Raw genomic sequence first — 133,062 nt, forward strand, 5'->3', positions numbered from 1 at the left:
CTTTTTGACTAAAGTTTGATTTGCAAAAACATGTAACAGACTTAGATTGTGTAACTGCCATTATATAAAACAACAGGCATCTTAGAAATTTTTATCGCTAACACATTGCAATGAGACCTTGCAAAACTTAGCAATATAACTCTTTATGATTTTACTATTACTATAATATTTAGTATTTAAATATTATAAGTATTTAAATATTATAATTGTTTACCTTTATGTAAAGAACATTTTTTAAATCTCTCTTTAGTTTTATTTAACTTATTTAGGTATATTATATGTATACACAATTACTTACAGAGAATGTCTGAATATATTTCCTTAGTATCTGTGTATTCTTATGATATATTCCGGTTCTACTGATGTATACTATCTAGAGCTGACTAAATGATTTCATTAGGTATAGACTGTGATGTATTTAGGTTTACCTGCTGACTCTCATTGATTGCACAAGAATGTTTTCCAAATGAAAACTGACAAATTAATGAGAAATGCAAACACATCCTGGTATAAACAAGTGAAAACAGAGTAGTACCTGTCTGACTGATGATCGTAGTACCTGTCTGATTGACTGAGGAGAACCATGTAATGACCTCCTTAGTACTTGGTGTGAGGAAACTGGTTCAAATGTAACATTTCTGCTTTCCAAATCAAATAATCTCATTCCACCCTCAGAAATGTTTCCAAAGTGCAGCAGTTTTCCCACGAGGTTCCTTGAAATGTTTGAAAATTTGAAAAATCTATGTGATGAATGGCAGGCATCTTGAAGCTGCTATATGGGTGTGTAGCAGACATGTTATCTACCCTATGGTGGGAACCATCTTTGAGCTGTACAGTACCCCTGAAAGTTCCCAGAAACATGAAAAATTATGAATCCCTGGTGCTACATAGCTTCCTAGATTAGCTGTACACTAATATGCTGTTGTACACTAATAGGCACTACAAGTCACATTCAAAAGACAGAACTATAAACAGAATTTATTTTATTTACATATTTTTGATTTAGCAAGTTTTAGCCTCATGGCACTAATTGATTCTCTGCACATTTGGACACTGTGCACATTGCATTGCCCTTGAACTTGAATTTCTGCTTGTTGAATTTACAGTCATTGCATTCAACAATCTCCAGGGTGGGAGAAAGTTGTTTATTTCAGTGGGTCCAACCAGATATGAAGTTAGATCGCAAAATTGTGTATTAACTAAATAGGTGGTTGGTATCCAGCCTTAATTTTCACAGGTAGCAGGGTCTTCCCTGAGACTGGAGCCCTGTCAACTGACCCCTCTCCCATCTGCAGGGGTACACCATGTCTAGCCAGGGCTGGGAGTCCAGCAACTCAGGGGACTCTCAGCCCCAGTAGTGTCACACAGTTGCTGGGACCACAGACGCTTACACTTGATCCCAGCAGCTGTGGGTAGCAGCTGTAATCTCCCAGCCCTGGTGTGCATGGAGCTCCCAGGGCTGAGAGATTGCTGCTGCTACGGTCTCCCAGCTTCGAGGGTGCGTGGGGTGTTCCCATGAGGTATTTCCCAGCTGCAGGAGCTTGTTTCTTGCCAGTGTAGGGGGGCCTGGGATCAGGCTTTCCCTGCACCAGCAATAAGGTGCAATGGGATCTTATATGTGGTCCCACAATCATGCCTCCTGCCATGCATGTGTGGTATGGCAGGAGGCACAATTGCGTGGATCATGCTTTTTCCCCTTGCACTTTTACCTGCATGTGCAGAGGGGCTCTGATACTTACACCTTCTAAACATTCAACTGTATGAATTACAGAAGTCCAAAAGCAGCATACTCATCTTTTATGTTATATGTTCTTATACCTTTAGGAGCATAGTATACTGCTAACATACTAGTCTATTGTCTTTCACTCATATTAACTGCATGCAGTCTCTCTACACCTTTGTGAACATGTTTACAGGTTGCCCTATGGCAACACAGTGATGCACTACGTTGCCATACAGTGTGCTAAAGTAACATAGCAATCACATGGGACTACATGTGATGGCAGCTCTGTTGCCATAGCAGTGCACTTCCCCAGTATAGACACCGCTATGGCAACACAGAAGCAAAATCCAACTGTGCACCATGCACACAGTGCAGTAACTGCCCATATTGCGCTGTGCTTTAAGACTTCCAAAAGAAAGTACTAATGCATGGTGCCATAGCAATGGTGATGTGTAGATGCACCCATTCTGACCCAAGTCTAGTGAAAAAAATTATACCTTAGAAAAGTTTCATTTTCCAGATCCTTGAAAAAATGTCTATGATAGTCACACTTCCCTGTGTTTAAAGGAACTTATGAACTTAATAAAAAACAAACAGTTTCAAAAGTGGCTCCATTTCTTTTTCAGTGGAAAAGATAAGATTTAAATGGAACATCTGAAACACAATTTTATATTGTAAATCAGTATAATTATCCACATACTATGGGTAGAAGCAGTGTTTGCACTATTCTCCAGGTTTTCAGAGGATGACCAGGAAAACTGATGGATTCTGAATATCAAGCAGCAAGAAAAAAAGACTAATAAAATAGCCAATGGACATGAAAACATTTGCTCTGCTTGCAGGTCTAATGGACCAGCATATTTAGCTAACTCATTTAGCTTTCAGAAATGATACTCTTCTTTCTTTGCTAATCTGGATTTCTCAAGAGTCTGAAACAATGCCTCACATGTAAACACATGAACCTTCACGGAATCCAGCGTTCATAGATTCATAGAAGTAGATCATCAGGTCCGACCCCCTGCCCCGGGCAGGAGAGAAAACCGGGCTCAAATGACCCTAGCCAGGTAGATGTGAAGCCTTCTCTTAAAGACCCCCAGGGTAGGAGCCATCACAACTTCCCTTGAAAGTTGGTTCCAGATCCTAGCTGCCCTGACAGCGAAGTAGTGCCTTTGGATGTCTAGTCTAAACCTACTCTCCAACAACTTGTGGCCGTTATTCCGGTCATCAGGTCCCCCCTCAGCCTTCTCTTGCGGAGGCTGAACAGGTTAAGGTCCCATTGCCTCTCTTCTGTTGAATTATATCTTTTTAAAAGTTCAGATGAAAACCAGTGGTTAGAAATTATATTGAAATAATTTTTATTCTTTTCCTTGGCTTGTTCAAAATCTGAATTTGTGTTAAGATCCAAGCCGGGCACACCCACTCCACTGATTCTGACATTGTACTGGAGGGACTGAACACTCACAGACAGGATAACTGATGTCAAGACTGGATAACTTCAAGTAAATATTGTATGCTTTGTGGAAGATATGTTTTACCCAAAACCAAATTAGATTTTTGCCAAACAAATCGCTCGAACAGGGCTCAAACAGGATGAAATTTAACACCCTACAATGTACAGATAAGACAAGACTTTCTAATTTTCCCTCTGGCCATAAATTTTAGGAATCCATCAATAAAAATATATTTAACTTTTTATGGCCTGACTACCAGATTTTTTAAAGTCTGGTATACTATAGTACAGTGCTGTTCAACTTCCAGCCTGCAAGCCAGATTTGGCTTGTGAGGAAGCCCACGAGCCTAAAAATCTGGCAGATCAGATCATAGAAAATTAGGGTTGGAAGGGACTTCAGGAGGTCATCTAGTCCAACCCCCTACTCAAAGCAAGACTATCCCCAACTAGATCATCCCAGTCAAAGCTTTGTTTAGCCGCTTCTTAAAGGGTGGAGAGTCCACAACCTCCGTGGGTAACCTGTTCCAATGTTTTACTACCCTCCTAGTGAAAAAATTATTCCAGTATCTAACCTAAACTTCCCTTGCTGCAACTTGAGACTGTTGCTCTTCATTCTGTCATCTGCCACCCCTGAGAACTAGCTGATGAAGCCCTGCATGCTGGATTGCACCAGTGCATGGAGTAACTCCATGTCCAGATCTGGTGTGCAGGGCCACACCAGCGCTATGGGTTGCACCTGCGGACCAACCCCAGACATTGACCTTACATTGGATCAGGCCTGTGAACCAACCCCATACCACTCATCCACCCTGCAGGGCTAGAAACTTGAGCACCACTAGTATTAAACAGTTCCTACAGTAAAATATGAGTAAAGTTGTTTCTACAATAGAAAGAGTACTGAGTTTTGCTCACAGCTTTGTTCCTATGTCTGAGAATCGTTTAAAAGGATTTCACAGGCCCGAAAGGAATTGTGTTAATCAATAGACAGTGAATTTATGATTTTAAAGAGCCCTGTTGTCCTTCTACCCAGTGGAAGCATTGTTTATGTCAGAATTCGCAAAGGAATACAACAGTGGTGGTTATGGCAGTGCATTTGTTTTAGGAGAGCTCTGAAAAAAATGGGCGGTTACTGTTGAATCAATGGTCCCTGTTGGCTTCAGAGCAGAATAAGAGTAAAGATGATAAATCAGAGCAGCACAGAGGGGTTTTGGCTAAATGCTTAGATACATTTCCCTTTATTAAAAAGCTCACTCAACTTCTCTTCAACTGTTTTACTCCTGTTTGGCTCATTGTTAGTGTCTATTCTTCAGTGACTGTGGCTTTTTGTCTTGTTCAGTCAAAAGTGGAATCGTTTTTCTCTTTCCTCTTCTGTTTTTGTTATCTGCTTCTACAATCATTAAACTCAGGGCTATTTGTGGGGGGGGGGAACCCCTGTTTATTTTAAAGCAGGGGAACGTACCTCTCATTACCTAATGCTCCCTCAGTGTGAGTCCTGAGATTCTGAGTGGCCAGGGTTTCAAGATCCCAGCCACACACTGCATAAGTACACACCCCCAGGCCTCAATGGCCATATGTAAACGAAATGAGAGGTGTGTATGCATGACACTTTAAAGTGGGCTAAATGCTTTTGAACTGCTTTAATGGTGTTGGTGTCTGCATGCCTTGGCGGCATATCACTTATTACTTTCAGCTGCTGTTGGAAATTCAATGGTGTGATGCACCTTAAGTGACTTGGGGCGCAGCAAACTGAAACTCCTTTGAGGAGTTTTAATTTGCTGCCCCTACAGCCGTGGAGCAAAGGACTGGGCTCTGTGCAGCTCCACGGCTCTGGCAGCAGCCTGGGAAAGCAGGCTCTGCCCAAGAAAAGCAGTGAGCCTGATCTCCCCCCAACCCGAGCCTGCCTGCCTGAGCTGTGCGAGGGCCTGGTGCTTCCCTCCACAGCTGTGGTGCCCCTGGGGACCACCCAAGCCAGGTGCTGGCGGGTGGGTGCTGCCTGGGGAGGGACCACCGCTGCCACAGAGGGAAGCACCATGCCACCCCCCACCCAGCCCAGGGGCCACTCTGCCTACCGGCAGCTCACCCTCCCCCCCGCACCGCAGAGGCAGGTAAGTTAGCTGGGTGTGTGCACAACACAGGGATTTTCATAGATTCATAGATTGTAAAGGGCTGGAAGGGACCTTGCAGATCATCAGGTCCAGCTCCCCTGACTCTAGGCAAGAAGACAACCGGGGTCAAGTGACCCCAGCGAGATGACTATCCAGTCTCCTCTTGAAAACCTCCAGGGTAGATGACTGCACCACCTCTAGAGGGAGTTTATTCCACAGTCTGGCCACCCTGACTGTGAAGGAGTTTGTCTTGGTATTAATCCTGAAGTGGTGTTCCAGTTTATATCCATTGGTTCTGGTCTTCCCCAGGGATGCCCTAGTGAACAGTTGCTCACTGAGCTCCTGATGCAATTTAATCAGCCCTCAACTGAAGAAGTGTTTTTTAAAACCCACCACTTCAATTTAAGGCCCCCCATTTTGTCTACACATGTCTTGCTGTGTGCTCCCTCACACTGCACCAGGGCATATTATATACCCTCCCCCTGCACTGTGCACCCCCCAAGTGGCACCATACTGGGTCCTCTGAACCTTCCAGCCTTGGGCTCCTTCAGCCTTGTGGGCCACCCTGCCCCACCCCCAGGAGCAACAGCAGGCACTGGTAGCTGAAGGAAACCAGGGAGCCTCGAGAAAATTAGAGAAGCAGAAGCATGTCTTCAATTGGTGTAAACTGTCCTAGCTCAGTTGCAGTCAATGGAGCTATACTAATTTACACCCACTGAAGGCCTGAACATGGGTCTTTTGAATTGTAACTAACTCTGGAACACGCTGGTTAAGTATACTGTCATAACAGATGGTCATGAAGGAACAAATGGCAAGAATTATTACATACAACTTGCTGTTTTCCTCTATTTTTCATCCCTACTCATCACTTTCTAAAAATTACATATGTTTCTCCCATACTTTGAGGTCTTAGGCAACAATTCCTGGCCAGGATTAATATCAAGGGACTTTTCAGTGCCAACTACAGCATGATAGGATGTCTAAGTTTTCCTGTCTTAAAACCTGATTTAATACTGGTGAAAGGTGCCAGATGGTCAGCACTGGAAATTGAGTTCCTTCATTTACTCCTGGAAAAAGAAGAGGTGGTGCAAGGTAAGCCTGTGTCAGTGAGACCCAACAACCTTAAAACAAAACATCTCATAGGGTAAGAAGTTAGTTTCCACGTTTAAACAGCCAAAGCCTCTTTCCTAAGGTTGTCAACCTGGCAGCAAAATGGGGAAGGGACATTATTTGCCTATTGGGAGCATTATTTGTCCAACGGGATACAGGCATTTGTCCATTGGGAGCTTGACTAAGACAATCAAATCATTACACATAGGCTACTGCACACTTGGCATAGGATTAACCATCATCATCCTGGGCTGGGTTAGACTGGGTAATTAATCCCTGAGAGACAGACTCTGAATACTGTATTCCTTGTCCAGTTTTCTGAGAAGTGGACTTCACTGAGAGATAGAGGGTACTGACATAGAGTGCATGTCTAATGTGGACTTCATTGAGAGATAGAGGGTGTTGTAGCATACACAGGTATCCTGCACCTCTCCTACTCATTACTTTTCCACTCTTATGTGTATGTCCTAGGTATGTTCTAGCAGTCCTTTCATGATATTGGAAGCCAGGTGTGTCAGACTATTTTTATACAATAACCTTATCAGCCCTAGCAGCCATGTGCTCACGCCTATTGCACTGCTTCCTAAACCAGAAGCAGTGTAGTTTCTTTCTCATGGTGTTGGGGGTGGACTGAGTGGTATTGCTGAGTAACAGCGCCAATTAACTTGCACACAAACTAATTAGCCCATATCCTTAGAGTCAACTATATTGCTTCCACTTTAGGAGGACAGCTTCCCGAAAGCAGCCTGCCACCAGGGGCAGTAAATTTACTGTGTAGATGCAACCTCATAGTTCCACTCCTAGTTCTGCCACAGATTCCCTCTGGGGCCTTGGACAAAAGGGTCCTTTTACCGCCATTTCCCCACAACAAGAGAGATATCTTTACCTCAGAGCAGTATTATGAAAATATAACAAAGATGAAAAGTAGTTAATGCTGAACTCTAACAGCACATTATGGGAATGAAAGATTAGGTGCATTTATTTTGTAAAATGGCACCTCCATACCACTGATCACACTGCCCACACCAGTGAAATGTCATTGCTAATCCATGTCATTAGCTTTCCTTTTTGTACAGTGCTATGCATTAGTGCAGTAATAGCTATGAGATGCTTGAGTTTTATTAAGAAAAAGGCAAAAAGCAGTCAATATGTTATTTCTTACCACTACCAGCCTATCCCACAAACTGGTTCTTGCTAGAGAGGAGCCAAACAAAACCACAGGAAAGTTTCAGATAAATAATCAACATCACTCAGTATTAGATAACCTATAGCAACCAAAATCTTTTCAGATAAATGAGTTAAAAATGGGATATCCCCTGTAACTCTCCATGTACCTCTAAACATGCTGCTTCTGCAGGAAACCCAGGATTACCACTGGAAAGCATGCCTTATCCAACACTTCCTGCAAAGCATGTGACAAAGCCTGAAAATTAGGGCACGGAGCTGCTCAGAGCAAGCACCCAGAGCCACTCTTGAGGTCTCTGTCTAAGGAGTGCTTTTGGTGCACACTCAGGGCTGCATTTAACCGGCTACATTCCATCATTTCCAGGCTTTGGGTTGTGCTCAGCAGGAACAAGTGTGCTTTGGGCATATTTCCTGGCAGTGTTCCTGGGCTTGCCACAGAGGTAGTGTGACATGCCCATAGAGGACTGTATTTAATCAAGTAGTCAGGGAAAAGATCCCTGAGAATACCCCAAGATTCTTTCCATGCAGCATTTCAAAGGACATTTGATATTACACTTGAGCTTAACCAACATGCCAATGTCCTCCGTTTTACACTGAAAACAATTTTGTATATTTACCTGTAACTACCAGTTTTAAATTGATTTTTTTCCTAAAGGTATTTCTCTCCCCCCCACCCGCTTCTTTCACTCTGATTAACAATCATAGCATGATCTCATCAGGCCTAGACAAGTATTGATGGACTATAGTATCACGAGGCTAATAAAGAGCGTTATCCAGTATTTTCTGGTGACAGATAAAAACTCCCTTATGAAAGATACAGGAGACAGAGTATAATATAAATGCCATTCTAGTAACTGTGGTATTACAGAGTACATATAGCCAGACATTAGTGCATTAATTAATGGACTTAAACAGGGTTAGAAGTGTATATGTGTACGTCTGGGGGAAGGCAGATGATATGGTAGTATAGAGTTGTCTCTAATACTGTAAGCTTTCAGAAAAGTGCAGCTGTTACATTGAGGTGAAGTCAATCAGGTCCTGGTGCACTTCAGAGGAAAATAAATCGTCTATGTGCTCATTCTGAGTAGCAAGTGAGATTAGGACCTGATCCAAAGCCCCTTGAAGTCAATAGGAAAACTCTCATGGGCCATAGAGCTGCCTCACTGTGTTTTTTGTTTTAACTGTATTCCTAAGTTTCTTTCTTCAATTATCTCCAGTACTTTTGTTTTAGTATAAAGCCTGTAATCTCAGCTCCATAAGGTCTTTCCTTTAAAAAAAAAAAGTTCTGTATAATAGAGTTCTACTGCCCACTTTTGGGGGAAATAAACATGAATAGAGGACTTATGATTCAACATACACCTTACTTACGTCTCAATAAACCCAGAACGTTAATAATATAATTGAATATTTAAATAACAGTTTTGCTTACAAAGATATAAGCCCCCAAATAAAAGTATATAGACAATCCATCATTCACTGCTGAAATACATTCCTCTCTGGAGTGATAAGGTAAATGAAACATTCAGCAACACTGCACAACCATTTAGGCCAATGTTAATCTATTGATGGAGTTAAAAAAAAAGAAAAGGTAAGGGTCTATTGGAGCCCAGGTGGCCCATCAGGCTAGTGTGGTTTAGGCCTACCGGTTTCTGCAGCCTACATGAGGAGCAATGTGGCTTGCCTTTGACTTCACAGCCTAAATATTCAGATACCCATTTACACTTGGGTTTCCTGGAGCATCCTTTAGCATGAGCCAAAATTTAGGCTTAAATGTCCGCATTTATGTCCACAGCAAATTGCCTTAACTGTTTTGGCACCATGCCACATGTCACCAGAAAATTAATTTTAAATTAGATTTTTTTTTGTTTTTAGGAATGGTGCTATTGCTGTGGTGTCTGTGTAGCGTAGGTACTAAATATCTGAGCAAATTTAGATGGCATGCTGATAAAATACTGGTGTTTGGGATACACTAGAACTTGCTCAACTGAAAACATCAGTGCATTGGTGTTTAGAATTGAAAAACTGAGTACAATGTTGGCTTAAATGTTCAGAAATCTCTTATGCCTCAGTTTTGACACCTATAAGGCAGCCCAATTTTTAGGAAGTGCTGAGCACTACACAAAAATGGAGGTTCTCAAAATCCTAGTCCTTTTTAAAATATGGGTTGAAAATTTCATTGCTGCCATATCATTCAGCACAAAAGTCAGTGTCTGCTTGAGTCCTAGACCAGAACTGCAAAATTAAGGGGCAGTGGCACAGACATTGGGATACTTGCCTGTCTGTTCTATGCCTGGTCAAGACTGGTGCTACTGAAGCCTGTAGTCCAGTGCGAAGGGCATTTATTGTATTTTAACACAAATGCTCAGAACCCACTAAAACCATAAAGTGATCCTCAGTCACAGGAGGCTTGCATATTCTACCCCCTCAGTATAGCTCATAGCCTGCTCTCCTACAACACAGCACATGCACACAATTCTTTTTTGTAGGACACCTAAAATAGCACAGCTATTCTTCTTAAACTATTTTGCTGTTGCGCTTATTGGTTTTTATAAAGAAAAGGAGAGAATCTGTGAGGGGGAAACGGTTTGGGGTGGAAGTATTCTGGGGGAATTAGTGGGGAAGCAGTCATTCTTTCAGTGAAAAAAAAAAAGAATCTTTTACACCAGAGCAAATCTCTCTTCTGCACATCTCTCCTTGCCACCCCCAAACTCTGCAAATAACTCAGCTCCTGCATAGTCTCTCAATATAAACTTTCTTCTGTATACTCAGAGTAATCTTTTCACATCATAAAACTTATAATCCCCCTAAAGTGGTTCCTTAGGGTTTGAGGTATGATGCACTTATCAAATAACTGAAACAAATAAATCAGCTTATTTAGGCTGTGGTCAGCACGTATGCGTATGCGTGTGTGTGGAGGGAGGAGGACAGCGCCATACCAACATTTGTATACATTAGCAACAAAGCTGTCTGTGACAAGCTGTCCTCCGCATAACTAAACATTTAGTTGCATATCATAAGTAACTTCTTAAGCAATTAAAACTAGAGCATGTTTTCCATTTGTAACTGCACTGAATGCAGTGAGGGAAACCCCACGACACATAATTACAAGCAGTATGGCAGTGCTGTTTGCATGTGCATAGAAGTACTTTCAGCCCAGTAATTTTTAGTTGTGATACAAATGCAACAAAAGAGAAACTACTTACCACAACACATGGATCATGGAGAATGGAGTCTGGGCATAAAAGGCATACCAATGCTGAAGAGTTTAGGAAACTTCCAACAAAGCTGTGCTTCCTGGAGACCATATAAGCAACCCTTAGCAGTGCTGAACTTTCTATAAGGGAGGTTACAAAAGTGAGGAACACTCAAAATCCCCTCCACACCTCTTGCACTAGACTCATTGTCTGATTATGATTGTCCAGCCAGACTTGCCATGTTTTTCTCCAATATTTGTACAGAGTTCTAATTTTTGAAACTTTTGTTGGTATTCTTTTTTTTGGTTTGTTTTAGAGTAAGATCTATCCCTAATGAGGCCTATAGTTATGGAGTCATACAGCTCCATTTTAGATATATGAAATTTCAAAATTAAACTTAAAAATGAAATAAAGTAGCCTTATGCAATGAGCATTTGCGGTTACATAGAATATATATTTTAACTCCAAAATTCTTTGGTTTATAAAGTTAACTTAAATGCTACAGTTTTATTGTGAAAATGCTTGGGTACTTGAGAAAGATTTTATTTTTTTACACTTTAGAAAAGCATGCAAAGAACAAATATACTGTCTTCTTCATTAAAAAAATGAAGTCATTCTTTAAAATATCTTTTTTTACTTGAAAGTTTACCAAGTCAAAAAAAATGCTAATGATGTCAAAGTTATTAGGAAAACTTGTGGATGAAGGGAGTCTCCAGAATCTGGCCTTTGGTTTGTAATTTTATTCTCTAAAACAGGCTCCTGCTATACTTTGCTTGAAACTGAAAGGCAATTTAAATTATTTTCAAGGATCTGAACAAGTTTTAAATTATGATTCATTCAGGCATAAGACAAGAATCATGCAACAAAAATAAATGGATGTATAACAAAATATGACGGTTGTGATAACACAGTAATATTACTAAAAATTTTTAAAAATCTCTTAAATGTTGTTAAATTCAAAACCAAGTGGAGTAACCTGCACAAGTTTGAAGCCTCGAAGGGGAACCTTCCTACTGGCCCTGTGTTAGCATTCATGTAAACATCCAGACCCTGTTGTAAGTAATATGTGTGCCTACTAACCCTGTTTTTCACAAGCACATGCCACCTCTTATATTCTAATGTGTCTCATTCCTATTTTAAACTGTTATTCTTGTCTCTAAGCCCAACAGGGAAATAATTAATGCAGTCTGGTCACATGCAAGGGCCCCTGTTAATTTCTACAAAAGATGCCATATTCAAACAGCACAATTTACTCTATTCCATAGCCTTTGTAATATAACAAAGTAGAAGTAACAGAAATCTGGAGGTATTTGTTCATTTTAAAGAAGGAAATACAAAAAACTATAACAAAATAACGGTTTACACCACCAAAATGATTTCAACTACAAAAAATAAAATGAGCTATTTAGTTCAGTGTACATGGTGATTTTTAACAGCTCAAACATTTTAAAAATTGAATCCACACCAATTACCACATAAGAACTGTTATCATATAGCTGTGGGAGTTCTGTACATGAATGATTTGTAGCATTTTTTTCTTAATGTATGGTATGGATATTTGCATATATGCATGTATATATTTAGCATATACATGGAGTAAAAAAAAAATTAAAGCTCAAATAAATATTTGCTAGGGAGTCATTTCAGTCTGTCAAGGAAATAATCTACATTTTACGTTATCTAAAGTAAATATGTATTCACATGGTAGTCCACAACAGATCTGAAACCTTATGAAGTATTGAATAAATTATATTTAATTATTGACATAGCGAGTATATTTGCCTGAAAAAGTATGTACTTGCATAGATGCGGAAGATGCATTAGCACTTCACAGCACTGTTTTTAAAAGACCATTTTCAAAAAATGTTAATCCAGAAAAAATTATTTTCCTATCGTATTTTTGATTGCTGATATAATGCTTTTTTTTCCTACTCTGCTGTTTGCTGGCAGTAAAATGAAATCCAAATCAAGAGACAAATGATGTGACTGGACTTTAAAAGTGACTAATTTTATGACTATTAATAACATCTGCAGCTCTGCAAGCTAAAATAATGAGGATCATGATTGTGTAAAACACTTTCTGCTTTAAGCCTTCAGCTGATGTGCTATGCAGATCATAAAGGACTTATCCACCAGAGTCTAACCCTGTTGTCAAAGCCTAGATTTACCATGACTTCACCATACACATAACAACATTGCACAATGGCTATATACAACAACAGGATGGACTTCCTCTGAAACTTTAAGAGCTGCCTGTGCCATACACATATGGTATGATCCCAGCTAGCAAATCTTGCATTTCTACAAAGAAGGATTTACCAGAATTTCATTTTACTGTCTGGGGAAAATAGAGAAGGGTGCTGGGGGAGGAAGCACTGTCTACAAGTTTGTACTTGTGCACATGTGAAAAGAACATTTGTGCCCTCTTTGGTGCTGGAGATTTGTCTAAAAACACGAAACCAGCACATCTTTAATAAAAAGATAAATTAATACTCCAGACCCAATTTACAAAACAGACACCACTATTCTGCCATGCAGATATGGAGCTTCTTAGCAGGATATTAGGCCTGGCACTGCAGGAAACCCATCACCTTTCATCTATTACACGGGAGTGAAAGACTACAAATTCAAGAGATCAGGATACCTCTGAGCCAGGTTTTGCCATACAATGTTAAATGGTACTTCACTTCTTTAGTAGAACTGCCAAGTTCTGCTTTGGGACTATTCAAGAAATAAGAAGCTATGCAGTGGGTGCATCTACATGTGCACTTTAACGCGCAGTAGCTGATTCTACTGTGCATTAAAGCAGTGTGTAAAAACAACAGTGCTAATATGCTAATGTGTAGTAGAATCGGCTACTGTGCATTAAGGGTCACCTAAAAAAACATGTGCTTGTGCTACTATGCATTAGCACAGCCTAATGTACATTTATTTAGTGCCTCATATTGGAGGTACTAAATTTAATGTGCATTAGTAAAAGTGTTTTAATGTACGTGTAGATGCATCCAGTGTAAAAGTGGTAGAATTTGGCCATGTGTACAGAAGAAAGTTGCATTCATTTGCTCACAATAAAATCTGCATTACATTTACTATAGTATGTCTGATGTTGACCATGCCTCTTTAGAGAGTAAATACATATGCTGCGTTTTTATTCTCCCACAAACAGCAAACAATACTTACCATTACGATGATCTCTCTAAACCCTAAGCATTGTTACAGATGGGAGAGTACACAGCAGCACATTTAAAGAGGCTCCCTCTGGTATGCAAGTTAAGATGAAGTTGCCGCCTGCTTTTTTTTAATCTTAATTCTTGTGGAAAAACATGTCATACTTCACATAGTGACAACAAATCAGCCTTTATTCAAGTGTGAAAATTAAGGCATAAATTGCTGCCTCCTAGTTCTTAAAACAATGTCACATTACAAGAAATGTGATATTTTGAAGAGAAACAGGAAAAAATTTATCAAAGTTTTTGTTATTACTGTGTTATCCTCTCGCTTGATCTACTGGCTGTAGGTACTTTGTGTCTGCTTAAGTGCTTTTCATTTTTCCCATAAGCAAATTCTGGTTGAAAACTATCTGTCTTTTTACTCTTGATCACTGCTAGCTTCAGTGCCTCATTACAGCAGAGCACTTTTTGAAACTGAGCTATAGCCCAGATAAATGATTGTATAAAGTTTTAAATAAACATACAACATTTATGTTATGTTGTTTCATGGGGTTGATTTATAGTCATTTTCTTCTTCCAGTTCTGAGCCCTGGACATAAAAGACACTGAGATCTCTGCTGTTTATTCAAGCTAAATCCTCTGTTTGTTCTGCATAAGCGTTCTTGATTCTTTAATATATTGCAGGCTTTAGTTTCAGGTTTATTCCCTCCGGGAATGGTGGAATTAGATACATTAACTGACAAAGATAAGGTACGGACACTGTAGCTTAGTAGCCATTAAAATAGATCCTATGATAACAAAAATGGACCTAGAAAAAGCCGTTTAGATTGTGATATTTTAAAAACATGTATTTATGAGGATGCATGAATAAAAGTAAGATTTTAAATCTTCCATTAAGAGACTTAAAAAGTCTCTTTTTAAAAGGTGAAGGAAACAAGAACAAAAGTTAGTATCAGTGTGAGCCAGAAATTCCGGCCGATGAAAGTTTCACACTTGCTGTTGCTTCTTACCCACCCTCAGAACATTCTTCCTGAAGACTGATATTACATTTAATTTCTTCTGGTGAAAATTACACACTTTGAGGCTGATGCCCTACCACTGAGGCACTGCCCTAGAAAACAGAGAAAGAACATTTTATGTGTGAAAGAAAATCTTTAACTGTAATTCCTGTTTGCTTTCCCTTCTGTCATTCAACATGCTAATTAAAAAATCTTGCATAGCACTTTATATGGTTTATTATGTACTTCTGTCCTTTCATGTTAGTGAATCTTGTCTACCAAAAGCAAATGACTGGAAATGGCTATAGCCTCTTCTATAGCTAATTCAAAAGCAACAAATTCTACCTTAAACCTGTTAACATAAAAGTCAACGTGTTTCATTTGCCTCAATCTTAATTTACTACTCTTAAAACTTTGTGTTAAAACATAATTAAAATATTACGGCAGTTTTTATTTTTACTTGCTGGAGAAAGATGGAAATTACTATAACTTTTCCCAAAATATCTATTACAACATAAAAAATACAGTTAAAGTAGGACTTATGGGGCCATAAAAAGGAATTTTTCTTTTGGGAGAGGGAAGGGTTTTTTTTGGTTTTGTTTTGTTTTAAAAGTATTAACTGGTATATAAGTAACAGGCTAGTACTTTCACTGCCAAAAATTATCTAACTAAAAGTTTGAATCTGGCAGTATAAACAGCAGTCCTGCCTGTACTCACACAAACTTGTTATTTTGTGGTACACAAGTTGGTATGTTGTTCATGCTCTGTAACAGATTGCATTCCTTACAGCATGAAATGTGTTTTTATCTGAAACTTGAGCGGTAAAATAAGCAGTCAGCAAAATGAAGACATGGATAGCCATTTATTTTTTAATTCTAGACGTGTTTGTTCAGGCTAAGGTACTTTATTCCCTTTTATAGTGGTGGGATAGTTCCACTGGAGCTAGTGGACAATGACAGAAAAATGTTGTGAATAATTTATTCAGTAGCTTCGGGGAAGGAGGGAAACTTGGTTATTTGTTATAAGAGCACCTATAATGACTATGTAAATTTGAGAGGAATGTATTATTAAGGAAGTTGTGCAACAAACACTTAGACTTGATATTGTGTGACTCATTTCAATATAAATATGTAGAGATTAAAATGTAGCTTCTCTTATTTTTCATATCATTCATCAACAAATTTCACTAAAATTCATCTGTGTGTAAGAGAAGCCTGCTCACCCCCTCTCCTGTTTGTGCACCATAAGAAGAGTGCAAATAAGTTTCCTTTGGAGCACAATTTATCAAAATTTTATCACCAGCTTAAAATGGATGGACTCTTCACTCTAATCTAAGCTCAGCAGCACTAGCCAAGGAGTAAGTGGCAAAAGAGAGACCTGACTGCCAAATAGGCTTTGTAGCAGCTGTTAGTCATAGCCTAAATGCAATGCATCTGCTCTCTTCTCCAATCCTCCTTCTTGCTGCTCCCCAGAGATCAGATATTTTTCACCATTGCAAGAATGCTGGTAACTGGTAGATATATAGGGAGATTTTTAAAGTTGTGAGATTCAGAGCTGATAGCAAGCATTCCCTACAGTGAAAAAGCAGCCAGAGCTAGCAATTGCTTTCCTCTTTCTCTCTCTGTGGTCCAGCGGCTCCTTGGAGTGTTTATGCTAAACTCCAGGCCAGTTTAGAAAATTTACAGTCTTACCACTAAAATTGAATTCAATGATGAGGTGTGTGTCTCCTTTTTTGTCTGTTTTTCTGTGACAGAGACCTTTGGCTTTATATAGGCTTATGGTTATTTTACTAATACCTCACCCCAACCCCTTTAAGTTTCACTTTGAACATTATCTATCACATTTGTTAGGATAAGGAGGATTCGTTTTATTAGTATTGAAATACTAATAAGTCAGGAAATGATTTTCCTATAAAAGTATTCACTAAAGCCCTCACAATTAGTTATTCACTCAATATAAAGGATATTATAAACAATACTTCAACTTTATTTTTAAGGGTTTTATGAACATTAACTACTTAATCCTTACAACACTCTGTACAGCAGAGTTGTTTTGATCATACAGATTTGGAAACTGAGGAAGACAGAAGACCTCATCACAAGCCAGTGACAAAGTTAGGTTTAGAACTCCACTAGCCTGCATGAACTCCCCGTGTTATACAGCTGTTTCTTTAAGATAACAGTGGACTAACCAAGGTTCTCCTAGGAAGCTCTCAGCTTTAGTTATTAAAATGAGGCAGTTACTCAAAAAAGATTACAACCCTCTTTCTTTAAGTTCTTTGTACTTTGCTAATTGGTAATCAAGGGACATGTCTACATGAGATGCTTTGCTACACAGTAGAGCTAATTACTGCATAGTAACAGTTACTGTCTACACGTGCTGACCCTTACTGTGCAGTAATTTGCTCTACTTGGCAGTTAATTTGCTACCTGCAAGTGCAAGTAGCAGATGAACCACCAAGTAATTACTGCAAAGTACAGCACCGGTAGATGGCCAACTGGGAGCAAATTTGTAGCGGGGACAGGAAATTGCTCCCTACCTGTGGCAGCTGCCTGATGCCAAGGCAGGCTCTGCCACCAGAGCCTGGATGGGGCCAATGTCCCCATGATTGGGGAGCGGAGGCTGGAGACCACCCAAAGCCTGGGGAAAGCCTCAACAGTTGGTGACATGCTGACAATAGGTGATGGAGCAATCTTCTCCCACTCACTGACAAGCTTCCTTGAGGGCAGGAGGAGCAAAGCAGCAGTCCTATCACCTCTAGCTGGAGGGTGTGTCTTTGTGGCAACTATTGTTGTGTCCCATCCAACAGGCTGCTCACATGTGGCCACTAGTGTTTGCTCAAACTTTTGAAACATTTAAATTTTGTTCAGAAACATGGATTCACACAAACTTAAGCCACTGTCTGAACTAGATTCTTAGTGCGAAGAACAGCAAATGACTTGGCATTAGTAGCAGCAGTTGGAAATCTAAGTTGACAGTGTCACTGCAAGCGGTCAATGTAGTAGAGGTCTCACATTTAGTGACATATTTTAGCAGTCTCTTCAGTCATTTATAGTGCAATTCAAATCTTCATGTTGCTTTGTTAAAACACCAGAGTGTGTGTGGTCCATGCTTACTCCTAATGAATCAAGTCTAATTTGTAGAGTTAACCAGCCGGGGTTTGTGACCTGTATTTTGCATTTGGAGAAATCAAGCTGTGTTCATTCTAACCCAGGCATCACCAAGGAGGAGAAAAGATTCTTCAGTCTAGTTTCTCTCCAGTTGCACCTGTGAAGCCTCATTGACTTCAAATGAGAATTAGTACCAGTCTTACACCCAAAACTTCATTTTAATGGTGGGTAGTCCAGAAAATAATTCAGCCAACTTAACCACAGTTATGCCCATTGTAAATGGTAAGTAAAATTAAACAGTAAACAAATAATAAATGGCTCCATCATCAAGCCCAGAGGGTAGTAGTAGGGTAGTAGTTGAGGGCTCCATGTCTAGCTGGCAGCTGGTATCAAGTAGAGTGCCCCAGGGGTTGGTCTTGGGGCTTGTTTTGTTCAATATCTTCATCAGTGATCTGGAAGATGGCATAAAGTGCACCCTCAGTAAGTCTGCAAATGACTGGGGGTGTAGTAGACATGCTGGAGGGTAGGGTTAGGATTCAGAGAGACCTAGAGAAATTGGAGGATTGGACCAAAAGAAATCTCATGAGATTCAATAAGGACAAGTACAAAGTCCTGCATTTAGGAGGAACAATCCCATTTGCTAGTACAGGCTGGGGACTGACTGGCTTAGCAGCAGCCCTGCAGAAAAGGACTTGGGGGTTACAGTGGACAATAAGCTAAATATGATCCAAGAGCATGCCTTTGTTGCCAAGAAGGCTAATGCCCTAGTGAGCTATATTGGTAGGTGTGTTGCCAGCAAATCAAGGGAAGTGGTTATTTCCCTCTATTCGGCACTGGTGAAGCTCCATCTGGAGTACTGTGTCCAGTTTTGGGCCCCCCACTACAGAAAGGACACAGACAATTTGGAGAGTCCAGCAGAGGGCAACAAAAATGGTTCGGGGCTGGAGGACATTAGCACTGTGCAAAATTTTGCTGGGTATTTTGTTTCAATACTGTTTTGACTCATTTTGAGCTTGAAACGGCAAAAATGAAACTAAACAAAAGGCTTCAAAACAGCCTCGAAACAAAATGAGGGCAGTTTTGAAGCTGGCCTTGCTTGCAGGGAAACAGGAAGGGAATCTAACTGAAACATATGCATATGACAGCATCTGATGAAGCAAGCTGGCACTCTTGAAAGCTTATGCATCTCTGATACAATTAGTCTAAGGCAGGGTACAGCAACCTTTTCAGGCTGTGGGGCTGAATTGACCCAGTTCAGGTCAGAGGTGGGCCAGTGCATAGAAGGCAGCTACTGCTACTTTTCCCAGTGGCTGTATGGGAAAGTGCCTGGCACCAATGCTGCCCCCTGCCTCCTCCCCACACAAAGTAGCCCAGAGAGCATTTGCAGCCAGTGCTTGTTCCAATGGCAGCAGGGGAAAGTGACTGCTACTGAAGCCCCCTGTGGCTGCAGGGAAAAGCACTAGCTGTCCACAGGGAAAAGCTGTGGCACTGGATACCGTGGAAAATGCAGTGGGGCCAGGTCCCCGTGCCCATCCACTGCATGCCCACCTGCCACTGACCCAACTGGATCAGTCCAGTTGCTGAAGCCCCTACATCCACATTAGATTAAATGGCTCTGTGGGCAGGATTTGGCTTGTGAGCTGCAGGTTGCCAACCCCTGGGCTATGGTGCATCTCTACCCTGTATTAATTCCAGCCAAGTGTCCTTGTGGTCTGCTCTAGAAAACTTTCAGGGATGAAGATTCCACAACCTTTCTAGGCAGCTTGTTCTAATGCTCGACCATCTCACAGTGAGAAACTTCTGAATCTCCAACCTAGATTTCCTCTGCTGCAACCTGAGGCTACCGTTCCTAGTACTGTTCCCTACAGCCAGAGAAAAGCCTCTCTGTCTTCTCTATAATCAACCTTCAGATATTTGAAAACTGTTATCAAATCCCCCTTTCACACCTCAGTTTCTTCTTCTTCAGACTAAATAATCCTAGTTCTTTCAGCCTTTCCTCATATATCAATTTTTTTAGGTGTCTAATTATTTTTGTCACTCTGCTGGATTCTTTCTAATGTGTTCACATCTTTCTTGAAGTGTAGGACCCAAAAACTGCAGGTGAAGACCCATCAACACTGAATAGAGTAGGGAAAAAAAGATCACTTCCCTTGCTTTGCAAGTGATACTTCTGTTAATACAACCCAGTATGCTGTTGGCTTCCTTCCTCCCTGTCCTGGAACAATACAGAATTGGCTTATATTCAGCTTCTGGTCTACTGTAAGCTGCAAGTCCTTCTCTGGAGTAATATAGCCTAGACAATTATCCCCCAGTCTGTATTTGTGTATGCAATTATTCCATCCCGAGTGCAGTATTTTGTACTTGTCCTTGAAGTACAGGTGTGTTAAATTTTGGTTGGTAGGAAATTAAAAGGGAAACCACTCAGGAGGGGAAAAATTAAATTAAACCTTGACTCTTTATAGAGGCAGTGTCTACCATGTCTACATGGTACAAGGTTTTGCAAGTAGCAGCTTCTCCTCTTGGGTAACATGACACTATATACATGTTATAAGTAGTACATGGTAAGTTGTCATATACTGTTGCCTGTGATATCTTGTGGAGTTCGCTGTAGGTTATTCTGGATCATAAATATCTCTTGTGAAACTGGGTTAACAAAAAGTGGTATTTCAAGCATCCTCATATGCATACCAATTTAAGAAAAGTAAGGATAGAGTCCATATACAACATACATTTTCATAGATTCATAGATTGTTAGGGGCTGGAAGGGACCTCACAGATCGAGTCCAGCCCCCCAATGATACTCTCTCTCAAAAATTAGGGCAAGGATTGTATACACAGGAACTTAGTTTTTACCCCCTTTTCCACAAGGCTTAAAAGATTTTTCAGAAAAACAGCCCAAATCCACCTCTACAATTGTGGACACTCAGTAGCATTCATGAAAATGTGGCATCAAAGGCATCAATTTTTATAGGATAGTATATTTTTATAGTATAAGTGTATCAATTTTTATAGTACAAATACAACAATATAAAAAGGCACTAGTCTGAATAATACACTAAGCTTCTAGGATGAAGACTGTTAGTGTTGTGTGGGTACAGTGCCTGGCAGAATAGAACTCTTATCTTTGACAGATGATACAGCCGTATGTCCATTTCCAGACACAGCCCTGCCAATGCATCTCAATCCTTATTTCTAACGTGTTACATTACAAGTGCTCGACCACTCTTTTTGAAAAACACAGTCACTGGGATACAACATACTAATTGTTTGGTGTACTATGCTTTAAAAGAAGCAAAGGGAAAACCAAGCTTTCCCCACTGGTGAGTTACAGCAGAACTTGAATCATCATTTCCTGAAATAAAAGGCTAGTGGCACTAATCAATGATACTAACTTGCTTCAAATGAAGAGCCCAATGACATAATTTTATCATTGCCTGAAATGGCAAAGATCATAACTACTACTTTAGGAGAACCCAGTTGAACTATTTAACCAACTAAATACTTTAGTTCAGCTGCAAAGCAATTATACTTTATTCTGGATTTCAAACATCACATTAAAGAATGATTTTTAGTGACTACAAATCACCATTCTGCCCTGAAAAATAAATAAATTTGTGTTTCCTTTTATGGTAAAACACAAGTTATATATTGCTTAGAAATAGCATGTACCCTCATGTCAAATGATGCTTTGTAGGAACCCTGAAACAAAGCTAAAGTTTCCATATGTGCTTTGAATTATGATTATATAGATTGTTTTGTCAATGCAAAATGTGCTTGGGTCAATGCATCCACATACCTACTACAACACATTTGATCAAATATTCAATAAACTGCTGTACTTTCACACTTGGGTACTGTCTGTACCTATGTGAGGCAAAATGTTTTATGATAAAAAACACACAAATTGTTCAAAATACTAATAGATCACCACAAGTATTCTACTTCAGAAGAAAAGAAAAAAAATGTAGGTCTACAAATTAGTGGGTGTTTTTCAAAAGCATTATTAAACGGGCACTATTTTAGTCTTCTACGATGAGGAATGACAGGCTTGTGAGGGGGGATTTTTGAGTTAAAAATAGAAAACAATTTCTATACTTGCAAGAATTCAATTACTCTATATTAAAGCCACCATGGGGTTACTGTACATTTATACATCAGAAAGTCAGTAAATTATTTTTCTATAAATTAGTCTTTCAGAGCTGACTTTTTTTTCTTTCTGTTCTGGATGCCAAATTCCTGACTGCTTCTCTACCACAGAGACTTCGTATCTGGATAGCCGACATCTGTAAAAACATTTCTAATGAAAACACTACTAATACAACCCCCTGGAGAAGCAAATGAAATGAGATCTAAGTATACAGCCGCCTTTCTACAGTTCTGTTTTTACCAATAGCAGGCTTGGTACTTCATATCCAAGACTTGACATAGGTCACGATCATTTAGGCACAGTAGTAGCAAAACAGATAATTAAGTAAATATGTAATCACTGGTATAAGCATATTTCAGTAGCATTCAGTGGATATGATAAAAGACCTCCATCCTTGATCACTGTCTCACAGGTTTGGGTTTATCTCTGTTGATGGGAGTCAGAAGCATCTAAACTATAACACAGGAGCGCTGTGTATTAAAAGTTCAGTGCCAGACATATTACCATTATAGAAGATACAGCTTCTGAAGGTGAATTAAACATTGTTGAATAACTTTTAAACTATTCTAGGAAAGAAAGTATAATTACCATAATTCTGTACAAAATATAGTGGAAAATAAATTGTACAGATCTGTGTATTTTAAAAATCTGGATTTAAAAAGCAAAATACTGGATGTTTTCTTTTTATACGATTTATCTGGAAGAATTCGTTATATACTAAATTCCACTACTCTATAGTTAAGAATTTATTTAAAGCCAGGATTTTTTCTAGTACAAGTTCTTATAATTAACAGAAATAAAAATACACATTTCAATATCTTTACCATAATTCTATTGTCAGATGTTAGGATATAAAAAGCATTGATATTATGTACTTTTAAATTTGACACGCTGAATTATTTCATGGATATCTGCAATCATGGAGCTTTTCAGTGGCAGCAATTCAGCACTGTCAATATTAAAAAATTACCCTTGTAAAGGTGGGGGAAGAAAATGACTATCAAACAAGTAAGGTTATCAGATACAGGTCACGAGTCTTCAGATGCCCTCATGTTTGGCAGCGACCTATTCAGTTGGGAAAAAAAATCTGGACATATATCAACTAAGAACCTGGAACTGACTCCATGCTGGAGTCTACCCACAAAGGCAACTGCAAGTATAGTGCCATAGTTACCTGGTAAAAAATAAACCAATCTACCGCACTATTATGAATCTTTAGATATTTGAGCTGAGACAAACACAAGTACTTACAGACATAAGTAATCTCATTTGCAAGAGTCAGTCAGCACCACTGAAATTAAACTTTGCCTTTTTAAAATTAATCTGTTTTGCCATTGACTACAATGGAACCAAGATTTCATCCTTGTTTGTAGGAACAGGACTAAGAATGGTAGGCATTAATTCCCTAAAAAATGTCTCCTTTCCTTATTTTTGTTTATCCAGTAAGCCCAGATATCTTGCAGAGACTATTTTTATTTTTTTTTTCCTGCCTTAAAGAGCGATTATGACTAAAAGGAAGTGAGATTTGGTCTCTTTACTGAACTGTCAAGTGTCCTGACATATACTTCAGAACACTAGACTGTGAATTAATTCAATACCATAAACCATTTTGCTGAAGCACTAGAGCACAGGTACAACACAATAATATTACCACATACATTTATTACAAATAGAAAAAATTATATTGTTCTAATCAGCTATTTTAGATTGAAGTGCTTATGGACAAGGTATCTTTGGAAAATGTTTGACTAAGTGACCTAAGGATTTCTTCTACCTTTTTTCAAATTATCCTGTAGAAGTAGGTATAATCGTCTGGTCAGCAGCTACTAAAAAAAAATATAAAAGCAAACTTTTAACTGGGTATATATGTTCCCCATTTTTGTAGTATGGTTTTGCTGTTTTTAAATTATGTGAAGTAGCATTAATAAATGCCTCATGGTATGTTGCTAAGAGATTCTTGAATAATAAACTTGTTCAGGGTGACAAATACTTAAAAAAAAAATATAGCTTAATATCACCACCCACCTTGTCAGAACACGTAAAAGCAGCCAATGTACTGGAAATGTAAAAATCTTAGTGAAAATAAACGGAGGTTTGACATTAGTCCAAGGACTGAATATTTTAACTTGTGCAAGTACCTAGAACTCTGAAGGCAGGTTTTTGTAACCGTAAACTGAAAGAGTGTTTTCCTGTTACGCATCTTTAAAGAAGTATAAAAACCACATACACAAGCTCTCTAAAATACAGTTACTTAAAAATCTGTATTTGTTAAACAAATTGAAAAAAAAACAGATAAAAAAATAAAATAACCAATTTAAGGATGAGAACACTTGCATTCACCCAAACCAAGGTAAATTTCATTTGTTTCAAGGTAGTTGCCTTTTTTAAATCTAATACCCCCTCTAGTGTTTGAAAAAATTATAATCCCAGCAAATGAACAAACCTTTCAGAGACGAGCAATTCAGAGAACTTTTAATATATCTTCCTTTCAGAATAAAAGAACATCCCAAATTTATTGTATTTTATTTCCTATGAACACATATTAGCAATACATAGCACATGGTTATGTTTCATATTTCCACATTATTCTTTATCCATTTATAATGGTTATTTTTGACCATACATTTATTTTCATTGCAAGTAGTGACTTTTTTTTTTGCACTCTTAACGTCTTTAAATCACTTAATATTAAAAATAAACATTTAAAATGTATGGCAAGTTTATTTAGTGTTATAAAAGCATGTTATGACATCATTAGTAGGTGATGGTTCCCAATGTAAGTCTTTTTGTTACGGTATTTTTTTTAATGCAATTTGTTAGGATTTTCTTCAAATGACCTTAAAAAAACCCATTCTGTTAAATAAGAGTTCTGTGGTAGAATTCTGCATTTCAAAACACAGAAGTTCCTAAAAGAAAAAAAGTGGTATTTACATGACCCCAGTGCCATAAGTCCAATGACTTTTAAAATAAATAAAATAAAATTAAATTAAAATAAAAAAGATCTCTCAGAATTAACTACCTTCATTTACGTATGAAATAAAACTGAATAAAACATGTTAAAGTTTTCCATTTTTGATACAGACATACGTAAAATCTATCTAGGCAACAAACATGTGCTAGTGAAATGTATATAAAAACCCCAAACCATCCATACTGCAAAATTTCACTCTGCTGTAGAAGTCTAGGACTTGTAACTTGGAATTGTAACTATTTCAACTGTGGATATCACAAAAACCCACATAACTGTGTGTGCTCCACACTCTGCCCCCCCCTTAGTCAAGTAACCAACATATAACATTTTATATTTTTAGTACTTTTGTATCTCAATTTCAAAAAAAGATATAGAAGGCTGAAAAATACACAGCTTGAAGAGAAAATAAAGCTTTATAGTCATTGCAGCTGATTAAGTCATCATTTAGGAAATATTCCTATGTAGAAAAAGCCCTGATTATTTGCATTAAACATGAATTGATATTTAAACATGTGGTTACAATCACTGAATCAATATTTCCCACACTTTCTCAACATAAGCACATGCGTATTACTCTCATTAAAATCCTTAATCTTTTTATCAGCAATTCATCTTTGCAATCCCTCCCATGTAAAGCTCTTAGAGTAGAAATCCTTTTGCAGTCCAAGAATGCTCAGTTACCTAAATATTTCATGGAGTTTCTGCTTGCTAAATTTTAGCATTTTTGTTTTCATTTCAAACTTTGTCATTTGCAAGTGCAAGTTTTTCAAAAACCTTCATGCTAAAATAAAACATTCAGGCAAGTAATAATTTAGTTGTGGCCCCAGAAACTAAAACTGAAAGCATTTGCAAACGTAAGAGGATATGATATTTATCAAAGCACAGCATATTTTAGCTCATCATTTAGAAAAGTTATGTCACTGTAAATTACTGCAGTCACTTTTTCTTAGCACAATTTTATTGAAAAGCTATTTCAAAATAAATCCATTAAACAATAAATTATGAAAAATACCAAACAAAGCTCTAGACTGGATATTTTAAAATGGTATTACTGATAAATCCAGCTAGGGTGATAGGAAGAGAGGTAGAAAATGTTTAAACAGAAAATACAAAAAATATATATTTATCTATATATAAATTACCTCAGTACAAAAATTTTAATACAAAAAGAAAAACACAACCCTGCTGCAAGTATTTACACTGACTTCAATAAAAATTACTAGAAGTATGAAAATTAAGCATTTGCTTAAGTCTCTGCAGAATCATTGATTTAGTCTGCAGAATTGATTGTTTTATTATGGTAAAACTTACTTAAAAGCATGTTCCTAAGACACTATTTACTGCTGCTTCTTTTTGCAAGAGCCTCTCCGATTTGACGATCCAGTTCACTTACTATATGGTCTTCATGATTATACACGCCTGTTCTCAACAAGGTATCTCTCTCTTCTATCAGGCGAGTGAGATAATCGTCCATACTCTCATTTAACTGTCTAGCTTGAAGACCACCCATTCTCCCAAATGAAGCATCCCCAGAATCCTGCAATTGTTTTTTGTCTTCTTGTTGCTTCAGCCTGATGATAAATAAATAAATAAAATCTGTATAAGACAAAATGAGCTTCTCTTGTTATATTTTTTTCCAAACTGACTCTTACAGGAAACTTACCCCACGTCCAAAAAAAGGTAACAAAATCACCCTTGCTATATTAAATTTAAAGGAAGTCTTATACAGCAGATACATATCCAGAATCCAAGAATCTGAACATATATGTACTTATTACAATGATTACATTAAGGGTTATATCCTGATAATACTGTTTAAAAATCCACACAAGTGGCACAGCCCAGATTCTAAATTACTGGATTAATTTTAAGTAGAGGACACCATTAGGCAGACTTAAAATATCAGCAAGTGGGTGAAAAGCAAGTTGAAAGCAGATCATGTTTTATGGGTTTTTTTAAATATATATAGCAGTTATTTTATATATCAGTTCTGCTTAGAAGTGAGGATAAAAAAGACTTGGTGCAGTATAAGAACAATCTTGACAAAAAACTGGGTATGGTGGCCTTTAACATAGATTTTCTATAATACAACACTGTTACATTTTATAAATGGGCAATTTTTACCTAAGGGACACTAAACTGTGTTCCTACCCTGGATTGACAGCCAATTAAAATTTTGATTTAACTGAACCTTCCCCTACTTTGAGGCAGAGGGAAAAAAATCCTGCACATGCTTTAATACCTGTTAAGTTCATTCCTGATATCCTCCAACTCTTGTCGTTCTGTTTTCCCCAGTTCTTTCTCCTCTGCTGCCAAGTAGCGAAGTCTCATGTGCTCCAGCTCTTGCTGCTGCTTTTTGAGACGGGCCATAGCATTCTCCTGCTCACGCTAAAGGGAGAAATCATTTGACAAACTCTTAACACACAAAAATGTTAACTCCAGGGATGCCTCCATTGTTTCAGATGGGAATTAAAAACAGAGCTAGTAAGAACCCCAAAATATTCCTAGTCAGTAACTAAGCAGCCCCAGGGACTCATTGTAATAAATGTGTATAGGTATGAGGTAACAAATGAAATAAAACTAATGGCTCAATTACAATTCCTGCAAACACCTACCTAAACCAGAATGCAATCAAATCTGGACCCTAAATTAACAGCTTTAGCCATCAGTGGCAAAAAGGATGTGTATTTAACAGCTGATGGGTCTGCTTTTTCAGACACTTAATGAAACTGATAAACAAAGATTACACTCATGAACATGGCTTGAGATACTATTAGCAACTGATTTTCTAGATCATTACAAGCACTTAAAATTCCCTCCTGCAAACAGAGGGAGGATGGAAGTAGGTGGGCGTTAAATTCTCAGTGATTGCAGAGGACACTCATCCTACTGGTTCTGCAGTGTACAGCACCAGAAAGCTTGTTCAGCAGAAGCAATTTTCATCTAAGATCTGAAGAACTACTTTCTGAAGTGGCTTCCTGTCAACCAGCACTGAAAACATAAGACTAAAATTTTGATTTCTTCTGTTTTCGAACAGGGAATAATACTTAAGTAAAAATAATTAGAAAAAGAGGGGTGGGGTAGGGTAGGGTAATGTCCTAATTGTTTTTCACAGTTCCATAAGCTAAGTAGCAATGACCTGTCAACCAGAAAGAGGACTTTCATAAAACAGGGCAAGTGACATAATCTAGTTCTTGGGGACATTAATCTGTTTTAACTTAAAAAAAATCCTGCTTACTTCTGATTTGTTCTTTACACAGCCTAGTTTGTTAGCTGATCCCGGACACATCAATCTTGGCATAGCTTATAATCGTAAAGCACATAACAATGGTCCATTAACATCCGGGTTAAGAATGTTTACTTTGTATTGTCTGACTTTATTTTTATTATTACAGATATAAACTGGATTTATAAAATTACTTCATTCTGTTTCTATAAACAAACCAATTCATTACATATTCAACCTATCAATTGTAGAACAGATAGTAAAATCTTATGCCAAGGTAAATCAGTCTTAAAAAACCCCAGAAAAACAACCTGGATCACAATTGCTATCCCAGGAATTTAGAAGAAAATCTCAAATACTTCTTAGTTGACGCTCTCAATTGGCACATCTACACGAGATATTTAACAGCAATTTAGCATAGTTTACTGTGATGCAAGTATGTGGCTCTACACATGCACATGCTTACTTCACAGTAAATTTCCCTAATCCTAATTAAATTTGCTACCTGCAAATGCAAATAGCTAATTTACTTGGCATTAGTAATGGCGCCAAAGCACTCATGCAGACTCCTGACTGGGAGCCAAATCTGCTCCTGGTCAGCAGTCCACAAGAGGGTGGGAGATATCGCCCTGCCCCCGGGACAAGCCAGGGCAGGCTCTGCCATAGGATCTGGGATGAGGATTGTGTCCCCTGCCCCAGCAGCAGGGAGTTCAAAGCCCCCTGCTCCCAGATTGTGATCACAAAGCGGGGACTAGGAAATCCTTCTCCCAGTAGTGTCTCTGCAACTGTGGAGCCACTGCTGGGAGATGCGTATGCCCCAGCCCAGCACCAGATCTTCCACTGCAATTGCATTTATAGATTCTGAAAGGACAGTTCCCAGTCAGCCCCAGACTGCATGGGGAAGCACATGCAGCCTGAAGGTACTGTTTTAGGCAGTCCCCAGCCAGCTCCATACTACACATGCAGACTTCCCTGCACAGCCTAGGGCTGGCCAGGAATGGTTGCAGTCAAGGGTAGGTCCTAGCCCCGTGCTCTGATTGGATGATCGAGGCACAGGGCTTAGAGACATCTGCCTTGTGGCATAGTGCTCCCTGCCAGCCTCTGGGCTAGCACTCAGGGGGAGCCTGGAGCTCCCTGCTATGGCCATAAGGGCACATTACAGAGCTGCAGGGACCTGGGAGCAAATCTGCTCCCTAATCACTACATGTGTAGACACCTACCCAAAAACATTTACTATGCAGTACCTTAATGCACAGTAAATCCTGGCTGGAATAAATGCAAGTAGAGACGTGCCCAATAATTAGAAAACATCTCAACCTTTTAACATACCATAAACAAACTACCCTCTTCCCACCTAAGATTATAATTTTAAGGAAGGAATACTGTACTGGTTACATACAAAGACATCAGGTTATAGGCAAAGAATGATATTTTGCATTTTCATACAAACCAAGCCAGCCATCTTGGCACTAGTGGGAACTAGTGAGCCAAAAAGGGAAGGGAAGGATAGTTACTCATGGGAACTTGCAACTGAAGAGTCCAACAAAAGCAGAACATAGATTTTTGTAATGATTAGAAAACAAAGACAGCAACTATCAGGTTGGAACCTTGAAAATCTCCTCATGATATAGCTATTATTCTATGCTCATGAACAAGCAATTGATCTACAGTAGATGAATGTGAACATGTAAAACCAGAAGTAACTTTCCCTGCCAACTTGTGAACTTCAGCAAAAAAGCCTTTTCAGGATTAAAAAAAACACCTCAAATGTATTGTGCTTTTTTTGCCTATGATCATATATCAGCAATCTGTAGTACAGGCTCATGTTTCTATGCGGCTTTGGACACTAAAAGTCCTTACCCTACTGAAGTCACCGAGAGGTATGTTATTGATTTCGACATTGCCAGGATACCAGTCTACGGCCATTTTTAAAATATCATGATAAAGAAAACAAAGCAAAGTCATCAGCAGAAGGGCAGTTTGGCTGGAAAAAAAGTAGCAGTGTTGATGAAATATACTTAGTTTCATGCAAGGCATTTGATTGTGTTACATTTGACTTTGTTGACTTGATTACTAAACTGGAATTATATAAAAATTATATAAAAACAACATAAGACATCAAACAATTTATAATCTAGTTAAATGGTGAATCTAAAAATGTATTCTAAATAGGAAATCATCAAGTATGTATGTTTCTAGTGGGGAGCTGAAGGGAATTGGATGTTGGTCTGACATTTTAAGGATATTTTGGGAAGGGATGGAAGAAGAGAAGAATTCAAAATAATCACTAATAAAACTTGAGATGATAGATTAGGAAAGTGATTAATAAGAAAAGAATGGGTCATTGATAGAGTGCTGACAAATTAAGCACAGGAAAACAATAAGTACTTCAATATGGCCAAATATAAGATCTAGAGTCAAAAGAAGATGAGCCTTGATTACAAGACAGGAAAGTGTTCCATCCTGGAAAACAGTAGCTAAAAAAAAACCTTGCGGGGGGGGGGGGAGGTGTTTGATCTGTTGAATATGAGCACTAAGGATGATGCTACAGCCAAAAACAGAGGATATCATTGAATGTATCCACAGCAAAACCCTGAATAATGAGTACAGAATTGATATTATTTCTGTCTTGGGCACTGGTGTGACTAGTGTTTGAGAGTCAAGAATGACATTAAAGGAGGCTGGGGAGGATTCAGAGAAGATTCACATACCTAATCAAAAAACTGAAAATACTGAAAGATTCCACTTTCTCAACCTACATCTAACTTATCAGAAATGGTGTGGGGGGATGGGGAGAATTCACAATCTGTAAGTACCTTCACTGCAAAACAGAAATGTGATAATGAATAGCTTCTGAATCTCAGATAAAGATACATCATCATCCAACAGCTGGAATCTGAAGCAAAACAAATTCAGTTTAGAAATAAAATGAAGTTTTTAAAATAGCAAAGTTAACTAAAACTGAACTATTTACCACCAGAGTTTGTACCAGATTATCAATTGCATGAAATTCTTTTAACATTTTTTTCTCCAAAAGAGAGATACTGTAAGTCAAACACCGCTATAAATTTTATATCCTACAGCCTGCGTTACACAGGTCAGATTACATGATGATCACCAGCTTCTCCTGGCTTATAAAATGCACTAATGTCTGGATGAAACTTCAGTAGAATGAAGTAGGTTAAAATGAGAAATATTCTAAATAATGTGAGTATTGTAAATACTGTGAAAAACTAAGTGCACATTGAGTATAAATTTCCACAACTGACCGGTTTCTTAACTGCTCATGTTCATAGTTCACTTAACCTGCCAGATATGGCTAATGCTGTGAAGAAAGGTACTTAGTGTGAAAGAAATGAGTGAGTGAAAAATTATATTCTCTCTCAAAGCAAAGAACAAAATTCTGACTGCTTCTGTAAGACAGGAAGAAGTGCCCTATTTCCTCCTCTATAACTTGCCTGACAACATTGACAAATGGATCAGAATTAACTGATTCCAAAAGACTGTTATGGATTCTGGAGAAGGTGTTAATATCTTTAAGATATTAGTTGGCCCTAAACTAATTGACAGTTTAAATAGCTAATTTTTGGGTCACTGTCTCTGTCACAAAACAAGCCCAGGTATGTATCCCAGCTTCTCAAACTTGTTTTTACCCAGAACCTAACTAGAATGATTTCTGGAGAGAGAGTTTTTGACTCCTAAGAACCTATCTTCAGCTTCTTAGGAGAAGCTCAGACTTTGAAACAAAAGTTCTGTAAAGGTTATTGGTTGTAGCCACGTTGGTCTAATATTTAATTGGTGTAATAAAAGCTGGTCTAATTTTTAGTCAGTCAGTCTCATATTTAGGTGGTATAATAAAATATACCACCATGTACCCAAAAAAACTTGTCTGGAAAGGTTAGGCATCTTTTTGCTAGTCCCATTACAGTAGAAGAAACACATGGAGAAGCCCAGAGTAAAGGATTACTATGCTTAGTGTCCATAGCTCATGGTATTCTGCCTGGCAAGTGTGGAAATCGTCACGTGGTTGAGACTGAACAGAATCATTGCAACGGTCTGCCTGTTTGGAGATGTATTCCCCTGGAACACCTGGCTAAGGCGGAATATGTATTAGCCCCTTACGAGGTCCTCCTTAATAGACAAGAGAGCTCTAAGTAAAGTATCATGCTACAGCTCAAGAGAAGAGGACTACTGTGAAGTACCTTGGAAGGAAAGAAACTAACACGATCACCCAAGTAATTAAACTGTTATTTATTGGTCTGGTAGAGAACTGAAAGTGAGCTGCTGCAATATGGCTTTCGAGGTAATTTTCCTGGAGCGTATTGCTGCTCCCCTCTCCCTCCCCATACAGGCGAGGAATTGTCTCTAAGCAGCTTTTCTCCAATATTTAGAGACATGATTTCCCAGCAATGTTAGCACTGGTAAACTGGGTATAGCTTGAGAATTTTTGTACAATTATTTTCTTAGCAAACGAGCAAAGCTTAAATCAGTGGTTTTCAACCTTGTTGGCACCCCTTGTAAAATGCCAGCTCTTATTTTTCACATTTTTTTATTATAGAAAAATAATAGAATAATTCTTATGTTGCAGAGAACTCAAACCACAACAGGTTAATATCTTTAACACTGTTCATTCCTATATGACAGTGGTCTCCAAACTTTTTTGATCGTGCACCCCTATCAATAAAAAATTTTTGAACACGCACCCCCCCAATATAAGTATATTTATATTTGCACACCCCTATCAGTAAAAAAATTTTTGAGCACGCACCCACAATATAGTATATTTATATAAATATAAATAGAATTTCTAATATTTCCTTCCCGCACCCCAATGGATTGTCTTGTGCACCCCACTTTGGAGACCACTGCTATATGAAATCTTTATTCATCTTGTGAATCATGTTTGCACACTGAAGACTGTTAACATTGTACAGCCCCCTGCAACACTCTTGAAGACATCTTAAGGCACCCCAATCTTGCCTTACAGGTTTGGACCTACTGAAATTGCAATTTCATAATTTTTGTGGAAACTGCAATTTTGGGCAGGCCCTGAAAAAAAGCACAGGCTCCGTGAAAAAGCATGGGGTCCATGCCTTTGGCAGGCTCCCTGAAACAAACTTATTGAAAATAAAATGCTGGCTTCCTCTGGCTGCACAGCTTGCTGGGGAGGGAAGGGAGGAGGGGGACTGCCAGCATGGCAAGATAGTTGTTGCCCCTGTCCCTCCCTGCTGATTGGCTGCGAGGACCGCTTGCCACACAGCCCTGCCCCCTGCCACCAATCAGCAGGGAGGGGAGGGGCTGCATGATGAACTGTCCTGTGGCCAATCAGCAGTGAGGGGCAGGGCCATATGACAGATGGCCTGCATGGCTAATCAGCAGCATGGGTGGGGCCACCAGGGTCCCTCGGCCAGAAGCGTGGGGAGGCCTGCCACACACTGCCCAAGAAAATGGCTGCCAGCCCCATGGTCTCCCTATGAAATTAGCCAGGCCAGCAGCTGCCTTGACTTCAGTAGACCACTACCATAGTAAAAGAATGCCTGCCATGTGTAGTGCAAATTTACTTGGCAATTCCCATACTTTTGTGAATTAAATACTCAGCATAAAAATAAAAATTAAGCATTTTATAACATTTTAGTAAATGGAGCAAGCAAAATGTGACCCCAGAATCCACTCTCAGTACATCATGAATGTAGATAAAAATGCAGATTTACATAATACTCTTTACACAACATAACCACTTTAGATTCTAAATAGCGTCATCACAACAATCTGCACGGTGAACACTTATAAACAAAGGTGATATTTATTCTCCTGAATAGATTTTAATAGATACTCAAGTTGTCCAATAATCCTTCAAAGACCCCAAAATAAGTCAAGGAATGTAGATTACTTGATACAAATGGGAGATTTAAATGTGATTTTTCACATAGTTTACTCCAAACATGGGGGGTTTCAAAATTCAGAATTGTTATGGTTAGATCACAGGCCATGAAAAAAACTCAAATTTTAGGAGATGGGAGGGATGAGGCAGAAGGAGACAGAAGGATTCTTTATCCATGTTTGGTGATGAAACTGGTGCCACTTTATCAGAAAGTCTTGCAGATACCAAAACCACTTTTTTCTGTCACTGTTTCAACACTAACAATGTGAAACAGACTCCCTTTCTATTAGCACTGAAAGTGGACTCCCCTGCATAGGACTACTATCAATTAACACAACTTATTAAGAAACACCTTTCAAGTTGCTTGAAACATATAAAGTAACACAAAATGCTGAAATGCTTAACTATCTTTTGCAAATATTTATTACACGCAAGTTACTAAAAAACAGAAGAGTTAACATTTCTGAATATTTTGATATTGTTAAGGCAATCAGGACTCATAACAGAGATACCTTTTTTTAGACCAACAAGATTTTTGCAAAAAAAAAAAAAAAAAAAAGAGTTTTAATTTTTCTTTAATTAAAGACTTCTTTTGCAAAAATCTTGTCGGTCCAATAAAAGATATCATCTCTACTATGAGTCCTTATTGCCTTTTCCTCTAGACCAATATGGCTACAACCTGGATACTTGATATTGTTAAATTTTCCAATGAAAATCTATTTTATATTTTTACAGACTGGGAGGGGGGAAAAATAAGTCTTAAATTTGTTGCTGAAATCATGGCTCAGGAGGATGGACACGATAGAGCCAATGTCAGTTAATAAAGCTTGTGTTGTTTTAAACAAATGTGTCAGTGAGCTTTGAACAATAGCAATCTATTGCAAACATTTACATGGTGATTGGTATTTCACCTCAATAAAATATTAACCTAAAGATGAATCTAGTTTGTAGTACTCTCTATTGACACATCCAACACAAAATAATATTTAATATATTTTGAAAGACTTTGATTTTCTCTCCTCCTTTGACTCCACCTACCATACTATGTATAAAATAAATAGGATAAATTAGAGTATTTTCAGGTGTGAAAATGCAGGCACACACAAAATTACCTTACCAAATAAAGCATCTGATGCATGAAGCTGCATGTGGAGAGGCAGTAATGGGGGAGGGAAGGAGTGGGCCTCCTCCACACCTCGGGCCCAGGCCCACTCCGCCACAACCCTTCTCCCTCTGTGTTGGCCCTGAGCGGGCCTGCCACTAGAGGGAAAGAGTGGGCATGCTGTGGCATTGGCGGTGATGGTGGGGCCAGGGTAGGACTAGGACTGGGCCTGGGCCTGACCTGGGGGTGTTGGGAGGGAGTGAGCCTGAGTCAGGGGAAAAGATGGCCTGCCACGCACTGGAGGGGAGGGGGGTCAGCAGGCCCCACCCGGCCTGGGTCAGGTCAGGTCAGGTCAGCCCAACCCAACATGGCAGCTGTGGGAGGAGGGGAGGAGCTAGCTTCCTCCCCCCTTTGGGCTTTGGCCCACTCCTCCCCAACCCACGCATTGGCCCCAAGCCTGCTCCTCCTGCTGGGTCAGCCAGGGCCTGTTGTTCCCACGCTGCTGCAGCAGCTCAGCTTCTTCCCCACATCGGGCCCAGACCCCAAGAAGCAGGAGGGAACGGGGAGCAGGCCCGAGGCTCCATCCCCACCAGCTTTCTCCCCCCCCGGTCATTCTTGATGGGCAGTGGGCTAATACACACACACACACAAATATATACACCCATAGACATACACAGAGACACCCCTTTCTCTCCATATACAGCTGCATGCATCAGATGTCTTACTTGGTAGGGTAATTTTTATATTGCTTAAATCAAGTTTGATATTTTAAATTCAACTATTGAACCTGTAAGCATCTTAACTGGTTTCAGTAAATGTCTGGAAAAAAAATGTCAAAAATTTCTCAATTAAATTTAGTCAGATGACCACAGACTTCCCAGTAGCACAGGTGCTGAACTTTGAAGCTCTACAAAAATGCATTGTTGCAGACATGAAGAGATTATGATGTTCATGTGCCAAGACCACAGGCTGAAGCACCACAAAAAAAAGTCACCACATAGGTATGTAACACTGCTGGTTACTACCATAAGGGTGAGATCATCAGCAGTATGATGCCACCCATCTCCAAATTCCTAGCTCCGCTCCTTTGAAGTGCCACCTGCTCCTTCTCTCTCTACCCCATCCCTAAATAGGGGCTGGGAGGCAGGAACACTCAGTGACTGTACACCCTACCATGCTTCACTTACCCAAGGTAGGGGTGAAGGAAGGGAAAAGCAGAGCACTACAGGATGCTGGGGGACTGAGTGATCCCCTTGTTATGCTATATCAGGGGTAGTCAACCCCCCTGCATGCATGCCAGAGCATGGCACATGAAAGCATTTTGCTTGGCATGTGCACCTCAGGGCGGATGGTGGTGTTGCCACAACAAGGATCAGCCTCTTTGTGGCTCCTCTGCAATCTGCCCCTGGCATATGGGGGTTTTGGTATTGATATTCTACAGCAATATTAACATTAATTACACAAGAATTAAAAAGTTATTATTAGATTATGAAAGAATCTCGCCATGCCACCAGGTGCTGGTGCTTCAGTTAAGAAGCTCCTTAAATCAAGAAAACACAGTCTTTATTTTGCCTTAGCTGCCTATAAATCCAAAGGGGAGATGTAAACATACATACACTAGACTAAACAATGGCTAAATAGCGGCCACTATTCACTCTCCCACTCACACATACCATGCAAGTCTGTGGGAAAAACTTACGATTGAAGCTAAGGAACTCAAGTAAAGTTTTCTGAAAATAACCCAGAGCTGACAAGTCAGTAGGAGGGCCTGGATGGTTTCAAGACACAGTTTTTAACCAAGACTTGGACCTCCAACTGTTTTTTTAAACAAAGATTTACGTCCCATCCTTGGCTAAATTACTTATAAATTAATCACATTAATTACTGAGTGGATAAGCAGGAGGCTGGACAAGATAGAGCCAATGTCAGCCAATAAGGCCTGTGTTGTTTTAAACAAATGCATCAGTTATGCTTTGAACAAATCCATAGGGTATACATATGGTAAAAAACTTAAAATCTACTATAAACCTACTATAAAATCTCCTCTCCCAAAATACGTATAATTTCTGGTTAAACAGTGAGGATTTCTTTGCACATGAGTCATAATAAAGTATGCACATGCTTGATCTCTGCAGGATCTAGGTCTAAGTTCAAAGACCGACTTTTAAAAAAGTTCAAATATAAAAGAAAAAATATGCAAGTGTATATATGTGCAAAGAAATTATAGTAGATATCTTCAAGAAAAAAGGGGGTACTGAAAATAGGGAAGACATCTGTTCTCAGGGTTGATGACAAAGGTCATGAATCTTCAAACTAATTTTCAAACTCAGCTTTACAAACCATAGTTGAATTCCACAAAACACTGCTTTTATTGCAACTACCAATAAGCTCGAGTGGCAAATGTCAGGGTGTATTCACGCCTTTACCTGGTTATAGCTGATACTTCATTTTAGTATCTAAAAATTCCAGACAGAGAAAAATTAGTAACTTTTCTTCTAAAGTCCACACAACTTACTTTCAAAAGCTGCAATGTATACACTGCATTTTTTACAAAATACCAAACTATCACAGATCTGTTCCAACATAGCTAGTTCCCAAGTAAAAGGGAACTTTATAATTAAGGAAACATTGACTTTTATGGTTACAAATCAGAAGAAAAAGCACATTTTGCTAAATGCTTAGCTTGTAGATTATGCTTCTTTAATTCACAAATTGACTATACTAGGTCACCTTTGAGTAATGGAAATCTCTATTTAAATGTTTTTTTGGCAATGGGCACAAAGCATTAGATCTCATTTCCAAGACTTACCAGCTGGGTTTCATCATTAACATTTATTAACAATCTAAGATACGGCTTTCAACGTCTAATCCTCACTATACAAATGTTTTGTATAGTCCTCCAGAGGGCTTTGGTGTGACAAATTACTGGCATAGATTACAGCCCTGTGGCTATTCACCAGAGGCAATACAAAATTAACATTGTACTAATCCAATTTAAACAAGAAATTGGACAAACTATGGAATTACACAAATCATCTGAACTAAAGCAGATCTAGAATTCCTGGATGCAACTAAGGTTCCAAATTTACATTCAAAACATAGTAAATGGGTTCCTGATCATTTTCCTTTTTTATATTTTAAATGAGGTTGAAATGCTACCTTGCTCATCCTCTATCTATTCAACTGAAACACATGACTTCATAACAGTGTGAGTACACTGAAGTCTCAACCTAGGTTTAAAAGGGCCTGTTTTTAAGGATAAAGCGGTAGGCAGCATAATTCAGTCTTCATATCAACTTATTTATTGGTTCAGATGTTTACTAAGGGGGTCAGCCTGCCCTGGACTGGAACCGATCAAATTACCTTGGATGCCTGTTTCATCACTACTGATCTGGCATGTATTTGACCTAGCAATATAAAAGGTGAGACACATTTAACAGTAAGTAGCAAGGTATGGATACCCTGCTTTATTCTACAAGTTTTTTTTTTAAAACAACTAATTAATTAAGGGAAAAAAAAACCAAACACATCATGCTGGGCATTTTGAGTTTCCTTTGGGAAGTTCTAGCTTTTGATGCAAGCCTGGAGAGTTCTTCATTAGATCATCCTGTTGTGCACAAATATTTAACAAATATTATAGGCTATTTTTTGATCCCTGACAATTACTACCAAAAAAGACCAAAGACAAAAAGGAAAAATGAGGACAGCATCGAAAACCAAAAGCTCAGTTTTATAACTTTTATTACCTAGAGATGTTTCCTTTGTTTACTCTTTAAGTTGTAAAGGAAAAGATTAATTTCCAAACCTGAAATTGAATATTATACTTATCTACAGCTTTGGACCGTGACACTGCTAAAGCATTTCTGTCCCTCCCTTCATTACTAACACCATTCCTTCCAAGAGACAAGCAAGGTCCTGAGTAGGGATGTAAATATTGTTTTAAAACAATATTCATTTGAACTCCTTGAATTATATTTGTTAAATGATTAACCCAGGACACAGCAACTTCTCAGCTTCTGAAGTCCTTTGACTGGAGGAAGAGAGGAAGGATGCAAGCCCAGTCAGATAATGCACCCCATCTGAAGCCCTAGACTGAGAGGCAGGGAGCACCTGTGACCAAGCAGCTAATTGCTTAATTCACTAGTCATTAGCCAGCTGGCTGTTTTCCTCTTAAATTAAGGGTATTAGACCCTCTTGCCCCATCCCCCTTGTTCCTCCCTCCAGCTTTCTGATTCCTGCTGGGGCACTGTGGGGCTTCCTTTCCCCACATCCCTGAGCTAAAGGATAAAGAGTAAGCTAACTGGTTATGACTGCACTTATCGGTTAAACGATTAATTGTTTAACCTTTCACATTTCTATCTCTGAGGGCTCTTGTTCAAGGCATCTATCCATCAGCAAGGGTACTGAAAAAATCCCAGTTTCTCTTTTCCTCCAGTCTAGTGTAATCCTCTAGGAACAATGCCTGGCCTAGTCCTCTATTATGTCTACACCAGGTCCCAAACTATCCCTTTATAGTAAGGGACAACAATTTTTTATTCTTGTAGGGCAGAAAGAGCAACCTCTCTCTTGTGCATTTCTTTAAAAAAATCAGATGTTACTTCCAATGCATTCTTCTGAGATCCAAGGCTCTCAAAGAAATGAAGGGCAAAGCAACCCCTTTGAGTCTGCTGCAAATCTTGGCAAAATACAGGGAAGGCTGCCTTTATTGTGTAGTTTGGGACATACTATTTTACAGTGTTCCATTCTTAAGTTTTAAGCAAATTTTGAAAAGCTATGGAACATAATATAGAAAAAATTACTGCATCCTGCTGAATAAGATTTAGAAAATGGGGACTCAGAGTCCATTTATCTAATGAAGGGGAGACGCTAAAGCAACAACTTGCAGAATCTTAAAATTACATCAACACGAAAGAACCATACTATATATTTCTAGAAGATAATAGGTAATTGAGAAAAATACACAAACAGGTATGCACATTACTGATAACGATGGAGCTGCTACTGCTTTGAGTTTGCAGAACATAGAAACACTAAAATAAAACACAGACAAACTAACAAAATCAACAGCATCAGAGACATGAAATTCCAAAGGCAGAAAGAAAAACAATTTTGCGATTTTTAGGGTTCCTGCAAGTTTGCTGTATTCTGCAAATCATATTTTGTCATTTATTTTAAAAATTGTTCTTAAAAGTATTTTTTAATTATTTTAATTATTGTTAATATACGTGTTAAACTATTTACTGTTATCATTTTAAAATCAAATTATGTAGGGCAGAGGGGTGGGGAAGCTGATGCGTCTCCTCCTAAAGAATAGTTGCAAAGATAAGCACTTGTATCTTCCCCATATCAAATATTCCACGGGTAGATACAAACTTTAAAACCTACAAGGTAAACAGGAACATAGGCAATTTGTAACATTTAGCCACTTTCCTCTTTGAAAATACAGGAAGTTAAAAGCTGCAGAAATCTGAGAATAATGCAAAAGGTCCAATTTAGATAACGGCTCTCCCCCAGGAATTAGTCGAAATAAAATATGTACTAAGTTGGTATGGTGTAAAAAATTATTTTTACTAACAGTGTCTAGAGGGAAGAACTTGTAACTTCTATTCTTTTGTGCCCTCACCACAGTTGCTCACACAATATATTTCATTTAATATTTAAGCAGGAAAATAAGAACTGTTTCTGGTGTAAAAACAAAACAGATGGCAGACATAGCCAAGATAAACCACTGTACATTTTATTTTGTCTTCTCACCAGACACTGATTGAGCATAATCACAAGTGACCTTTTTTAATTACTTGGATATTTTTTAAAACCATTCTAGTTCCATGTCAAACTAAGGCCCTGATCAACCAGGAGGATTATGTCCTTACCCATTTTTAAGATACAAGCTTTGGCCAATTATGTTATATATGTGTTCCTTTAAAATGTGCAGTTAGAAGTGTTTTTTTAAGCTTTGGAAAATATGTATTTTTTCATTTTCCCCAAACTCAAAAGATAGAAAGTAGATTGCCAAAAATTCACTTTCAGACAGTGTTTTGTTATGAAAAATTCCAGCCCAAAGCTAATGATTTAGGAATGATGCCAGCCTTTTTAATGGAAAATGGTAGTTATAATGGAAATCAGTTTGCAACAATGCCCCGTGGAATGATATTGTTCTATATTGGCCTCAGAAAAGAAAAACTACATATTTATTGTGCATTTTCTATATGCTATTTACCTGTTTTAGTCTTGCAAGTTCTTTCAAAGCCCTTGCCCACTGTTGCTTGTAGTGAAGCTTTGACTTGGTAGCTGACTCCAATTTTCTTTCAAGTTCAACCTAAAAGCAATTAAAATCATATCAGCAGAAACTTTATACTAGTGGTTACAATCATTGAAAGACTGTATATACAAAGGTTCTGGCTTAAGAAGTGTTTATGTAGCATAACCTACAACATCATCTAAAGCTGTTATATAGGTTAATATAAATATTATGGCACATGAACATTTTCTTGTTTAAAATATAGCTTTATTTTTATTTTATATAGCAGTCTATATGAAAAGGAACTAGATAAGTCTTAGTCCCAAGACAGCAGATATAAACTTTTTTTTGAGTCCTCAAACCCTTGAAAAACCACATTCATATTTCTATAAGTTGTAATTTAGCATTCCAAATTAATTAGCACTCATCTCTTAGTGCCAAACAGTGCCCTTAGAGATGTGGGGTGACTCCTATTGAAGCCACTGAGAGAAACAGGTTTCAAATTAAATGTGGCCCTTGGATTGGAGTGGGGGAAATAAGGAAAATGGCTTGTATTCCAAGTAGTGTTAATTATCCCCTGTAATCAGCCACGTTTGTCCTAGAACCTTAAAAAATATTTTATAACTTAACTTACCATATAGAAGATACAGGACTAGTTTAAAACGATATTTTATCCTTTTAATGTAATGTGCTAAAAAGGTAATTTGAATTCTAAGTAAATACTTCTATAATGTATAGCTAAGCTATACAAAGCAACAAGGCAAAAATAGTCTAATCAAAATACTCATTTTAAAAGCACTAGGCAATCTGTTATACATGAATAAAAGCCAACTTGGCTATATTTTAGGAATGTACTCTCTCAAAGTCTGACTTGGTTCAAGGTTTGAATGTGGCCAGTCTAGGTTGGGGTGTTGCTAAATTTTAAGTGATAAATCTGTCCAAGTCTAAGTCATAAATCTGTTCTTTTGAACTGATCTACCAAGCCAAAGTCCAAACAGAGTCGAGTTCAATTGTTTGCTCAATTACTGCCATTATAGGCATGGAATATACTTTGGATAATTCAAATGCAAAGACAAAAGGAAACTGTAAAAATACCAATGCTTTAGAATAATGAAATATTCACATATATTGCAATTGAACTGAAAATCATCATAAATAATTAGAAAGGTTGCTAAAAAGATAGGACTTGCTATACTGGAAATTTAACATAAGACATCAAATCTGTCATCAAAAGTAGCCACTATTAGATGCAAAGGGAGTTATAATAAACCACCTCCAGCAAATGTGTGTGCTTTATTATACTGTAGTGTAGAGGTGAGCAAAATACGGCTGGCCAGGCCATTTTATCCAGTCTGTATCATGTGAGGCTCACATGCAGTCCGCAAAAGCCACACACGATGGTGCCAAAAGCCTGGCCCTGCCTCTCTTTCTCTCCTCCACCCCTCCCACAGCCCCCACCCCAACCACATATGCACACCTCTCCATAACCACCCACCATACCCACATCCCACCACACACATACCCCTCCACCAACCCCCAAGCCACACCCCTCCACCATCCAAGCACAATATACAGTAGGATGTATTTTGAGCTATTATACAATCACCTCTAGATACACTACACAAACACAAATCAGTACAAAAATATTTTAAATAAATTAAAGTAAGTTATAGCAAATGTTTTATTTTTTTGGATACAATTTGGGGTTTTTTTCTGGTTGCAAGATTGCAGCATCCTCCCTTGCAAAAGGAGTGCTTTGGGGAAAGAGGAAGGACTTCTGGTGGCAAAGGTCAGGTGTTGCTGGGGCAGGATGCCTGGTCCCAGTATGGCGACCAAGGGCAGGGCAACTGTCAAAGGGTGGGGCTACCCATGCGGCCCTTGACAGCTTGCCAAAACTCGGTAAGCAGCCCTCCAGCCAAAATATATGCCTGCCCCGCTGTTGTATAAGAGTGATGGGTAGTTATGATGATCCAAAAATTACTACGAAATTCTTGACATCAGTCAGCTGTAGCACTCTCTTTCTTTTTCTTTTATTAAAATTCTAATAGTTCCATATGATCATCTAATACAGCGATTCTCAGTCAGGGTCCTGGGGCCCCTTCAGGTGCCATGGGATCCTCTGAAGTGTGCTGTATGATGTAAAGAGATCAGAAATTTTGAAATGGTGTTTCTCCATTCACTAAAAGTTATGGAAGAGTGCCTTCAGTCTATTGTGAGGTGCCCTGAGGAGTATCTTCAGTTTAAAAAGGTTGAGAACCACTGATCAAATCTTTCTTGACATTTACTAAGCCATTTGCTAAAAAAATTGCATCAGTTTCAAGTTAACTGTTTAATTTATAAAAATGATTTTCAAGAAACTATTTTCTTATGCAACTTTATTTTAAAAGCAGTAGTTATTTCATAGATTTTCATAGACATTAGGGCTGGAAAGGACCTCGGAAGATCATCGAGTCCAGCCCCGTGCCCAAAGGGCAGGAAGTCAGCTGGAGTCATAGGATCCCAGCAAGATAAGCATCCAATTTGCTCTTGAAGGTGTTCAATGTAGGTACTTGAACTACCTCCGATGGCAGGCTGTTCCAGACCTTGGGGGCTCGAACAGTAAAGAAATTCTTCCTTATGTCCAGCCTGAAATGGTCTTGTAGTAGTTTATGACCGTTCAACCTCATCATCCCTTGGGGCGCTCTGGTGAACAAACGTTCCCCCAGATCCTGGTGGTCACCCCGATAAACTTATAGGTGGCCATCAGATCACCCCTGAGCCTGCGCTTTTCCAGGCTAGAGCCCCGTAGCTCTCAGTCTGTCATCGCAAGGTCTGTTTTCCTGACCTCTGATCATGCGTGTAGCTCTTCTATGGACTCTCTCAAGCTTCTCCACATGACTGTTCCACAAAGGGGTAAATATTCCAGTTAAGTAGTTCAAGACCTTAAGCAGAAGTTTGATTTTTTTTTTTTTTTTTTACACAAACTGTTTACCATTCAATCTGTCCGGATATTAAAAGGAAATACAAGATCAGAAGACATAACAACAATTTTTTGAAGGATGCTTGCAGTCTAAATACGGAGAAAAATATATTAAGTGTATGTATAATAATTAGATATTAGGCAAGGCTTCCAAATCAACATGCAACCTTGTACATTGTCCTTCAGTATCACTTTTTAAAAACTGAGACAACATACTCCACGATGATGCTTATAACAATAAATCAATGGCTTTACTTGACAACATGTCCAAAGCCAGATGTCCCTGAGGCTTAGCAGTATGGACCTTTTACTTCTTCAGTCACCCAGTACTTGTTAGAATCCAGTTCAAGTATACTGTAGGCTGTTCATATGTAAAATGATTTGATGGCCTGTGTTAAAATCTTTGTAAATAAGCATTCAAATGGCAATAACAGCCTCACTCATTTCCATGCTGGTAGCTAACCAAAAGTATGAAGTGAACAGACAGACTAAAGTGCCCTGTCAGTCCCTACCCAGGTTAGGGTTGATACTGGCTAATACAGAAGAAATAAAAAAGAAACGCCATTATTAAACTGCAAGGGTGTGTACATAAGTTGCTTTTTTCTGCATTTAAAGTGCTTTATTGCTATTACTTAAACAGAAGTGCATAGCTTTACAGCACTTTAAAAAAGGGCATTGTAAATTAATCCGTGTTAAATAAGGTATTAAATTTTAGCAAGCTACAGTACTTGAACTTCTGTACACTGGTCAAAATTCCTGGTGATTCCGCCAGTATCCCATGAGCTTTGAGAGCTTGGTTAGTTCTTCCTGGTGCCACCAGGGTAATCTGAGTGCACTAGACAAGCCTGCAAAAGCTGGCAGCCCACCTGCTCCTGTCAGCCAACTGAGATTCAGCAGAAGGGGGTTGCAGCCATCCCAAATTTTGTTGCAGCTCTGCTGCCAGCACCACCACCTGACACAGCCCCGGCTCAATGCCCTGCCTCCACCCATGTGCCAGGAAGAGCAAGGGCGGTGCAAGGCAGGCATGCGGCAGCGGCAGCACTGGGAGTGGAGCTGCGGTGAAATCTGGGGTGGCTGCAGCCCCCTCCCAATGTCCGCGCTGAGCCCAAACCCCGGCGAGAAGAGCCCTGTGTAGCTCTGGCTCCAGCCTGCCTACCCCGCCCCATGAAGATCCAGGGAGAAATGCCCCCCCATACCTTCCTGGGGTGCAAGCAGTGGTGGGATTTGCGCACCCCCCCAAACAAGATACAGCTCCATCCTGCATCTGCCTGGGCAATGTCTGCCTGTGCCCCCTCCATCACTTCAGGGGGCATTGATCTGTCCCTTCCCTTCCACCATACAGACTTACCATCTGAGAGCAGCTCTCCACACTGCCAGCTCTGTTCTTTGCTGCCTGTGTGTTGCAATGCAGCTGCATGCAACACAGACATTTATTGGCCAAATTATTGGCCCATTGGGCCAATTTCCAATACAGTCAATTTTCTTTATATCAGTACCGATCCAATATTGGACCGATATATTGGCACCTCTAATCAGAATCAAATGCTCTGCTCTGCCCCAGAGCCTGGAAGCACCAAAAATCACTCTCAGCATCCAGGGCACTATAGTTCATCATGTCTAAGTGTAATGTCTGCCAGAGGCCTTGTAATCTTGTTAAATTCAGTTCTTTTCATCCACAACTGGGTTTAGATATTTAATGGCTGAAAAAAGATTAAATCAGTTTTATCTAAGAAACAGATTACTTCTTCTTTTTCATTACTTATGAATATACCGTTTAAAAAAAAGTGAAATCCATGAGTACCTTTTCTAAAGTAAGAAGATTTATTTCTGACTGTAGCCGGATCTCTGGTTTGCTACTTTGCTGCTCCTTGTACTGCTGGAACTCCTTCGCCAATATCTTATACTTATTTTCTGCTTCATAAAGCTACATTAAAAGAAAACACCAACATACAGCAATCACTACGGTAACTTAACAATGGAAAGCATGCACAGAAAAAGGAATATCACAGTACTTAAAATTAAATCCCTGGAGCAAAAAGATTTTATTTCAGTTTATCGGTTTATATAAAACAGACACTGAAAGCTTCATATTCATTAGTTATGAATTCTTAATTATGACGCACACTTAGAATTTTACGGAAAGCTTTGGTTGGCACTCTAAAGAAAAATCCAAATTTCCCTTGATATAAGTTTGACTTAAAACATGGAAATAATTATTCACCCAATTTCTAAATTGCGACTTGCAAATGATTACAGGCAAAATTACTCAAGTATATAAACAAATGGACAATTTAAGAAAAAACACTGTTTAACTACTGTACAGAGCTTTTATTATTGACTCAACTTCACCAGCATAATTTGTTCAGGAATGTCTGGAAGAGGAAACAATACTTTGTTCAGCCAAATAATGATTTAAAAGCCTGAAAAGAAGGCTTCAGTGACTAACGTCTTAAATCCCATGTACATCTGATCTCACAGTTTTCTTGCAGTGTTGCAGGAAGATAAAAATAGAAAGGAAGATTTTGCTAAAAAAACAGGTAACTTAAAAGATACTACCTTACCAAAACATGACCATATTAACTCCATTATAAAAGATTTAACTCTCACAGTAACCACTAATTTCAACATACCCATTTTGAACAGTTACACAAACGGTTGATGAAATATTAAAAATTATTTACTAGATATAGGGAAAGGTCAGATAATAGAAAAGAATCATTTTAGTTAGATGCATGAAACTTTTGTTGATGTTTTATTTTTGACCTACCAGTATTTGTTCAGGTCACTTGGTACAGATACACAGTCTGAAAAAAATAGTACTTTAAAATAAGCTACAAGAATAACTATTTTTCATTTATGTCATTTAATAAGAAATAACTATTTGTAATGACAAGACAGATAGATATGTCATATTTTTTATTCTTATGGCTCCACTTATACAGGAATTAATAGGCTGTTGACCACGAACAGACCAATTAATATGCGTAAACCTGAAAACAACGCCAGCAGCAGTAAGACTCAAAATGAATGTCTAACCTTGCTTGTTCTCGAAGAACCCTTACATACCCCAAAGCCAAGCCATCAGTGGATGACTGTTGTGTGAACAGTCAAGAAGAACGTGCAATTAGAGTGGAGACTAATGCCACATGTGATGTAGATAACTATACTTACTTTTCATAAAAAAAAAATGGACTGACTCATTTAACAGGTCAAGGGAAATAGTTCAAAGAAGATTCAAACAGCTGCTCTTGAAAAATAACCGGGCTCATCTTTACTCACCATTCCACACATTCAAAAAAGATTTAAAAGGATTCTTCAAAGATAGAACATGTATATTTTCTTCCCTGCCATCCTAAATAGAAAACTGTATACAGAGTCAAAAGGCAGATGAAATAATGAGTTAGAAAAATTAAATGTAGTTTCTTTAAGAACTCTGTTCCTTAGCAAAGATGAATATTATAGGTGTGGACTCCCTGTCCAGCCCCCCTGGAACCTGAATCCCTCAGGAACATAGAAGCAGGAGACTAGACAGCCCTCCATATCTACTTCCCACCCTAAATAAAGCCTGGGATGTATGGAACCCTGGCCAACTGGCACCCACAGAAGGGAATTGATCAGCTCTTTAGAAGTGGATGAGACCTGCTCCTAGAACTCCAGCCAGGGATGCTCAAGTCAAGCACAGGCAATAGAGGTTGGGAAAGTAGTGTTAGCTGTGTACCAGAGCAGCCAGTTGCCATGCAGGGGTTGGGGGAGGGAGCAGTGCATTGTGGGATAAGTGGAGAACCAACCAGACACTAGTCACAGAAAGCTTGATGCCTGCAAATAACACTGAACTAGTTCACAGAATAAGTCAGTTATCTAGGTATACTTCTGAAACAGTTCAGGTTTAAACCAGCCTAAATTGGCTTGTATGTCTGGATGTTTGAGTTTTAAAACTGCATTTAAACCAGTCTAAGCACAATGTCTGTAAACAACATCTGAGTGATGCTAATTTGTGATGATTCAGTTACCAGGTATCATATCTTCTCTCACAACTACGAACTAATGGGCTGGAACCAGCATTCAGCTTTACTGCAACAATATGGAAGGAAATGAAAAAAGTACTCTTTTTCATTTCAGGATGTGACAAACTTAATATGCATCAGAAGAAGGATAAAAATATCTACATTTATCTCAAAAGATAAATGCGTCATTAACTTCTGACGTCACTGATACTTGTCTTAGGAAAACTGGAGATACATTACTGAAGGGGTTTTCAACCTTTTTGGATCAGTGTACCCCTAGCCGCTGGACATGGACCGGGTGGGGGTTGGGGGGGGGGGAAGGGGGGAGGGTCTGTTCTCTTGGCAGAAAAATTACAAGGAAACACTTCAATAGATATTCAGATGTTGAGCCTCTGAAGAGGAGACAGCCTGCAGTGCTGACTCTGTTCAGCCGGTGTTCCTGTTCACACATTTCACAATGTTCTGCAGGCCCCTCAGTCTGCCTGGGAACAGAATGGGAGCAGCATGGAGGCAGGGAAAGGGGGAACGCTGGACTAAAGCACCCTGGGATGCTGCAAGACTGTGGCTTTTTACAGATGAGAACATGTACAGACATTAGCTCTCCAAGAAGAAACTCTGCCAGGAGTGATTTAAATCTGGTTGTTCCTGGGTTATTCTTGCTCTGGGAGAAAAATCCTGAACATCTGTACTCTTATGATTTCTCCTGGGAAAACAGCAACTCTCCCAGGAGAAACTGAATGTCTGTACATGGCGCAAATCTGAATCCAGCCCATGATGTCCGAAGATGTTAACTGACTGGGCCTTTTTGGCGATAACTATATTTACTTTGAATACAAACAAAGATGAGACATAACCAGACCACACCCTTATTCTACAGCCTTATTTTATGCTAGAGTATTGCAAAATTAGTTAACCATTTTAATTTAGGTCATTTTAACAATCGATCAGAAATCATTACCATCAATATAAGCATTGGGTGAAATGCACACACAATTTGAAAATGTTGCCTGTGGTCATTAGAATGGGTTTTGAAGGTTGGCTCAATTTTTAAAAGATCAAGACGGATACAATAGAGGTCATGCTTTTTTATGGAAAATCAATTATTTTTGCTTTAACAGCTAGGCCTTTTCTGAATTGTCAGATGTCTCAACCAACACATGGAAGTTTAATACTGGAAAAAGCCAGGGTATAGAAAACAAAATTTTTTTTACATTCATTCAATATGAAATGAAGCTTAAACCCAAGTTGCTGCTAAATGGAAATTAAAGACATACTAAAAAAGGAAAAATTAAAATGAAATCCAGGTGTTTCTAATTTTTTTTTTGTAATATAGTACAATTCAATTACTCATTGCTACAATACAATACATAAACTCTTATATTAGAAAGCAAAACATGCCAAAACAAAACATATGCTATACAAAAGGAGATAAATATTTTCAAAAGTATTTAAATAATATTCAGGAGCATATTTCTGGCTTCATTAAGAGAGACAGCTATAAAATGTCTAAATATTGATTGTTCAGGAATGCTACTACCAAAGTAATTTGTTATCAGTACTTAGCTAATAAAACTTAGCTGAGAGTTTTGGGGACTTTTGTTTTTTTGTGCATCTCCCCTCCCCCTTGCTCCTTTTTTCTCAGTAACTTTAAGTAGCACTTTTCATTCCAGAACTTTTTTTTTTACTTACAAACTCCTGAATTTGAGGAGTGTGTAATCACACATTTTTCTGAACAAGAAACTACGAATATAAGAAATCACATTTAGATCACTATAATTTTAGCTTGCCGGTTTTTTTTGTTCTATCCCTTGCTTTTGAAGATTCAAATTCCAATAATTCCTTTGCCTCTAGAAAGTGTTTTTGAGAGAGGTCAATAATTCATTTGCCTCTAGAAAGGGTTCTTGCTGTCTTGATTTTCTTCCTGTGTTGCTGTTGCACTATTATGTACTTCAAAGACTGTTAAACTACTGGCATTAGCAAATATATACATATTTGCAACATCAATAAAATGGTTAATTTACTAAGAGAATTTTATTGAAGGACAAAACATAAGTAAAGTTTCTTGGGCATAGGGAAAGTTGCAACAACATAAAAGTTAGAAGTAGCACATATGTTACTGCCCCCCTGCTAGTTCCAAAAGACAATATTACTTTAATGTAAAATGAATTGGTCTGGCTAGCAAGAGATTTCATTAATGAGCTATGAATGCCAGCAATTTAACAACTTCTTGAAAAGTACATAATAGACAGTAAACCATCACCACAAGATGGAAAATGAAGACAGTAGCATCCAGAACACAAATATCATTATCTTATCACAACAAGCCCCCATCTCATTCTGAACAAGAACTGTCTATGTCAGAGGTCAGCAACCCCTGGCATGTGTGCTGAGCATGACATGCAAGGCCATTTTCCTTGGCATGCATTATGGTTGGGGCCAGGGCGGCAGCAGCTGTTTGGCCCCTCTGTGTGGTACCGCTCTGGGTTGGACACACACACACACACACTGCTCTGGGGGGGTCCAGGGGAGGGCAGCAGGAGTGGGAGCGCAGTGTGTGCGACCCAGAGCAGCAGTGCACAGAGGGGCTGCATAGGGAAGCTGCCTGCTGCTGCCTGGTTCACACTTCCCCTGTGTGCACGGGAGCAACATAGGCAGCATGCAGGGTTGTGCCCCTCACTGCTGCCCCCACCTGCAGGGGAAGTGTGGCCAGGGCAATGGGGAGATGGGAGTGGCAGGCATTTTTCTGCACCCCACACTGTGCCCTGCCATACTGGGTTCCATCACTGCTCTGCACAAACGGCAGTAAGAGAAGCACAGCAGGGACCATCGCAGGTATCTGCTTCCTCCTCAGATACTAGAGCCGGGATGGGGAGGCAGCAGCTGTTTGCAGCTGGCCCAGGTTCTGGGTAGCTGGTGATAGCCACAGAGCCCGAGCTGGAGGGCAAGGGGAAGCAGGGCTAAGGGGCACAGGGCAGCAGGGCATCCTGCCATATACCCCCTACCCTTGTTTTGTTTTTCTGGCATGCTGTCACTCCAGCACCTTCCAAGGTAGGCATTGTAGTTTTTTTTTAGGCACTCTGGCCAAAAAACGTTGCCTTACCCCTGGTTTATATGCTCCCAAACATCCACAAACAAGGTAACCCTGGCAGACTCATCAAATCCAACTGCGGTACCCTCACTGAAGAGCTATCAGGATTCATAGTAACTATCCTGAAACCACTTGTAGAAAGTTTGCTCTTTGAGTGACAAGGCATTTGGATTTCCTTAAAAGAATCCAGAATGAATCAACCACTTCCCTGAGAAGAACACACTTACAACCATGGATGTGTGTTACTGACTTGTTCACTAACACTGCACACCACGAAGGCACAGCTGCCTTCATGAAATACCTAGACTTTCCATTCCAAGGGCTAAAAGATGTTGCCCAGCCTCTCAATGAATAGTATCTTTCAAAACTCCTAATGTCTTAGAATGCCCTTTATGTAATGACATAAGGAGAAAGTATTTATCACCATTCTTGCAGAAATCGACATATTTCTTAAATAGAGAGAAATTAATATGGCTCCTCCAGCAAACAGATTCATATTTAGTAAACTGTCTTGCAACTTCTGCGTTTAAGGCTGAAGTAATCAGAGCTAAATATCTTTTACTGCTGATATGACTGATAAACTTCATCACTATATTTGTTTTTTACTGCGTCAATTGTGGACCTGTGAATAAACATTTTATAGGTTTATGATCTGACTTATTACCATATTTGTATTTATGATAATTTTAGGAGTAGGAACAATCCTTTATAATGGTTGTCCCTATTCTGTTGTTATCTTTACACTTTTGTTATTTTTGCTTACATTTATATTATGGTTCTATGTCTGTTAAGTTGTTTTCAGGAGCATGACTTTTAGCCAGGGTCCTTAATAATAAATTGAACTGAAATACCTAAAAGAACACTGAATACTCAGATTTGCAACATGTTGGATAAATCAACCACTTGATTCTCACCTGCGACAACTTCATTTTCAATGATCAACACTTCCACCAAACTATGGGCATAGCTATGGCACAAAGATGGCCCTTCAACATGCCAACTTCTTCAAAAACCACTTGCAGAAGAATTTCTAAAAATCTGATTTCCACCATAGATTTAAGAACTATAAAGTTTGTACTATATTATGTATTTACTTTGGTTAACCTATATGATGCAAATCTACCCTGCCTACTTACTGAATTCTTCCCACATATGAAAAGTGAGAATACCCTTTTCCTCCTTGTTGGCCTTGAAATCCCAGGTTCTCTTCTTCAGATAATTATATCTGCTACCCTGGGAATTTCTCTTCCTCCCTCTTCTTCCAGCTATGTTGTGCTGTGCTGGTTTTCACTCTTCAGAACTGATGAAGAATGTCTTGCATAACGTTCAAAGCGTATGTTTTTTCATTACCAAACATAATCAGCCTTAAAAAGCAAAATACCGCTAACACACCAAATGCAAAAGAAAGCCGGTGGATCTTAACTGTGGTATGAATCTCACTGGATAACTGGGACCAACATGTTTACGGCAAGAGTTCCCCAAACGTGTTTGCTTCAATAACGTACAACTTCTGAAACGTCCTATTTGCAACTATCCCAGCCTGAAAAGGAAATTTAAAACTTTACTTACCAGCTGTTGTAAGCGGATCTTGTCCTCTTCCAGCTGTTTGATCTTTGACCTCTCTAGTTCTACTTGATGAGTGCATTCTTCTTTGGCTCGCCGCACTGAATCCTGAAGTTCTTGAACGTTTCGTTCATGCTCTGCTTGCAATTCTTTCTTTACTCTTTGAAGCTTAACATTGAAACATTTTAAAGGCAGTATCTATAAGTACAATTCATTTGAAATTCTTCCTTACACTTGTACTAATCTTTCTATTAAAGATTAATGGAAACTTTCCTGGCTTCTATCTATGGAGGGCTCCTTTTAATGTCTTCACTGCTATATTTTCAGTATGGACAGATGGAGATGTAGCCAGTCTTCCACTATCCCTTCCCAAATTAACCAGTGACTTGTAAGTTACTATAATAATCATAGCCAAAAACCTCTCCTCCAATTTACCTGCCTCTTTTTATCTTTATAAGATACCAGCATCTTATGTCTCACTGGCTAAATAGGGTCTGGAAATGACACCTTCCTTCTTCTATCCTTCCATTCTAACTGAAAAAATGCATCTATCTTTTCCATCCTGTTAGAGTGGAACAGAGGGATCATAGGGAAGGTTCAGCAGATATGAACTTTCAAACTGTTATCTGTATTACTTCCTACTAAGCTAAATATGAAATATGACCTTTGTTACACACTTGAATTTTCGAGAAACACATGAGAAGCACTGAGTTAGTGCTTGCTGAATAAGAGCATTATATATTTCTGAAATTGTGTATGCAGTAAATCACCTTTAAATAACTTCTGAATGCACTACCTCAATACTGTCTGTAAGCTTTCAGTGTTCCATTCAATTTTTGGTCATTTTTGAGGCAAATATGGATGTAACTAAAAAATGTAATACTTTCATTGAAGCAAATGCAGACAAACTCTAGCCACCCACAAGAATTATGAAAGGAAGCATAAAGTAACTGACATATGATGATTTACAATGCAAATTAAATCTTGGAGGGTCTGAACCAAGTTGGGAGGTAGGAGTCAGACAATCTTAAGCAGGAGTCAGATGGTCACACATTGGGAACTTTAACTCTGTTTAAGTGTCAAAATAGGCAGATATGATAAGATGAGCTTCAGCCATGGAATTAGAACAACAGGCATGCTGATGTCCCATATTAACTAAATAACATTGCTGGTACTGCTGAAATATCATGATTTGGAAATATCCCATATCCATGATTAGCCCTGTGCACTTTCCTCTCCCATGCAGAGCATTCAGAGATATAGTAAGTGTTAGCTGCTGCATCTTCTCTCCTGAGACTGACAGAAGGATACAGACTATACAGATTTCTAATGTCATTTACTAACCTGACCTGGATAGCTCTCTTTACATACTACTAATGCTGAGGTCAGAATTCAAGTTTTGCATTGCAGTGAATGGAGAGATAAATTTGAGAGTCTTCATAGTTATTAACAATACAACCGTTTCCATTGGAAACTCAAGAGTATGTACAGTAAAAGCTTTGTTATTGGCATCCCCCAGGAATGGGGGATGCCAGTTAATCAAATATGCACCGTCTGGTGCGCTCCCCAGTGTCAGTGTGCCGGGGGACAGGGAGTTAGGCCCTGCACAGGCTGCTTTGCCCTGGGCTGTGGGCTGAAAAAGTGGCGAAGAAAAACTCAGTTTGCAGTGGCGAAACAGAAACTCCCCCAGAAGTGGTACTTCTGGTTTTGCTTTTGCTGCGTTGCTTGGATGCCGGTTAATAGTTTTCCGGCTAATAAAGTGCCGGTTAACATAGCTTTTACTGTATATATATGGAGAGTATTTTTAAATTCTGATTACCTGTCTTAATCTATCAATAAAAGTATGTTACCTCTGCTTCTGCACTAACAAGCTGTCGTTCACGCTTTTCTAAGTCTCTCAAAGTTTTTTGAAGTTGTTCTTCCAGAACTGTATATTCTGCAACCTAAAAAAACCAAACAAAAATACTCAGAAACAAGCACTGTTTTTATTTTTTTCCTTGCATCTAAATCACAACTTTACATAAGCCCAAAGCTCCAGTTTTCATAGGATCACAGGAAAGTAGTACTGGAAAGGACCTTGAGGTCATCTAGTTCAGTCCTCTGCTCAAGGCAGAAACCTCCCCGACTAAACCACACTAGTCAAGTACCTGTTTAACCTGCTCTTCAAAATTTTCCAGGGATGAATATTCCACAGTTTTCAACTAATACCACATAATAAAATAGTATGAAATAAATGATGAAGTATTAGTGTCAAATATCAGAAATTTAATTGTGCATATACAGCAAGTGAGATCTCCAAATATTAAGGCTAAATGTTATAGAAAAAGTCATTTGACGTTGTAAGCATCTATTGTCCCCCTTCTTTCTGTTTGGCACCAAGACTGGTAGCCAAAGTGCTTCTGCTTTGTATTAATTAGCAAAGCCTAGTTTGTCTTTGCTTGTAATAATGTTAAGACTCAGTCCCCTGCTGTTTTTTGTTGGTCACTGTTAAATGCATCAGCATACTGTTAAATCTGCAGAATACATGGGGTGTCAGTCACATTACCTTTTTCTTAACTAATGCTTCTCTCTCTCTATCCCTTTTTTTCCACTCATCTGCAAGTGCTTGCATGTGAGCCAGCTCCTTCTTTTTTAGCTATCAAAAAGGAACAAGAAAAGAGATTATAGAAGAATGAAAACGTACTTATCAATGAGGACACAGACATTTTTTGAAAGGTGCTACAAACTAACAAAAAGATAAACATAAAAATTATTTCTCAGAATCACATAGCCAATTTCAAACATTGCTTTTCCACATGCAGAGGTTCTATATCCATATGAAATGCAGAATGTGTGTCAGGCAAGGATTTTTACAGTGACGCCACAAACAATTAAGCTAATAAAGCTATTTAGCAAACAGCTTTGTACCCTATTTAATAACATACTACATTGTATTATGATCTGTGTTACTGTAACACCTTTGTACTCCAACAGTAAAACATGCTAACATTACTATATTGTGTACTTAATACCGTACAACATAAAATTAGGAATCTCTCTATTTTTACCAGGTTAAAATTTTTTTCCCGCTTTTAAAAGCAGCATACAGATACTTCATCAAAAATGACTATCATCGTTTTTAACTAAATTTCTTTGATATCAACAGAAAGTCTTCAAGAACTGAGGGAGAACACCAAAAAAGAAAATATAATAATAGACACTGATGGAAAAAACAGCCTAAGTATTCAGATTTAATATCCAATAGCAGTCACACATTTTGAACTCCAGTACCCACTGCATTTCATAAAAATTTTGTTATAACATTTTTAAAATAGTAAATCTTATAGCACCTGTTTTAGTCTATGGCCAGATGGTTCAGTCACCATGATCTGGCCAATGAAAGAAAGCATGTATACACAGCATTTTTAGTCACGTGAGTCTATATCAGCCATTTTCCCCTTTTATTAAAAAGGTAAATCAAATATCAGTAGCTAGTATTTTCCTCTGCTTTGGTATAACCCCTCTAAAGCTTAAAATAAAACAGTATAGAAACCTGGTTCTCAAAGATGTCCTCCTGCATTTCCTTCCACATTTCTAATTCAAGTGCTGCTTTGTATTCAAGAGTTTCTCGTGGCTCTGTCTGGGCTTCTGGGACATGAGGCGGCTGAGGTAGATGGATCGACTGCTGCTTACCTAAACACTGATCACAAAGTTAAAGAGTAATTTTAATTCTTAAAGGAGACCTCAACAAATTGGAGGACTGGATCAAAGAATCTCATGAGGTTCAAAAGAGACAAGTGCAAAGGCCTGCACTAAGATAGGATAATCCCAGGTACAGGCTGGGGAATGACTAGCTAGGCAGCAGCACTGCAGAAAAAGACCTAGGGGTTACTGCATACAATAAACCTGAATATTAAGGCTGCACAAAATTTTGCCGAGTGTTTTGTTTCAAAGCTGTTTCAATGCATATCGAGCACAAAACAGCAAAATTGAAATAAAAGGCTTCAAAATGAAACGAGGGCACTCAAAATGTTTTGAAAGTTTCAAAACATTTTGAGTTTCGAAGCCGGGCTTACCTGGCTTTGGCACCGGTCCCAGGAGGCAGCAGCAGCCTCCTGTCATCCAGCGTGCAGATCCATGGTCCGGCACCCCCAGCAGGGCTGCGGGGCTGTGCTGGACTCCTCCTGGGGGATCAAGGGGCCCACACCCCTGAGGCAGAGTCCAGCACAGCCCTGCAGCCCTCCCGGGGGTGCAAGCTCCCAGATCTGCATGCCAGATGAGGAGGCTGGCACTGCCAGCAATTTCAGGAGTTGTGCTTTGAACAGTTTGAGGTGCAGTTTCCCAGAAATCTCTGCATCCATCTCCTTGAAACTTAGCAGGCTTCATACCCTCAGAAGGGGCTACCATCCCTGCAACTGTCAGGCAAGAAATGACAAAGTTTTAGGCATTTCCACGATTCCCTGTTAAAGCCTTTGGTCGAAATGCATTGAAACAGCGAAAGTTTCGACAAAATGAAATAGGACAATGCTTTGAAATAGTTTCATAGTTTGTAGGGTCGGAAGGAACCTGAGCAGATCATCTAGTCCGACCCCCTGCCATGGCAGGAAAGAATACTGGGGTCAAATGACCCCAGCAAGATGTTTATCTAACCTCCTCTTAAACACCCCCAGGGTAGGAGCCTGCACCACTTCTCTTGGAAGCTGGTTCCAGACCCTAGCCGCCCTGACTATGAAGTAGCGCCTCCTAATATCTAACCTAAATCTACCCTCTGCCAGCTTGTGACCGTTATTCCTGGTCACTCCTGGTGGTGCTCAGGGAAACAGTGACTTCTTCAATGCCTGCTGATCCCCCCTGACTAGTTTATAACAGGCCACAAGATCCCCCCTCAGCCTTCTCTTTTGGAGGCTGAACAGGTTCAGGTCCCGCAGCCTGTCCTCATAGGGCCTGCCCTGCTGTCCCCTGATCATACGAGTGGCCCTCCTCTGGACCCTCTCCATGCTGTCGACATCCCTCTTGAAGTGCGGCGCCCAGAATTGGACGCAGCACTCCAGCTGTGGCCTGACCATTGCCGCATAGAGGGGGAGGATCACCTCCTTGGACCTGCTCGAGATGCATCTGTGGATGCATGCCAAGGTGCGGTTGGCCTTCCTGATTACCTCCCCACACTGCCGGCCCATGTTCATCTTGGAGTCAATGATGACCCCCAGATCCCTTTCCGCCTCCGTGATGATAAGAGGGGAGTTCCCCAACCTGTAGGTATGGTGCCGGTTGTTCCTCCCGAGGTGCATCACCTTGCACTTGTCTGTGCTGAAACCCATCCTATTCTCGTCCGCCCACCCTTGTAACCTGTCAAGGTCTGATTGTAGCCTGTTGCATCCTTCCAATGTACCCACGTCCCCCCACATCTTAGTGTCATCAGCAAATTTGAACAGGGTGCTTTTTACCCCCTCATCCAAATCGCTGATGAAGATGTTGAACAGTGCAGGCCCGAGGACCGAGCCCTGCGGAACCCCACCACCCACTGCCCACGTCCTTCCAGGTTGAGAAGGACCTATCTGCTACCACCCTCTGGGTGCGGCCCTCCAGCCAGTTGGTGACCCATTTGACTGTGTGGGTGTCTACACCACAGCCCCCCAGTTTCTTAATGAGAACGGGGTGAGAGACACAGTGTCAAAAGCCTTCCGGAAGTCCAGGAAGATTATATCCACTACTACCCCTGCGTCTAACAATCTGGTGATCTGATCGTAAAAGGCCACCAGGTTGGTCTGACAGGACCTTCCATTGATGAACCCATGTTGGTTGCCCCTAAGCATGCAAATTAAAATGACAAAATTAAACAGTCCCTGAGAAATGGTGAAAAGGACATCAAAACAAAACGGTGCTGTTTTGCACAGCCCTACTGAATATGTACCACCTGTGTGCCCTTCTTGCCAAGAAGGCTAATGGCATACCGGGCTGCACTGGTAGGTGTGATGCCAGCGGATCAAAAGAAGTGATTATTTCTCTCTATTCAGTATTGGTGAAGCCACATCTGGAGTACTGTGTTCAGTTGCGGGCCCTCCACTCCAGAAAAGATGTGGACAAATTGGAAAGAGTCCGGCAGAGGGCAATGAAAATGGTGAGGAGGCTGGGGGACATTACTTAAGAAGAGAGGGTAAGGGAACTATGCTTATTTAGTCTGCAGAAGAGAAGACTGAAAGGAGATTTAATAGCAGCCTTCAACTACCTGGGGGGAGGGAAGGGAGGTGGGGGTTGAAAGAGGATGGAGCTAGACTGTTCTCAGTGGTGGCAGATGACAGAACAAGGAACAATGGTCTCAAATTGCAGCAAGGGAAGTTTAGTTTAGATATTAGAAAAACTTCTCTCTCACTAGGAGGGTAGTAAATCACTGGAACAGGTTACCCAGAGAGGTTGTGGACTTCCCATCCTTGGAGGTTTTTAAGACTTGGCTGGGATGATCTAGTTGGGGATGGTGCTACTCTGAGCAGGGGATTGGACTAGATGAGCTCCTGAAGTCCAACCCTAATTTCCTATTATTATAGCTACAACTGAAGCCTTAGGGAGGAAAAAAAGGGAGGGGTATGGGGGTAGGATTATATTAATGTATTATTTACTTGAGAAGAATCTGACACCAGAACTTCATGCATTTTCACAAGTCCATAGTCCTCCAGAGTCACAGTGTAAGAAAGTTCTGCTATCCTGTTGCTTGCCCTATAAATTACATCAGAAACATTTTCGTTGGATATTGTATAGCATACATACTTTAAAGTTATAAGAAATTAGTGTAGAATAGCAAGGCAAAACAGTTTACAGAGTTATCCGACTGTTTCATTGGAAGGACTGTTCTTAACATTTCCGAAATAATCATAATGTAAGAACCATTTTATATCTCTACAGTAGGTAAATACTGAACTTATCATAGGTTAAAAAACAATCAAGATTACTTTGTTGCTACCAAGCAAACCCATAAAAAATTAGTACATTACTTTATTACATTCCTACAAGACCCAATGCTTCATTTTTTATTACAATCTTGAATTTATGAAATGAAAAAAAATTTACTTGTTAAAAGATTTCTGAAACTAAATTTAGTCTGGGATTTACTTTTAAAATAATTATGTTTAAACTTCTAGATGGCATACCTGTTATACCAAGCAATGTTTGAATAGTATTCTTTCAATCAATACTCTTTCTTGCTGAAATTCTTTACCTTTCCACTTTAAGCTCTTTTGACATTTTAACTTAACAACTTTCTCACCAATTCTGTTCTCATTTAAACAGAGCAGTAACATCCTATAGAATAGGATAACTGCTTCTTTCAAAGCAACATACTGAAGTGCCCTTTATACAAAATGTGTCATTCCCCACTCCCCACAAACAGGTGAGATTTCCATGGGTTCCACTTTAGAGCTGGCAATCCTTTATTCCTAGGGCTTTTAAAGAAAATTAGACCCTATTTAGGGGTCCTATTATTGAAAATGTCAGTTTCACTACATTAGTCAAACATCTTCAAAAGCAGATTTATTATTCTTGATATATATAAAAAAAGAGATTCTGAAAATAGGTAACTGCATTAAGAATGAATTAGGTCCTTGTCACAGATCTATCCATGAGGTATCCTGGAACTCCATGTTTCTCCCTTTGTCTCCCAAGGGACAAATAAGGTTTTCCCTGGGATAACCCTCTATCCCTGCAAGTCTCAGTTCCACTGTCCTTTCACCAGACCCTAGAACTACAATAGGAGATACATGGCTAACTCCACATAGTTTCCCCTTAGCTTTGAAAATACCTAAGACAGTGAATATTTTAATTGGGATCTCAGCCTTGACACTGCCTTTTAGACTCAAGAACCTCTCAGAAAATGCCAGCTCTTACTTTTCCTGTAGGCAAAGACAGCAAAAGCTATTTCACAGCACCCTGGTTGAGAACCTCTGCTTTAATCCAAACTGACATTCACTGTTACAGTAAAAAGCCCAAGACTAATCATGTTTGAGAATGCCATCTAGTGGTTAGTAACTTTTGTGTAATACATACATACTTCACTTGTTCATTTCTAACAAGTATTTTCACTCAGGGTGGGGAAAAGGGGCCATCTATTTGAATCTATACTGAAACCATAACATATGTCAAAACTATAATTACACACATGCTTACCCTTTACAACCTAGAGGTGAAATCCTGGCTCTACTGAAATCCATGAAAACAACTCATGTGGACTTCACAAGAGGAAGAAATACACTTTTTGCAAAGTCCCACTGAAATCAATTGGGCAACTTAAAACACACAAGGTTTAACATATATGTAACAACTAAGGGTTTCAATATTTTCTCCCTTAATTGTTCTAGCAAACTAGCTTTTAACAAAATTGCTTCATTCTGTGGTCAGGCAGAAAAAGAACACTTTCTAGAGGCAAAGGAATTATTGGAATTTGCATCTTCAAAAGCAAGGGATAGAACAAAAAACAACTGGCAAGCTAAAATGATAGTGATCTAAATGTGATTTCTTACATTCCTAAATTCTTGTTCAGGAAAATGTGTGACCACACAATTCTCTAATTCAGGAGTTTTTAAAGTAAAAAAAGTTCTGGAATGAAAAGTGCTATTTAAAGTTACTGAGAAAAAAAAGGAAAAAGGTGGAGGGGAGATACGCGCGCACACAAAAAAAGCCCCCCAAATTAAACAAGCTAAGTTTTATTAGTTAAGTACAGATGACAAATTATTAGCTCATGACAAGGAGCACTATGGCCACAAACATCTCCCCCATGATGCCAGAGAAGTTTTTATGGCAGTACAAAATGCAAGTGAGCAGATGTCCTGGCCCTTTATGCCCCAAATGTCCAAAAATGTGAACTTAACTATTCCTATTGATAGCCTGTGTTGCTTGATCATGATAGATGCCTCTTGGTTATGGCAAGATGGATCCCTACAGCCTGAGACTTCCCACACTTTTCAGCTACCCCAGACAGGCAATTCTGGAACGCACACGTTTTAAGCTGTAGGGCAAGGGAAGCCCATGTGGTTCCCTACTCCAAACCTGCAGACATCCACTCCAGGCCAAGGTCAAGGCCAAGGCCAAGGCCAAGGCCAGGCAGCCAAAGTCACTGTCTTGCAGGATGGGTCCCCTGAAGCCCTGGGAGTGCCAGGAGCCCAATCCTGTAGGACAACAGCCCCAAGGGATGTCTGTATCTGTCAACCAATTGGGTCGCATGTGCTGGGACACATCCCAGCACAACTGATTCCACAACAAAAACAATGTCTATGTAGCCTGAAAGTGAATTAATTTGTGGCTCTGAAACTACTTGCAGATATATATGTGCCTCAAAATATTTTATTAATGGGAATTTGAGCTGTTTTACACTTTCCTATTAAAACATTTTGAAAAACATCATAAAAACTTATCAATATTTATTCTGTTTACTTTTATATTCTTAACTTGGAAGGACTGATCAGTTTCATTTTCAGAGGGGAATGTTTACTTGTACAAAATTAAAAATCTATCGATTCTCCTTAAGTTTTAAAAAAAACAAGCTTTTAGTAATGCCCATTTTGGGGCTAAGTCTGAAATTCTTCCAAGTAATTCTAGCTATAACTTACATTTCTATAGCACTTTGGACATAAATTTCAAATTCCATAAAGAGGAGAGTTTAAAATGTGAAAAAAAAATTGTAATAATAAATAATGATATCAACTATCACGTTATCACAATATATACTTCATCTATGAATAACACTTTTGTAAAGAAATAGCACCTACTTCCTTAAAAAATCTGGCCAAGTGTTTCTAAATAAAAGCTATGAAAACAGAACTTTTTGAAGTAGCATAAATGGAAAAAGGAAAAAAAATTATTTTGCTGAAAAGAAACATTTAAACAGTCTTATACAGAAGACTTGCTATAATGCGAATGACTTCAAAAATTTGTTTTACCCTTGGGCTGCTGTAACACCAATTCTTTCACTGCAAGTTTGACGCCAACACTGTTCACCATTAGTACCTAAGAACCGAGTTTTTTCCAAGGCCAAAACATTTGAAAGCTGCAGCACTGCCACTCCTAGAAGTAAGTCCTTAGCTATTTTATCTTTGTGCCACAATTCAACCAACAGTGGTAACCTAAAACAGAAAAGTGCATTAGTACTCAACCACCCAAAAACATTAATCTTTGGAGGGACAAGATCCCCCTTTCTAAAAGTTAGTTCCCAAACCAGTCTGGAGGCAGGACATTGTTATCACCCACAGCAAAAACATACCATTTCTTTTCAACTGCGGGGGTTGGGGGAGAGACTAGGGGTGCACCGATAGAGATTTTTTGCACCGATAGCTGATTTTTAAGGAGATATATCAACTGATACCGATCCGATTTCCGATGCGTAGCCTAGTAGCTTGAAGAGCAGTGTCCAGCTGGTAAGTATGTTGTGGTGGAAGGGGGTAGGGAGAGGAAAGGGGCATGGTGGGGGTGCAAATAAAGGCCCCTGCAGTGAGGGGGAAGTGGGGCTGGGGCTGGTGTAGGCGCTACCCAGTCAGGGCAGGACATGGGATGGAGCTACAAGCGGCTTGTCCAGGGGATGCAGGAAGGTGGGGGGGTGGCAGCTCTTGCCACTGCACGAGGGTATGGGGGACATGTGCCCCTGGATCTGTGCATGGGGCAGGACAGGCTGCTGCTACAGGCTGTAGCCAGGGCTGTGTTGGACTCATTCCAGCGGGGGCTGGGCCAGGTTGTTCTGGGGTGAGTGGCAGTGGCACTGGGAGGGGGGGCCTGCAGCCCCCCCCCAATTCACTGTAGCCCTCCCCAGTGCCCCTCCCAGCACCACTGCCCACCTGCCCCAAGTGCAGCCTGGCCCACCCCCCACTGGGACGAGCCTGGTGAAGCTCCAGCCCTCAATGGCAGCCCCATCTCATCCTGCATAGCCAACTGGGCTACCATAGGGCAGTGGTTCTCAATCTTTTTTCTACTGAGACCCGTTTGCAAAGATCCATGGCCTGTGCCGACCTACACCCCGTGGCCCTGCCAGTGCCTGACCCGCAGTTCTCTGCCTCCCCAGGCCATGCTGGTGTCCCTCACTCCTGACCTGCAGCTCCCTGACCCCCTCAGCCCTGCCAAAGGGGCCCCCAGCTGCCCAGTCCCACTCGGGCTGAAGCATGGGGCCTGTGGCAGCTATGGCTCATGTGGGCAGCAGTTGACTGAGTCTGGCCCCAGCATGGGCCGGAGGGAGGAGGAGGAGGAGAGGCCTGTGGCACCTCCGCTGCCCTGGGCTGGGGCTGCCATGCTGCGCCATGCCAAACAACCTGGCAGGACCCCTCCCAACCCCCAAGAAGCATCTCCCAGCTGCCCCACCCCCGTGAGCATGGGCACGGGTCCCAGTGCTGCCATCCCAGCCACACAGCTCTCCCCTCCTGGAAGGGACAGGCACCTTCCTGCTGCCCCTGTGCCCTGCCACAGTTCATGACCTTTTGACATTCTTGTGACCCATGGGTTGAGAAACGTTGCCGTAAGGCATTAGAAGTTGGGCCCTTTGACCATGCTCCACTGGACATGGCCATTGGTGGTAGGTTTGGCTCACTGTCACCAAATCCTGCAGCACCCCCACCATACCAGTGGCCAGTGCAGCAGCCCTTATGCCCTACGTTGGATCACGTCCCCAAGGAGCCCCACAGTCCAGATCCAGCCTGGGGCCCCATGTGAATTTGACACCCCTGATTTAAATGTTTTAGCTAGATCGCCATGATTGTTTTATGTTGCTACAATATACAGAATTTTTCATCAAAATCATGGAGTCAATTTTAAAATCTTTTCCATTCCTAAACATGAATTAGATTCATTAACTTCCTCTCTGCTGCTTTACTTCAAAGTGTCCCTTTAAAAAAAATTATGATGAAAAATAAGTGTAAAGATTGCAGATTCATTCACTCTCCATTCAATTCACACTGGACTGGAAAGGTTTTAAAAAAAGAATGATCCTGCCTCCCAAAGGTGGCAGAAGGCTGGGGCTAATGAGGCTTAACCAAATGTGGGGCAGCAATGGCACTGCAGAGGGCCACAGCGCAGACTGGCTGCAGGCTCCAGGCAGCTGCAGCAGGGGATGAGCACAGACAGACATGCAGGCACAGCCTGCATGAAGCCAGGATTACAGCCTGGTGGCATGTGGAGCACTGCGCACCACAGCAGGCAAGTCTGTGAAGGGGAGTGGGGTAAGGGGGGCAGATCAAGGCCCCCACAGTGAGGGAGGGAGTGGGGCAGAAGCAGGACAGGGGTGAATGGGGTCCTGGGGTCGGCCATGGGATAGTTGGAGCCTGGGCATCTTGTCCAGCGACATGGAGGCACTCGTGCTGCTGTGTACACCATGGGGGAGGGACAGAGGGCACATGCCCCCGCCTCTAGAGATGTGTGCAGGGCGGAGGTGTGCTGTTGCTGTGGGCCAGGGTTCTGTGCCCTACTGTTACTGCCTCAGGAGCCACACGATGCCACGTGTCTCTCACCAGCATGCTGTGCTACATCCCCTGCCTGTCTAGCAGCAGCAGACATGGTGTTGCACAGTTTTTTGGGCAATAGCAGCAGGGCACAGACCCCTAGTATGCAGCAGCAGGCTGCCTCCACCCCATGCACAAATCCAGGGGGTACATGCCACCTGTTCCTCTCATGAGAGAGCCCCAGTGCCCCTGAATGAGCTGCCCAGGCTCCAAACATCCCACAGCCCTAGCTGGGGCTCCATTCACCCCAACCCCTGCCCTACTCCCTCCCTCACTGTGGGGGCATTATCTGCCCACCCCCACATCCCTTCCCTCTCCACAGACGTGTGTGTGCACACATACATACACACACACACACTCAGCCCCCTTCCCCCTCAATAATATTTTCTCCTGCCACATATGCTACAAGAGGACTGGACTAGATTATCTCTTGATATCACTTCCAGTCATGGTTCTCTCCAATTCTCCCATTATACAATCGGTTGAAATATCACCGCTCCAATCCATATAGTTTTGCTAATCCTCCTGACAACCACTGTATTTTGCAAATTTCTGGTGGCTTGACTGCCAAAGTAAGTTACGCACACAGAAATCTTGCTATAGAACTGCAAAACTGAACCTGCTTTTGAAGGCTAGATTATATAACTTTCACTTTGATAACAATTTATGCAAATGGATGCCTCTATTGGAAACAATCACTGAATTAAAAATCCCATCCAAGGTAAGCAAGTACTATTGAATTGTAGCATGTACACCTTAGAAGACAAGAAAAGCATCTCATTTATACAAATTTATGATACATTAAGGCATTTGTTACTATTTTTCTATATTGAAAACACAGTTAAGTAATACTCCCTCTAATTAAAGAGAAAAAACAAGCAAGTTCTACCTGAGGAAAGTTTCTTGAAGCTGATGAGGTGTAGTTGCAAAGTCAAATGCACAATAAGACTGAGGAAGAAAGACTTCCATGTTTTTCCTTACTTCTACAGGAGGATTTGTCATAATCGGAGCCGCACTACCAAAAAATGGATATGAGTACCTAATGAATGATAAGAGATAAAAAAAGCACAATTAGAATGGGTTTCCTGACTAAGACAAACCTGCTCATCCAGTTTGTGTAACTGATGTAAGAGTATTAAAGAAAAACTTAAGTTACTAGTGTTGTCAACTGATAAATCAAGACTCCTTCTGTAGACTCTGCGTACACAACTAAAATTTAAAATAAAAAAAATCAACATCCAAAGAGCCAAATCAGACACTGACACTCCAGGCTCCTGGACTTAATAATACAAGATAAAAGCCCCAAATTCATTGTTGTTTGAATGGAGACACGGGCTTAACAGGCACTGCTAATATTCAGACTCATGGCTAAAATGTTAAATATTACTATTATTTATATTACTTTTTTTTAATGCTTGTTTGATGCAGTCTAAATAAGATGATAAGATTTAGTCTCCCACAGTGATTTCAGAAGGCATATGTGTGAAAAAGAAATTAGCCATAAATGAGATTATATTTAATGTTTAAAATTACAAGAAGATAGATTTCTAACCCATCTTAAATGCATATTTTAAAGTCAGAGCTAAGCCTTTGAAATATTTTTTGATTCCCACGGAATACCACACAACATTATCCTGAACCAGCACCCAGTGACATTATATTAATGATCAAATGGAAGGCCAATTACTATTTTACTAATGCTATCAGCCAGCTGACCAACAGAACAGAAAATCTGTCTCGGATACTGCTGCTGACAAGACTGTCATTCCCCGGTAGTGCGTGTATGTACTATTGTTTAAATTGTTCCGACTTAAAATGAAGCTAGACTCCAAAACAAACAGGAAATTAAATGAATATGTATAGATTGCTAGTTAGACTATTTTAGTCTTTAGCTTCTGGGGAAATCAACAGCTGCAGCCACACATTTTGAAGCATCTAAAATAGAAAAAGTTACTTTTTATTTTTAATGAAAATGCTACATGCAATACAGGATAACAATTTTGGAGAGCTCTTCTGGAAGAAAGCTTTGTAAAAATGAACTGTTATGTAATTTTTTCCTTTTCCCAATAGGAACAGACTGCCAAAACGTGTTCTCAAAATGTGAGAATCCAAAGAATCCCACTCAGCCATAAAAATCAGGTTGTGTCAATCTGTACCTTAGCAAAAGAACTACAATAAGCTCCACAGAGAACCATTATTGGATGAAGAATAAGTGGGCAAGGCTACTAACGCTCGTTCTGAAAAAGTAGGTACAAAACGAAGTAACCATCTTCTCTTATCTAAGGCCTGAGTAATGAGTGGTATCATTTGGGCTGAGATCTTAGTGATAGGTATAATAAGAAAATCCAATAAAAGTAAAATATTACTTTATACCCTACTATTCTCAGAACATTTTTTGTTATAAAAAGGCCTGATATTTTAATGCTTCACCCATCATTGATAAGCAGCTACTTGAAATGAAAAGGTATGGCAACCTCTATTACCAATACTTCCAAGTTGTGTATTTCTTTCTATCTGGAAAAAGAGAATCAGTACCACTACTAACAGCACAATCAGCAAATAAAATATAACATACCTTAACATGCAGTTGACTGGAAATCCAACATCTAGATTATGAATACTCTGTAAATCTATTGAAAAGCAAAAATGATGCGACGCTGCAGGCACTACAATTTTTTGTGTTGAAGTAGACTCAGAAGCACTGGATGCAGGCTGAGGGTTGGACTGAGAAACAGATGTTGGAGAAGTCAAAGCTGAAATTATAATACAAGGGAGTTTTAAACACAGCTCTATCTTCTGTTCCATCTAAAACGCTACTAATTGGGGAGTGATTAGCTAGGCTGCAATACTGGAGAAAAGGACTTGAGATTTATAGTAGACTATAAGATGAAAAGGAATCAGCAGGACACTTTTGTTGCAAAACAAGCCAGTATTTGGCTTGTTCTCAGTTTCATTAGACTCAAGACGCCCCTCAAAATGTGAGTTCTCACTCATTTTTGAGTATAGAAAAACAACAAAACAATTCTTCTGTTACAAAGAACCTAGGAAGGCCACAAGCCATCAGAATATTTTTACAGCACACTAGGGATTCCTATTTGAAATCTCTGGGTTTAATCTTGTGAATCATGTTTGTACCCCTAACAGTGTTAACATTGCATGGTACTCCATGGCACCCTTAAAAAGATCTTGCAGAACCCTGGTTAAAAATCACTCTCATAAGAGTCACAGATGAAGTGGGCCATTGCCTATGAAAGCTAATTAATTTCTGAATGGAATTAGTGTCTAAAGGTGCCACCTTATCCTGCCTTAAGCCAATAACATACTGGGTTGTTTTAACAGGAGTGTCTCTTGCAAGTCAAGTAAAACGATTCTTTCACTATCCTGTACTGGTGAAGGCCTCACCCGGAATATGCAAATCAATAATGGCACCACAATTCAAAAGAGAGAAGAAATAAATTAGAAAGACTCCAAAGGAGAGCAACAAAACATTAAAGGTATGACTTATGAGAGAAGGTTGGAAGCACTGGGATTTCTTAGCTTGGAGAAGAAAAGACTGAAGGAGAATTTGATTACAATCTTCAAATACAAAGGAAGCTGTTTACAGAAGTAACTTAAATTAAAAAATGTGAAATTTCAAGTTGTGTATTAAAAAACAACTTTCTTACTATGAGGGTGGTTAAGCATTTGGAATAAGCTACCTACAGAGCTTGTGGAACCTCTATCTTTGGAAATTTTCAAAAGCAATGAGAAAGGTAGTGTGTGTAGTAGGGGGACTGTGTTAGCCCCCTAGCTGTTGGCTGCCCTGACACCACCCCTCGGATAAGTAGTGTCTTATTAGGCTGGAAGAAGTGTGGGGCTGTGGATACTCTATGAGCCTCTAGCTGCTTTGAGGGCTGTAGGGAATTCTGCCACAGGCCAGATCTGGCCCACTGGCAATACGTTCCAACCCCTGATTTATAGCAGTGTATTTCAAATTATTGTTAATAAATTACCAATGACCAACAGAGCATTGATTACCGAGCACTGGCTCTTCCACTTATTTTTGGCTGTTACTGTCTTTTTCTTTTTTAAATATGTGTTAACTTTTAGTATTAAATATCCCCATAAAAAAGGGATCCACATGATCCCAATGTGATCGAGGAGACAGAATGGTTCCAGGAGCGTTCCTCATTATAACAACACGTACCTTTTTTATTTAGTTTTGTGTCCTTGTCAGACTGAAGACTTTCCGCTTCACTTTCTGTTGCTTCATCCTTTGTGGGAGGGAATTGGCCATTTGGTGCATTCTGGGATCTGTGCTCTGGGCTGCTGTTTTTTTCCCTTGTGGGGGAACCAACTCTTCTCTGCAAGTGTTCTGGCTCAGTCTGAGTGACTAACTGAAGCAAAGGCTACACAAAAATCAAATGGTTTTAAATGTGTATACATATTCTTTAAAATATCTATGTAATTTGATATTTTAATGATATAGGTAAGCAAAGAAGTTATTTAAAAAGTAATAAAAATATTGTAAATTTTTCTCTTGGTTTTCCTTTTGTGCTTTAAAATGTAATACACGGCTTTTAAAAATAAGAGTTAAGTTCATTATAACTCTTAAAACCATATTTAAATCAAAATTAAAAACGAGTAATTCATACTTGTGAGTGCATGTTTTCCTTTTGCAAGGTTACAGATACCCCAACAGTAGGAGCCAGATCAGAAGGCAACGGTGGCAGTTTTTGCTTGGCTCGATTTGGTGGAACAAGAATGAATGCCTCTTCAACTGCCAGAGGATGTTCAAACTCTACAATGTCTTTCTTCAACAAACCAGCTAGTGGTATTTCAGTGCTTCCAAGAGACTGGTCCCCACAGCAAAGATGGATCTATTTAAAAAACAAAATGAAAAAGCGGGTATGCAGAAATAGGTGAGATGTATGTACATACTTCTTCTACTACATTGTCTGACATTGAACCTCTTTCCAGCAAATGGGTAAAGATAAAAAATTCTCATTCCCTTTAAGTTTAATACAAAAGATTGAAGTGGCATCTAGGGGATCTAGATCCTCCAGATCAGCTGGGTGAAGATTGCCCTAAAGTAGTCATTGTGACACACAAATGCAGACTAGAGAACCGAGAACACTTTCACAAATCCTAGCAGAAAGGGTGTTTTGGGGTGGGATGGGCTGTGGTACCGCAACTAAGGTAAAATATCATGACTTAGGTAGGTTCTAGAATCATTTTGTTGCACTGACAGTTCTCAGGATCAGTCAATTTCAGGAGTCACCTAAAATCCCACACCTTCTCAGTGTCTAGGTATGTGGTGCACCTCATCAGTAGAGCACATAAATCTTACCATAAATGTGCATGTGTACAAAACAAAAGTTATACACAGCACAGTAAGACATACAAAAGAAAAAGATAAATAACTTGAGTCTCAGTGATCCTCTATACACAGAAATGCATGCCAAATTTCTACTGATTTCCCCAAAAGTTTGAGAGACTTTATAAGTTACATAAAGTAGATGTTTTCGATCCGAGCCTTCAAGAGGCCGAGAAGCGATTAATTCAGCATAAAGTTCATTGGGACTTTACAAAACACCTTTCACAGACAAGTCTAGGAACTTCACTTCATCAACCTACTGAATACAAAAAATGATGGACTAAATACAGACATTGGATTTATGACACATAATAACCTGCCTCTTACCCACTGACTCCTCTTACCCACTGACTCCTCAATTTCCATCTTCACTGACTGCCTTTCATGCATGCATACCAGCCTCCGGCTGCTTTACTAGTCATTCCACCCAGGAAGAGCACACACCAACTGCAGATGCTTCCTCAGCCTGATGAAGGGTATTTGTACCCAAAACTTGCAAGGAAGAATGTTTCCAACTATTTGACTTAGTCTAATAAAAGATATCAGATTTACCCAAAGAACCTTGTCTGCTTATGTCCTTAGAACAACACAGATACAACCTATACCCATTAACTTATTTTAGCTTCTGTGTGTGGAAAAAAAGTAAACCATTTTATTTGGTCTTTGAGATTATATTACAACAATACTGTGCCTCTTAAATACTAGATATGCTTTGGTAACAGATGGTCTGGATCCCGCACGATGCTAAACACTCTGGCATCAATCAGGCAAAACACCCAACTTTAAGAAGATGACTCGTCCCAGTGGAGAAGTGCCAGCCTACACCAGAGGATCTGGCCCAATATACTTATTTCAGATACTTTTGCAATTACTAGCTATTTTGAATAAATAAATAAAAAGATAATCTCTCTCAAACATAGAGACAAACTTTTTAACAAGGTCAGAGCATAACATCACTCAGGTTAAAACAAACCAAATGAACAAAAATAAGATGGTCTAGATTTGCCACCTGACTTAAGCATCAACTGTATCATTAAAGAGCTGACTTGTGTCCAGTTATTGACAATTTTTCCACTGACTTCAACATCAAAATTCGTCTGATGATCCAGATCTTTTTAAACTTACTGCATATTATTTAAAGACCAGATGAACGATAAGCAATATATAAAATATTCTTGGTTTTCAGGTCAGGCTTTTATTCCAGTTTAAGCCTGCACATAGGATTCTACCTCTTTTAAGTCACCACAGCTAAAAAAATATAAATTGTTTACCTGTAGTTTTTGCTGAACAGAAAGGTAAACTCGAAGGACTTCAATGCTACTGCGTATTCGAACTGATGCTCTCTCTGGTTCAAAATTTGGATTGATCAGATCAGTAAAAGGTTCATTTGTGACATCATTTCCCAGTAGCGAATAGTAGAAGAAAAAATCAGGCTGTCGTTCTGGAAGTTTCATTGTAGTAGGAATCAACTAAAAATAGGCAAAGGAAAAAAAAAGTATTAACATCACAAATACAGTAATCTTCTAGTATTTTCTTAGAAGAAGTTGTAATCAGTTAAACATCTTCCGCAGTCTGAGGCAGAAACTGACTGAAATCCCAAGTGGCAAACTGCATTTTAGGTCAAGAATGGCCAACCTGTACCACAAGTGCCACAAATGGCATGGGTAGCCTCTGTGGGCGCATCCAGATGTGCATGGATGTTTGGTTCCACAGGGACAACTAGCAGCGGTGCACCTTGCATTGCACCTACTTGTTGCTGGGGAATACTCATGTCATATGCACTTTGGCGCACAGCAGCCGCACCTGGGGTCCTGGCGGCCTCCCGAGGCCACAGCCGCGGCGATTCTGCCATGCAAACCTTGGCTGGGTGCTGCAGCACAGCTCCAGGCAGCTCAGCTCTGCTTTTGAGCAGCATGCACTGCCTGAGCATTTGCTGTGCCAGGTTGGACAGCCACTGGTCAGGGATGATCTGGGGTGTAGCTATCCTGACAGTCTACTGCTTTGCGGCTTTGTGGATTGTTCCCATCCCCTCTTTTCTGCTACAGCCAAGGTTGGGAACTTTGACTATGGTGTACTAATGTTCCTTCTGGGAGCAAAATCAGAGGTTCCTGGCTAGAGGGTCTTGCCCTTCCCCTCAGTGTCAGATTGATCACCATATTTGGGGTTGGGAAGGCATTTTATCCTATGGTCAGATTGGTAAGCACTGTAGAGGGTTTTGCTTTCCTCTGTAGCAGGTGCCATGAGCCTCTACCCAGGACCTCTTAAGCATATATTGTCAACATTTTACAGAAGGAGGACACTGACAGCTGTGGCTCCCCTGCTTTACCTGTTGTAGGTTAGTCCATGTTGTGTCAGGGCTGACGACAGTCTTATGCATTGTTTATATTATGGTTTGTATAGGATGCTTTGGATTGGGGTGATTCTGCCTCTGGCAGCAGTTGGACTAAATGACCTCTCGAGGTCCCTTCCAGCCATACTTCTCTATGACTTTAAGAAGCGCTTTGCTCCACAGTCCTGATGACTTTCAATAGGGCCACTTGTGAAGTAACAATAGTTTGTTTTACATTAGGATTAGATACCTCAACTGAGATCTGAGATCAAGGCTTCTCTCAATACATTGGACTCTGTATAGTCAAACAGTGAGAAACAGGCACTTCCTGACTATGTAAGATCTCAACAAACAAGCTCAGAAGGCAAAGATGTATAGTGACTTGCCTAAGATCAAACACGTCAGCAACAAGGATGGAAAGAGATTCCAAGTCCTCCAATTCCTACAGAAATGTTCAATCCACAAAATTATTCCACCAATAAGAGAAAAGTAATCAATGTGACAAAACCTGGACCTGACTGGCTCCAATCGTCCTTTTAATCGAGCCACATTTTTGTCTCCCCTTAAAAACCTGTCACGGTAAAAAGGCTGTATTTCAATAAGTTTTGCAGAAAGTTCAAATCACTTGAATTACAAATCATTTAAGGGTTACTTAAATGATTTATGATTCATGTGTCATAACTTCATGTTCCTCTACTTCAAAAACAACTATTAATAACTTTCTACATTGTTAAGTCTCAGACACATCTCTGGCTATATTTGAAGAACCAGGCAATTGAAGTGATTAATTATTTCAGATATTTTTGAGTCCTGTTGCTTTCTAGCAAAGATACAGGAGGTTTTACCTGTTGGTTTTAGTCCCTTGGAAAAAACAAACTGAGCAAGCATGGTATGCAAAGTAACATATTGCCCTTTATTACTTAAATCTTAGAAAGCACTCAAGAGTATTTCTGTAAGATCTTTTATCTGACTCAGATGAATTCTATTCTTTCACAAAGAAAATCTAACACTATAAACTTATTTATGCTCAAATGTAGATAGTGTATCATTAAAAAGAACATGTACACTAAGACTATTTATAGATGAGATTTACTATATAATGAAAGTCCTGTACCAGGAACAAGACAAGAAATGGATAGAATACTGTCCTCAAAATGACTTTGGGCTTAAAGGTGTATTGTTATTATTACCTGTTCCAGTTGTGTAGCAAATGCAATAGTTACAGACAAAACAAAGTAGTCTCTGCAATATTCTGCTGGTCCAATCTGATGATAGCCCTCTTCTTCATTTAGGACTGGTACAATAGTTTTAGGGTCCAGCTCAGAAAGAAGAGCAGGTACTTTAAAAGAAAAAAAAAAGAAGAATGAATACAGCTGTTTTCTAGATCATCATGGCAATGTGCTTCTATATAGTTTATAGAAGTAGAAAAGTTCAAGACTCCAGATGCTAATGCTTCACAGAATTCTAATATTAAAAAAATGGAACTTGCTTCTGAATACAAATACATATTATTTCTCTTTAATTAGATTCCACTTCAATGAATGCTCATATTAATTTTGAGAGGTTTTCTTTTCTGACATGAATACAAAAAGGTGTAAGATAGTGCCAGCACAAATACATAATTGATGGAAAACATGAAAGTTCATTCAGTAGCCTTTTGGAATTTTTCTTCCTTCACCTCGTCTTTTCAACTGAAGAAGCTTAAAAAGTCTTATTTAGCAAATCTTAGGAAGATAGTCATAGAAACCTTAACATACACAAACATAGTAATTTTGAATTTAGATTTCTCAGGTATACTTTCTGACAACAGTGCAAATACAAAACAAGGAAATCATAAGGCAAAGTGGACATCAGTTGCTACCGGTGTACAACTCAAAATTTTCCACGTGAAGCAATGGCACCCTTAAAACTTTCAGCATCTGGCGGAGAAAGTGTGAACAACTGGTAAAGTTTTCGCTAATAAGAGTCTGAAGTTTTAAACAGATAGTTTCCACTCTTTGCTCTCTAGCTTAAATCCTAGGACTGTTGACCAGTTTCTATAACAAGCAGTACATCCCTGGAAGATACATATAGTTGCTGCAAGTATATTAAATCCAAACATACCTGAAACTAAGATAACCTTAAATCTGGTCTCTATAATTTAAAATGAGGGGGAAATTATTGGAGTCAGGAACGAATGAATTAAGAGAAAAATCTTACCATGTTTTAAACTCCATTGAGGATGTACTTTACTAATCTTGACAAAAGTATTTGTGCATGCTTTAGGATAGTAGAGTGAAGCATAAGGATGAGAGAAAATTAGAGTTCAAGAGAAATAAAAACAGAGCTTGTAACATCTGACATAGTAGGCTGTAACCTATGAAAGCTCGTTCCTCTCTGAATAAATTAGTCAATAAGGTGCCACAATGTTTTGCTTTATGCCAAACTACAGACAAACACAGTTAACTAGCCATGTCTTCCCATGCTTATATTATATGTGATTTACTATACTCTATAAAAATAAATGGCATGCAGTGTTCCTGTTAATAAATAAAATCAACATCCAGTTTTTCCCCATGCTAAGGAAGAAAGCAAGCAACCAAACTCTATTAAGAATGGCACTAGTATAAATATTGTAAATGAAATGCATAAGCTTTTCGGAAGAGAAAGCAGGTGAGAGATGAATGCTGAAATACCAAATAATGTTAGTATTCAGGCATGCTAGTTCATGGGAGTTGAACCGATGACCCCGATGTTCCTTCCAACTCTATGATTATTCTTAAAAAAGAAAAATCACTAGACCAAATTCAGTAGATTGTAGAGAGCTTCTCCAACTATAAACAAATCCTACCACTGTCAGAGCTACTTCTGGTGTGGAAATGGTAACCGACAGGTTCACAGTACACTAGACAGTTGACGATCACACGAAAAAGGGCCTCAGAGCAATAGGTTAAAGCAGCAGTGCCAAACCTTTTCATCTTATGAGACAGATGAGCAGTGCCATTTCTGTCTGCAGAGAGGCCCAATTTAGCTACGTTCTGCTTGGAAATTTGGTGGTGAGGGAGAGGTGGCAGTATTAACTGACACCATGCCCCTGCTGCCTAATCTCTAGACTCATGGGGAGTCTTACAGGCTAGATTACATTGTCTGTGGGAAGGAGTTGGAACACGCCTGGGCTAAAGTAGTCAATCTTTTTTGACTCAAGATACTATGGAAAAATAGCGATTCTTCTGTTGCAAAGAACTTAGAAAGATGACAACAGGTTAGAATGTTTCTAACACAATGGATTCCTAGATAAAAATCTCTGGGTTTACCTTACGAAAAATATTTGCACACCTAACAGTGTTAACATTGCATGAATCAAGCTTGAAAGGCACTCCAGTGTGCCACAGCACCCTGGCTAAGAATCACTGGGATAAAGCTGGGGTAAGAGGTAATCACTGAGGTAAGGACTTATCTTATAAAAAATCTCATAGGATCTTTAAAATCAGAAGAAGAAGAAATTTGGTTTAAGGCCTCATCCACACACAAGGACCTGCACCGAACAGAATTAATTTATTTATTTCAAGAGGGATGAGATATCTCAGCAGGGTTAGCACTCAAGCCAGCAAGTCTGTTGTTTTAAACCTGATGTTCTATTGTACTAAACCTGAACTAAACAATACTGGACTAACCCCTCCAAACTTTACAAGTGTATTTTCACCTAGGTAGATACAAACATGAAATACAATCTTTAAAATTCAGAAAAAAAGAATCAGATAAAAATATTCTGAGGAATGACAGGTGCAACCTTAAGGACACGATGATGGGAGAAAATATATAGCTTAAATGTTCTAGGGGCCTCCTCTATCCCTCCATTAAGAATACAGCTGGAGGTCATTCTTAGATGGGGAGAAAAGCATAGAAGTAAGAGGGATTTCTTAGTTTCTTCTTACTGTTAATTTGGCTTTGAGAAGGAAAAATAACTGAGAAAGAAAAACTGCCTCCTGGAGTTCTCCAACTTACCCTGGATACATCAAGACATACAGCAACTATTGTTCTGAGATTGCAGTCTACCTTCCCAGTTCGATAATGGAGGTATAGTTTAAACTAGATTTTGAAGAGGCTGCGGGGAAATTATTGCTCTGGGAGTCAGAAAAGCTTTTATCCTTTGGGGCAAGATTGATTATCTGTCTGATGGATTTTTTTTACCCCCTCATTTTTCTTGATCATGGAGGCTTGGTTTAAATACAATAACTTAAAACAGGATTAAAAAAATTAAAGACAGAATTTATAACTTGTCAAAGCTGCATGAGATATCCTGAAGGTAAAAGAGTAAAAAGAAACAGAACTAGAGGCTAACATGTATTGGAAATTAAGAAAAATAATTTTTGCAGCTTAATTTGACATATGTTCTCATTTTATTTCAGGAGTTGGGGAAGAGAATTCACTGGTGGGCCAAATGTTAAAGGTTAACTTTGAGGGAAGCAACCCTGAGTACTGGTTATTCACAAAGATGTCAGTTAGTACTAAACTGGATGGTATGGGATGGCAAAGTTGGATCTGTTTTCATTTCTTGTATCCTGATCAATTCTTATCCACATCTTACAGTTTACAATTCAGATTTGTTACTTCATGATCTGGAGTTTCAGCTATTTAAACTACTCCTTGTCAAGAAAAAAAGAAACCTATTTCTTTAACTTCAGAAACCCCTGTGTTACCAAAACCTAATAAAACTGGAGAGCCATTTTTAAAACAATGCCACAACTTCACTACTCTCCTGTGGTTTGCATCCCAACTCAACTTTGAGCCTCACAGCTTGCAAAACAAGCTACTGTCCGCAAGTAATTTGAACTCATAGTGCATGCGGATACTGTAATATTTTGTTATAACGTTTTCACACAAAATATTCACAAAGTAAAAATGCATCTGTCAGACAAATTTACCATATACAGCAAACTGTTCTTCACACATTAAAGATTTTTTCTGAATAAACTTAGCGAGGTTTTTATTATGCTTTATACCTTTCCCTTCTCTAGGAGGTGCCTCCTTTGCTCTAAAAACATCCACAGGTGCTTTCGTATCAGTTTCCAATGTCAAGCTAATCTGCATCTCAGACTTAAATTTAGTATATTTGTTACTGAGCAAGGGGTACCATTTTGGTGCCTGCAAAATAAAAAGATACACAAAATATGATCCAAAAAGTAGTAACAAATAAAATGGAAAAGAAAAAAAGAGTTTATTATTATTATAGGGTAAAATAATCTAAGAGGCAAGTCATTTAGTCATAAAACTATTATTAATTTTAGATGCATGTGTTTATTTTCAAAATGTCAGACACTAACACTGATGTGGATCAAACCTTTCTACTCTACAGTCAAATAGAACTAGAAAGTAAGAAGGCTGCCTCCCAAACACTTCCAGTAATTTTAATGGTTAATTATGTTCACTTAAGAAAAACAAAACAAAAACTAAGCTAAACTAAACTTGTGGATATTTTCTAGTTTGAATTAGATACAATATGAAAAACAAATGTATCCAAATTCAATTTTGCAGTTCTTGAAAATATTTTTTAAAATTTGAAAATACAAAAAGAACAAAACAAACCCACAACCAAACAAACCCAACCTCATACACATTTAGTTTTGTGCTCTCAAAGCAATCTCTAATGGTCAATTTAAAAATATTTTATTATGTGATAAAAATGATGTATTCAAAATGCTTATCTTCACATATGTGCAATTAAAGCATCTTTTTAAAAAGTTCTGAACTAGATCATCTAATGAAGGAATCTACTTTCTTCAGAAAAGGATTTGAGAACTTCCCTGTTTCCTTCAAAAGCTTCCAATATATTTTTATAAACAAGAAATCTAATGTGCATACTGTCAAAATGTCAGTTATTAAACACACCTGTTTCTTTTCTTGGGCAGCTCTTAAATCTAATACAATGTAGCCTACGCTATCCTTTCTTGAAGATACAGGATCCAAGGCAAAACACTGGAGCTTGATAGGTGTTCGCTGCAGCCTAAAAGACCACCCCAATAAAAAACAACATGAAGTAGTAAAAATGTCTGCAGTTATGTGCAGCTGACAAATAATTCACAATACATACAAAATGCATCAACTTTTCATAGGTTTGGAACTAGTTATGACTAGGGACCTACTCAAATTGTAATTGCACAGATTTAATGGAAATTGCAAAATTGGGCAATCCCTGTGGAATCTGCAGGAAAAACAAACAAACAAAATCTTACTAAACATAAAATGTTGGCTACCCAGTGGGAACTGGTGGTCACCCCTGGCTGTGCAACCTGACAGGAAAGGGGCTACCAGCACAAAGGTGAGCAGGAAAATGGCTCTGCCCTTACCTTTCATTGCTGAGTGGCTGAGAGGAATCCTTGTCTTATGGCCCTGCCCCTCTCTAATCAGCAGCAAAGAGTGGGGCCGCATCACGGACAGCCTTCTCAGCCAATCAGTGACAGGGACAAGGTTACCAGGGACCACTCGGCCAGACACATGAGGGCCCCACCATAATAAGGCCTGTGAAAATGGGTTCTCATAGGATTTTTTTACCACAGACGCAGCACAGCATCATTCTTTCATAGAATAATTCTTCTACGTTAAACCTCCCTGCCTCCCCTACCACAATCAGTTCAGCAAAACAAAGAACTTTATGTTCTTTCACCCTTATTCTTACCTATAGCAGCAGTATCCTCAGATAAATTAGTTTCAGCATGTAATTAAGTATATCATTAAAGCGACTAGTTTCAATTCTAACATTTTTAGTGGACAGTAGTTCAAACACATACCTTTCACTAACTGTAAGAGACACAATAATGACAAACTAAACTTATTCTAGATTTAGTTTCATAATGCAACCTGTGCTGATGAAGTGCTTTCCTATCAAGTTCCCAAGCCAATTCAGTGGCAAACTCTGGCTGGTTTGTGTGATCCACAGGATCAGTAGACAGCTGTTCACCATCAAATTTTGCTTCTACGACAAGTGTATGCTTGGCACGTTTAGGAAAATGCCGTCCTAGAAAAACAAAAGCACAGAAATGATATCTTCACTTGGGGGGGGGAGGGGGGGAGGAGAGAATGTATTTATATCACAAGACAAATGTATAAAATGTTTCCTTTGTCATTTAGCCCACAGTTGTTTTAATATCTCAATATACTTTTTTATTATTAATTATGAAAACCCTTTCCTTCCCACCACCCATTCACAAAAAATAGATATTAGATCTTAACACAAAACAGACAGTAAAATGTATTTACATTGAAAAGAAGCTTGCACATATATACAAACTCTTATTCATTTATTTGTGCAATTGCCATATGCACTTGAACAGTAACCTTATTAATTACTCCTATTCCTTTCAACAGAACTTTCCCTATGTAAGTAACTTTATTCCCCCCCCCAGAAGTGTGACATTGGGCTTTTAGACAGGAACACCTTTGGTACCCACCCTCCATTTCTCAAAAATCTGTTAACTGCTTAAGTGGATGATGTACAAATGCTCCCTAACTCATGTATGCTTAGCACCTGGAACAATGTCATCTGGCCTGTGGGGCTCCTAATAGGTCTATGGGGAACCCTGCAGGCTGTGGCCCTCCATGCTAGATCAGGCACGCAGGGCCTGATCCCAGCATACAGGGCTCAGTGACAGTGGCATAGGGCCCTGTGGGCCTGATCCCAGCACTCCGAACTATCTAAATCTGATATACAAGTTTCTAGTTCAGGAAAATTTCTTGAAAAAAATTACTACATTTATGGATTGTGTAACAGGGGACCTTGCCCTGCTACTGACAGCAAGAAATTGAAGACTGTGCTTTTAAGACAAGCTCCTCAGAGGCCAGAAGAGGCAGGCTGTAGCTATATATAGCCTGCACAGAAGCAGAAGGGGTAGTCTGACTTGGGCAGCGCTACAGGAAGGATCTTACTGCTGGGAGAAAGAGAGAAGTGGTACAGGGAACTGCAGACTGACTTTGGCTGCGCTAGCTGAAGGAGCTCCCTGTGCTGAGTGGGTAAGCAATATGGGACACAGGGAATTATGAGTAGGCCCAGGAAAGAACAAGCTGGGAGAAGCCAGAAAAACCAAGTAGAAGCCTGGGGAAGACCTTAGAGAAAGGCACCCCAGCTGCATTTGATTGTGCTTCTGTTGGGCTATGTTTGCTGTTTAGGTTACAAAGGATGGCAGTGGCTGAAGGTGAGGAAAGGAGGCACTGAAGATGTCCCACAAGAGGGATTAGGATAACTGAGTTGGGCTGCCAGAGGACCCAGTGATCCAAAACCCAACTGTCTGAGCCTGAGAGACTGTGCAGGACTATCATTCAGAGATGTAACAACAACTGAAGGCATGGCAGATGAGGGTAGGGTGGTACCTGGAGTGAGCCACTCCTGTTACTGGCCTTTGATTCCATTATAGACAGGACTGAAAAACTGCAAACTGCCAAAAATTAATGTGAAAAGTTATTGGTCCAGATAACATTGGTATCCCCTCCCTCCGCACCCCCCTCCAAAAATTGATCCAGCACTTCTGTTTAGCCTTGCAGTTTTTTCTTTCAAAACTCTCCCCTCCACTTAACCCCAAGACAAGACAAATGGAGGAACTCAGAATATAACATTTATAATATCTGACAACCTACAGCTGAGGTCAGCAACATGTGATCTGCATGTCAGATACGGCTGGACAAGCTTTGCTTAAACAACCTACCCAGTTCTGGGATCCAGCAAACTGTGAGGAGCATCTAGAAGCACAGCGTGCTTCTGGATGTGTGAAAGAGCTCCAGCAACAGCATGGTCCATTCTGTGCCAAATCTCAGGCAGCAGCTGCAGCAGCAGGGCCTGGGACAAAGGCACCAGCATGTCCCTGACCAGCCCAGTGTTCCTCTAGAAACTGTTTTTCATCAAATACCAGGCTGATGGGGACAGGCTGGTGCCTCTGTTCCAGTTCATGCTGCCATCCAGTGAATGTTATAGAATGACGTGTGGTCACTGTGGCTCTTTAATACATCCTGAAACAGACTAAGCTTTGGGATACTCTTGGTAGCCTTCTAGTCCAAGTTTGCTGCATGCTAGGGAATAGATCCTAGGGCAGGAACAGAGGAGCCACCATGTCCCCAACCTGAACACACAAGCAGACCAGTCAGGTAGTGATCCATGTGGGGCTGTGCATGCTCATCTGTAGCAGGTGGGGACCTTTTGTCAGCAGGAAAGGTGTTGGGGGTGTTGCCTGCCCCCACTCGCTTTGGGTTTACAGGGCCTGGGACAGTCTCCCCTTAAGAACTGTGAGTCCAGTAGCCCTCATACTTGTGATTTGTGAAGGAGCCACCTGCTGTTGAAGATCAATCCCATAATAAACTATACATTCCAGCCCAGGCGTGGATCAAGAGGCAGGGGGAGGGTGCACTGGTGCACTTGCACCCCCTTTTGATTTCTGCTTCACCCAAAGCTTAAAACCAACTGCCTGGAGGTGACAGCTCCAAAAGAGACCAACTCAGGAAGGAAATCACCACATGCTACAACAATTTAAGAGAGAATAATCCAGACATCCTCCCAGATATTAAACAATGGCTACAAAGAGACTACAAAAAAAATTTCTACAACATCCATCCAACATAAAAAGAAGAAATGGAACAAATTACTTCAGGAACAACCTTCCCAGCCACAAAACCACCACCAGAGAAACAACACTAAACACCTTACAACATTCCAACCTCAGACTTGATGAAACTAAAAGCAGCAACTAACCCTCATATACCATCACTCTCTCCACACACACACTTAACAAAATTGAAAATATGTCCTTTCTAAAAGCCTAAATTTCTGTCCAGAAAAATACCCTAATAAAATACTTCAATGTGGCAAACCGGAAGAATTCTGATGCCTCTGCCACAACCAAAATGAATCCACTTCCAACAACAACTCATCCTCTCACAATACTGAGGAAAAGATCACCGCCCCCCCCACCGCACAAAAAAAATCAGATTGGACACCTCACATACCTTTGACCACTATATCGACTGCTTCAGGGAAAGAAAAACAATGAAATAATCAACACCACACAGCATTATAACAACCTCTCCGTATCAGAGAAAAAGGTCATAGAATCTCTAACATCTAACCGCCGAGTAGTAATAAAATGAATAGATAAAGGAGGAGCCACCGTCATCCTTAGCCATGAAGACTACTACATAAAAGAAGCCAACAGACAACTCTAGGACACCACCTACTACAAAGAACCACAGGAAGATTCTACTCCCCTTTTCACCCAGAAACTCAAAAATACCATCAAATCATTTCCATCAGAACTACAAGAAAAATGACAGACCTTGATCCCCCACTACTTAATCCAAGGACTTTTTACATGCTCCCTAAAAGCCACAAACAAGGGAACCCTGGCAGACCTATCATATCCAACCATGGAACCCTAACGGAGGAAATATCAGGTTTCATCAAATAAATCCTAAAACTGCTTGTCACCCAAAGAGCAAGTTTTGTCCAAAACACTACAGACTTTCTATGAAAACTTAAAAACATAGACCACCTTCCCAGCAACAACCTCCTATCCACCATGGATGTTACCAGTTTATATACCAACATCCCACACCAGGATGGCATCCAAGTCTGCCTTACATACCTACAAGAGCAAGATGACAACTCAGAGTACAGACCCAAAGACATCACTGACCATATACACTTCATCCTCAAAAACAATAATTTCACTTTTAATAACCAATACTTCCTCCAGATCCTGGGCACAGCTATGGGCACTAAAATGGCCCCACAGTATACCAACCTTTTGATGAGCTACCTGGAAGAAGAATTCTTCAAGGACTGCACCATCAAACCCTTGCTATACTTATCGTTTGGACTGAAAACCTGCAACCTCTGATTGAGTTCCATCAGAAATTCAACAATCATCACCCCTCCATCTATCTCTTAAATAATCCAGCACCAACATCTCCTTTTTAGACATGATGATGATCAGTATCCAGAATGGTAAAATACAGACCACACTATGCAAGAAACCTGCAGACCAACATACATATCTGCACAGAACCAGCAATCACCCTAAACACACCAAGCAAGCTGTGATAGACAGCAAGCCCTCAGATATCACCAAATTTGCACTGAGGAGAACACCCGGGACTGCTACCTCACCTCACAAACCTTAAAAAGGCTTTCAGTCAACAAGGAGAGATGGATCACATGTTTGAAAGAGCCACCCCGCCCCGGATACCATGTGAAGAATTGCTGCAGTACAGAAGGAAAACCCCCACGAATCACACACTGCTGATTACAGCATATAATTTCTCCCTCAAACCTACATGGAAAATCCTCAATTACAACCCATACTAGAAGGAGACTCAATTCTTAAAGAGATCTCCCAAGAACCATGCATTCTACCCTTCAAACAAGCACTGAACTTCGCTAACCTCATCACCAGAACCAAACTTCCTATGGCCCAAAACACACTGAATGGATCCAGGCCATGCCATGAAAAGAAATGCAAAACTTGCCAACATATCTTCACACAATTACTTTACACAATTACTGCACCCCACAACAGAACCACCAGCATTCCTGGATCTTACAGCTGCACCTCCAGAAATGTTATACATCTCACCCAATGCATCAAATGCCCTGATGAAAAATACATAGGTGAGACCAAACAACAACCGAGCAGCAGAATGACTGCACACCAGAAATCTATTAAATTACTGGTGGGGGCACATTTCTCACAAGAAAACCTCTCTCTCTCCAATCTCTCAGTTTTCATTCTCAAAGGGAACTTACAAAACACTTTTCACAGATGAATCTATGAACTTCACTTCATCAACCTCTTGGATACAAAAAATCATGGAGTTAATATAGACATTGGATTTATGACACATCTGACTCCCCAGGTACCACTCCACTATTTACCTGCAACATTCATCCTCACCCCTAGCCAGCCTGTCTCTCACCCACTGACTCTTCAATTTACATCTTCACTGACTAGCTTTCTTGAATGCATAGCAGCCTGTGGCTTCTTTACTATTCATTCCATCCAGGAAGAGCACGCACAAATGCAGATGCTTCCTCAGCCTGACAAAAGGTTTTTAGCAACCCAAAAGCTTACTAAGAAAAATTTGTGCAACTATCTGAGTTGGTCTAATAAAATATATCAGATTTATCCAAAGAACCTAGGTCTGTCTATGTCCTTAGACCAACACAGCTACAACCTACACCCCTGGAGGCAACTGCTGAATTTTGAGTCTGGCAGTGCTGAGGGAGTCGCATGACTTCATGGCTCATTATCATCTACCTGCTACCTTCTAAACTCTCTTCATTCCATAGGCATTAACAAATCTCCCCCTTCTTTATAATGATCTGGATATACAACCTATCAATCTAGCCATTTTTTTGCTCCTGGCAATGAAGCTCCTATTCCATAGGAGTGGACTATTTCTAACTCATTCCAACAAAGCACTATTTGTTTTCACTTGTCAAACTGTGTGACACAAACCTAGACTCCCAGCCTATGAATAAAGCTTCAAGATTCTTTTTAACTGGAGAAAAACAGATGTGTTGTTTCACATAGGATGAGGCACCTTGCCATATCCACTCCCCTTTTGAACATCCTAGATTCACCTATGCTGTGGCCCTATTGGGGAGACCTGAACACTCCTCCTACCCTTTTGTTTGCTGTACTGGGTGTATTAACTACATCCCTCCTTCCTGGTATTCTGATCCCAGAAACAGTCCAGTCTGAATCACAGGGGTCAGCACACAAGAGAAGAGGGGGCAGTTCCAAGGGAGCCAGGATGCACAATCACACCCAATACTAACAAGGCCCCTCTCAAAAAGAACAATGGTCATAGGGCAGGGCGGCTCTGTTTCCCTGTTCCCTACTGGATCCAAGAGATCCTTCTCTCACGGAAAGGGTAGGGAAGACAGAAATCTGAAGCCAACTTGCAGGCAACTCCCCGCACAAACAGGCAGAGGGCTGAGAATTTGGAAATTGCTTCAAATCCTGAGGACAGATTCTGAGGGTGCACAGTAATTTTGAGCAGCTCCTAACCTTTGCTCTGACTGCACACACATCTGAAAGTAGTTCTAAGCACTCATTCTGCAGCTCAAAGTTATGCCACCCCAGAACAGGATTCTCTTTGACCTGTACCACCCTTGCTCCTATTCCATCTGGGTGTGGTCACTCCCCACAGATGTGCCACCCAAACTGAAGTTCTCCAGTATTCCAGGATCTCTCATACCCCCACCTGTAAAGCAGGGCTAGAAGCCTGACCTGGCTCACTAGGCTTCCATTGGTTCCTTGTCCTGCCCTGCTCACTAGGCCTCTAGTGGCAGGTCACAGCCTTGCAGGTGGGGAACAGTCAGAGAAGTTTTCTAGAGCAGTGGTTTTCAACCTTTTTTCATTGGCAGACCCCTAAAAAATTTTGAGTGGAGGTATGGACCAAGGTTCCATCTAAGCTGTGATTAAAAATCTTGCCACACACTAATTTTTTAATGCCATGCACCCACCTGGAGAGGAGCTCGGCTGCAGCTTCCCAGAGAGGAGCTGGGCGTGGAGCGTGGCGGAGGCACTGGGGCCAGTGTGGGACACTTACCAGAGGTAAGATCTTCACTCACTCCTCAGGCGGGGCAGGCATTGGCTCCTCCCTGAGAAGAGCCAGGGTGGGGCTGGGGTACAGTACCTCCTCATTCCCCGAGGCGAGCCAGGGTGGGAGCTGGCGTGGGCTCCGCTGGCTCCGGGGAACTGCTCCGCAGGCTCCTCCGGCTCTGGGGAACTGCTCCACTCCCCAGCCCCTGTCAGTTAGGTTTCCAGAAGTAAATATTTTTGGTTAAAGATTCCTCCAAGGTTTGGTTCAGAACACAAGTTGGGAAGTTTCCATTTAAATAAAATACAACAGTTTTAAGCTTATTCTTGTTGTACTGTTCCAGCTGAAGCTCTCCCTGTCACCTGCTCAAAAATTCCACCAACTTCCCAAAGGCCACAACCATGAGGGTATTTGCAAGTTGGCATTTGCTTGCTGATGGACAGAAGGATGCTGCAGCAGACAACCACAATGGCATTGCTGCATGTTTGATAAAGTCCAAATAAACAGCAGGCCTGTGCAGCAGCATGAGCCCACAAGAAATTCTGGGTTACAGGGAAATGTCTCTAACAAGGGCAAAGAAAAGAGTCATGGTCTTGTGATCTCCCATCTGGGGAAAGCTGGTAGAAGCCGTCTGAAACTTGTCTTTCCTACCACCCTCAGCATTTCCCACAACAACTTCTCCTCCCTATTTCCATTTCTATGTTCTGGCTGCGAGGTTTAACTGACACCAGGGTTGTGAATTAAGTACCAGGTGACAGAGGCCCAGATGCTGTATCATCTTTTGTTGTTATACTTTGGTGAGGACCGAAGTGGTGCACGTCAAAAGGGGTAGGTGGGACCAATTTGGGAACGGACCAAAGTGGCATGCTCATGGATCACTACACCTTAGAGGGAACATTGGTGTGGACCCCTTTAGCAATTTAAAATGATGGTGCATATCCCCTTGAATTGTAAGTGTGCGTATTCGCACACTTTTGACTTACAGTCATCTTTCATGGACCCTCTAAACAGTCTGGGACCCCCACAGGTTCACAGACCACAAATTGAAAACCAGTGTTCTAAGCTAGAGGTTTCCCAACCTTTTCTTATAATGTACCCCCTTCCAGATTTACCAGCTGCCCACATACCCCCACCAGCATGTTTTATATTTTAACCCCTTAAATGCCAATAATAATTTTTAATCCACCATTATAAAATTACACTAAAATTAAATCTACCATTACACAATTTCTCCCACATACCCCCCCCAGAACTGTCTTGTGTACCGCCAGGGGTGCGCGTATCACAGTTTGGGAACCCCTGTTCTAGACTAAGGGTGCTACTGTCTGAGACTCTAAGGTAGTGCTAACACCCATCAACATCTGTGTGGCTTACAGTGGAAGGTGCAGCAAGACCCTCTATCCATGTATTCTCTGCTGCCTGGAGCTACTCTGGGTGATACAGCCCACTGGGCAGCATCCCTATACACCTGGGTGCAGTTCAGAGGAACCAGCTTTGGCTTCCCTTGTCCTCCTTCAGAGGGAAGGAAAGCCCCCAGAGATGCCCTGCATGAGACAGCACCCCCTCAGCTCTATTAATAGAATCATAGAAGTAGGGTTGGAAGGGACCTCGTAGATCTTCAAGTCCGACCCCCCACCTGGGCGGGAGAAAAACTGGACTCAAATGAGTCAAGCCAGGTAGGCATCAAGCCTCTTCTTAAAGATCCCCAGGATAGGAGCCAGCACCACTTCCCTTGGAAGTTGGTTCCAGCTCCTAGCTGCCCTAATTGTGAAGTAGTTCTTGCAGATGTCTAATCTAAACCTACTCTCCAGTAATTTGTGTCCATTGTTCCTTGTCATACCAGGGGGCGCTAGGGGAAACAGTGTCTCCCCCAAACCCTTCTGGTCCCCCCTAGTGAGTTTATAGACAGTCACCAGGTCCCCCCTCAGCCTTCTCTTGTGAAGGCTGAACAGGCTTAGGTCCCGCAGTCTTTCATTGTAGGGTCTGCCCTGTTGTCCCCAGATCATGTGGGTGGCCCTCCTCTGGACCCTTTTAATGTTGTCCACATCCCTCCTGAAATGGGGCGCACAGAACTGGACACAGTACTCCAGCTGTGGCCTGACCAGCGTCGCATAGAGGGGGAGGATCAACTCCCTGGCTCTACTTGAGATGCACCTGTAGATGCACGACAAAGTTGTTAGCCCTGCTAACCGTGACCTCGCATTGTCGACCCATGTTCATCTTGGAGTCAATAACGACTCCAAGATCCCTTTCTGCCTCCATGCTCTCATTCTGTAAGTGTACTGCTGGTTTCTACTGCCTAAGTGCAGCACCCTGCACTTGTCAGTATTGAAACGCATCCTGTTTATGTTAGCCCACTCCTGTAACCTATCCACATCTTGCTGCAATCTTTCCCCCTTACTAGCGTGCTCACCTATTCATTTGCCATGAGGCTGAAGTTGGGTCCATATGCCTGGTTCCTAATTCCCAGTTCCTGGGTCCCTTTTCACAGCTCATCTTTACACCGTGAGAGGCTGCTAGTGATGAATGAGATGTGCCAACAGGTTGGAATGTGGTCAGTGATGTGTGTTTCCTAACGAAAGTGTCAAATCTCTTGTGTCGAGGACGCGGCCCTGACTGAGGAGCAGAGATCAGACTGCAAAGGTGGGAATAAGGACCAGGGAATAAGGACCTACTTTCAGCCTCAGGCAGACAAGGTTCTTTGGGTAAATGTGGTCTCTTTTATTAGACCAACTAAAAATTGGAAAAATTGTTCTTTGCAACCTTTCAGGTACGAACACCCTTCTTTAGGCCTAGGGAGAGTCTGCTGGTATTATGTGTTCTCCTGGATGGAATAGAAGCCAATATGTAAAATGCAGGTCTGTGAAAATGCAAATATGTGGCAGTGAGGATCTGAAGGGGGTAGAAGACAATAGGTAAGAGACAGGTGGGTGAGGGGGGAAAGAGGGAATGCTGACCTGGTGAGAGAATGTAGCTGGTAAAACACAGACAAGTTACCTGGGGTTATTGGATGGCAGGCACGTTATAATGTGCTATAAATTCAACATCTATATTTAGTCCATGAGGTTTTTTATCTAGTAGATTTATGAAGGGAAGTTCATAGGCTCATCTACGAAAACTGTTTTGTACATTCCTTTTGAGGGTTAGAATTGAGAGATCAGGGAGTGTTTGTCTTGTGAGACGAGTGCACCCACAGGTAATTGGGTATTTTTGTCTTTGATAGATTTTCGGCATGCCAGTGAAAATAAACATTCTAGCTATACTCTCTATAGTTCTTTCACAAGGCATGAGGCTGAAGGAGGTGTTGGTTGTAGCCATGTTGGTCTAAGGACACAAGCAGACAAAGTTCTTCAGGTAAATGTGATTAATCTACTGGATACAAAAAATCATGGACTAAATATAGATATTGGACTTACAGCATATCATAATCTGCCTGATATTTGATAAACCCATGTAACCTATCTGCATATTACCAGCTACGTTCTCTCACCAGGTCTCCATTCCCTTCTTCCCTCTCCCACGTGCCTGTCTCACACCCATTGTCTCCCATGGCCTCTGAACCTCACTGCCTTGCATTTGCATTTTTACAGACCTGAATTTTGCACCTTGGCTTCCAGTCAAGAGCGCACAAACACCAGCAGACTCTCCCTCTGCCTGAAGAAGGGTGTCTGTGCCCAAAAGCTTGCAAAGAACAATTAGCAACAACAAGTAGCATTCTTATATTTATATGCACTGTGGTAGTTAATATAAAACGTATGTCTAGGCATAGGTGGCAGAAGGCTAGGGCTAACAAGGCTTAGCCCTCACAAACACAGGGCAACAGTTAGGGCTGCAGACTCCGGGCTGCAGCAGGTACAGGGGAGGGAAGCAAGGGGGGGAATATGGGCATGTACACTCAGGTACAGCTGGGATCACAACCAGCCAACATTGCAGCCCTGGTGCGTGGATTACTGCCCAGCATGGCAGACAGGCAAGTGTCCATGTACTCTGTGAAGGGGTGTGAGGGGGGCCAGATGAAGGCCCCCACAATGCAGGAGGAAGTAGGCAGAGGCAGGAACAGGGGCTGAGGTGAATGGGGCCTCGGGCCGAGTCATGGGATGCTCAGAGCCCAGGCAGCTTGTCCAGGTGGGCGGAGGCTACAGCCACTTCGTGCATCTGAGGGAAGGCAAGGGTGGCATGTTCCAGGGTGCACACAGCAGTAGGAGACCCCGCCCCCTCGATGAGTCACCTGGGCTCTGAGCCTCCCACAACCAGCCCCAAGCCCCATTCAACCCAGCCCCCGCCCCATACCCTCCCTCACCACAGAGGCCTCAATCTGCCCCCTTTCCCAGGACAGACTTACCTGCAAGGGTGGGGTGTGCGCATGTGTTCCACTCCCCCAAATAATATTTTCTCCCTCCACCTATGCGTATAGGGCCCGGATTCCACAATATGGTAATAGCTTTCAAGTGATAAACACAAAACAACAGCAGATTCTCCCTCTGCCTGAGAAAGGGCGTTTGCACTGAAAGGTAGCAAAGAACAATTTCCCCAACTATTTAGTTGTTCTAATAAAAGATATCGCATCTGCCCAAAGACCCGAGGGGGTGGAAAGCATGCAGTCCACTAAGATGTGGGGCGATGTGGACACACTTGAAGGGAGAGCGAGGCTGCAAATAGATTTAGACAGACTACAAAAGTGGGCAGATGAAAATAGGATGGGGTTCAATGTAGACAAATGCAGGGTGCTGCACCTTGGGAGAAGGAATCCACAGCATACATGCAGGCTAGGGAGTTCCCTTCTAGAAAGCACAGAGGAAAGGGATCTTGAAGTCATTATTGACTCCAAGATGAACATGAGTTGCCAATGCCAGACCGCAGCCAGCAAGGCCAGCCATACCTTGTCATGCATCCAAAGGTGCATCTCAAGCCAGTCCAGAGAGGTGATTCTTCTCCTTTATGCGACACTGGTCAGGGCTGCAGTTGGAGTACTGCGTCCAGTACTGGGCACTGCACTTCAAAAGGGATGTGGCCAGCCTGGAGAGTTCAAAGGAGGGCCACCTGCTAGGTGAGAGGGCAGCACAACAGGCCCTACAAGGAGAGACTGAGGGACCTGAACCTGTTCAGCCTTAGCAAGAGGAGGCTGAGGGGGGACCTGATGGCTGCCTACAAACGCATCAGGGGAGATCAGCAGCAAATAGGTAGTGCCCTTTTCTCCCCAGCACCACCTGGGGTGACAAGGAACAATGGTAATAAGCTGATAGAGAATGTTTAGGTTAGAGATCAGAAGGCAATATTTTACAGTTAGGGTGGCCAAAATCTGGAACCAACTTCCCAGGGAAGTGGTCCTTGCCCCTACCTTGGGCAAATTCAAGAGAAGGTTGGATGATCATCTGTCTGGGGTTTTGTGAACCCAGCATTCATTCCTGCCTGTGGCAGGGGGTCAGGCTAGATGATCTGTTCAGGTCCCTCCTGTTCCTAACTACTATGAAACTCCTGTCATCTTCGTTGTGAGAGTGCTTTTTCCTTGTTGGTGCACTGAACTTTGCTTTTCATGCTTGCTAATACAGAGGAAATATTTATTTATACTCTCCCTCTTTCCAGCTCCCCCTTTTAACTGTATTTAATTGCAAGATAACCCTGCCACTGAAACACAGGGTTGAGAGAGAAGCTTCCTTCAGTCGTGACCAAACTCAACGCATTTTTAAAAAAAAATTCCCAGCCCCTTCCTTGCGAACAGAGAGCGGCTCCTTCCCAGCGAAATCAGCCAATGACCAAAATCCCAGTTTCAAGCGGGGAGGATCCGGCGCGTTACCTTCCAGGATGGAGACTACGACGAGGAGCTGGTCGGAGCGGGGCCCCATAGCGGCTCGTGGCTGCTTGCCTCCCCCGCAGCCCCGGGGCCGGCGGCCCGCGCCCGTTACCGCCTCCAGCGTTTGAAACCCAACCGCCGCCGCGCTTCGCCTAGCAACCGGCGCGCCCGGCGGACAAAGGAACGCGGAGACTGAGGACCGCGACTGCAAGAGCGCCGCTTCCGGGCCGGCTCCGTCCGTATCCAACAGACAGGGGGGACCTGGGGGGGGTAGCACCCCCTGCAGGCGTGGCGGAGGTGTAGCTGCGCTGCAAGAGCGCCCACGTGTGGGCCGGCGGGGGCGCTGCGTGGCACGGCGAGGGAACAGACCCCTCGTGAGTACAATGAAGTAGTATGATTTTTAAAACATAAATAGTACTCCACACCTGCTACGTGAAGTAGTATGTAATGTGTACAGAGTACCCCACTCGAGCCTCATTTATTCTAGTATTTCCCCCCTCCCAGAAACAAAAACCCAAATATCATGAGTTTCCCAATTTAAATACCACCAGTGCTCAGCCGTTTTCTTCCTTTTAGTACTGCGGATATACGAAAGGGCCCGGTGAGTGCAAACGAAGGCAGATGCGTGTTCAAGCACTGGAAAGTTTCTGCCACTGACTAAAATGGGAATTGATTTTATTTTGCTCTAATTTGCTACAGTTTTACATTCTAGAGTTGTTTTTTTAATTCATGTGTTGATTTCTGACATACTTTTTAAAGTGTGCAATTAGAACAAGAAATGCACCGTTACGTATACAGATATTCTAAAAGAAAATGTACAGTGAAGCAGCTGTGGAAGCAGGTCTTTGTTTTGCAGTCCAGACCAAGACCACCTGCTCAGACCACAGCAAAGACAAGTTATTAAAAGCCTGATTACCACAGCCAGAGTACCAAAAAAGACAAATACTGTGTGTGTGCAGGCACACACATGCACATATGGATATATGGTGCGATATAACGTTTTTATATAACTCACTGTCTCTTCTATATATATATAAAGGGCTTAGTCTGTGTGTCTGTAATGCTCTTGGGGGGTGTGGCTCCAGCCAGTGCGTGTCAAGAATGCCCATCAAGATGGATGGCCGGGGTAGGTGGCTACCCACCACCCCATGGTGCTGCCTGCCAGGAGTGTGGGGGAAGCCTGCATACAGTGGCCACCACCGCCACCCACCACCCCACACTACTGCCACTCCACATCTGGTGGTATGGAGTGGCAGGGTTGTGGAGCAAGGCCAGACGCAGAGTGGCAGGGAGGGGATGGTACACAACTGGATGTGGGGTGGCGGTAGTGCAGGGTGGTGGGTAGCAGCAGTGGCTGCTGCGTGCAATTCCCCACTGCCCCTTGGGAGGTAGTGGCAGTGCAAGGTGGTGGGTGGCAGTGCTCTGTCCCTGCCTGCCAATCATTCGTGATGGGCAATTCCCCAGTCTATACATACCTGTACATGCACACATTTAAATACAACACACCATAAATACAAATTTAGTTTTCATTTTGGGCAGAACTCTCTGTGTGTACACATAATACAACACACCCCATACACGGTTAAAAGGGTAGTTACATTCTTTCCCATGTCTGCTCTTTTTTTTCTAGCTAGCTCTCTCTCTTATTTTTGCTTATACAAGTACTAAGTAAATATGCAGTAACCATTGTGCAGTAGTGTCTCATGCAGACACACCCAGTTTAAGTAAAATTAACAGTGTTTGAGAGCAGCCCATTCATTTGGAATTGCCTGTGTGATTTTGAAAACAAAATTCAAATGCTAAATAAATCTAGATATATTTCAAACTAAATGAAAATCTATATTGTTATTATTACTATGGAGAACCTGAGTGTTTTCTTCATCAAACAGTCAGCCTTTATTTCAGTTACAATCACAGGTTTCTATCAAACTGAGTTATATCTAATAAAGTCACCACATAACATAGGAACAGTAATTTTTCTCTTTTTTATTTAATTCTATTTAAGATGCATGCATCTGCATTAATAAAACTAATTTACTTACTGAACAAGAGTAGAATTACATGATACAATTATACCAATTTCAGTATCCATCTATCTTTTTATAATCAAATTTGCAAATGGTAAATACAACTCATCCACAGTCCCCTACCTCGCTTTTACCTCATCTCATCACAGATCCCTAAGGAGAGAAAATTATTAAAAATATGTAAATACGAATTATCAAATGAATTAGAAAAAGCAGATCTTATAATAGACATTAGACACAATAATTAAGTTCCTGCCTGCTGCCTAATGTACTTCATACATTCCATTGCTGAGCTAATTATGGCATACGTATGTAAATTATGACAGATCAGTATTTTTAAAGACTAGTCCACATTCCAATTCAAGAGGCTTTTTTTTTTTTAAAATTACGGTAGCTCTCTGTAATCATTAATCACTTCACTCCTTTGGCTTCTTTCTTCCTTCATGCCTATTTCATTTCCTATTGATATCTTACCTACTAATTTTGCATCTGTACATTTATTTTACAAGGTTCATCACTTAATCTTTTCTTTGTTCATTTATTAAACATTTTCAGTTGCCCCACTACATAGGTTTGCACTGTTTTTACCTTAGGCATTTTTATTAAGTTTACAACTTGTAAAGAAATATGGCAAGTCCTCCTAGAGTTATGTTTTAGATTTTTCTGTTCTGTCCTATGTAGATTCTTGCGTTGTAGTATCTGTATTTTTCATTAGTGTATTAAACAATGTCACAAACATGTTTATTTTCCTTCTATCCCCAAGCAAATATTTGTTTATTACTACTCACTGAGGAAAATTTGATGCCAGGACTGCGTGCATGTGTGCGTGGTACACCCAGAATAGTTGGGCATTAAGTAGTAGTGGCATTATTTTGTGTGTCAGATAACTAACAACAGAAGTAAAGAGGTCTTAACTTTCTAACGAGTATGGCATGATAGGATTTGGCAGGATAGATATTATCATTCTTACCTTCCATTATAGAAGTAATTTAGAAATTTAAGCAGAACTAAATGAATCTCTATACAACTCTTTCTTCGTAGTTAGCTTTACAGCCTTTGCTTCTTCAAAAGCTTATGTTGTTTCCTTCATTTCTGCTGCAGAAATAAATGCCATAAATAACATTACTATGTTAAAATGTACATTGAATTCTGATGCTTTTACTTTTTTCTTATTCTCAATATTTTCAGCTCCAAGACTGAATGATTATTTGTTTCAGAATGAACTGATGAATCACTTATGGTAATTTTCTCTGAATGCTTTGTTTAGCTCATTTACTCTGATCATTACTCCCCTGCCACCAGTTATTTGGACCTGTGGGCCAAATTATATAATATCAGGATCTGGATCTGGCTCAAAGTCGGGGGTGGGGGGGTGAAAGTGGGGGTGGTGGTTAAACACCCCTGTTTTAAGTCTTCAGTTTCTCCCATCTAGACATTATTTCCCAGGGAATATCTTACACGTGGAGTTCATTAATAATACAAGTTACACTAAGGAATTGATCCCAAACCTATGAATCAGAATGTGTTTGTAATGGACTTCAGTGGGGTTTTGTTCAGTACAGTGGCTTACTGGCATGCTACTACACCTCTAATGGTAGTAGAAGAAACTTGAAAATTTAATCTGCATTTGAACTGGGAAACCTGGATGTTTTTGGCATCCTCTCTAGAAAGCTGAAGAAAAGTTAGCATGAAGCTAACTGCTGCTTTGTCTGTTACAATGCAGTTCTGTTCTGAAAAGTTCTGTTGTATCTTGATTCAGTTCAGTAAGACTTACATAAGGGACAAGATCACACAAATTAAAAACACCTTATCAGTACACCCATCTAGAGTTAGAAATACTAATACAAAAAAGGAGATGAAAAGGATCAGTAATAATATTTATGCTACCTAGTTCTCACGTTTTTCATCAGTAAATTTTTAAACAATTTACAAAAGAGGGTGGTATCATTATCCTTATTTTATACAAAGGGAAATGGAAGCACAGAAAAGAGAACAGGACTTGTGCAAGGTCATATAATAAACCAGTGAAAAGTGCAAAGCCTGGGTTCGTGAGTCCCAGAGCATTGCTGCTCTGAAAAGAGACCAGAGTAAAGGGGATAACGGCTATCCTTTTTTAAAGAATTGTTTTGAACATAAGAACATACCAGAACATAAGAATTGCTATTTACTGGGTCAGACCATAGGTCTATCTTGCCCAGTATCCTATATCACACAGTGGCAGAGAGTGGATGCTGAAAGGGAGACTTAACTGGGTATGACCAAAGCATTTTTTCCCCACTGTGCCTCTTTCACTTGCAGCCTCCAGCACTTAAGGTCTAGGAAGTTCTAATTTAGAGGCTGTATCTCTAACTGCCAAGCTCAATAGCAACTAATGCCTCTTTTCTCCAAGATTTTGTCCAATCTTTTTATGAATATAGCTAAACTGGCAGCTTCCAGAACATCTGGTGGCAATGAGTTCCACACTTTGATTAACTGCTACATGAAAAATAACTTCCCTTTGTGAGTTTTTAACTTAACAACTACTTGTTTTATTCTGTGAACCCTAGTTCTTGTATTGTGAAAGATTCTAAATAATAAATCCCCATCTACTATCTCTTCATCATTTAGTATTTTGTAAACCCTTATCATGCCCCCCTTCTCCCAGCCTCTCTTTTCTAAGCTGAATAAGGTTACCTTCTTTAGTCTTTCTTCTTATGGAAGCCCCTCCATACTGCTGATCAACCTTGTTGCCCTTCTCTGTACCTTCTCTAGTTCTTCTATATCTTTCTGGAGACAAGGGAACCAGAACTGGGCATCGAATGCAAGGTATTCTGAACTGGATACCATGGATTTATAAAGGGACATAGTGATATTTTCATTTTGTTTACAATTCCCTTGCTAATAAACCTAACCTTTTGTTTGCCTATTTGACAGCTGCTGAGCATTGAGCCAATGTTTTTAGCAAACTGCCTACAATGATTCCCAGATCTCTTTCCTGTGTGGTAGTAGCTAATGTAGAGTCCATCATGGAGTAGACAGAGCTGGGATTATTCTTGCCAATGTGCATCACATTACACTTATCTAGATTGAATTGCATCAGCCACTTACTTGCTCATTCACTTAGTCATGCCAGATCCTTCTGTAATTCCTCACAGTCCACTTTGGTCTTTACAACTTTGAATAATTTTGTGTCATCGGCAAATTTGGTCACCTTGATACTCACTCCCCTTTCCAGATCATTTATATGTTAAACATTACTGGGCCCAACACAGATCCCTGGGGGACCCCACTGTTTACTTCTTTCCAACCTGAAAACTGACCATTTGCACTCACTCTTTGCTCTCTGGCTTTAAGCCAATTTCTAATCCATGAGTGGACGTTCCCTGTATTCCCAGGATTACCTAATTTAGTTAAGGGGTGCCTCTGATAAGGAGCCTTGTCAAAGGCTTTGCAGAAGTCCAAATATACTATGTCAACTGAATCGCCCTGGTCCACCTATTTATTGACACCTTCAGAGAATTCTAGTAGGGTGGTGAGGCATAATTTCCCTTTGACAAAGCTGTGTTGGTTGCTCCCCAGCAAGTCATGTTTATCCATGTGCTGAACAATTCTCTTTTATTTTTGTTTCTATTGGTTTTCCAGGAACAGAAATTAGAGTCATTGGTTTATAGTTCCCTGCATCCCTTCTAGAGCCTTTTTTAAATATGGGAGTTGCATTGACAACCCTCCAGTCCTCTGGAACAGAGGCTATTTTTAGTGATAGGTTGTATAATGCAGTTAGGAGATGAGCAATTTCTGATTCAGGACCCTAGTGTGAATGTCATCAGGTTCTGGTGATTTGCTACTTTTTAGTTGATCAGTTTCCTCCATGACCTCTTATATTTAAACCTCAATTTGGGTCAGCTCCACTGGAGAGAAGTGTATCTGGTAAGAGAATGTCTGTGACATCTTCAACAGTGAAGACAGACACAAAGAATGCATTTAGTTTCTTGGCTATGGCCTTGTCATCTTTTACACCTGGATCATCCAAAGACCTAACTCCCTGAAAGATCTTTGGCTTCTTATGTACTTTAAGAAATGTGTATGGTTAACTTTAATGTTTAATTTGAAATGGTGCCCAGTTCAGAATACCTTGAATGCTGTGCCCATGCCTCAAGAAGGATATAGAAGAACTAGAGATGGTACAGAGAAGGAGGGCATCAAGGATGATTAGCCGTATGGATGGGTTTCCACATGAGGAGAGACTAACTTTTGTGTCTCTAGCAAATTTGTCCTCAAATTATCTCTTAACTTGCCTCATTACAGTTTTACATTTGCTTTGCCAGTATTTATTCTCTTTTTACTTTTCTTCCTTAGGTTTTGATTTCCACTCTTTGAAAGAAGCCTTTTTTCTATTATTGCCTCTGCAACTCTGCCATTAAACCATGCTCGCTTCTCTTAGTTCTTTTTCCATGTTTTTTTTAATTTGAGGTATGCATTTGCTTTGTGCCTCCAATATACTGTTCTTAAGCAGTTCCCATGCTGTCTGCAAGTTTCTCACCTTTTTAGGGGCCCCTTTTAACTTCCATCTAAGAAGTTTCCTCATTTTGGTGTACTCTCTCTTTTTAGGTGACTTCCTGCCCCTGGGGCAGGGGGCTGGACTTGATCTTCCAAGGTCCCTTCTAGCCCTAATGTCTATGAAATCTATGAAATGTTAAAGACTACTGTGGTAGATTTTCTTGTGTCCCCTCATACATATGTTAGAAATATTATTGAAAATGCATTATGAATAGTGTTGTTAGAACAGCACAGCTGCCAGCTCTCCCTGGTGGGAGGAGGAGGTTGGAGGAGAAGCTACTAAGAACTCTTTGTATTAAGATATCACTCTCTCTTTGTTTTGCAAATTTACTATCTCTTTGTTACAGTAAAGCATATACTCCTTAGCGTTCTCATGTAGATAAGAGTAAATTGCAATTTTTAATGGTCCTGTCCTTGGGGCAGAGAAGGTTTGAACTTTTGGTAACCTAAAGTACTTTCTGAGCAGGCGTAATTAGCTAATGCATATAAACCTATCCGCCCCGCATACTTAAGTAGTTAATTATAACGCACATGCGACGGATGACGTGACGTCATTTCATATATGTTTGTATGAACCGGAAATGAGTTGTAAGAGTTCCTGCTTCTGCACACGTGCTCAGGAGAGAGGGGATAAAGCCTGCTGAGAAGTTGTTCCCGCGGGCAGAGTGTGATCTTTTGTCTTCGCTCTGACCCTATTTGCAAATATACCTTTTGTGTTGCTAATGGAGTGTGTCTGAGACTGAGAGTTCTTCGCCTCCCGAGAAACGAACCGCAGCCATTTCTGCAACACATAGATGTCAAACCTATATGCATTGTGGTTACTATTGCCAAGCAGCTCAGTAACACTTACACTTTGTACTAAATCCTGCTCACTGCTTAGGACTAGATCTACTTAGCACTACTTAGGACTCCATTGTGGATGGAGAAATGTTGCTTAAAAGAGATAAGGAAAGGACAGATGCAGACAGAAACAGTGAATGAATTCTGTGATCTATGGTCTGCCCTAACGAAGGTGTTATGATTTGCTAAACCGAGATAGTCTATTTGTTGTCCTGAAAGGTGAGTTGTGACATTCAGTGAGTGCTGGGTTCCTACATGTCAAAGTCACTTTTAGAAATGGGACTAAATATATGGGAAGACTTAACTTTTGAAGGCTTTATATGCAGCTGCATCTTGGAAATGCTTAAAATATGGAGTGCTTCAGCTGTGGAAAACTGTACAGCCCTCTGCCACATCCCAAAGCTGGAATACTTCAAAATTGCCATAGCTGCATTCAACATGTTTTCTAGCCAGGGGAGTAACAGGGGACTACTGCATCAGTGCGTGTTTTGCACCCCCTTCTCTGCAGTGGAGCCAACTGACACCTGATCTCCCCATGCCCAACAGGGCATATTTACTCATATATCAGACATAACTTTCCCCCCCAAGATTAGCCCTCCATAACTGGGGTGTGCATCTTAAGCAAGGGAACTTGTGTTCTGCATCAGAATAGAGGCACAGGGACATTGCTGCTGCTGCTTGGGCCTGTGCTTCTCTGCCTGCTTGGAGGAGGGGCTCCTTAGCTAGTTTAACCTTCTCATAGCCACAGCCAAATTGGAAATAGCTTCAAGCTGAGCAGTCAAAATTCAGCAGTGGCTGTAAGAGAGTTAAATCTGTAGTTGTGGAGCTGCAGGAAGAGGGTGAGCAATGCTGACAAGTGGACTCTGCCCTTCCTCCATGCCAGCTCAACAATGCTGGGCCCATGCTGTGGCAGGTAAGATTCTTTAATACTTCATTCTGTCTTCCCAAAAGAAGGTGCCTGTTTTATTCAGGGGCCTGTGGAACATGAGTAAATATTGTCTAATCCAAGTGCAAATTGCATGGTGACTACTTCGGAATTTCTGAATCAAATGACTGAAACAATACATAAAACTTGTAATTACTATCGAAAGATTTATAGATTTTTTTTTCTAAAAAAGTGTCACTCCTGTCTAAAGTATGTGGTGTAAGCTGTATGTAAGGGGCTTATTTAACAATAAGAAAATTACCTGAAATGTACGGTGTGTGGCTAACTGTTCCAGCTCATCTGAACCACTATCTATGCTGTACTATTCACAGCCCTGAAATGACATAGACCCTGTCAATTTCAGGGCTGCTATTGGAGGGGAAATGCTCTGTATACTCATTTAAGAAGTCTTAATGAAGTATGAACAACTGTGCAGAGGGTACTTCTATTATTTATGCTCATTAAGCATCTAATTTAATGTCCTCTGAAGTTTGTGTCCACTTTTTCCTGTGGCAGAATGCCGGGCACCGCCTGGGGAGCTGCAGGCTTTACGGAGCGGGCGAGCGCGTGGCTTGTGGAGCGGAATTGGAGGTAGCTTTATAACCGCCTTCGAGGTTCGCCGAGCTGGCGCAAGTAGACGACTTAGAGTAAGTTGTTAGTTTTCTGTAATAAGTCTATAGGATGTCTGTTGGTTCATGGGGTTCCAGAGCAAGCCCTTGCTTTCCACCACTGGAACTAGTCCAATGATGGGTGCGGCTGCTGACTCCTTAAGACCCAGAACTGGTCAACAGCTCATTGAGATAGGATGTTAGTAGTAGAAGTTATTACGGAGTAGATATAAAGTGAAGTAAAAATTTGTTTTATTCACTCACCTGGCCTCACCCTCTTACAAATAAGAGGGGAGACCGGCTGGAATGAAGTTGCGGTAAATACAAGTACAGAAGCGTAGATATGCTGTCTAAGCTACGAAGAGAGGCAGTCAAGAAGCGGAGTCTCTGATGTTTCTTCAGTTACAGTATGTCGGATACAAAGGGGGTCTGTTGGCCCACAGGGTTCACTAGTAAGTCCTTGCTTTTCACCACTGGAACCAGTCCAATGATAGGTGCGGCTGCCCACTAGTTAGTCCTAGGGCTGGTGAACAGCTCATGAACAGGATGAAAAATAATAAAACTGTAACGTGGTGAATTGCTGTCGATTGTTGGATTTTTGAGGCCTTGGTTTTCGCTGGGATATGCCCAGGCGGGGAGGCTGAGGACCGGCTTACAGGATGATCAATCCTGAAGGGTTGTCCAGTTGTTGTCTCTGCTGTTTCCTGCTTCTTTGCCTCTTTATAGATGTTGGTTGGACTGCCTCTGTGACACTAACTGTGATATAAGCTAAGCGTACAGGGATAGGATAGTTTCTTTTACACAATAGTTACTAGGTAGATTATCTACATAAGTTTCATTTCTGCAGGTATGACACTTACAGATAAGAAAAGAAACTTATAAAATGCGCATGTGTAGCTTGGTACAGGTGTGGAAAACTACAAAGCTTTCATTTTGATTAACAGCCAAGACTACAAGGTCATATAAATGTGAGAATGCCATGCGGCAGTTATACAGAAATGAAATAAGATTTTTACATTTCCCACACTGACTTGGATGTCCATTGTTTCAGAGCCCCCATATCCTGGACAGTATCATTGGAAAAGAAGGAATTCTGTTATATTATCAAAGTTTTTCAGTTATAATGTAGGAATATGTTAAGAGATTATCCTTTCAGTGTTTAGAGACCTTTTCTGCATTGATATCTGAAGATGAGACAGTAAGATTGCATTAGTAAAAGTGCATCACTCTCCAAAAGAATGTTGGGATTGTATATATTCTAATTGTTTACTTTGGTCATTAAAATTACAATATAGTCAATGTAATTTTGGTTCCGGCATGGTGTCATAAACCAAGAAACTACATTACAGAACATAGGCCAAATGTTCAGCTGGTGTAAACTGATAAGACTCCATTGACTTCTGCTGAGCTATTTTGGTTTATACTGATTGAGAATCTGGATCCCTTGCATCCTTATTCTAAACTAATCAGACTAGTCTTCTGTAATTAAAAGCTATTTTCAACTTACAGCATTTAAGAGCAGGAAATTAACTTTTAGACTACTAGTGATTGTGTAAACTGTGGTACTACAGCCTTATTGATTCTGACACAGTTGAGATGAACTCAGGGTAATGAGTTAAGTACAAGTTCATGATAAATGGTTGAGTGAGCTATCAAAACTCAATTATTTAAAGAGGGCTATGAAATAATACTTTGAAATATTTTCTTTAACATGCACAATAGCCTTCTTTCTTTATCATTTCACATGAACTATATGCTAGAAACTGCATGTAAGGGGCTCATTTAACAATGATGCAATAGACAATGGGGTCTATTAAGCAACTGAATAACCATACTAGTTTAGTAGTAGTATTTTTCATATTCTATATTTTTCTCTTGTAATAATTTTTGCGGATAATTATTAAACCATTCAAAGGCCCTCTGGGTATTTGACACTATGGGCTGCCTAGTTCTTAAACATTTCCTTTCTTCCACTTCCTAATTAAAACTTTTAAGACACTAATACAGTCGAACCCAGGTATTAGGCTGAACTGGGGTCCTAAACCTTTACGAAGATGAGTGTTTGTGAAGTTTTGGGTGAGGGGACATCTAAATGACAGTTAGGTATCCAAAAGCAGTCCTGTTCCTCCCTGCTCAGGTTCATGAGAAACTGCTTTAGAATCATGCCTTCATTTTAGTCTTAAGAATAACTCACCAGAAGTAGCCAAGGAAAAGGACTCACCCATGTTTGGCATTAACAGTTTTCAAAGACTCAGGGAGCAGTAGGCTTATATTTAGGGCATGCCTACATATGCTTTTACGTGCACCTAGACTTAATGCACATTTGCCTAATGCTAGAGTTAGTCCTGAGTCAGTCAACATACACATTGTTAATGTGCGTTAATCTGTCTACTCATGCACTAAGGCACTCTCGCTCTTCATGCCTAAATTTGATACCTGCTTTTGCAGGTACCAAATGTAGGTGCTAATAGCCTAAAATTGCTATTTTTAAGGTACATTAAGGGTGCGCACGTGTAGACTCATGCTCTTAATACGCCTTAAAATGGCTAAGGCGCCTTAAATTGGTATGTGTAGATGCACCCTTAGATGTCTGATTCCCATGTACAAATGCTATGAAACAAGTTGTTTAATGAATTGGTTCCTTCTGGTTTATATAATGAGCTTATTTTGCAGACTCTAAAGACAGATTAGTATTTAGAAAAGATATTTACAAATGTATTTACAGCAGGTCAATCACTCTGTGACTGGAAAAGGTCAGCGCATAGTGTCTTATTTGTATACCCCATTTTCCAAATGGAGAAATATTCTGTCCCAAAGGAAAGGGTAGGTTTTGTCCTCAGCTTTTTTACTTAGCTGTACAGGAGAGAACTTCTTCCTTACAGCACTAAGTAAGGGTGTTCCAGTTGTGGTGGTGGCCGAGCAGAGAAAGCAGCAGCTGCTTGCTTGTTACATGTCTGTTGAACAAGGGAGCAGAGAATGGAAAAAGATGGGTGCTTTCTGATAATAAATGTATGATAAGCACACATCACTCTTCAGTAACTTCAGATGTTATAAAGGGACATTTGCTTCCACTGCTTTCTTCATAGAAATCTGTTGTTAGGAGAACTTCATTTTTCAGGTGACTGCATATAAATTATTTTATAGGGTTAAAATGAATTTAGACCAGTTGAGCTGATTTGTAGATTTAAAAAAAAAAGGTATTTTCCCCAAATTAATAAATATGTCTTTGGCACCAAGCACAGCATTGTGTTTATGTGCACCTTATGTAATAAAAAAATCTCAGATGCTTATAAAATCTCAGAAGCTAATCAAGTTGCTTGTTTAATTATTTTGTCAATACACTTTATATACAATGAATATGTTGAAGACTTAAATTTTCCAGGCTGTTAGCCAATATGTTAAAATAATAGTAAATCAGTGCATTTTATACTGCTTCAATAACATTCACTGAGGCATGAAGTCTTTACTTATATTGCTTTCCCAACTTATGTGCAGGTGCTGTCCATTCAGAGACGGGGAATTGAAGGGGAATCAGTTGTTGATTCTAACTTGAAGTAATGCATATCCTGAGAACTGTATAGTTACTTTTGTTATTACTCTTTTTTGAATACCCATGATCCATCGGTGATGACTTAGAAACATGTTAAAACATGTTGGAGAACACTAGCCTTCCCATACTTAAGGATATCACTAGTTCCATTATTATTTTTAGTAAAAAATTTCATGAAAGTGGAGGCAAGGTTGAGCATACATATCAGTAATTTAGCTTATTTGTGTGGCTAACACTGCATGTCCTAATCTTAATGTGTTAAGATCTTAAGAATCATAGAAAATTAGGGTTTGAAGGGACCACAGGAGGTCACCTAGTCCAGCCCCGTGCTCAAAGCAGGACCATCCTCAACTAGATCATCCCAGCCAAAGCTTTGTCTAGCCAGGTCTTAAAATCCCCCAAGGATGAAGATTCTACAACCTCTCTGGGTAACCTGTTCCAGTGTTTTACTGCCCTCCTAGTGAGAAAATTCTTCCTAATATCTAACCTAAACTTCCCTTGCTACAACTTGAGACTTGAGTTGTTCCTTGGTCTGTCACCTGCCACCACTGAGAACAATCTAGCTCCATCCTTTTTCAAACCCCACCTTCAGGTGGCTACTCTTAAATCCCTTCTCAGTCTCCTCTTCTGTAGACTAAATAAGCCCAGTTCCCTCAGTCTTTCCTCATAAGTCATGTCCCCAGCTCCCTAAGCGTTTTCATTGCCCTCCTGTGAAGTCTCTACAATTTGTCCACATCCTTTCTGTAGTGGCAGACCCAAAACTGAACACGGTGCTCCAGATGTGGCCTCACCAGTGCCAAATAGAGGGGAATAATCACTTCCCTTGACCTATGGGCAACACACCTTGCAATGCAGCCCAGTATGCCGTTAGCCAGCTTGGCAACAAGGGCACACTGCTGGCTTATATTCAGCCTATTATACACAATAACCCTCAGGTCCTTTTCTGCTCTGCAGAGCTGCTGCCAAGTTAGTCAGCCCCCAACTTGTACTGGTGCATGGGATTGTTCTGTCCTAAGTCCAGGACTTCACACTTGTCCTTGTTGAACCTCATGAGATTCCTTTTGGTTCAATCCTCCAATTTCACTCTGAATCCTAGCCCTAGCCTCCAGTATATCTACTACTCCCCCCAGCTTGGTGTCATCTGCAAACTTGTTGAGGGTGCACTCTATGTCATCTTCTAGGTTGTTGATGAAGACCTTGAACAAAAGTGGCCCCAGGACCAAACCCCTGGGGAACTCCACATGATACTAACTGCCAACTAGACATTGAGCCATTGATTATTACCCTCTGAGCCCGATGCTCCAGCCAGTTTTCTATCCACCTACAGTCCATTCATCCAGCCCATACTTCCTTAGCTTGCCTGCGAGAATATTGTGGGAGACTGTATCAAAAGCCTTACTAAAATCAAGGTACACCACATCCACCAGTCTCCCCGCATCTACAGAACCAGTCATTTCATCATAGAAGGCAATTAGGTTGGTCAGGCATGACTCACCCGTAGTGAATTCTAATCACATTCTTCTCCAAGTGCTTAGAAATGGATTCCTTGAGGATCTGCTGCATAATTTTTCCAGGGACTGAGGTGAGGCTGACTGGTCTGTAGCTCCCTGGATCCTCCTTTTTCCCTTTCTTAAATATGGGTACTGTGTTTGCTCTTTTCCAATTATCTGGGACCTCTCCTGATCACCATGAGTTTTCAAAGATGATGGCTAGTGGCTCTGCAATCTCATCAGCCAACTCCCTCAGCACCCTCAGGTGCATTCCATCTGGCCCCATAGACTTGTATATACCCAGCTTTTCTAAATAGTCACTAACCTGTTCTTTCACCACTGTTGGCTGCTCACCTCCTCCCCAAACTGTGCTGTCTGGTGCAATAGTCTGGGAACTGACCTTGCCTGAGAAGACTGATGTAAAAAAGGCATTGAGCACATCAGTCTTTTCTGCATCCTCTGTCACAAGGTTGCTTCCCCCATTCAGTAAGAGCCCCAAGCTTTCTCTGATCCTTCTCTTGCTACCAACATTTTGTAGAAACCCTTCTTGATACCTTTCACAACCCTTGCTAGCTGCAACTCCAATTGCGCTTTGGCATTCCTGACTTCATCCCTGCATGCCTGAGAAATGCTCTTATACTCCTCCCTAGTTATTTGTCCAAGTTTCTACTTCTTATAAGCATTCTTTTTGTGAATTAGTTTACTGACGAGTTCCCTTCTAAGCCATACTTGCTAGACTTCCTGCACATCAGGATGGTTTGTTCCTGCACTCTCAGTAAGTCTTCTTTAAATTAAAGCCAGATCTCCCAGACACCTCTCCCCCTCAGTCTGGCTTCCCAGGGGATCCTGCCCATGAGGTCCCTGAGCGAGTCAAAGTCTGCTTTTCTGAAGTCCAGGGTCCTTACTCTGGTGCTCTCCATCCTTCCTTTCCTTAGGATATGGAACTCAATCATCTTGTGGTCACTGCTGCCCAAGTTGCCATCCACTACTACATTCCACACCAATTCTTCCTTGTTTGTGAACAACAGGTCAAGACGAGCACAGCTCCTAGTTGACCATTTCAGCACTTTCACCAGGAAGTTGTCCCCAACACTCTCCAAAAATGTCCTGGATTGCCTGTGCATTGCTGTATTGCCCTCCCAGCAGATGTCAGGGTGATTGAAGTTCCCCTTGAGAACCAGGGCAAGCGACTGGGAAACTTCCGCTAGTGATTTGAGAGGTGGGGGGAGGAGGGGAAGCTAATCTTAACTTTGAATTTCCTGGGCTTATTTGTTTTGTGTGATAACTATGTCATTCTGATAATAGACATTTTCCTAAATCCATGCTGGAAACAGCGTGCTTGTTGTCAGTATGTCACACCACTATTTTTGAGACAGCAATGGAATGTGAGGCATCAAGATTCTTGGTTTCTATTCCTGACTCAGGGAGCAGATAACAGTATAAGGGGTGTAGACAGCAACACTGTGATTGGGTTATCTGTAGAATATGACCCAAGACCTCCTGAGGTAAAAGCATATGCCATTATCACTTGAGCTGAAGATCCAAAGTGCTTAACGTGAAAGTAATAGCAGTCATAAATTTCTGTAAGTGGTGTTCAGCTACTAGAAGGTGATAGAGAGCCATACTGTTTTAGTATGGGTTCCAGAAACAGCAAATTTAGAGTTGTCCTTCAGGAGGAGTATGTGTCAAAGTAAATGAAATTTGGCTCTTATATTGGAGATACGTTCTATTTCTAGCTCTGCCTCAAGAAAGTGATAATCACCCCTTAAGGTTGTAGCATGAGACCTTGAATATAATGAGGGTGATGGAGTGTGAGAAATATCAGTAATCAGTAGAAAAGCTGGAATTAGAATTCATGGTATTTGGTTTTGTAGTTTAGCATACCTCCTCTAGATTGAAGAACACAGTAGGGGAATCTCCATCTCTGCCTCTCAAAGGTGCTTCTCCATTACGTGAAGGCAGGAACTTTGTGTGTCATCATGAGACTCCCTGCAGAAGGAAGGAGCCAAAACTGTTTTTCTTGTGATGCATTCATGAAAGTTGGCAACACTATGAGAGGCAAGCATTGACTGCAAAATGAAATCATCTACACTTGTGTTATTCTGCCCTAGTTCATTTAGCTCTGAGTGTGAAATAACACCCAAATTGCACCCATGCTAACATGCTTCTCAGTTGTACATCCTTTGATTCTAGGCACTGTGGAGAGCATGAGGAATTCATTTGCAGAGTGTTGTAGGAGAGCATGTATTTTCCAGACACACAGGCAGTAATTGTGGTAAAGCACTAGAAGTGTGGGAGCACTTCAGTGAAGTGAATCTAGCCTCTATGAATACTACAGAATCTTTGCATCAGCAGTTAACACGTTGTATTCCCTCATGTTGAACTATCCACAAGGGAATGAGATAAAAGCTCCACCAAATCTGAATTACAGATTATATAGGAAAAAAGAGTTGAGTTAAGGGCAGCACTTAAGTAAAGCCAAGCCTAAAGTACTACTCTTTTAAAATCATCCTCTTGTCTGTCTTTACAGGACTGAAGTCACAGGCTGCTCTTATTTAAGAGCATTTGAAAATGGTAATTTCTTCTTTCAAAATGAATACTTAAAATTAAGTGGTTACATTTCTTGAAAAATGTAATGCATTTCTTTTACTATTTTTTTATTTCATAAGAACTGCTTTAACAGCTCCTGGGGAATATTTTTTTATCTGTTGCCTTTATTGAGCAGTGATGCCACCGGTAGACAGAGTAGCACATCACTTAGTTCAGGAGTGTCAAACATGGAGTCCCATAAACTGGCTCCCGGTGCTTCCCTGTTGACCCATGCACTGCACTGGACTGGCCTTATGTGCTGTGCCTGGGATGTGTGCCAAATGTGGTGTCTGCTAGGGTTGGGTCCCAGACTCTGCCACCTGTGGCATTCACTGGGCCCAGGTCCTGGGTCGTGCTGTATGTGGCACCCACTTAGGTCAGCATCCCCAACCAGCCTGTCTGGGTGCCATGTGTGCTGGGTCAGGCATGCAGCCTGGGTGTGTAGTGGGGAGGGGAGAGGTCTGTAAGTCTGGTCTGATCTGATCTGATCTGTGGACCCGCCTTGAGCCAGTCATTCAGACCCCTGACTTGGTTGTTAAATGCAGGTAAAGATAACTGTTCTCCTTTCCTCTGCCACTACAGAGAATTTCTTGGCTCTGGGACCATTAGAGTTGTCCTATACAAGAGCAGATGTAGGACCTGCCAAGAATACTTCTAGTTACGTAGGTCTAGATTCATAAAGTGTCCAAACATTGCAATGGTAGTATCTCAAATCTTACCTTCTGGTTGCCTGTCATCCAGAACAGGAATCCATAAGCCTGCATTAGGTGCCTCCATTCACAACACAGTGTATCAGACAGTCAAGTATCCTGGAACTGGATTCATATGTACAAGTACTGAGCAGGGAGCCGCATAAGCTAGCTAACAGAAATGAAAGGCTCATTCACTTTAAATTCCATATCCTCTGGGGCTTAGGTGCCTTGCTCCACTGTGGATTTACAGCCCAGAAACCTCTTTTGGAGTTAGGCACCTAAATTATTCAGTAAAAAAATGGAGTAGGCATCATTGTTCACTAGACCTTATTTCAAGAACTATTTATGTCTTTTACATAAAGTAGTTATTGGATAAAATATACATGGGGACAGGAACTTTGGCCTTCTCCCTCTCCCCCTTGGTTAGTTCCCTAATCACTAGCTTAGAGATGCATGCTCACACTTGCTCCTTTTCTCTGGCCCAGTACATCTTAGATTAGTTTATGCAATAAAACAATATTAAGGGGAAGGGTGGAGAGTACCCTGTACTTTAAGCAGTCTATCTTCTGCTTAAAGCATCTTCTAGGGAGATGAGAAAGGTGAGCTTGAATCCCTTGAGTGACAGATGAAATTCAATCTAGGTTTCCAACCTCTTGGGTGAGTACTTTAATAACTAGGACGGGGTGGTCAACTTGCAGCACAGTTGCCAGAAGTGGCACAAGCAGCCTCTGTGTGTGGCATACACAGATTGGGAGGGGACAAGCAGCACAGTGGCAGAAAGGGCAGAGAACAGAAAGCAAAGCAGCAGGTCATGCAGGGAGCATGGGGTAGGAAGCAGCAAGTAGAGTAGCACATCAGGTAGGGAACATAGGGCAGAGGGCAGAAAGCAGAGTAGCAGGCTGAGCAGGAGAGTGACACTTGGGGAGGCTGCAGGGCTAATTTGTAGCATGTCTGCCAAAAAAGTTGGCCGCCACTGCACTAGCATATTAAAGGGTGGGGCGGGGACAGTAGCACTCCTCTCCTGCATGTTTTTAAACACAAAATGATCACTGCTGCTATAAATTTTGTGGAGCTTGATCCCATACATGTATATTAGGCGTGCTCAGTAGGCCTGTGCAAAGCAGCAAGTATTTGCTTCGGATTCAAATTTGGCTGATTCGGCGAGACAGTGATTTGATTCGGTGATTCAGATCACTGTCCTGATTCAATTCAGTCAATTCAGATCTGGAGATTCGGCCATAGACTAAAGAGCCAGCAGTCCTCGACTATGCTGGACACAGCTGCCTCCAACTGGTAAGTCTGTTGTGGGCAGAGGGTGGTGGGCAGAAGGGGCGTGGGGGGGCAGCTCAAGTTGCCCAGCCGGGGTTGGGGGGGCACGGGACTTGGGGAGGGGAGCTCCTGCCACTGCGCGCTACTGGTCTGGGAGCTGCTTTTCTGGTGGTTCCTCCAGAGGCTCTAGCTGCTGGTCCGGGACAGTGTGGGAGCAGGCATGTGCCCTCAGATCTGTGCAAGGCAGGCTGGGCCCGTCTGCACTCTGGATGGGCAGCGGAAGGCACTGGGAGCGGAGGCTATGCCCTCCCAACACTTGCCCAGCCAGAGCGGGGCTGCCTTGGACAAGCGGCTTGCAGTAGCGGAAGCAGCTTCAGCCTCCTCATGCCTCCCAGACAAGTGAGCGGCGGTAGGGCAAGGAGCGGCAGGGCATGGGGATGGGTGTGTGCACCCTGGATTGGGGAGGGGCCAGCAGCAGAAGCTACGGGGAATTTTAGGATGGATGCAGCCCCCCCCCCACTATCCCCACTCCACTGCACTCTGCGAGGTGGGCATAGCCAGGGCTGTGCTCCGGGCTGCAGCTGGGGCTAGCTGCCCGGAGCACAGATCTGGGGTCACACACTCGTTCCCATGCCTTCCTGGACCAGCAGCATGTAGTAGTGGGAACCCCTTTCTCTGAGTCCTGTGCCCTCTCCCACTCTGGCTGGGCAGCTTGTCCCAGCCTCAGGCCCAATCCTTTCCTTGCTGTAGGGGCATTAATCTGCCTCCTCCTTCCACCCCCCACAACAGACTTACCAGCTGGAGGCAGCTGTGTCCAGCTTACCTGTTTAGTCTATGGCTGAATCTCTGAATCATCTCCAAATCTCTCCTGCACCTTCCGAATCAATTATGACCTTTTCTTGGGTCTACCAGATCGATTCAGATTTGGAGATTCAGCTGCTGAATTGGGCTAATTCTCATGGTTTCATAGTTTCATAGTTTGTAGGGTTGGAAGGGACCTGAGCAGATCATCAAGTCCAACCCCCTGCCTTGGCAGGAAAAAGTACTGTGGGTCAAACAACCCCAGCAAGGTGGTCATGTAGCCTTGTCTTAAAAACCCCCAGGGTAGGAGCCAGCACCACTTTGCTTCCAAGTTGGTTCTAGATCTCAGCCGCCCTGACAGTGAAGTAGCGCCTCCTGATGTCTAGCCTGAATCTACCCTCTGCCAGCTTGTGACCGTTATTTCTTGTCACTCCTGGTGGTGCTTGGGGGAATAGGACTCCCCCAATGCCTGCTGGTCCCCCCTGACTAGTTTGTAACAGGCCATTAGATCCCTCCTCAGCCTTCTCTTGTGGAGGCTGAACAGGTTCAGGTCCAGTAGCCTCTCCTCATAGGGCCTGCCCTGCTGCCCCCTGATCATGCGAGTGGCCCTCCTCTGGACCCTCTCCATGTTGTCCACATCCCTCCTGAAGTGCGGTGCCCAGAACTGGATGCAGTACTCCAGCTGCGGCCTGACAAGTGCCACATAGAGGGGGAGTATCACCTCCTTGGACCTGCTTGAGATGCATCTGTGGATGCATGACAAGGTAGGGTGGGCCTTCCTGACTGCATCCCCACACTGCCAGCCCATGTTCATCTTGGCAACAATGATGACTCCAAGATCCTTTTCTGTCTCTGCACTTACGAGAAGGGAGTTCCCCAGTCTGTAGGTATGCTGCCGGTTCTTCCTGCCCAGGTGCATCACCTTGCACTTGTCAGTGGTGAAACCCATCCTGTTCTTATCCGCCCACCCCTGTAACCTGTCTAGGTTTGATTGCAGCCTATTCCTCCCTTCTAGCGTGCCCACATCCCCCCACACCTTGGTGTCATCAGCAAATTTGAACAGGGTGGTTTTTAACCCCCTCATCCAAGTCACTGATGAAGATGTTGAACAGTGCGGGCCCAAGGATCGAGCCCTGCAGAACCCCACTGCCCACATCCCTCCAGGTCAAAAATAACCCATCCACCACCACTCTCTGGGTGCAGCCCTCCAACCAGTTGGTGACCCATTTGACTGTGTAGGTGTCGACACCACAGTCCCCCAGTTTTTTAATGAGAATGGGGTGAGAGACAGTGTCAAAGGCCTTCCTAAAGTCCAGAAAGACTACATCCACTGCTACCCCTGCATCTGAGGATTTGGTGACCTGGCCACCAGATTGGTCTGACAGGACCTGCCTGTAATGAACCCATGTTGGTTGCCCGTAAGCATAACCTCCCCCACTGTCCCCTCATGGACATGTGCCAGGATAATCTCTCAAAAAACTTGCCCAGGATCGAGGTAAGACTAACTGGCCTATAGTCTCCTGGGTCCTCCTTCCTCCCCTTTTTGAAGATGGGAACCACGTTGGCCCTCTTGCAGTCCTCTGGCATCACACCAAAGCACCACGAGTGCTCAGAAAGCCATGCCAGGAGTCCCGCAATGACCTCAGCTAATTCCCTCAGCATTCTGGGGTGGAGTTCATCCAGACCAGCTGATTTAAATACATCCAGTCCTTCCAGAAGTTCCCTGACTAGATCCTCACTGACCCTTGGCCTAGGTGCGCCTCCCCTGGGGCCTGAGGGGGTCCCAGTAGGGGGGCTGATCCGGTCCCTGCTTAGGAAAATGGAGGCAAAGAAGTTGTTGAATAGGTTAACTTTGTCATCTGGTGTGACGACCAGGTAAAAACTTAGGTGTCTATGGAGTTTAGGTACCTAAATTCTTTCTAAATTGCCTATCAGGCACCTACCCTTTTCTGTGCTTTAGGACCTTAGTTCTCCCAAATCCACTCTTTTCATGCTTAGCAGAATATTTGTTAAGGACCAATTACTGCAGTATCAGTTGCGTAGCAGCTCTGCCTCCACTGTATGGCTTTGATGACCATGAGGATCACTTTCTGTAAAATCTTCAGTAATCTTCTTCGACTGAGATACAGGACCTGGACTTGAGTATGTGGAATGCTGCTGACTTTGGCTTTAGAGAGCCTAGGAGTGCAGTCTTTATAAAACATGTAAAAGTCAGTCTGCATACCCTGTGGATTGTGTAGAGGGGGGGTGGCCAACCTGCAATGTAAATGCCACAAATATCGTGGGCAACTTCTGTGTGTGGCACATCGCACAGACAAGTAGCACAGCAGGAGACTGGGCAGGAAGCAGAAAGAAGTGCAACAGATTATTAGGTAGAAGAAGGGGATCAGATTGGGATGTGGGGTGCCTATACACATTCTCTGATATGTTCCAAGTAGAATGCATTGGAGCAGACTTAATTAATTGATTAATCAAGTCTAATTAGAATGGTCCTGCATGCCTCACCATCATGTGTATCAAGCATCCCACATTCAAAATGGCTGCAGGCGCAGCTCTATGAGCACTCGTGGTGCTCTGGTGAGGTGCCAGAGGACTGGAAGAGGGCCAATGTGGTCCCTATCTTCAAAAAGGGAAAAAAAGAGGACCCGGGAAATTACAGGCCAGTTAGTCTTACCTCAATTCCGGGTAAGCTCTTTGAAAAAATTCTCCTGGCACACATCCAGGAGGGCCTTGCGGGGGAATGCATGCTCAGGGGCAACCAACATGGGTTCATCAGTGGCAGGTCTTGTCAGACCAACCTGGTGGCCTTTTACGATCAGGTCACCAAATCATTAGACGCAGGGGTTGCTGTGGATGTAGTCTTTCTGGACTTCCGGAAGGCTTTCGACACTGTCTCTCATCCTGTCCTCATCAAAAAGCTGGGAGACTGTGGTGTCGATGCCCACACGGTCAAATGGGTAGCCAACTGGTTAGAGGGCCGCACCCAGAGGGTGGTAGTGGATGGGTTCTTCTCGACCTGGAAGGACGTGGGCAGTGGGGTTCCGCAGGGCTCGGTCCTCGGGCCCGCACTGTTCAACATCTTCATCAGTGACTTGGATGAGGGGGTAGAAAGCACCCTGTTCAAGTTTGCTGATGACACTAAGATGTGGGGGGATGTGGGTGCACTAGAAGGGTGCAATAGGCTACAAGCTGACCTTGACAGGTTGCAACGGTGGGCGGATGAGAATAGGATGGGGTTTAACACGGATAAGTGCAAGGTGTTGCACATGGGGAGGAAGAACCGGCACCACACATACAGGTTGGGGAACTCCCCTCTTGCCAGCACGGAGACGGAAAAGGATCTTGGAGTCGTCATTGACTCCACGATGAACGTGGGCCGGCAGTGTGGGGAGGCAGTCAAGAAGGCCAACCGTACCCTGTCATGCATCCACAGATGCATCTCGAGCAGGTCCAGGGAGGTGATCCTCCCCCTCTATGCGGCACTGGTCAGGCCGCAGCTGGAGTACTGCGTCCAGTTCTGGGCGCCACACTTCAAGAGGGACGTGGACGATATGGAAAGAGTCCAGAGGAGGGCCACTCGTATGATCAGGGGTCAGCAGGGCAGGCCTTATGAGGAGAGGCTACGGGACCTGAACCTGTTTAGCCTACACAAGAGCAGGTTAAGGGGGGACCTTGTAGCCTGCTACAAACTGGTCAGGGGGGATCAGCAGGTATTGGGGGAGTCCCTGTTCCCCAGTGCGCTGCCAGGAGTGACCAGGAATAACGGTCACAAGCTGGCGGAGGGTAGGTTTAGATTAGATATTAGGAGGCGCTACTTCACAGTCAGGGCGGCTAGGGCCTGGAACCGGCTTCCAGGGGAAGTGGTGCAGGCTCCTAGCCTGGGGATTTTTAAAAGGAAGTTAGATGAGCACCTTGCCGGGGTCATCTGACCCCGGTGCTCTTTCCTGCCAAGGCAGGGGGTCGGACTAGATGATCTACCTAGGTCCCTTCCGACTCTAGCTACTATGAAACTATGAAACTATTGTCTAATTATCTTTCATTAAAGCACCTCCATGGCCATTTTGAAATGTGGGATGCTTAATATATGTGATGCTACAGTGTTTTAATTAGAGCAGCTATCCAGGAGCTGGTCTAATTAAAATGCCCCTACCCCAGCGCATATGGGCCAAATAAGGAGACTATGGGCCTAATTTGTGTCATGCCTACCCAAAAAGTTGACTCTTACTGGTCTAGAGAAGTAAGCAGAAAACTTGAAGGTAGAAACACAAGTTTTATTTCCACTTTTTCTCCATACAGTCCTTGATTAATGTTTTATATTTTAGTACTTTAAAAACAGTTCTACTTTATAGGAATTTGGGGGGGGATTTCAGTGTGTTAGCAATAGAAGGGGAAGAGTTTGACATAGAAAATGAGAATTGGGAAAGTTCAGGGTCAACAGTGAGGTGGAATGGGCTGGCTGAATTGAATACATGGAAAAACCATGTCAGATTTTGAAATGGTGGCATGTAGGGCAGAGTTTAGGATTAAAAATATACTGCAGAGCCGTATGAGTTAAGAGGCCACAGAGCAATAAATACTATTTTCCCCACAATATCCTTTACTGCAACATGTCTTCATTTTTAAATATTGACAGGAAAAGAGGGAAGGGGAAGGGAAAGGAGAAAGAAGTAGGCCTTTTCTTCCCACTTCTTCAGTAACTTCAGAGCCAGCCCTAGGAGTAAGTAATGTTTGTGACTGCCCAGGGTGCCATGGTCTGGGAGGCACTATTCTCACACATGTTTATTATTGAATAAGCAGAAGGCTCCTGATGTCCCTGGGGCTATGCTTGTGGGGCCATGGATCTCTCTCATGGGGTTCCTGCTTCCCCTTCACCCCATCCACATGCCTACCAGGTGTTCCCGAAGTGAATAATTGATTGTAAAACAAAAGAAAGGAAAATAAATAATTTCCCTACACCTGACACCCAGTCAGGGTCGTTGAAATGTCTAAGTAAGGTTTTAGAGTCTCAGGGCTTGACTCTGTCAGCTCTGCTTCAGCCCTTCTACCAATTCGTATATGGTCTTTTGGATGAGTCCTACATGGTGCCAAGGCACCCAGCTATCCCTTACCTCATGTTTAGACAATAAGTAAATCCAGCCCGGACAGGGCTTTCCCTGTCATCAAGTAGTCTGCCTGGATTGATAAAGAAAGAACAATATAAAACAAAGCACTTGGACCCTCTAGTCCCTTAACTAATGTTTGAGTTCTAGTCCTATATTGCAGTGCCTCTCTCCACGTTCAGTTCTGTCCACCTTTTGGCCAGTCCTGGCCATAGTGAGCCCCATCAGCTGTCCAAAGCTCCAGGCACCTTCTGTCAGGTACTTCTCTGAGTGCCCAGGCTTCAAATATTCTCTCCCTCTGGTGCGGGGAATGCCCATAGGACACTGGGCTCATAGTCTACCTGCAGCCCTGCTCCTGCTGTTGGCTGTCTCCCTGTTGCACCAGCCTCCTTCTCCAGCTGGCACCAAGCTTCCAGTTATACTGGAAGCTGCAGCATGCTTACTTATGTGCAGCGAACACATGCCTCTAAAGCATGGCTGCTGCTGTTTCTGTGCTTTTGCTGCTTATCCACTGCTGCAAAGTTCCTGCCAGGGGGTAGGAGGCACAACTGGCCCTTACTGGGCCCTCCAGTTTTCCCCCGTGCCCTGGGATGGGTCCCCGAGGTTTCCCTGTCCTGAAGTTTCTCAGGATGCTGGGAGTTGAGCTCCTACAATCAAACAGAAAAGATATTCTGGATCATGAAACTCCATCTCTCATGTTGGACTTCAGCCATACCAATTTAAGTCCATTCATAGTTTAGAACTGATTTAAGGTGTTATTCCTTAGTAAAATCTGTACCCACAAATTATAATTCTTGCTATCTAAAAACCATAGCTGATATCTATTGTATATTCTGATGTGGACTAATCATCTAATGTTGATATTTTTTTTTGCATGATGTTTCCTGTAATCTGTATCTTAACAAGTTTTCAACTGAGATAGTTACTGATTCAGTTTTGAAAATGTCTGCCCTTCTCACCTTTGAAATTGCTGGCAGAATTCCAGTGGGTATATACTACTAGTTTTCAGTTCGCTACATTTACATAATACTTTTTCATAATTGCTTCACAATCCAGGAGTCAGGGAGCATGTTTTTATTAGTAGTATTTTTAGTAACCTATAATATTTGTCATTCTTATTACATTCCCCTTCAGAACCTTTAATGTTATACTGTTCCTCTTCGCTGGTTTCTTGCTTAGATAATAATAGGGAATCATTTTGAGGCTACTAGGATGCATAGATCTGCATGGTAGAGCTGTAGTAACAATAAATTTAAATTAAAAAAGAAGCCACGCTGCAGGCACAATATGTCCTTGAGTGAATGAGTGAATTTTCCCCCTTTTTTGGCTTTTTCATTTGTAAATGATACTTGGTATCATTGAAAATGGTATCTTAATCTAGTCTAGGACATTTAAAAATATTTATTTTAGCACCCTTAAATGAACAGGAAGAGGGATTGTGTATTTTTAAAATGCAGGTGACCTTCTAGAAGTCACCTGTCATGTGTGCTTAGACTATAAGGTAAAAAATTATGATGACTCCAGGCTGATTTTATTGTAACTATATATGCCAGACACATTTGATATGGGTATTATATTTGCAGGGAGTAGAACACTTAACTCCGCTGTGGTGGAGTTTATGATAACTAATCTGTTAGCTGTAAGAATAAAAAGTGGGGTGGAGACTCTTCAAAGGTAGGTTCATTTCAGTTATAGTAATGGGACACATTCTTACTCTATGCCAGCCTTATTTATTTAATTTAGTGCAAATAGTATTGTTAGATCTTATCTTTTAAAAATGGAAGATATTGAATACACTGCTTTCCTGCATAGACAGTGTTAGAAAGCAACAGGACTCATGTTACAGAAGAAAAAAGTTGCCTGGAGGTTTCACACACCTCTGAGCTCTAGGGATTATGGCAGCCACAATCCCCAGGCCCCAGGGGTTTCATGCTGGGCATGGTGTGCATCCAGCCACAGGGGAGACCCTGCTATATGTGCAAATTAAAGCTTGATAGCAACCATCGCTAAAGCTAGTATACATGTTCAGGGTCTAACTTTAGAGCTGATTGGAGAATTTTATGATGTGATAACTACTTTGCATGTGTAGCTGGCCTTAATTAATCAGATAACTGTACAATGTCTGTAATGCGTAGAGGAGGCTATGTAGTATTTCCGTTGGTCCTAGTGGAAATTCAAAGAAACTGTTCAAGTCCCTCACCTGCCTCCCCTGGTTTTAGTTAATGGACCAAGCAAGACCAGTTGCTGTAGTCTAAAACCCAGTTGCCATTAGAAATCAGCTGGAATTTTTCCAGTGATTTTTCTACTACGTTTAATATTCTAATGAGAAAAATCCTAGAAATCTGTGTACAAGTAGTGTTTGTGATAAAAATACTATGCCATAACTGTGTCACTAATTCAGGATCTGTGTAATAAGTCAAATTCATTCAACATGACATTGAGTGGTGTAGTCTAACGGCTTAGCAAGTGGTTGTGCTCTGGTTCCAGCTCCAAGGATCATTCCTTCTGTGATCATGAGCTGCATCACTTACAGATACAGTTTCAAAACATCACTTACAGATACAGTTTCAAAACTGGCTAATTTTTTGCACCTGGCTTTTTGAGTATCTGACTTCTTATCCCTTTATGCTTGATTTTTCCAATATGGTGAACAATCACAGCTGTCAATGATTTTGGTTGAAGTTGTTCAATAGGTGCTCTGCCTACAAATTTAAGGTACTTCAAGCTTGGCATGCAAAAATCAGAGGCTAGTTTGAACATATTTGCCTCAATGCCTCTGCCTCAGTCTTACCACTTTTAAGAAAGAAACACTATAATGTTATTGTTCAGTATGTGTAAATCAACTTGAAAATTGAATAAGTATTTATACTGTATTGGTTTACAATAGATTTTTCCCTCAGGGAAGAGTCCTCTTTGGGAATCCTTGTCATGATTTACATGTCTTATGTCAGCCTTCTTCCTACTGTGGCCACCATCTTACTAAATAGATCTCTTCCCAAGTAGAAGAGTGATTGACTGATCTGGGCTAGAACTTGGAAGCTGAAGTCATTCCCTTACCTCCAAAGAGGTTCTTAGCAGTGGTGCCTAACCTGTCATGGCTGTGGGCTGGATGAGATGTCCAGGGTTGGTCTGCTGGCCTTATCCCGTGCACAGAATCCATCCATGGGTCCAATCCTGTGTGAGGTCAATGCACAGGTGCAATCTAGCACACAGCCCCAGCTCCATGTGCCAGATTGGGCCTGCTGTCCCCAGCTGTGCTCATGTTGAATCAGGCCCCAGCCCTGCACATACTGAACTGGGCTGTAGCCCCTTGCATGCCAGATCAGGTCCACCACTCCAGCCGTGGCTGCTGCCCCATGTGCTGGCCCTATCCGGTGTATGGCACCATGTAAACTGGCCACAGAGCTAGGAAGTTTGGTGGAGGGAGAAGCAGTAGCACTATTAATTGCAACTGTTCCCCTGCCACCAAATTTCTGGATCTGTGGGTAGCTCCACAGGCCAGATGACATGGTTCTGCAGGCTGGATCTGGCCCACAGGCTGTGAGTTAAGCACCGCTGTCTTGTAAGATGACTCTAAACCATAGTCAAGGCCTGAAGGCTTGATCCAATTCCTTTTGAAGTTAGAAGAAGTCCTTTTCTTTACCTCCATTCCACATGGAAACAAGTTGGGCCATAACTTTTATACACAGTTACAATATTTGTTGGATAAAAATGCATTAATAAATGCATTAAAAGATATAATGAATATGGATGAGGTTTTTAGCAACACTTAAATATTTAATGATAGAAAAACACTTCAAGTTTAATAGGATCAGTGGTTCTGGGAAAGGAAGTAAGATTTCAGGGAAAACCATTAGTACTGTCAGTTTTCCATAAATATAATTTCTTAAACAATATAAGAAACCTGGAGAGGGTTCAGGGCATGGCCACTTGTATGGTTGAGGGCCTCCGTGGCCAGCCCTATGAGGAGAGGCTGAGGGACCTGAATCTCTTCAGTCTCCACAAGAGGAGACTGAGGGGGGATGCCTACAATCTTATCAGGGGACACCAACAGGGACTCGGGGAAAGTCTGTTCACCAGGGCCCCCCTTGGAGTCACCAGGAACAATGGCCACAAGCTGAGGGAGGATAGGTTTAGGTTAGATATTAGGAAGAACTACTTCACTGTAAGGGTGGCCAGAGCCTGGAATAGGCTTCCCAGAGAGGTGGTGCTCTCACCTTCCCTGGAAATCTTCAAGAGGAGACTGGATAGGCACCTGGCTGGGGTCTTATGACCCCTGCCACCCCCAGTGCTCCTTCCTGCCCATGGCAGGGGGTCAGACTAGATGATCTGTCTAGGTCCCTTCCAACTCATTGATTCTATGATTCTATGATAACTTTAGTTTTGTACTTGTATCTCTATTTTCTGTAGGAGGCACAAAGCCTTAATATAGAGGCTGTCTTAAAATGGCCTGAGCACAGAACAGAGCTTAAAATAATCTTTTCATAGAATAGATATATGATGACTTTTTATAATATTCTTACATATTATGCTTTTTATGTTAAAGGATTCATATATGTCTATTACAAAACTAATATACAATGTACGTTCAGGATCCTTCACCCAGTACTGTAATGCAGCTACTTCTGGGCAAGCCTTGCCAGCTGTTCGACAAAGTACACAAACTATACAAAATGACATAGGATGTGAAACAAATACCCTATCTCGTTAAAACTACTAGATAATGTTAGCTTGCCTGATATACTTAAGCAAACTGGAATTTAAGTAGGAAACCAGAACTACAGTTTGGCCCTTCACCATGAGAGCTGTTGGGAAAAGAAAATATTTTTCTTATGATTGTTAGCGAAACCTTTCTCTGATTTTTACTAAAGTGTCATTTTGATGGATTTTCTTCTATCAGCTCTACTAATTTTTTTAAAGGATACTGTGAACTTTAAGAGCAGTTCTCTACCAGTGGCAGCTTATTCTAGCTGGGATGGTACCAAGTACACCCCATTAACTTATCCCTTTCAAACCTGGAAATATGCCTGTGAAGCCTCTTCAGGGTTGTCCTTATTGAGTGCCTACAATCATGCTAAAGACCCAGGTCTCAAGTGGTTGGAAAGGGAGACCTCTGAATGACCTGAACATCATATTTCCAGTTTTAAAACATAGTGACGGGAGCATCCTGGGCATAGTAAGCCAGTGCTGCAGTGCAGACATGCCCAGGCTGACTCCATGGAACTTCACTTGTTTTAAGGCATGTGTGCGTGACACTTTAAAGTGGGCTAAATGCTTTTGAACCGCTTTAATGTTGTCCATGTTTTCATGCCTTGGCAGTGTATTGTGCATTATTTCAGCCGCTGTAGGAAATTTGGTGGCATAATCCACCGTAAATGACTTGGGGTGCAACAACTAAAACTCCTTCAAGGAGTTTTAGTTTGCTGCCCCTACAGCTGTGGAGCAAAGCACCAGGCTCCGTGCAGCTCCATGTCTCTGCAGGAAGCCCTGCAGGCAGCCTGGCAGCAGCCCAGGAAAGCAGGCTCTGCCCAAGAAGAGTGGTGAGCCTGATCTTTTTTTTCCCCTCTGGAGCCTGCCTGCCTGCCTGAGCTGCACAGGGGCCTGGTGCTTCCCTCTGTGGCTGTAGTGCCCCCTGACTGCCTGAGCTGGTGTGGCTTGGGACTACCCGAGTCAGGTACCTGCGGGTGGGTGCCACCTGGTGGGGGGCCAGCGCTGCCACAGAGGGGAGCACCAACCTCCCCCCCTTGCAGCGTGGGGACCACTCTGCCTGCTGACAGCTCACCCTCCCCTCCCCATTGGAGAGGCAGGTAAGTCAACAGGGTGTGTGCACAACATGAGGGTTTAATCAGTCCTAAACTGAAGCAGTGTTTTTTAAAACCCACCACTTCTATTTAGGGCCCCCACTTCATCTACACATGCCCTAATATTTCATCCAAAAGAATTTTAAATTCAGCAGTCTTTTAGCATTGGTTCAGTACAATTATACCATATCATACAGAATCCATGTGAGACCTTTTTTAACAGTTGTGGGACACAGAGGTACTATTTCATATGACTTTTAATTTAAAAAAATCATGTGGTAAAGTATATCTTTTTTCTGTAGAAAATATGAATGTTTGCCAGTGTAAACTGATCCTGTACATGGCTGGATTTAATATGTGATATGTACATGGTTCTTTCTTTGTGTTTTCTTCTTTCTTTTTTTTAAAATCCATGTTACTATGGCTTGTCTGATTGGATAAACTAATCCAGAAGAGAGAGAATTTTGCTTTTCTAATTAGGATGCTAATTTCCCCTTTTGAATTTTGTGTTCTGCTTGTAAATATGATCATCTGAGTTTGTTTGCAGCCTTGCCAATGGTAAAATGTGCACTTTGGCCCAAATGCCAGTCCGAGCAATTGGCTGGGGCACTGGAAGAACTTATAGCAAAAAGAAGTATGGGCGGAGAAACTTTACCCCTTTCTCAAGGCTATGGAGTGGAAATAAAGCTGCCCCATGTACCACTTTGTTCTTAGGGCCAGAGTAGTCACAATAATGCTAGAGTCTCCCCTCTGTTCAAGAGAAGTTAAAAGGGGATCTGAAATTTCTTAGTGTACCTAACAGAGATCTTCAGTTTATAACTCCCTGGGACACTAAGTTCAGAACCTTTCACAGGTTCCCAACATCCTGAATCACAGGTGATGAAGAATTAAATATATTTATTCTGCTGAAGGATCTCCATAGTCACAGAGAAGGAGGCAGGATTTTTGCCTGAAAGTAGCATGCATTGATTTTGCTTCAGGAGTTCGAAATGCCTCCCATTCTGCAAAATATGGTAACTTAGATTTATTTTAAACTTAAGGGCCGTGTCCAGATGGACATGGTTGTGCAGTATGTGGTGCTACAGACGTATTTACAGTGCCACGTACTACACAGTTCAGAGTTCTTCGCACTGCAAGGGCACACTGCTTGAGTGTGACCTGCTCTGTTTTTTTGCACTCCTGGATATCCAGGTGTGAAGGGGTCAAGGACTTTGGGGGCCGGAACAACGCGAAGGGCAGAGGAACCCGGCCCAGCCACGTGGAAGGACCTTCTGGGGCGGAGGTAAGCCCCAACGCGACCAGGGGGCACGAGCGGCCGGCGGTGGAGGAACGAAGACCCGGACACTGCAGAAGGCAGCGGCACCCGGCCAGAGCCGGGTACCATAAGTACCCTAATAGGGGCCCACACAGGCGGGAAAATACCCTATGGCGAGGGTCCGTGGACGGACTCAGGGACAGGAAGTGCCCCGGGGCTAAGGGCAACTGATCCCAGCCCGAAATCTGTGGAGGGCAACTGGGGAGTGAGGCAAACTCCGGCCCAGGGACAGTGGGCTTAGAATTTGTGTTGGAATTGTATTTCTTTGTTCCTTTTTTTGTGCCCCTTTTGAACATTTCAGGGGCTAACGCCCTGTGGGGTAGCTCACCCTGAGAGGCGGCCAAACCGGAGGACCGGGCGAGGGTGTAGGGGTGGAGGAGCCCTCAGGACCCCTGGACGCTACAGTAGAGGGACCGCGTCTGGACTGCCTGCGCCCCATACGGGTGAACCCCCCATATTCCATCAAGTCGTGGCAGGCGAGATTGGCGGAGGTGCGGTGCGGACGTCAGATCCTTCTCTTCTCCAGGGGCCATCCCTGTGAGGCGGGCGGCCGACGAAGGGTAGCCCTCACACCAGGGGTAAAAACAAAACAAAAAAACCCAAAACAAACAAACAAAAAAACAAACCCTGAAGCAGCACAAGCTCAGGCAGCATACGCTGCTAAGAAGTAGAGCCAGGCCTGGCTGCCAGCCAGGCTCCACCCAGCAGGATCTCCATGTCTGCAGCTCTGGGAGGCCCCCAGGACACCTGGTAAGGCTGCTGGGGCCAGCACAGTGCTGGCCCTGGCCTCCCCTATGCCACCCAGGGCAACTTGCTGCTCACCAAAGCATGTGTGGCACAGGCATTCCCCGGGGACAAGAAGTGGCGGCACAACGTATGCTGCCACTACTTGTGCCCAGGGAACCAAATGTCCATGCACGTCTGGATGCACCCCAGGTTTCCATGTGGCAGCACCAGTGGAAGAACAGCACCATACTTCCAGCTCATTTACAGCATCACTTGGGAGTACTGTCACTGTGAAGATTGTCAGCATTTCCATTATAAACAAGGAAACAGAATGAATATGGGCGAGGTTAACATATGAAGGACTGGTCTCATGTCAGTGACTCCCTGGTCCCATTGCTGCTGTTATTATTTAGAAACTTCTCTTTCAGTTTTTTCTTTGGTACTCTGAGGATGTATTGAGGTGTGCTGACGCTTGGCACTTTGATATCTCCCTCAGCCTCCTGAGTATATCAAGGAATATTAAAATGAAGGTGACTGTAAGCACAATGGGAAGTAGAGTAATAAAACAACTGCCTTCTTTTTCACAAAAAAGAAATCACCTTTTAAAATTCTACTCAATAGGTGAAAGATAAATACAGAGAGGGATAGATGTTTTGTCTAGATTGCACCATCAGCTTTTTCTGATTATTTGCACAGTGCTCTGAGTATTGCTAAAATGCAGCTTGCATGCACAATCCCAACTTTACGTTCATTCCTTTGTGCTTAGAATGTCACTAGCAAGATTACACCAGAGCCCTTCACATACTTAAATAATATTAAACATTTCTAGTAAAGACACTATAAAAATGAATAAAGAGACTTTCATCATAATGCCCCAAAGAAAGTCCACTTTGATGTTTTCAAATGGGCAGAGTTTCTGGGAAAAGATAAAACTGGCCCTCAGAAACTAGTAGCTATAAATTCTGCTCAGAATGAGTATTGTATCTCAGTGTCCAGTATTGCATGCGCAAAGGACTAGATATCACAACCAGATATCACCTCTACTACGAGTTCTAATTCCTTTATAGCTACAGTGGCACTCAACTTAACTATAGACAGCTTCTATTAAATATGCTTAATGAGAAAAAGAAAACACAGTAAATCTGAGGAGGTGAAATGAAAATCTTGCCTGTTCTGGAGGGTTATTTACATAAACAACATAGTTTTAAATACAGCTAATGAAGTAGCATGTATTTTCTATATAAGATTTCTCAACAACTTTCTGTTCTGCTTCTCATTTCTTCATGTTCCTTCCTCACTAGTGTTAGAATTACACAGCTTGCATCTTGCTCTTGATAAGAAAAGAATGCTGCCCAAGGTTTCTCCCTCTCCTCCTTAGTCTTTCTCATGCTGATTACAGAAACTGGAATTTAACTGCATAGCCTTGGGGAATGAACTGTTGATGAACTCTTGTGGTATTGAGCATGCTTAATTAGCTGTTGCATATTTACCTCTCCGCCCCCCCACTCAAATAACTAACTATACTATACATGCGATGTATGTGATGATGTAGTTACATGTATGTTTGTATGAAACGGAAGTAAGCTGCGAGAACTTCTGTGTCTGCGCACGCGCCCAGGAGATTTGAGAAGATAAATGCCACTTGCAAACACAATCAGGGGTCAGAGTTAATTTGAGCATCTAGCTCTGCTCTGACCTTTGCTTGCAAGCAAATAGACCCTTAAGTGCCGACTGATGTCTGTGTGTCTGTGATCTCTGCGCGCTTCCAGGGAACGAACCGCTGTTTGTGCAACACTAGTAAGCATTTATTCCTGATTATGTTGTATAAAAACATTGCTGCTGTTATTATTTATTATAACTGTGACAGGCTTGTCACCACAAGGTTGTCCATGACACCCCTCTAGTGGCCTTACTGCTGCTGACTGGCTCAAACTCTAATGCCACTTTTCCTAGATTACTTGCTTGCCACACCTTGTTCTTTAATATAGTCAGTTGATACAGGTAGGCTGCCAACAGGTGTTAGAGTGATCCCTAATCCCAATAAATTCCCTCTCAGTCTCTCTTGAGACCCCACTATCTCAGTCCAGTCTTCAGGCTTGGTAAGTCCCTCTCAGCCTGGCTAGGCCCCTATAGGGCACTGTGGCAGTGCACTTTTGGGTGCCTGCCACTTTCAGGGCTGGGTGTAGGCAGCCGGCAGGTGCTTGATTAGGGAGGCCATTTTAGGACTCAGTTCACACAGGCTGGGTCAGCAGTTTGCTGTCAGCCGATGAGGGAGTAACATTACTCGGCTGAGCTACTGCTTGAGGAACATCTTGGAGGCAAGGATAGGAGCTATGGGGATGGCAGGAGGCTCTTGGTCCTGGGCATGACCTGAAACTGCACCCTGCCAGGGAAGGGGGGTTTGGCAGAACTGTCTGTGGCAGGACAGCCCCCAAGAAATACCAGACCAGTTACCCCTCCAGTGAAAGACAGGTAGGGGTGCCTTAATCCCTGCACCCACCATCTGGTGGGTAATTGTGAGAGTGTGGAGAACAGGGTGGGCCAGGCACACTAATAAAGAGGCACCTAAGCCCAGCAGGGGTGTGGGACCCCAGAGGCCCAGAGCAGGTAGTGTTGTGGTGAGGGCCTGCTCAGAGTAGGGTGCAACTTGGGCACTTGAAGGACGATGTAGTGTGCAGAGTAGGGATGCAGAGGGCAGCCTGGAGGGCTGCACCAGAGTGTATTGAGTAGGGCTGCAGGACAGCTTGAAGAGCAGGACATGGACTAACCCCAAGCATGAGAGCAGGAAACTAGTTGCCTGGTGGGGGCTAGGGGCAAAAGCAGCCCAGCATAAGCACAAAGTGACATTGTGTAGAGTAGATGAACTTGGGGGATCCCAAGTTGCTGCATGGTAGTGCCGGAGTGTGAGTAGTGAAGCCCAAAGGGGTCACTCAAGGGGAGCAAGGGCAGTAAGGAGTGGCATAGTAATGGGCGGTATGTTAGAGGCCCCTGTGAGACGGGGGCAGCTTGAGTGAGTGTGTGTGGAAGAGGCCAACAAAGGACTGAGTTTCCTCTGGCTTCAGACCGGGGAGCAATACCAATCTGGATGCCATTTGCAAGGCATGGGCCACCATGTAGGGGAAGTTTGGAGCTGTGGATATTGTCCCCTGGTGTTGGGATAGTGAAAGGGCAGCCTCCCACTTAATATAGCGGAGTAACATTCAAATCGTGGCAGGAAAGTCAGGGTAGACTGCCGTAGGCAGGTGGGTGGGCTACCTTGAGATGGTCCCCTGTCACAGGCACCAAGGAGCTTAAGGGCAAATTGCGCAGCTCCTTCACCTCTCCTATACTGCGCCCCAAGCCTTGCAGATGTTCTCTTTCACTGATGTAATTATTTATACATGCTGCCTTTTCTGGCCTCTTGGGCCCCTGGTCCCATACACAGCCTCCCTCCAGCCTCTCGGGCTGCTCTATCCCATATGTAGCCCCTCCTCCAGCCTCTTGGGGCCCCCGGTCCCACACATAGCCCCTCCTCTGGCCTCTCAGGCCCCCCAGTCCCATATGCAGCCCCTCCTCCTGCCTCTTGGGCCTCTCTAGTTTGGGTTGGTCTGCTCTGTGCTTGTGGACCCCTTGGCCCAGCTCAACTTTTCCCTGGGCTCTTGAACCTTATGGTTTGGATCTCAGACTTTGTCTAGGTTCCTGGATTCCTCACTGGGCCCCACCCTCAGTCTGAGTGCTTCTGGGTTACTGGTTCTCTAAATAGGCCTTAAGCCTGCCCTTGCAGGACTCAAGGCTAACCTACGAGTCTAACTCAAATGAATAAGAAACATCACTGCCCTCTGGCAGACATCTCAATCCCTTTGGGGGTTTAACATAAATTAAGGTCACTTGCCTGGAAACCCACTCTTTCTCAGCTCAGGGGACGTGCCTCCATTCCTAGACCTGCAGAGTTGTCCAGCCAAAATCCAGGTCCCCTCAGGAGCCCTGCAGCCAGGAGCTCCTCACTTGTTGGTTGTTGGGGAGAAACTATCTGACTGGTGGATGGGGGGATCTTGTGGCCTGTTACAGACTAGTCAGGGGGGATCAGCAGGCATTGAGGGAGTCACTGTTCCCTCGAGCACCACCAGGAGTGACCAGGAATAAGCTGGCAGAGGGTAGGTTTAGGTTAGATATCAGGAGGCACTACTTCACGGTCAGGGCAGCTAGGGTCTGGAACCAACTTCCAAGAGAAGTGGTGCTGGCTCCTACCCTGGGGGTGTTTAAGAGGAGGTTAGATGAACATCTTGCTGGGGTCGTTTGACCCCAATATTCTTTCCTGCCATGGCAGGGGGTTGGACTAGATGGTCTGCTCAGGTCCCTTCCGACCCTAGAAACTATGAAACTATGGTGCAGGCTCTCGGCTTATATAGCTCCAGCCTGAGCCCTCTTCCTGACAGGTGAGACTCTCATTAGCTCTCCTGTGCCACCTGCAAACAGCCTGTCAGGCCACTTGCTCTCTCAAAGGAGTAGTCACATCCCAGTGCTTTGCTACAATAACATATACAGGGTGTTTATAAAGTCCATGTGCAACTTTAAACTTTAGTAACTTCAGATATACACATGAAAGAAGCAACCTGTGAAAGGCAATTGAAAGCATAATTCATTACATTTTTAGCATTGTGTATGCAATGCATAGGTAAGGATCACAAATGCAATTAATGAAATCACTCAGGAGCAACTGGAAAATGTTTTCTATAAGTTGGAAAATCAGAGTGAATGATACATCACAAAAGATGGCGGTTATGTTGAAGTCTAGAAATTTGAGCTGTATTGTGTTAAAACTTAATGAATTATGCTTTCAGTTGCCATTTACAGTTTTCTTCTATCATGTGTATATCCAAAGTTATTAAAATTTAAAGTTGCACAAGGACTTTATAAACACCCTGTATATATGGAGCCCTGTAAACTTGTACTGTGCTTGTACATATAACACTGTAAACTTGTACACATATTTATTATAACTATATATAATATATATATATGTGTGTGTGTATACATATACATACACACACATATATATCCCTGTAAACTCATACTGTGCTTGTACATATAGCCCTGTGAACTTGTACATATATGTATTATAACAGGCGCGCACACCCCCCCCATAAGCCCTGTAAACTTGTACTGTGCTTTGTGGATGAGGTAGACATTGTTTTCAATGTAAATTCAGTGGGGCAGATAGCCTTTCTCTTGCAGCTGAGCAATCCAGCTGAAGACACGGTATTCCATGAGACAAAAGAATGCAAAATATGGCCCAAGAAAACTTACTTTGAGGTTATAGCAATGACAGTGATGCATTTTAACTAGATAAATATTTGTCATGTGGAACAGCCTCCAATGATCTGTTGCAATACTATAGGGTCATACAGTGATACAAAGATTTGTATCCCTTTTTAAAGTGTGCCACTGCTCCCTTTATTACAGTTATTTATTGTGGTGTTGCAGCTCCTAGATGCTTTAATCAAGGATCAGAGAACTCTTGTGCAAGGTGGTATATAAGTATAAATGAAAGGATGGCTCTTCCTCTTCTTCAAAGCTTGCGGTTTCACATTAGTTAAATGGCTTGCAAATACAATATTCCAGTAGCAAAATGTCTCCATTGTAAGCACAGCACATGTATTTGGAGACTGTTACAGAATCTACAGTGTTTTTATATATACAAATACAGATATACATATACATACATGCATATATTTGGAATATTGTTTTACAAAATGTTATAGAAAAGCAGAACTAGGAAAGACCTCAAGTAGTCATTGAGTCCAGCACCCTGCTCAAGGTAGGATCATTCTTGACCAAATCATCCCAGCTAATTGTTTCTCAAAGTGTTTCACAGACTACTGGGAAACCAGTTTTCATTCTGAAGAATTTGCATTAAAAAATGTTATTTTTATCTGTGTCTTTTTAGCTCATTCTATTGTCTTTAGAGCTGACTTCTTTCCTTTCCTTTCTATCTCTGCTGTGGTGGTGCTACCAAAGGAAGATATCAAAAAAGCCTTAAAATGTTTACTGAAATTGGATGGTCTCCAAGTAGTAAACAGAACATAATTTGTTTTGGAATATTTTACTGTGTTTTTCATTTATTTAGTAAGCTGCTGATGTTAGTGGCTCTAGTTATTTCACTGCCTTCAATCTAGATGCTATTAGGTTTTAAAGCTTTGTCTAAAAATCGATAGCACTCACAACAGCGGATGAAGAAATGTTAGCGGTGCCCATAGTTTAGCTTTTGGCATCTCTAAATAATCTTGAAAATGTTGAATTAATCAATTGGGATTGCACTGGAATGCAACCAGTATCAGTGGTTAGCAGATGACATGGTTCCCTGGGTGAACAGTTTTGTGTAATACTCAGAGTTACAACAAGTTAATTTCTACATCACTCCACCTCTTGACTTAATAAATATGCTAAATGAATTTGCAAGTTAGTATCTTCTAATATATGTTCCCACACCAAAGAAACAATTCTTATTGTAGGAAATTAATACAATATCAGTGACTGAAAGAAAATATTTATTGGAGTTCTTCCAAGTTCGGTCCTATATACTTCCTATATTTTTCTGGTAAATATTTTACCATTAATATTTTTACAAAGTAAGGAAATCAGTAGAAATAATAAAAATTAAATGAATGTATAAACAATTAAAATGAAGAGCTTTGAAAAAGATGACTTAGCTTTTTCCTGTGTTTTCACCCCCTTTCCCTCGCTCCCCCCCCCAAAAAAATATGGACACCTTCTTACCAGCACACCTGATTGTTTAAAAATTACATATGATTTTTCTTGATAGTCTTATGACTTAAGGATACAGGAGTCATCAACTGTAGCTTTGCATGCATTAATTTGTCCCTCTTCTCATTAAGGCCTCAATCCTGATGTCACTGAATGGGAGGGGGGTGTTGCTATTGATGTCAACAGAACCAGGATTCCACCTTGTGACTCTTGCCAGTTCCGAACAACTTGACTCTTAAGAAAAGTCCCATTGAAGTCAACAAGATAATTCACATTAAAAAAGCTAAGGACATGCTTGGGAGTTTGCAGGATTGAATCTTAAATTTGCTATTTGTTTTTTCTCAATAGCTATAAATGCAGATACTTTAAAAAATGGATTGCACATATTACCCTTCAGTTACCCTTCAGTTCCTGTCCTAAACGGAGTGTAGCAGACTTATTAAAGATAGGCCAATGATTGCTCCCAGCATCCAACCTGCAGTATTGCCTGTGGGTCTTGGAGTAGATCCACACACTATGTGGTAAGTTTAATTACAGACATGCAGGACAAAATTCTTCTCTCAATTTCATGGACTATAAAACCAGAAGAGAACACTGTGATGAGCTATTCTGACACACCCTGTATGACACTAGGCCTTGAATCTGTTGAAATTTATTCTTATGTGAAATGGAGCATCTCTTTTTGGAAAATGTTCAATCTTTATTTAAAAATTGTCATGGCCTTCTTAAGTTGTTCCCATGGTCAGCTACCCACAACGTTAAAACCTTACTTTCCTGTTTCTTGAAAAACGTAGTGGGGGTGCACAGATATAAATAAGAGCAGAGTCTGTTCTCTTGAGTATGCTGTTAGTTGTATAGTTGCCTGGAGAGGCTTTACTCAGGATTAACGTCCTTTCCAATGGGTGTCATACAAACAATATTAAAAGATAATCTTTTCTTCCAAGACATCAGTAGGGCTTCACAAGTGCACAAGGATCTGTCTGAGCAGAGTCGACTGCAGGAGCAGGGCCTAAAGGTTTAGAATCCAATTCTCTTTACTGCTCTGGCAGTGTGCTAACTTTTTCAGTTTTATGACAAAATTAATTATTTTTGTGTTTTTCTTAAAGCTGCAGCTTCTGCAGTAAACAATTAGTTGGAAATGTTTCCAGGGCCTCTGTGGTTACAAAGAAAGCCTTGAAAGTGTAACAGGGTGTGGGGAATGGGTGGGAGGAGGGCGTGTGATGTGTGGGGGGTGGAATGTGTTGGGGGTGTGTGTTGGGGTTCTGGGTGAATAGGGGTATGTGGCAAGTGTGTTGGGGTGGGGTGTCTGGGGGGGAGTGGGATTGATGAGGGGGTGTGCATGTA

The 133,062-nt window shown here is 41.5% G+C and overlaps 1 protein-coding gene and 1 long non-coding RNA gene across 3 annotated transcripts; both read right to left on the reverse strand.

The window, feature by feature from the left end:
- Nucleotides 1–24,641: 24,641 nt before the first annotated feature.
- Nucleotides 24,642–92,898, reverse strand: CEP120 (centrosomal protein 120). Of its 2 annotated transcripts, XM_090038463.1 has the most exons (20): nt 92,710–92,898; nt 80,190–80,346; nt 79,221–79,335; nt 78,335–78,476; nt 74,543–74,691; nt 72,295–72,492; nt 70,302–70,526; nt 69,854–70,055; nt 68,243–68,420; nt 66,557–66,706; nt 63,130–63,312; nt 59,821–59,917; nt 56,760–56,906; nt 55,773–55,862; nt 55,078–55,170; nt 53,234–53,395; nt 46,374–46,496; nt 41,593–41,691; nt 27,406–27,551; nt 24,642–26,734 (listed from the first exon to the last, which is right to left on the reverse strand). In XM_090038463.1, exons 1-20 carry the CDS (start codon nt 92,756–92,758, stop codon nt 26,497–26,499), a joined length of 2,943 nt encoding a protein of 980 aa, XP_089894589.1. In that variant the 5' UTR covers nt 92,759–92,898; the 3' UTR covers nt 24,642–26,496. The 2 variants fall into 2 exon arrangements, with proteins under 2 accessions (XP_089894589.1, XP_089894590.1); XM_090038464.1 differs by lacking the exons at nt 24,642–26,734; nt 27,406–27,551; nt 41,593–41,691; nt 46,374–46,496 and adding an exon at nt 46,513–47,376.
- Nucleotides 92,899–104,552: 11,654 nt separating this feature from the next.
- On the reverse strand, nt 104,553–110,088 carry LOC149868372 (uncharacterized). Its single transcript, XR_016441237.1, has 3 exons — nt 109,991–110,088; nt 108,567–108,671; nt 104,553–104,596 (listed from the first exon to the last, which is right to left on the reverse strand). It is a non-coding gene; the product is annotated as an uncharacterized LOC149868372 (long non-coding RNA).
- Nucleotides 110,089–133,062: the final 22,974 nt, after the last annotated feature.

The sequence above is a fragment of the Crocodylus siamensis genome, chromosome 3, assembly GCF_052110815.1.
Source record: "Crocodylus siamensis isolate JL-2025a chromosome 3, ASM5211081v1, whole genome shotgun sequence".
Taxonomy (NCBI): domain Eukaryota; kingdom Metazoa; phylum Chordata; order Crocodylia; family Crocodylidae; genus Crocodylus; species Crocodylus siamensis.

Coding starts and splice junctions, on each gene's coding strand:
- CEP120 (XM_090038463.1), bottom strand. CDS start 92,758: ATGGGGCCCCGCTCCGACCAGCTCCTCGTCGTAGTCTCCATCCTGGAA. Junction 80,347..92,709: donor CGTAGTCTCCATCCTGGAAG/GTAACGCGCCGG, acceptor TTGTTTTTCTAG/GACGGCATTTTCCTAAACGT. Junction 59,918..63,129: donor GGTGTTACAGCAGCCCAAGG/GTAAAACAAATT, acceptor TGTAATTTATAG/GGCAAGCAACAGGATAGCAG.